This window comes from Rhinolophus hipposideros (assembly GCF_964194185.1).
Source record: "Rhinolophus hipposideros genome assembly, chromosome: 8".
In the NCBI taxonomy this organism is placed as follows: Eukaryota; Metazoa; Chordata; class Mammalia; order Chiroptera; family Rhinolophidae; genus Rhinolophus; species Rhinolophus hipposideros.
Window position 1 is genome coordinate 86,697,088 of NC_138054.1, and position 144,179 is coordinate 86,841,266.

Genomic DNA, 144,179 nt, shown 5'->3' on the forward strand with positions numbered 1-144,179 from the left:
TGGGAGGGCTCCCCCAGCATGGCCCTGGGAAGGGGCAAGGGGCCCATAGCTGTAGGAGCCCTTCCTTGCCCAAGAGTGATGGCATTTGGCAACGTCCTTGTCATGTGGGAAGTCATGCGGCAGATCCTGCTCGCTTTGCCATGTGTCACGCAGGGCGTCATGCGGGGTCTCTGCTCCCGCTCCCCGCACCAGAACGCAGGATATGGCGAGACCAAAAAGGAACACCCCCGGAGCCATAGGTAGGGGAATCATACCACTATAGTTTCACTGGAGGCTGGATTCACGCGACATGCGACCTGCTGTCCGCTTCTCTGCCAACCAACCGACTCCACATACTAGCTGCAGTCCGCTCTTGTTAGCTCAGCCCCCATCTTCTTGCTAGCCCCCACTTTCTGCTAGCGTAGCCACGGCAGTTATATTAGTGGCCAATGGCTCACTGGTTACAGCTGACGGCCAACGAGCCACAGCTGATGGCCATCTGATCACAGTTAATGGCCATTTACTACCTGAGCCAGTACCTTTCCGAATGAGGCCGAGGGCCTGGAAACTGCTCTCCTGGCTCTGTCCCCACAGTCTTCCCAGCCAATGCCCACACTGTTCCTCTGTTTGCCCCTCTGTCAAGGAATCTTTTACATCCGATGGCAAGAAATGTAAGATGGCTTTTCTTTTTTTCAACCTTATGCATCAAGCAAAAGTCAGAGCCACAACCCCAAGATGTAGGCAAGTGTCAAGAGCCACTTGATCACTCCTTAGAGTCCTCAGGGCCCCACTTGACATTTGGTGACCTTCCCCTCCAAGGCATGAGCTATAATTAAGAGCAGGAGAGCCACTGCCCCAGCTGCTGGGCGGAGGGCCAGGGCTGGCTGACAAGCTCTCAGAGTGACCGGCTGGAACCTGGCAAGGCAGCCCCGAAGGGAAGAGCATCGCCAAAGGAATTAGCCTTCTGAATATGGTTGCCAGATTTAGCCAATAAAAGTACAAGACACACAGCTACCTTTTTATTTCAGATCAACAGCAATAGTGTAAGTGTGGGGACAGAGCCAGGAGTGCAGTTTCCAGGCTCTCGGCCTCACATAGAAAGGTACTGGCTCAGGTAGTAAATGGCCATCAACTGTGATTGGATGGCCATCGGCTGTGGCTAGTTGGCCGTCAGCTGTAACCAATGAGCCATTGGCCACTAATATAACTGCTGTGGCTACACTAGCAGGAAATGGGGGCTAACAAGAAGATGGTGGCTGAGCTAACAAGAGCAGAGTGTGGATTGCAGATTGCAGAGAAGCGGACAGCAGGTAGTGGATAGTGTGGCTCCTGCCTCCTGTGTCTCCAGCCCAGCCGCCAGCGAGAATATAGTGGTATGACTCCCCTATCTATGGCTCTGTGGGTGTTCCTTATTGGCCTCACGATGTCCTGCGTTCTTATGTGAGGAGCGGGACCAGAGACCCCGCATGACACCCTGCATGACAGTAAGTATGCCCCGTGCAATGTTTGAGACATCCTTAAAAAAAAAATCACTAGTTGTTTATCTAAAATTCAGACATAACTGGGCATGCTGGATCTTATCGGACAACCTTTCCTCAGAAGCAGTGGCATTTAAAATAAAAAACCCCTCATTTTCCCCTCTGGCCACTAAAAGGGTCTGCACAGAGAAACTCCTGCACAGTGATAAAGGCAAGGAGTGATTTCCCCCCTGCCTCATCCTACCAGCAAACTGCCCCGTATGTGACCTGCTGCCGGAGGAGGAGGGCAGATCAGAAGGGAAAAACTTACTTTGCTCTCCATCCAGGCTGCAGGTTCCCGTTCTCCCTGGGCGAGGTGCTTCCTGCCTGACTCCAGCAGCCTGTTGTAAAGAAGGGGTGGACCTGAGCCAGGCCACCGTCTGGGAGCACAGGTCCCCTCCAGCTGGAGGTCAGCAGCTCATCTTCTCAGCCATCGTAAGACAAAGCTGGTGGGGCATTCTGATGCTTCTAGCCCTCGGTGGGTCAGGGGGAGCCGGACACCCCAAAACCTTTCTCCAGACCTCTGCTTCTTTGCCTGTATCCCACACCTGAAGGGAGCCCAGGCCTCCCTCTTCTGGGCAGAGAGCTCAGAGACATGCTTCCCACTCCCTGGGCCAAGCAGTTCTGGGGCTTCATACCTCCATTTGACTTTAATCAGCATTAATCAGGAGCACCTGGCTCACCCGTGCCCCACCCCCCCCACCCCGAGACCAGGTGGTCTGGCTCAGGCCAGGAATGTATATTTTCACTTATTGCTATGGCCATAGGCCTTGATCTTAGTGGACATTAAACTTGGTGGGACAAGAGGAGCTAGCTGACAAATGCAGGTGGCCCAGACCCATCAAGGGGGGGGGGGTTCTGATTCAATGAATGTGGGGGTTAGGCCAAGAATGTCTCATTCAACAATCAGCCAGGTGATCCCAGAGTCAGGTAAGTTAACTTACCTTCAGGAGACAAGCTGGTAGCTAATTTACATCCTCACTAGAACACAGGTAGGTGGGTGCAGAGATCACTGCCTTGGACAACAAGGAACCAAACTGAGGTCAGTGACCAGCCCAAGGTCACACGGCCAGTAAGGAGCAGAGTTGGCATTAACCCAGGCCAGTGACCCCTGAGTCCGTACTTTTAAATTTATGCTTCTGGTATGGCCACGCATCTGGGTTGAAGCAAAAGCCCAGTGGCTTGGGGAGAAACAGGGGTGAGAAATGGTGATGAAAATTTTCTAAAATTGATAGCAGTGATGGTTGCACTGCTATATATATATATATATATATATAACTCTGGAAACTGAAAACTAAAAACCATGGATTTGTTCATTTAAATGGGTAAATTATATGGTATCTGAATTAGACCTCAATAAAGCTGGTTAAAGAAAATATGTTTGCAATCATAGGCGGCCTTCCTAGTCTTAGCGCAATGGCTTCACTTACTGCTGGCGGCTGGGAGAGATTTGAAGGTAGAGTAACCTTGCTCACCAGGGACGATATTTCCACGGGGACCTTCCCCGAAGCCTTAGCTTTCTCTTGGTGCTGCAACGGAGCCCTCAGGAACTACCCACCCCTAGCCACTGCCACCCCAGTGACACAGAAATCACCAGCATGGAAGGCAAAACACACATGCCACAATGATCAGTCCCACACTTGTTCCTTATAATCGCACTTCACACTTTTATTGTTCATTTTCTTCACATGGCAGATACAGAACTGTTCTCCTCCAAGATCTAAGCCCTCTCTCCAAAGCCACCGTGGACCAGGAAACACCACTCTTTATAAGACCACTCCCCCTTTTCATGACTGGAACATTCATAGCAGTTTTCCTGACAGTCTCAGAGTGTTGAAAGTAGACCAGCACATTTGCACATGCAAAAAAATGAGTGGCCCCTAGCCCCCCCGCCAAAAAAAAACATTTCCAGAATTCTCCATTGGCTGAAGGTGACTTTGGAAGTGTGGGTTTCATTACGCCTTCCTCACTGCCGAGAGAGGAAAACCCTTAAGAACTGAGAAGCTGAGTACAGTTCATGAGTGTAGACATTGATAGAACAAAATCGTTATCGTTAGGATAAACAGCCACAGATTTTCATGCTGGTGAGGGTTAATTTTAGCAGCGGGCAAAAGGATTCTTTCCAGTTTATGAAAATTTAAAACAAGCAAGGGTTTTTAGCTGGATGAGAAATTGGAAAACTGTGACATTGGGCCAACAATCAGCATTTTTCTGCCCATGTGAGGCTCTCACAAGAAGTTTCTCCTGGACCATTATCAGAGCCCACACTGCAGCCAGTCGACTGATTAATTAAATAACACGTTATAAAACTTTAAAAATGGGGCATTTACAGTCAGGGACATAAATACGTGCTTTTAAAAGTGTCTACGTACATATTTACAGCATTGCAAGATTAACCATAGTAGCCCTGAAAAAAGAAGTCCCTTTGTTTGTGTGTAACCACTTGTATTCTTCTGTTCCCTTCTTCCACTTTGGGTTGGAAGTTTGGGGTTTGTTGAAAATGGAGCTGAGTAAACAGCCCCCGAGTGGTCTCAGACATCCTCGTCTGGGGTCTGCCCCAAAGGCACAAAACCCGAGACCCTCACTGAACTGGATCCAAACCCCGAGCTCAGCTCACCCGTGTATCCGAGGCGTGGACTGTCCTCACCAGAGGGCAGAAGCCACCTCCCATGTCCCCTGGCAGACGATTGATGGCTTCTGGAAATGTCTTTTTCTTCCCCCTATGCTTTTTGATCCTCCAACTTATTTTTCATCTCCCAATTTGTTTGTTCATTTCCCTTTTCAGCTAACTTGAGAAACTCTGACACTAAAAGTGTTGATGGTCCCGCCAAGTGAGGCAGAGGAGCACATAGGACGTGACCCCGTCCCCCCAACCAAGGTCCCATCATCCGCTGCCTCGGCCCCGGGAGGAACCCAATCTATAAATGGGGATGACGGCACTCCCCCAGATGCACATGGACCGACTACAGCTTCAAACCTGGGAGTGACTCGAGGAGGCAGCGCAGCGGCTCAGGCCGAGAAAGGGGTTTTCCAAGTGCGCGGGCCAGGGGAGTGGTCAGCAAGGCTCCCAGGAGTCTGCACGCTACTGATTCCCGGATATGGTGGGGGGCGAGGGAGGTGGGCGGCAGGGTGGCTGGAAGGGGAACTTGGCCACCTCCAGAAGGCCCTCCTCGGAAAGGACTGGAGCTGACCCCTGGGCAGACCAAGGTCCCCGCCATGGTAAAGGACAACTCGAAAAGCAACAAGCAGGATCAAGGAGCTCTTGAAAAATTGCATAGTACGAGAGACCCCCCTCTGGCCCCCCACAGCAAGGCTGAGCTGCAGAACCCAGTCCCGGGGGCTGCACCCAAGTCATCGACCGTGTGGAATCAGCTGCCTCCCCGCCCCGCTGGGGCTCAGGAAGCTCAAGTGAAGACCGAGCGCACTCCTTCCCTTTGACTCGTAGGCTCAGAGAACTGGAACCCGTCGGTCCTCGCTGCAGGGCAGGGCAGGCCAGTCCCTTTGGCTTCTCTGATTCCGGTCACTTCAGGTGCTGAGGAGACAATAAGTAAATAAGTAATGTTGGCTGTACATTCAGTGCCTTCCTTGGGCTATTCAAGCATTATCCCAACTTAATTTTCCCAATTAAACTTTGTATTGAAGGGGACCACATATACAGAGAAGAGCACAGCCTGATGAATTTTCACACTGAACGCACTGGGTAACCAGCACCCGAATCAGGAGGTAGAACGGGCCCAAGTTCCCAGTAGCGCCCCCTCCCCCTTTCAAGATGACCACTACCGCTCACCCCCACAGTAACCACTAGCCTGACCTCTACCACCAGAGATTGATTTTGTCCTTTTTTTTAAATTTTTTTTATTGGGGAGGGGGAACAGGACTTTATTGGGGAACAGCGTGTACTTCCAGGACGTTTTTTCCAAGTCAAGTTGTTGTCCTTTCAGTCTTAGTTGTGGAGGGCGCAGCTCAGCTCCAGGTCCAGTTGCCGTTGCTAGTTGCAGGGGGCACAGCCCACCATCCCTTGCAGGAGTCAAACCGGCAACCTTGTGGTTGAGAGGACGCGCTCCAACCAACTGAGCCATCCGGGAGCTCAGCTCAAGGTGCCATGTTCAATCTTAGTTGCAGGGGGCGCTGCCCACCATCCCTTGCAGGACTCGAGGAGTTGAACTGGCAACCTTGTGGTTGAGAGCCCACTGGTCCATGTGGGAATCGAACCGGCAGCCTTTGGAGTTAGGAGCATGGAGCTCTAACCGCCTGAGCCACCAGGCCAGCCCGATTTTGTCCATTTTTTAAATTTAAATAAATGGAACCAATCACTACATATCATTTGTACTGGCTTCTTCCGTTGAATATGTCCGTGGGCTTCGCCGTTCCCAGCCTGTGGTGTAGTTCTTTCCATCTCCTCGCTACGGGATTCTGTTGCAGGATCACGCCACTTTCACCTGCCTAGTCCACTGCCAACCGACAGCCCCGTAGTTTCCAGGTGGTGGCCATCATGAGCAAAGCAGCTAGGACATCCTCATACATGTCTGAAAGACTTGTATGGGACACACGTGTATGTATTTATGCCAAGTGGAAAAGCTGGGGAGTAGGGTGTGCATACACAACATACAAACATTCTTGTGTGTGGTTTCTGGGGCACACGTGTACACACTTCTGCTGAATGGATCCCTAGCAGGGCAACTGCTGGGTCCTGCGGTCTGAGTCTGTTCAGCTTCAGTTGATGCTGACAGACAGCTTTCCAAAGTGGTTACACTGTCCATTCCAGGAGTCAGAAGATTCGAGTTCTGCTCCCAGGTCGGCAACATGCTCGTTGTGTCCATTTCCCTCTCTGTAAAATGAGGCTGTTGACCTACATATCCCTTCCTGTGCTGAAATCCTTTGCCACGCATGGCATTTTAAAAGTCATTCCGGAACTGTGCTACAGTGCTATGGACTGAATTGTGTCCCCCCACAATTGGGCCCTTGTGATGGTTCTCAGAGATGGGGTCTTTGGGAGGTTTAGATGGTCACGAGGGTGGGGTGGGATTAGATAAGAAGTAGAGACACCAAAACTTCCTCTCTTCGCCAGATGAAGACACAATGAGAAGGCGGCATCTACAAGACCTCACGAGAGACCTCGCCAGAACCCAGTCATGCTGGCTCCTGATCTCGGACTTCCTGATCTTGGGAAGTGTAAGTGTTTGAAAATAAGGGGAAAAAATGAATCCATCGAGGGCTGTGTCCTGGCCCCATGGGAGAGCCTGAATTAGCAAGGCCTCATCATGGCTAAGACTGCAGTGGCCAACAGAAATGCCCCAGTCTCCGTAGAAGTCAGCCAGTTGCACCTGGCTCTCCCTCCGACTGCAAAGCACAACTGTTCTGCGCTGGAAGTCACACCCTTTGTCCCCATCAACACGGAAGTCCACTCAGCAGCCGCTGCCAGGACACACGTGGTACCCAGACTCGGGAACTGCTCATTCTGGCACTGCCTCCCATTCTCCAGAAGACTCTAGCCAAGCCTCTCCAGGCTCCAATTTTTCCAACTGCAAAATGGGAAGGCAGAGGGATGATTCCAGTTCTGTGCTATCTTGGTGTCCTGTCCAACCTTGCTCTATGCGGGCTCAGTTCCGGCTACAGACAACAGACTCTATGGGGAAGGTGGGTTTTATTTTCATGCCCCTCTCTAACCCGCAGAGAAATAAGGCCAAGCCCAGAAACTCAAAATATTCAGGAAGGGAAGAGTAAGTGAGCTATCGGGTTGGGAGGACAGGTGGAAAATAGGAAGGCACCACACGAAAAACCCCCGAGTTTTGGAATTCAACCCATTCTTGCCTTAAACAACTGTGTTTGTATTCCGAAGGACCCCAAACTCAAATGTGTCCCAGAACCACGGGACCACCTGCTATTGAAGATTCCCAGGCACCAGCATGCTTGTTCAGTACGCTGGAGTGGGACCCTGGGATCTGTATTTTAACTGGTGCCCTAATGTCTTCGTGCACAGGGCCCTCCAGTCACACTTGAGATGCTGGTCTCGGGGACACAATGAAAGAAGGCAGGGTCTGTCGCCAACAGAGAAGCCCAAGCCTGCTCAAAATCGCCGACAATGCCTAGCCCCTGAAGATGAAAAGTCTGGCTTCTTTGAATGGATTCTGGTTTTACCATCAGCAAAATCTAGAGAGATTTCTGGTTCAACATAAATCAAATTTTATATTTTACAGATTAGTATTACTCTTGCTTTCAAATACATTGTGGGAATAGGGACTCTATAATCTTTTCTGGGCTTAAAGCCTCTGAAGTTCTCAATTAAATGTTGTTTATTATTATTATTATTATTATTATTATTATTATTATTATTATCATCATCACAGCAATGATAGCTAATACTTACCTAGTGCTTACTATATGCCAGACACTGTTCTGAGTGCTTTGCATACATTTGACACTTGTTATGCTCACAATCCTATGAAGTAGGTACTATTGTTGTCCCCATTTTATAGACATGGAAACTGAGGCTCAGAGAGATTGAGTAACTTGTCGAGATCCCACAGCCAGTAAGTGGCAGAGCTGGGATCTGAACCCAGGTCGTCCATGGTTTACGCTCTGGGCCACTACGCGTCCTCCCTGCAAGGAGGCCTGGCACTCCACCTGGCACACAGGCTGCTCCACAAGCCATCATGCCCAGCCCTTGTCTCCTTCCCAGCCCACCTCAAGACCCAAGCCCAGCCCCCTTTGCCCCTAGAGCCACCCAGATGGTTCCAGAAGCTTCTTTACCCTCCTTGTACCTGTCAGGGAGCAGAGGAAGCTTCTACTCTTTGAAGAGGGATCCTTGGAGCTGAGCTGCAGCCGTGGCCTTGACACTCCTACTCTGCCGGGTGATGTACGCGGTGGCTGTTGCAGGACATCGGGTCGCCAGGCGGAGACTGTAGCTATGCAGGGAGAGGAAGGAAAACACACCATGACCAGGGGCCCAGCCTGTGCCCAAGACAGTGTCCTGGAGGCCGTGGTGCTGGCATCACCCTCCCTGGGCCCCTCAAGGTCAAAGGGATTCAAGCTCCACTATGCTCCATCCACCACCTTCCCTCTCCTCCAAGCTGATGGTACTATGGTAGAAACCACCAGTTGGATTCTGAGACACTGCGCTGGGCAGGGCTGTCCTGAGGACGTCCAGGTGTACTGTTCCCCACCTGCCTCCCAGGCACTATTCCCTCCGAAGCACCAAGTTACACCCATAGCCTGTGGCGGGGCGAGGAGGGAGGCCCGGGTCCTCGCCAGGCTGTGAACTCTATACTCCACCTTTACCCTGGCCTCGCTGTGCCTCCATCCCCACTTTCATGTTGGGGATCACAGAGAGGGTATGCATAACCCAGAGACTGTGACACAGTTTGTCCCCCTTTGCTACTACAGACTATAAAATTGGATTTTGTTTTTGTTCAGGAAAGTTTTAATTATCTTTTTTCCCTAAGCTAGGAAATCTGGACCGTTATTCCTCTCTTTCCTTCACCCAGCTAACTCGTACTTATCTTTCAGATCCCGGCTGGGATACCACTTCCTCCAGGAAGCCTTCCTTCTTTAACTCCTGGATGAGGTGTCCCTCCTGCCGGCTCCCATTGGCCCTCGTACTTCCCTGTCATAGCACTTGTTACACACTGAATCACAATCACAAGATAACATGTCTGCCCTACTCAGGAGCTGTGAGACCCCAAGGTCAGGGTCTTTGCCTTGTTCATTGCTGCATGCCCAGCTTGGCACAACAAAAGTAAATATTTGCTGAATAGGAACAACACAAATGGCATTTACTACGTGCCAGGAACTGTGCGAAGTATTTTCCATATATCAACTATCTAACTCCTCATACAACCATCTAAGGTGGATACTGCATATTCCTAATTTACAGATGGGGAAACGGAGGCACAGTGAGCTGTCCCAGGTGCCAAGTCAGCCCTTCTAGATGGAAGAATGGAAGTGAGCAGGGCCTCGGGTCAGAGAGGTGGGAGGTGAGGTGGGGAGAAACTTCCAGGAACTTCACCTGCTGCAGGGGTTGCCTGGGAGCCAGCTCTGCCCAAGGGAGCAAGAGATGGGAATGACGCCCGTCTCCAAGATTAGTGGGTCCCAACCAGGGCACGCGTTGGCAATGTCTGGAGACATTTTGGGTTGTCACATCTGATGCTACTGACATCTAGTGGGTGTGGCTGGGGGTGCTGCTAAATACCCTACAGTGCACAGGATGGTCCCCACGACAAAGAATGATCCAGCTCGAAATGTTAATATAGACCTTTTAAATACATACCTATTAAAATACATACCTATTAAATACGTACCTATTAAAATAAAGGACTGTATAAACACACAAACGGTTAAAGAAGGTGTCAGAGAAAAGCCTTAGATGAGAAGAAGAGACCTGCTGTTTTCACAAAGGAGAGCCCCTCAGAGGGCCTGGCTCTCAGCCAAGGTTCACGGCTGCCCGTGTGAGACGATGTGATTCAGACCCGGAGTCAGCAATTTCTACCTACTACTTGAGCAAGAATCAAGGCAGAAAATGGATACCCAATGCTCAGCAGCAAGCCTGTGCCCCTCATGGCCCACCAAGGCCCAGGAGGTGGCTTGTCGGGGCACCATGGGCTGGCTGGCAACCCAGTACTGGCACAGCCCCTGGGCTAGCCAACCCAACTGTAGAAGGGGACAGTCAGCTGCGAGGCTGCCTGAAAACGTGGATGACTCGTACGCCCTTGTCCTGGGTGAGTTGGGGAGTAAGGAATAGTCCTGGCACATCCCAGGTCGCCTACACTGTCCCTTCTCTGAGGAAATGTCCCCAGCAGAATGCAGGAGAGCGAGTAGCAGCTTTGGAGACGGACTGGCCCTGCATCATCAGCTCCCAGGTTCTTCCTCTCTCTGTTACCATCATTACACATCTATTAAACATTCAAAATCCAAATCAACCAAAGCTAACACCCACTGACTTCCCAGACCTCCTAGCTGTCACACATTTTTTGTTGCTTCCTTTTGCATCTGTTCTACCCTCCGGCTCCTTCAACGGCAGCAACCAGAGCTGTTTCCACTAGGGTACCTGCTTCCTCCCCAACCGTAGGCATCCACCTAGGTAGAGCCCTCACAGGCAGGTCCCTCTCACCAGCCCTCAGCCCACCGCGTGACCCAGTGGAAGACAATGTAGGCTGACATGCACATAGCCCATGTGATTCTCAAGTACTTTCTCTAGAGTCTCCAAGCAGCCCAGGAAGTAGGAAGAGCAAGCACTTTTATACCCATTTCACAGATGAGGAAACTAAGTCTCAGATAGCAAAACTCAGGCCTTTCAGCTCCATGGGTGATGATGTTGGGGTGTACACCAGGTCACCACCTGGGTGTTTCCTGTTGAGACTGGGGCAGTGATGTCCAGTGGGACAGTCTCCTTCCTGACCATGAAACCCTTCCTCTGGTCAGAGAACTCTTAAGAGCCCAATAGCTGCCTGGAGCTAAGATGTTAAGCGCTGAGGACAGCGTCTCTGGAAATAAATACGATTTCTCCAGTCCCCACCACAGTCGTGGTTAATTCACAATGACCTCATGATTCTTGGTTCTCACTGACTCACTGTGTGGCCTGAGCAAGTCATGGACCGCTCTGAGCTCCAGTGTCACCATCTGCAAAATGGGAACAGCAATTTCATAGGGTTATTGTGACCATTCGAGAAAGCTCTTCACAGCACATACTGGTACTCTCATAGCTATTAGCACCATATTTGCACTGTGGCAGTTAGGGGGAGCCGGAGTGTGGTCCTGCTAAATGACGGACGCTAGGCACGTGGCACATCCCGAGAAGTCATAACACTGCAGCAGGCAGCATGGCCCTTAGAAACCTGAGTGCGGTTCCCATCCTCACCCTTACCGGGCCTCCCAACCTCGGTTTCCTCGTCTGTATGGAGGCAATCCTTGCTGGCCTGACGACACCGAGAGGGGCTGGGGAGAGACAAGGGAGGGGGATGTGAGAGCACTTTGCCTTCTGGGAGGAATTCAGCACCTGTAGATGCTTCTAGCGGTGTGAGCCCGAGCCCGGCCATCGCCCTGCCGGCTGCATCTGCCTTCGCAACCCCGCGTGGTTTCTTGCAAGGCCCCCTCCTCACCAGCCTCCTCACTGCCATGCTGGCTCCCCCTCCTCTCTGTTCCGCAGAAGAGTGACTTTACTCTTCCCAAAAGATAAATCAGATCGTGACATGCCTCTGCTGTAACTGTTAATCCTGGGCTCCCGAATGGGGACCAAGTTCTTTACGCATGGAGTCCTGCCCCGCTGACTTCCCCGGCCCCGTCACACTCGGTTCAGCTACTGCTACCCCAGCTTCAGGGGGCTTCTCTCAGCACATCCACGCTGAGCCTCGTCCCGGGGGCCTTCAGCCCCGGCTCCACACCCGTGACATCAGAACCTCTGGGGGTGGCATGGCGCCGCAGTATTTTTAAGCTCCCCAGTGATTCCAACGCAGGGCCAGTATTGGGAGTCATCTAGAGCCGCTTCCGGGGACAACTTCAGGCCATGCCCCTACACGTGCAGCTTCTGGTTACTTCGTGATTGCGTGATGAACGCGGGTCTCCCCTGGAGCCGAGGGTCCTGTGACTGCAGAACCGGATGGGGTCTGCTAGTCACTGTATCCTCAGCACCTAAATCTGAGTGAGTGAACAGTAGACCCTCCAAACTTAAAGAATGAAGAAATGATTCTAGATTCCACCATATTCCCACTGCCCGGCTCCTCAGACACCAGGGAACCTGCGCCCAATTAGTGCACAGGCCGAAGTCAGACTTACCAGGCCTCCTCGGACACCCCTCCTAAAGCCTGGTGAGATGGGTAACACTCATAATTCTAAATCCAAGTCATCAAGAAAGGGTGGAGCAAGACCAGCATCCACTGTTTTTTACAAAGCAGGGAAGTCTAGCACTACTTCTACTATAAGACTTTCGCACAGCGTGGCTCAACTTTTTCAAATCACGGTGGAGTCGGGAGACGTCTGCTCCACACAGATCTTGCTCAGAGTTGTCCGACCACTTGTAGAATACTCTCTATTCTTTAGCTTTCTGGAAACTTCGCTTAAGTGGAACAAAAACTCATGGACTTTTAAAGCACAGCGAGACCTCCGACACTATCCAGCCCCACCCCCAATTGGTACCGGGGGAGAATTAGGCGAGAGAATGAATCTAACACACCCCTTCATGCCCGGCTCATAGCAAGGGCTCATAAATGGCAACCCTCCACAGCATGGTCTCCTGTGGATGGTCATTTCTCAATTCTCAGAACCCTCATCAGATCGTCTGGAGGCACCGAAAGGGCAGAGCTAAGCTATTCCTGGCCCTGGAGAACGCATCCTTTCTTTCCTTCTGCCATTTCTCTCTCCTCAGTTCCGTTCCTGAATCAGGGACTTTGCACCCACAGTTCCCTGCCTGAAATGCCCCCCCCCACCCCCCAGGTCATCAAAGGGCTCACCCAGCCCTCCTTCAAGTCCTTGCCCAAGTGCCTCCTTCTCAGTGAGCCTCCCCGGACGGCCCCCTATTTGAAATCACAAATACCCTCTCCTGAAACTCTGTCTCCAGTCTGTGTTAGCCACCCTGGTTTCACTTTCCATCGTTTCAGTTACCCACAGTCAACCACTGCACAAAGATTACGTGGAAAATTCCAGAAATAAAGAATTCATACGTTTTAAACTGTGCACCATTCTGAGCAGCGTGATGAAATCTCCCGCTTGGTCCCACCCAGGACGTGAATCACCCCTTGTCCCGCGTATTCACGCTCTATGTATATAGGACAATAAAATATTTGGAAAGAGAGAAGCCACATTCTCATAACTTCTATTACAGTATGTTGTTATAATTGTTCTATTTTATTAGTTTTTGTCTTACTGTGCCTAATGTATAAATTAAACTTTATCATAGTTATGTATGTATAGAAAAAGCATAGTATATGTAAGTAATATCCATCGGGGTGTCTTGGAACGTGTCCCCCACGGATAAGGGGGGGGGGTACTATACTTCCTTTACTGTATTCACCACCAACATACTCTGTATCTACTTGGCTTTGTACTGGCTCCATCAGAGGCTTCTTGTCATCGACGTGTCCCCAGCACCGAGACCATTGCCGAGCAGGCAGGAGTCTGCTACCTGCCAGGTGCTTTGCCCAGGAAGCGCTCGTGAATAAGACACACAGAGTTCCTCACCTTGCACAGTCTGCACGTGACTTAGCGTAACCCAGAGAGGAAAAATGCTGTCTCAGAGGGACACTGAGGCCACTGCGAGGAGAGGACTTGGGCTCCTGTCTCCCGGGCGGCCATGGTCCCGTTCAGCTCCCAGTGGTTTCTGGTAAAGGACACATCTGGATGCACTGACTACACACAAGAAACTACACTGAAGAAAGGGTTGGGGAGAAGATGACAATTCTGAGAAGTTTCCGAGAGGAGAGAGGTCCAGCTCAAGTGCTGAGCAGAGAGTGACACAGGACCTCTGAGGATCTAACAGCCGTGGTTTGTTTGCCTGGGGTGTTTCCATGAGCCAATGAGTCACAAGGAAAGGAGGGTCCCTCACCTCAGGTGGTCTTCCTGGGTTTGGGGGAGTTGGGGAGAAGGTGACATCGCAGAGTGGCGGCCACACACCTGAGCCTCTCATCACCAGGACCTTCCCAGTGGCAGGGGATACTAGGGCCAGGGAGATGAAATGAAGTAACAACAAAAACTAAATAAAAATGGGCAAAGCCTATCCAGTCATTGAACCGACAATTTCATGAACGAAGAGGTCATTCACAGAGACATGCAAAGCTGATGAAGATGACAAGATTCCTGGCTGCCCTGCTATGTCCGAGAAGAGCTTGTTAACACGAGAGGCTGCTTCTACTGGTCAGACTGGGAGCGTCCCACATGCCTGGCGCTGCAGGTGGGGGAATGTGACCACACGAGGACTGCCCCTAATTCCTCACCACTCGGGAGGCCGAGCCTACCCGCCCCCCCTCCTGAGAGCCTCTTCCTCTAGTCCCTGTCAGAGCTGTCCATCACAGCCCCCGGATGAGCAATCGCTGTGACTGCCGGGTGTGAGCACTGGAGATACAGCAGAGAACAACAGGGTCACAACCCCGCCTTCGCCAGGTGACATCCGAGTAGAAAGTGAATACGTGAGCAAGTAGTACGTCTGACCGCAGTGATCAGTGTGGGGAGAAACGAAGCAGAGAGCGCTCAGAAGGAAGTGTGTGGTGGTGGTGGGCGGGGCTGCAAGGTGGAGGGAGACCTCCTGGGCCTTCTGGGTTCCAGGCCGTGTGAACAGCACGTGCAAAGGTCCTGAGGTGAAACTTGCCTGGAATGTCACAGATAAGATGGGGCAGGTGGGAGGGTCTCCTAGGCCCCTGAGTGAGGTGGCAGCCAAGTTGTCCTTCTGGGCAGTAGAGGGACGTGACCTGACATGGCCACTGTATCGGGCACAGACTGGAGGATAACAAGAATGGGATCGAGGAAACCAGTTACGAGGTGACTGCCGGTCCCCAGGCGAGAGACAATGGCAGCTTGGACCTTGGGGCCAGGTGAGGTGATGGAGTACTGAGAACTGGCTGGATTCAAATGCGTTGTTTGAAGCAGTGCTGACAGGATCTGCTGATGAAGTGGATGTAGGGGCTGGGGCAGGGGCGTGAGAAAGCGACAGACTCCAGGGCCCGATGATGTCCGTTTAACCGAGCTGGGGAAGATGGCAGTGAAGGACTGGGCTTCCTGGGGGGATCAGTGTTAGGATTACATTTGAAATGTTTGTCAGACACCCAAGGGAGAAACATCTAGGTGAACTGGGTGAGCCCACGGGGGAGTGGACACAGAGAGAGGGGTCCAGCGACGGAGGACGGGACGCGGACAAAGCTGCACAGAGTGGAGTCAAAGGCGGCAAGAACTGCAAGGAAGGAGGATTAACGGTTTGCAAACCGCCAACGGAAGACGAGACTGCGAACCCACTGACCATGGTGTTTAGCAGCCTACAGGCTGCTGGTAACCGTGGTAACAGCAGCTTCCCAGACAAGGCCGAGACAAACGCCTGAAAGAAGGGAGTTCTAGAGAGGAGTCAGGGGCCCGAGAGCTCAGTCAGAGTTTTCGGTCATGGTGGGCAGAGAGGGGAAGAGTTTGGGCCGGAGAAGCTGCCAGCCCCAGGAGGCGCTCTCCAGGGCTCTCGGGTCCCCACCAGACCAACGTGCTCTTCCGTGCTCCCTGCCAGGCTGCTGGGCTTTGAGTTGAGAGCCCTGCCTACCTGCCTGCCATGCCCTGCTTCCGCCTCTTCCCCCTGCATGGGTCAGGAGGGACCTCCTGGAACAATCCCAACACTGGTTGGGTCTCACAGCCACCGCAGGAGTCTTACACAACTCTCCACGAACCTTTGGAGGGCCATGCATTTAAGTCAGCATCTGACGCTCTGCATTTTTGCTGAAGGCAAGGCAAAAGCAAAGGTGCCTGGGTATGACAGCCTGAGACGATGCTGAAACTCCCCGGAGGCCGGGTGAAGGCCCACAGGTGGCAGCTGCAGGAGCCACTGCCCACGTCTTGACACCAGCCACCCGCCACTTCCAGAAAAGGTTGGCCCCACCTTCCCACATCCGGAAGCCCCCTTCTACTCCAGGGCAGCCCTGCCACTCAATTGAGGCCCCCTGGGAGTCAGGGGATTGAGACAAGTGGCACAGCGCTGGGATGTGGGAGCCTGGTGTTTTAGGCCTGGGTCCCCAGTTGACTTGCTGTGTGGCCTCTGGGAAATGCCTCCACCTCTCTGAGCCACAGTACTCTCACCTATAAAATGAGAATGTCAAGCAAGGGGAAAATGGAACGGCTTCATTCGTGGAGCACCAGCAGCATCAGCAGCCTTTCGGGTGCTCCTGGAGCTCCTCAAACCCTCCCGGCAGCCCAGACGCAGGGGCTATGCTGAGAAAGCCCAAGGTCTACACTCTCGGCCAAGGAGGAGCAGCCAAGATCTGAATCCAGGATCACCAGACACCAGAGCCTGGGGCCCTCCAGGACAGCCCGTAGAGTGATGGGGACAGAAGTGCTCTTTTCAATAACCCAAAAAGCCAGATGGGGTGGAGCCTTTGCCCACAGAACAGACACCCATCCCCCCACGAAGCCAGGAGTTGGCTTTGGGCTGGAACCGTGTTGGCTCAGAGGTCCCTGACATGGGGGTCCCAAACTCTGACGTTCACTGGAGTCACCAGGGGGTCTGAAAACCACCCTGATGCCTGCTCCACAGCCCGCAGTTTCTGATTTAGTAGGTTTGGGTACAGCCTGGGCACTGAGAATTTTTGACAGCCAATGTTGAGAGCCACCGGTCTCAATCCATCCACTCGGACCCGCAGCATCGGCAGTCCTGGGGGGCCACTCAGCCCCCACCAGACCTCCTAAGTCAGAATCTGAATTTTAACAAGATCCCTGGAGAAGCATCTGTACACTGAAGTGGGGGAGTGTGGCGCTTCGGGACACTTTTAGCAGAGCCAAGGCAACACGCTAAGGGGCAGTGTGTGAGGGGCCTGGTTCTGAAGCCTGGGGTTGTGGGGTGGGAGTGGATCTAGAGCCTCGTGGTGTTTTGTAGAGAAAGTCTCCAGTGTGACGTGAGGGCTCGGGAGGAAAATAAAAGTGGTCCTTGGGGGACGGAGGCCAAGGTTTGAAACCATCACTGACCTGGAGGTCCCTGAGAGTCCTGGAGTGGAGATGTGGGGGCTGGTGGGGGCTGGTGGGTGCTGAGGGCGGTAGGGTGCCGCCACTAACAACTGAGGGGTTGGCATCACGGCCCTGCTAGCAGTACTCAGGCGGTTTTCTCATTTAATTGTCCCTTTAACCACGTGTGATGGGTTATTGTGCCCTTTTTATGGCTGAGGGGACAGCAGCACAGAAAGGTTCAGTAACGCGTTTAAGGTCACAGGGAGACGTGTGAATAGAAGGAGAAAGGGAGGAAGGGGGAAAGGAGAGAGGGAACCAGGAGTCGCAGGAGTCTGACTCCAGAGCCAATAGATTCCTCTTAGCAGATGGATTTCCCTCCGTCTCACCAGCTCTCACGGACACCCTGTGCCCGGTGCTGGCTCCCAGTTTGCCCGCACGCAGCCAAAAGACCAATCATGTTCCAGCCCCGTGGGCCTTTTACGCCAGGTCCTGAGGTCTCCCGAGGCCATTAGTTCCCCCAAACCTGTTTGGCTTGAACTCCAAATACCTAGCATATGACAGCTCATAACACAACCCAGTCAATGGGAAGGCTGGCCCTGCCTGCCATGACCTCAGCCAAAGGAAGCTGCCAGTGGGGACATCCCTGCTGTGGCCACCTGTCGCCCTGCCAGGACAGGAGAGGGACAGGGGACCCCAGAGGCATGCCGAGCAGCCCTTCACTCCGACGAGGAAACTGAGCCAGAGTAAGGAGGTCACTTGCTCAAGGTCACACAGCAAGTTGTTCTTGGGAAGAAGTGAGGGGACACGACTGGGCTCACTGCTTATTTGGTGACACTCATGATGGGGAGGAAGGGCAGAGTAAAGCCCCAGTGGACTGGGAGGTAGGTGCTCCTTCAGCGAGGGCACCGAGCACTCTAACTGCCCCCTACCTGCCTGCCTTGCCCACTGGACTGAGCCGCAGAGAGCACAGCCTGTCTACTCCCTTCTCACCCAGCCACCTGCCAGCTGCCGGGCCTGGCCCAAGGACGCGCTCAGAGAATGTTCCCTGAACAAATGACAAGCCTGGAGCCAGGCTCCGGATGTATTCAACCCCTAAAGGCGCTCACAGACCAAATCATCCAAGGAAGTGACTTCCGGGAGGGAGGTTCTCCCAAACCGTGGGACCTGGTCCCCACTTGGACAATTCTTTAAACCCGACTCCACAGGCAGAGCTCTCCGCATCACATCCTACCTGCTCCGCTCAGCGCCCTGGCTGTGGACGCCCTGGGCGTCCAGAAGACGTCACACCTGCAGGAAACAGGCACAGCCTGGGATGTGCTCTACTCCCTTCCGCGTTTCTGCCTCTCACTGCACTTCTATGATGTCCTGCTTCCAGCTCCCAAATGCCATCCCTTCTCCTCCTCTCTATCCAACCCGAGACAGTCTGCCTTCTTTAAAGGAAACATCTAAGAACGGGTGGAAGCCAAAAAACAACACCCATAAACAAGTGTGCCAAGACAGGAACGCACAGAGAGCAGGTCCTCAGCCGGGGACAGACAGGCACGGAGAGGCCTCCCAGGAGGCTCAGGAGGAAACGCTCTTTCAAATGGTAAGTCTACCAGCGAGCTAAGACTGTTATTAGGACCACTCCCTGTTTTAAAGCCGGCTTGGGCCAAAGAAGTTCAGAAGATGATTAAGTCAATCCAGGGACAACTCCCACGGTTGGAGTTACTGAGTCCGGTAAGCCCTGGGTGGCATCTGCTCTAGGATTTCTAGAACTTGACGTCTGGTGCCCATCCAGCATGCTCACAGGCAGGCAGCAGGCTCGATGGAGCAGCCTCTTGGGAGCTCAGGGGTCTCCTTTGATACCTGAGGTATCACCGAGCCCCGAGTGTGCCTGGCTGGCAGGGTGTCGAGGTAGGGCTGGCAGTGCCGTGGGAAAGGCACGATGGCTATGCGCCTGAACAGGGCGTTCGTGGGGTGACGACGCTGCCCAAAGGGCCAGCGTGCCATGGGCTGTGAGCCCTGGCTAGCAGTCTGCTCCCACCCTGCTCCCAAAGCCCTCACCCTGTGTCCCGGCTGACCTCACCTGGCTGCAGGGCGGCTAGGGCTGGGACAGACCAACCTGTCTTACAGGCGGGAGACAGGGGCAGCCTTCAGATGCTCAGTGACTTGGACGCAGACCGACTGACCACTCTGGGCTGCTCGGCCCACACCAGGACCCGCTCACTGACCCGCCCTACCAGACACTCCCGGGGACGGACTCCTGTCTGGGCGGTGGCTGACGTGGAATGAAAACCTTCCTAATGCTCCTTCCACGTTCACAGCATGTCCCCACCGAGGTTCGGTGGAACAGGTTTTCCCGGATGCCACATGTGTCGTCCTCATTATCATCTGCCTCATAGCAGCTAACATTTCCGCGCTTCCTACACTCTGTGCCCAGTGTTTAGCATGGAGCAATGAGACCTTTATGAGATGGCTACACATTTGATACAGGAGGAATGAAGGCACAGAGAGGTTCAGCAGCTTGCCCAAGAACACACAGCTGGCAAGACGGACAGCTGGGATGGAACCCCTGGCCATTTAGCTCCAGAGCACAGGTGCACAAAGCCAAACAGGCATGTCCCTGCAGGATTTCTGAGTCCTTAATGTGACGACAGGCAGTGTCTGCGAGGAGGACACATTAACCCCAAACGTCGCTCTCCAACTTATCTGGTAACTATTTATCGACTGCCTGCGCTCTGCCAGGCTCTGGGACACCGTGGACCGCCAGGCAGGCACGCTGTCTGAGAACACAAGGAGAATTCTGCCAGGGGATGGCTTTGGGCTGTGCTCAGCCTCAGGGAGCACCCTGTAAGCACCACTTTGTAAAAAACGTAATTTATCCTTTTTGGACAGAAATTGCCTAAAGTCAGCCACATGAAGCCGTGTGTCCTGATTTGATTTATTCTCTCTGGGAGTCAGATTTCCAACTCTGCACACAGACATGTGCTGTCATGTGGCGCCACGGGACCTGCTGAGGTGTGTGCAAGCCAAGTGTTCACACACTAAACAAGACCAGGCGTCCCCATGGCTGTCATCAATACTGATTGACCAACACCTGTGCCAGGCGCGGTGGGTGCAGCAGGAGAGCAGGCGGCCCTGGCCTCGGCCCTCACGGGGCGGGCCCCTTCCCGGAACGGGAAGGTCATTTATTACCTGCATAACACGCAAGTAAATACAAAATTACGAAGTGTGATGGGCAGTAAGGAGAAGAAGCAGAGGCTACCAGAGCTCAGAACAAGGAAACTGATCGCAGAAGCACCGTGTGTGATTGTGTGTGCACACGCACACACATGCAGTTTCTGCTTATACCCCAAGGCTTGGGTTCTGTCAAACATATGGAATACGTTTAGGATTTCTTTCACTTGACCATATTGTCTTTTGCTTTATTTTGGGGTGGAGGGAGCACAGAATGCCTAACTTACTTTACCCCCAGGGGGAAAAAAGAAAGGGTTTCTAGATGAGGTCATTTCTGTACCTGAAAGCCACTCCTCAGGGATAGGGGGGCACTGTTACTGCCTACGACCCTCACCCCCAAATCTTTCCTGCCCTCCTTTCATGCCTGAGTCTCAGAGCACGTTTTACACAGAGGATTCAGAAATTTGCAAATTGGAAGGAGACATCATCAAGTCTCTTCCCCGGCCCTTTCTCTGACTGAGTGACAGAGCTGGTTACACGGGGTCTTTTGCCTTTCACAAGCAGCAGACTTGAGAGGTCAAGTCCTGGATTTTCCATGGGGTCACACTGGCTTGCTGCAGATACGGTTTTCCAGATGGAAACAGCTGACCATCTGGAGAAATGGCAGGCAAGGTAGGCAGAATGTGGTGGAGACGTCTCCTGGGAAAAGTCAGGGGGCCATCCCCACCTGCTGTGCAGGCCCCAAAATGTTCTACGATGGCAGAGGGAAAAGCTACTTGGAAAAGCAAAGCAAAGAGTGTCTGCTCAAGTCCGGGAGAGCCCCCCCCCCATGAAAGTCCCAGTTTGAGCCCACCGCCATCCGATGTCACAGCAGTCCTCCCCATACCCTTGGCCCAGAGCACTCCCAGGCTCCTCCACACCTCCTCCACCCTCAACATTGGAGCCCTCCCCACCCTGGCTCCATTCTTGGGCTTCTTCTCTTTATCTGTTAAACTCACTGCCTCGGGGACTCCAATCCCATGTTGTAAACAACCTGTGTACTCCGAGGAGTCCCAGATTTCTATTTCCAGCTGGGTGCTTTGCTCTGAATTTCAAACCTATATATTCGACGGCCCCTTCCACATGTGACCCCCACCCCTGCCCCATCCCATGCCTAATGGCATTTCCAACTTAACACGCTCCAAACTAAATTCCTGGAACACATGTACCCCACAAACTGGCTCCACCTGCAGTTCTCACCTCAACACTGAATGGCAGCCCATCCACCCGTCTGGATGCTTTGGCAAAAAAGAAACACAAAAAAAAACCTGTCATCGTCCTTGACTTCTCTCTCTCATCCAATCTTCGTCCGATCCTCAGCAAATAGTGTGGCTCTCCCTTCGAAATACATCCAGAATCCCACTGCCACAGTCCCGCCCACCTCCCACCCATTCTCGGTGGCCACGTTTGCTTCCCAAGTCTGTATTTCTAGGCTTCTGTCAAGTCTGTTCTTAACAGATCAGCCAGAGGGACTCTTACAAAAAGCAGGTCAGACTGCATTACCCCTCCCCTCAGAATCTTTACAACAGCTGCAACGGTCAGTATAAACTGCCCCTGCTGTCCTCCCGTCCTTATTCCCCTGCAGCCACGATGGGCTCACTGTTCCCTAGGTACGCTGGGAGGCCTCCACCTCAGGACATTTGCACCTGCTATTCCCGTGGCTCAGTGCTTTCCTCCTCTACATCCACAGGCTTGCTTCCTCCCCTCCAAGTCTTGCTTAAATGGTCCCTTTTCAGTCAGGCTTTCTCTGACTCTTGTATTTAAAATGGGTAGCCCCCATTTTCACTCCAGAACTCTCTCTCTCTTCCTCCCTTTCTCACTTCCCTCCACAGCACTTATCGTCTCACTTTCCATAGTTACTTGTTTGTTTGTTGTCTGTCTTCTCCCCCACCAGACGCTAAGTTCCATGAAGGTCGGGACTTGTGGCGGCTTTGTCACTGCTATGTCCTCCTAGAACAGTGCCCAGCACGTAACAGCCGGCACTGGATCAACGCTATTGAATGAAGGAATGGATAAATGAAGGGAAGGGCCCACATCTGTACCATCTTTCTGGACGAAATCTCACCCATAATGCATCATCTCTGATTTCCAGTTAATGTTTCAAGTGGGGCAAGAGCTGGAGACACTTATGAAAGCAATCTGAGTGCAAAAACCTATGCCTTTACGCGAATTTTTCTCACACACACCTAATTGGATGGCAATTTTCAGGCAAATCCCTATGAGCCTTTCTAAGTGTTCAACTTGTTTTTCATAAGCAAGTCTATGCTCATCCTTCATTGGTTTGGACACTATTTAAGTCACGCAGGTACGATACTAAAGACAATAAATAAAACTGACCATCAGCCACATTGGAAGGCTGGGAATCAGAAGCGCACGGGCTGTCCCCACAAGTGTCGACAGGATGGTTTACAGGGTCCACAAGGGACATCCATTACTACGGCTACATGCAAATTAGCTGAGTTTCCACTACGTTTATGTCTCTTTACCCACAGTTGGTCCTCTTCACAAGCTCAGCAAGATTCCTGGTACCGCCCCACCCTTCCAGGCCCTGGACTCTGCAAGGTGTTCTCACATCAGGGACTGCTTAGGTGAACGTGCAGGACTCGGTGACGGCGTGATGCGCAACGGGAGGCCTGCATCGCCCAAGTGCTGGGGCCCGACCCTTGACTTGGTCAGCGGGGTCACGACGCTGCACAGCAGCCCCGACTCACGAGCGTGGCGGAGATGCCTGGTGCAGAAACAGGCAAGGTGAGCACCTTGCGCAGTGCAGGCCAGTCAAGCGCATGTGACCTTGTGGAGCCAACCAGTGTGGAAGCTGGAGGAGGAAGGGATCGTTGTTTTCAGCAAAAATAAGAAAACGCAGGGAAAGTCAGCCCACGCTGTGTACTTTGGAGGCTCTTCAAGAGAGGGACCCCTTCGGAGATGTCAAGGGTTAGAGCTGGTGACGGCAGAAGGAAAAGCCTATTTCCAGAGCTCAAAGTTGGGGGAAAGGATTTAAAAATGTGAAGGAATATTTGGATCAATCTACCTCAGGAAGTTGAGGGTGCCGAGTTAGGGCCACAGGAGCCTGTGTGCAGACTGGGAGGGCAGAACACAATACAATTTCACTGCCAGACGGGGCCTGCTAGTGCACGACTTCCTTCCGGTCTCTGGTTTAAGGACTGGCTTTCAGTCCTTGAGGGCGGTGCCGTGGCTCTCCCCTTTAATACCGACTGTAATTATGTAACTGGCTGTAGTGAACCGAATAACCGAAAACCAATCCTTTTTATTCCAACCTTATTTTAACTGAGCATTTGCTTATCCAAGTGACATTCTCTATTGCCAACAATTCATTGCCCCAAAATTCTGATGATATTTTAAGCCAAACTCATGAATTAGGGTCAGATAAGTGCATCACTGCGGCGGAGATCTTTTTTTTTTCTTTTTTCCTTTCAATTCCATAATACTAAGTGCCTACCATATGCTAGGTGCTGCAGCGGGTGTGACACTTGTCCTAAGTAATGACCAAAGGTCACACCTCAGAAAGATACATGAAGAGAAACAGTGGGCAAGACAGGGAATGTCTAATTCCACCTCGGCTCGGGCACTAACTCTTGAGCTCCCCGGCTCATCTGTCACAGGGTGGGTGTTAGGATAAAGGACATATAAGTGTTCTGAGAGCTGAAAACTGCTGTACATATATCACAGGGTTTGTCAATAAGCAAAGGAAAATCATTTAAAATGAAAACCGAGAGTAAATGGAATGATGAGATGGGGTGATACCATGCCGCTTTTTTCCTAAGACCCACTGAAGAACTCTGAAGTCAGAGTCACTTGAGAAGCTGATAAAAATAAAGATTTCAAAGACTCACGCCCCAGAGATGAGTGTAGTAGGTCTGGAGTTTTTAAGAAGCCCCCCCAGGTGGTTTCTGATGCAGATGGTCCACTAAGTAAATATCCATCCTGGTGAACAAATGAGGGCCCCTTCACACACCTGGGAACAGACCACCTGGGAACAGACGAGAAATATAATGGTGGCCTCATGCTGCAATTAACAAGGCCAGAGGAGCTGGACCCGTGAAATACTCTCTCCTAGCCCAAGCTCCTGTCCCATCAGCTCAGGACATCACCTAAATAAAACACCGGTCAGCTGGCACTACTGGGCTGTATCTCCTGTTGTTACAAATAGTTTTCAGGGACAGATGCATATCATTAACCACAGTGAAGTAAACACAGCACGTACTACAACTCTGATACCGGCCACAAGTTTATTCATCAAAATGGTTGGCGCCTACAGGAAGGCAAAGACTTGTTTTCATCAAACTCAATCCGTAAAATTCAATGGTGCCTAAATTTGAAGAAAATAGGGGTATAAAACACCTATAAACCTATGCATTAGTTAGTTATTAGAGAAACTCTAAAAAATTCTGGAGTAATATTCTGAATTAGGGAAAAAAATACCAACAGGCAGGTTTATCAGCTTCCGTTAGAACGAGTCGGAATGAACCCCAGGTACTTCCTTACAGATTCAACCATTTGTTAACACTTGGCACCATGTAAAATATTTATTCTAAGCCTAGTATTAAAGGAGAGAGGCGTAAAGAACACTATTCTGTTCCCGAATGAAGGTACTTTGCCTGGCAACAAATCTTCACCGAGGAAGACTGCGCATCTTGCCCTAACTTCTGTTTCATTCTCTGCCCAAATTGTTTATGAACTCACGTGGGTTGTAGGGGCTTCAAAAACAGCAGCCTGTGTGTGTTCCACTTAACACTCTCCTATCTAGAGTTCATTTGTCCAGCAACGTCACTTACCAGCAAAGAACCAAGAGCTAAGACACATTTTTAATGAGTACGCGCAACACGCCAGCAGATCCACGGTTTGAGCGCGCTCTTCTTGCAAGGGAGGTCCCTGGTGTTCTCGGGCCCTACCTACCTGGTTATTCGCGGAGACCATTATTAACAGGACCACTATTAGCTTCCCAGCCCAGACGGTTAACAGAAGCAGATCTGCAGAAGGCCAGGAAGTGCAGACAATGCCCATAAATAACAGGTGGAAAAACAGACGGTGAGCACATCCTTCTTAAAGCATTTTTAAGTCACGTCTCCAATGTTGGATCCAGCATGCCTGAATCACGTCTGAGGGCATCACTTCCCCACAGCCAAGTATTACATGATGGTTACTTGAGCCTTCAAGGAAAGGTACAATTGTGTCCGGTGCAGTTTTTAGATGAGGGAAGTAGCAGATACCTTAGACCTCATACAACGAACACCTGTGCTGCATGAAGGTCCATTTCCCTCCCTCCCCTCCCCCCACCCCACTCCTTTCTGCACCCACAGCAGACACAGGCACCCGGCCCTCTGGTCCTGAGTGTGACCCTGCCTCGGAATCCAGCCGCAGAGGCTCCCTGTGCACACATGGAAATCTACTTGCCAACCATGGCTCGTAAAGACTTCCATGAAAATAGGAAACCGTGTTGACACAAAGGAGGGCACACGCGGCCCCAAATGAACCAGGATCAGGAAGGAGCGAGACCTGTGTTCGCCTCCTGCTTGTCTGAGCTGCTGTTTCTTGTCCACACTCGGCAGTTGCTTACCAACAAGCAGTCTCCCTGCTTCTTAAAGGAGCTGCCGCTGGGAAGAACCGGCACAGCCAGGCCTTTCCTCCCAGATCCGCAGACGCCAGGTGGAACTGACTCATACTGACAGATGGGGCCAGACTCCCTGGACTTGTTTCCTGGCTCTGCTCTTACCAACTGTGACCTCGGGCAAATTGCTTAATTCCTCTGTGCCTGTTTTTCCATCTGTAAAATGGGAAAACATAACAGTATTTATTTCACTGTTTTTTTAAATGATTAAATGAGGTAATGTATGTAAAGCCCTGATACCAGTGGCTAGCAAGCACTTGAAAACATCAGTGATTGTCTTACATTATTTCAGTGAATTGCGGTTCCCTCGTTAAGTTTTCATGGCTTCATAAAGTGCTCATGAAATGTTTTCTTCTGAACGTACCTCCTAAAATGTACATTTTAGCTTTGAAACACCACCAGGAAAAATAGTTATATGGCAGGTTGATAGAATAACACCAACCACCTCTCTTCTCATCTTGACTTGAAAAATGACTTCCCGTTTTACCGCTCGTTCTCTCTAGTTCTGCGGGCTGCGTGGGAGCACCTGATACAGGAAGGGAGCAGCTGCAGCCCGTCTGTGAACAGCTCAGGCCCAGCTGAGACAGAGCAAAAGCCCGTGGGGTCACTGATGGCGTAACCAGGAGTCACCTGAGGGCCCTCTCTGGGCAGAGGCAAGAGATGAGGACACGTTCCAGCTGTTGCAACCTGTACTGTCCTGAAACCACATACGTGGCAAGTCAGCTTGGAGCAGAACCCACGGCTTTCAATCGGGTTCAATTTGAGATTCGAGATGGTATATTTCAGACATAATAATGACACCAGCTGACATTTATGAAGCACTTACTTCGGCAGGCAGCATCTGTGGTCCTCACAGGCTTAGCTTTTGGGGTCAGACTGATCTTTACCACGGTTTTACAGAAAGGAAAACTGGGGCTCAGAGGTGAAGTAACTTTCCCAAGGTTACAGAGTAATGTAGCCAGGATTCAAATATGGCATTCAGTTAAAACTATTTACTGAGCAGCTACTACATGCCAGGCACTGCTGTACAGGCTGGAAATGCACCAGTGAACAAAACAAAGTCTGTGCAGGTAGAACTTCCACTCTAGAAGGAGAGGTATGCGATGAAAAATGGTTAACAAAACATATGGAAGAGTTAAGTGCCTCCAAAAACAGCAGAGCGGAGTCAGGAGATGGAGAGGGACAATGGCAGTTATTTCAGACTGGATGATCAGGAAAGGCTTCTTGGAGGAGGTGACAGCTGATCAGCAGCTCCGGGGCCCGAGCCAACGCCCTCACCTAAATTCCACTGCCTGTGATGAAATCACAGCGCAACCTGCAAACCGTACTAGGGCTGGCCTGAACCGCACCAACTTTCACGGAAGGCAAGGGGCCGTAGGGAAATTCTGAACTCTGAATTCCATTCTTTGATCATGACCGCCACCCTGAACCGAAGCTCCACACGGATGAAGTTCCACAGCCTCTCTGCAGCAAAGCCTGCTCTTTGGGCGATGACATTAGCATGAGACATTTGCAGGACACAGTGCATTAGGTGTTTTCACTCTGCCTTTAAGAACAGGGCTCTGAAATCCGACGGCCAGATCTGAGGCTCTCGCACTTCCAGCTGAGTGACATAATGCGAGTGATACCCTCTCCAGCCTCGATTTCCCTGTATATGAGAACGCTATCTCCCTCTGGCGGCAGGAGAGCGTCAGACGATGAAAAGCCACGCAAAGCACTCGGAACACAGCCCCTGACAGGAATGGCCAGGAGTACCCTCGGCTTCCTGAGCAGCGTCCAGCTACCTCCCGAGACACTCTGCGAGTCCCAGGACACAGGACAGAGTCCATCAGACCTACAGCCCGATACCTTCGTGATCCAGCCTGACCCTTAAAGATGTTTTCTGAATGGCTGAATCACTACTGCAGAATGTGCCTGATTTCACAAGTCCAATAATAGCTTGCAAATGGAAGCCATCTGAAAATGTCCCTGAACTCAAGCTGGGTTGGCAAAGATTGGATGTGATTATAAAAAGGGAGAACAATAGCACAAGGAAAATTGAATCCATGTGAGATTTAAGTAACTTCATTCCAATAAGAATATTAAAATATTATAGTTTTGGCAATTATTAAATACTAAAACAAATGCAATTCTGTTAAATTGAAATCCTATTTTTAAGTTAAAAAACTGAAATTGCCAGAACTGTATCCTAAGGCTGAAATCCCCTTTTTGTTATAAACTTACCTGTGAAACAAATTCCAGGGTTTTTAATTATTCCTATTGAAAAGTTACATTTAATGCTGACTCAGTGGTTATCTGAGCAAAATTCCAGGAGAGTAGGGACTTATTTAAAGCTTGCTATGAAAGTATTCTTAAATACTTCCTGACTCAGAACAGAAACCTGTACTTTAAGGTCCCTCTGTAGCTTTGTCGTTACTGAAATGATGATACCCCAGTTTTCTCCCCACTCACTGGTTAACTCAGGTAGCACCCATCAAGGAATGTTCAAAGCCGTCGGTTGTCTGGCTTGGTGCTGTGGTTTGTAAGCTGGACAGGGAGAGGCAACACATTTAGTCATTAACGTCTTCTTATACAATCTTTTTCTCTGGAACATCCGCCTGAATTTTGGGTCACTTTCTAGAAGAGACAATTGAAAAGGAATCCAGCAGGTCCAAGTGAGGCTGAATACAGAAGTGCGGACAAATCCTACGACCTCAATAGGTTCGGCAAGTTAATTCTCATAAAAGCATTTCCAAGCCCCTTTTAATGTCTCCCAACAGAATGTAATTTCTGCAACTGCAAATCATTGAATGCAGTCGTGATATTCTCCAATTCTTCTTCTTAATCTACAGAGTAAATAATACCTACACACACACACCCTCCTGTCTCTAACCCTGTACTTTAAAAATAACTTACTATTGGCAAAAACTTAACCCTTTGTTGTACATAGAACCCACTATTTGCTAAGGTGGGAGAGCAGGCCAGGGGGTGGGGCGGGGAGGGTAATGCCCAACAGATCCAAGTTCCCAAGTGACACTGGAAGACACTTCCCATGATCCCCGTTCTCTTCTTTAGAACCATTTTCAAAAACCACAGCGTATTATTATAATGAGCTTGATTTCCATTCAACAGTTTTTATTGACTAATCAGTTGGACTCGGAAAGGCCTGTGACGGGGGCAGAAGCATATTCCACGGTTCAGAGTGAGACTAGACATGTCTTCCGAGGAGCAGCTCCTTGCTCAGACAGTCTTGCTGCACGAGGAAGATTTCCTTCCCCACAAAGGGGCGACTCTGCTTGTTCACTACTGCAGGAAAAGCCTTTAGAGAGGCTTTTACATTTAAAGGAAATGAAGCTTAAAAAAAAAAAAAAAAAAAAAAAAACAGAAAAGTACTGTAAAAATGAAAGACAGGATGGTATAGCTTGGAGGCAGTTCACATGCCAGCTTGCCATTTGAAGACCTCGGAACTCCCCGCCGAGTGTTTCTCCATCTGTAAATGATACCAACCTCATGATGTGTCAAGTTGGGAAAATGCTTAGCACAGTACCTGTGCGCAGAAAGCACTTGAAAGCCACGTTGAATCCTCCCGGAGAGATATCAGATTGTTTCCACTTGGGAGGAAGAAGCACAAGGGTGGGGTGGGAAAAGGACTGAAGTTCACCAGTGCAGCTGGGGAGGTGGCCCGGGCGGTCCCCAAATGGGAGACTGAGGCACAGAGCCTGCACCGATCAACCAATGAGCAGTCTTACATTTTTCCCTCTACACTGCACCCACTCAAACGTCAACTTTTTCTCCACCTTTTTTTTTTGACACTGATGTTTCAAATTAGAAAGAATTTTAACTGTAATATGGATGGCATCGTTCCCATCAAATTGGTTTTGTGTGTGTGTGTGTGTGTGTGTGTGTGTGTGTGTTTCCAAATCCCAGAGCACCCTGCATTTAGGCTCTGCATCTTGTAGGCAAATTCCCAGGGAAGGGAGGGGCCCAGCAGGGGCTGTGGCCTTGGAATAAACACGCTGAGAAACTGCAAAAGCTGGCTGTTCCTTTCCCTCTTGAGGCCTATCACCTCTTCCTTCTATAACGTACACTAAGACCTTTCTACAGCCCAGGGCTCGAGACTGGCTTCAGCACAGCCCTTTACCTTCACCCCCCAGATGAACTGGACAGCTTTCAGACAAATGGGAACAAGGATAGTACTACTTTACAGGATGACAGTAAGGATTAAATGTGAGGCTCAAATCAGAACACACAAGTACTTCAGCAATTAAGAGCTATCCACATTATTTTTCCTACATAAATGCAGAAATTCTTCAGTGTGCACTGAAATTACCTGTGAAATTTAACCTGCAGGCTACACAGGCCCACTCCCCAGTAGCCTAATTTAAAGGTCTGGTTATAGGGCCTCAGAGCTGGCAGCCAGACCGCTGTGGGTTAAGTCTGAGAACCACTGAGCTAGAGGGCAGGGCGTGGTTCTCGTCTTTTGCCAGCCAGTACCTGGCATCCAACACGGTGTCATCGGACAGGTCAGCTCAAGCTCTCCCCTCTCCCCAGTCCCTCAGAGTGGCCTGACCACGCTCAACACTCTTCAGGATACCCTTAGGAGTGCTTGACCAGCCACTGGTTGAGAGATCAGACCCCGAAGTGACAGCAGCAGGACTGGAGTCACCAGGGAGGCAAGACCTCGGGCTGCTGGGCCTCCTAACACGACAGGAATGGCAAACCTGTTTAACTATCAGCCTGATCCCTGGTGAACCGTACGTGTGCTCTTTATATCAGAGGGAACCTTCTTCTCACCCACCTGTACTCTAATCCACTTTCAAGGTAAACTGCCCTTTATGAACTTTTTTATGGGTATAAGCCAATCCATCCAAAGTAAGGTTCAACAGCCAATCAAAACCCACACCAACTGTCAAATGCATTAAACGAGCTGTAATTTTAGTAGGCGCTTTAATATCAGTATTAAGTCAGCACTTTGATATTCACACTCAAAGACTAAGCTAGAAGCATCTTCTCGACCACTCAGCCTTTGGAGGAACTGTGACCAAGTAGGAGGTTCTGGTATGAAGTCTAAAAAGGAGGGGAACGCCACCACGCACAATTTAAATTCCCTCGGGGTCGGGATTTTTGTCCACTCATGTCACCTAGGCACCTACAACACATCCGGTATACAGCAGGTGTTCGATCAACTAATGTGATTCTGTAAAACATCTTGCAAAAAGTACTTGTAACCACCAAATGAAAACAGCCATTCTAGAGGAATCTGTCATCAGAAACATTGTGACAGGTGCTTCAAAGCAGCAGCAGGGTCATCCGGCTTTAGTGATTAGCTTTTTAATTGTTTTTTAATGTTTAACTCCATAAAGAGTAAAAGCTACCAAAATGGGGCAGCTCGTTCCTGCCAAGACGGGAGTTGAGTGGCTTCTTGAGGACTCCTCCATTGAGTAAATACCTGAGTGCAAGACAGGCCTTGCCCTGGCTCCTTCGGTCCTGGGGGAAAGTCTGTCAGCATCCATGCCCCGTAAGAGACCTTCTAGAAGGAGAACAGAGCCCATCTAGTCCACTTCTGGCAGACTGGGAACTAAGATCCAGAAGGCAAAAACACTTGCCCAAGGATAAGGCCCCGAGGGCGGGACGCAGGCCACACGGCACTTGTTAGCCACCTGCTCACTGTGGGCGTGGAGGGAGGGCTGATGGTGTGCAGACGGCCAAGACGGAATCCCCCCCTCCTTCCCAGTGCGGTGTGCTCAGTACTCCATTTGAAACAACGAATACTGAAAGCCATTTCCTAACTCCATCCATCTCCCACCTCCTCCTCCCTGCTGGGCGTTTTACCATGGGAATATAGGCCAGAGATAAGGACGTTTGGCCAGGAGGTCATAGACCTTCAGATTTACTGCCTTTCCGTAGGAAGGAATGACACACAGATAGAAAGAAAATGAGAATGACAGGTGCCATCACATAGGACTATGAAACTGCCTGGTGTGCAACCACATTGAATCTCAAGACAAACAGCAACCCCATATACACTTACTGGAGATGTTCCAAATTCTTTGTGTCATTCTTTGGGGATCCTTAACAATAAAAATCCCCAGAGTAAATTGTTAGCAAGCACAGAGGAAGCTGGGACCCCACATATGAAACTCTCTTATTTCACTGTTGGTACTTCTCAGCACCACTTCCGACTGACTGCATGTCTACACTCTAAATGGTAGATAAGCAATTAAAATGAACAAATATTCAGTTAATGCCAAATAGAAACAAGGGAACCGAGCTTGTCTGGGTGGACTCCACACTGCACACCAAAGCATGCAGGCTCTGAACACCTTTCCTATGCGCCCCTTCATTTTCTGCCCCTAATTGCTCCCAATGAGGTTACAAAATGCAGTCCTTTCACAAGCTTTCAGAAAGTTTTTATTGGTTACAATTATATAAAACGTATCACTTGAATTCCCCCTTCGATATTAAGTGCTTGCTGGCAACAGCATAAAAAAACTTTTGTACATATCTGACAAGCTCAAATGATTTCATGCTGGAAGGGGGTAAAATAGCAAATAGCACTCTTATCTATCTACAATTAACCTCTTTCTCTCTTAAAAGGCTACAGTGGTTAAAATCAACGGACAACCCCTTTTGTATGTCAAATTGTAAATTTTAATGTTTTCATTAGAATAGTCTTTTATATCATAACTCTCCAACAAGAAACAATAAAATAACTAACAGCAAACTTCAATACAAGAACACTCTCCAGGTTAACAACTCAAACAAAAATGTAAAATGTAAATCACATATAATACAATTGAAGCGTCCAAAACAATTTAAATAATTTTAAATATTTTATTTTTAAACTGCTACAAATGCTTTATACAATATTTCAACATAAAAGTCCCCAGAACAGAAATGTAACAAAATGGGAATGATAGTGAAAGGGTTAAAGTGGCACAAATTCACCAAACAAGTATTAAACTACTAATTTTAAGAGGTAGATTACTTTTGAAGTTGAGAACAAAAAAAAAAAAAACCATGAATAAAACCTAGCCATTTTCCACCAACTCAGTCATTAACTAGGGGGAAAGCATATAATGCATGGAGAAATGATATACTCAGGAAGAGGCCAATCTGTAACAGTTTTAAAAATCTCTATGAGAGATTGCAGTGTAAAACCTCGTACATAAATTCCATCAGTTATACTTATGTGTATACACATATCTACACAGGCCTGTGATACATCCTGGGCATCGATATATTGCTACATACTCTCCAGTAATATCATAGTTATAAATTAGTGCCAGATAATTATTCGAGAGGATGTCCATTTGGATAGATAAACATGACAATGGAAGAGGCATAAAAAAGGAGTCCATATCCAATCTGGTTTCCTCTCCATCATGCTGGCAACTGGCTTGTGATTAAAAAAAGAAGGAAAAAAAAAGAACAGGCTAAGAGAAGCTCAAGGCCTCTCTCTCTGTCTATTACTGATTTAAAAGAAAGGCATCAAGAGCTGGTGTGTGACCAAAACATAGTAAAACGAGTGCATTAGAATTTGTCATCCCTGAAATCTACAACAAACTACTGATAAAACAGAGAACTTGCTTTGCAAGGTTAAGTTCAAATCATTCCTTCCTCTGCTATGTGCCCAAAACCAGGGCCCCACTCATGTCTGCGTTATCGGTCCCGTGACGACGAGCCAGTTCATCTGGCCCGTCGTACAACGAATGCTCTCTTGCATCTCAATCACCCGGAAGCCCAGCCCACGTGTTGGGCACCGGCGAAGCAGCAGCCGCCTGACTAACCGCGACCACAAGACGCCTGCCGGCAATCAGCTGTGTGCTAGGATTTCTGAGTCAGCTTCAACGGGTCTTGCAAGCTTGGTAGATTTCGTATCGTTTGCCGTAGTGCTTATCCTAAGTTGAGCATGCATTACCTTTATTTAGTCAATTAAGGTTTGTTTTGTTTGGGGGGCTTTTCTACAGGAAGTTCCTAGAAAATAAGAAAACTGAAGATAAATGACAACGTAACATAACCTTACATGAATTGATCATGTTAAAAAAAAAAAGTGAGCAGACCACATGACAAATGTTATTAAGACAGCAACAGAAGGACTCGGAAGGGACACAGGAACTTGGGTGCCTACTCAAAAGGCCACAGCCCTATGTGGAGTGGTGTGGCAGAGATGGGTATGTGACAAAGTAACATCAGTTTATTTTTGTAATCAATTCAAGGTGAATGGGAAAACTTGGTCTGGAATTTCATCTTCCCTCTCCGTCTTTTAAGTGTTTTTGATTGGCTGCAAGGAAAACAGGATTTTTTACATAGAGGTGCTCTAACAGGAACGTTCCAGAATATAAAAACACCTTGGGATTTACAAAGACCAAAGATGGGTAAGTGGGGAATGAAGAACATAATCTCTTTCCTTCTTTTTTGATAGCCCATGGGAATGAGCCCTCAGCAACAGACCTAAGTCCATCGGGGCCGAAAAGCCACAGGTAGGCTCCGACTGCTCCCTGTGGAAGGGGAGCCCAACACAGGGTACACTGAATCGGGGGCGGCAACAGGACAATCTAAAGGTGGGTGGTATGCCTGCTGTCCTTTGCTCCTTGTCCTAAGAAAAGGACTTGGAGCACGTGTCTTTGTTACACCCTGATTGGGACGATGGCTTGTGCTCCAGGAAATGGCCAACCGGCAAATTCTGCTGAGCCCTCTGTGTTAAACGGAAAATTCTGAAAAACGCTTAACTTTATTCACATGGCTGACTGCAAGCACATACTTCAAAAAACTGTGGAATCCTAAACTGGCCTCCAATGTAAAAATGTCTGAATGCCGGGGTCTAACTCTTAATCACAGGTCGTTGTAACGAAATACACAGGAAAGGACGTGCTGCCAGCTCTGTGGTAAGCCCCTGAACACACAATGAAGTAAAGCGAAATCACTGAAAACAGAGTGAAAGCGAGTTATTTCTAAACATGTGTCATGAGATCATCTTGAATAAAACATACAAGTAGAAATACACTGAAAAGGAAGAAGACTGTGGTTAACACAACTCCTTACCAGTGTAACACAACAAGCGTTCCCCAGCAGAATGGCCAAGTTCAGGAATCCCAGTTTTACACCAAACGCATGTGCTAAGACCACAGCAAACTCCCTGAAGAAAGGCCCACTCTCGTGTCCAGATAATCACATACAATGGCCTTTGTTTTCTAATTCCCAGAAATACTTCACAAACTGACGGACCCCTGTGTAAGACACACGTCCTTCTGTGTCCACAGCACCATTCCAGGGACTCACGGGGGGGGGGGGGGGGGGGGACGGACAGCGACCTGCCACTACCATCTACCAGTTAGCACAATACTGTTTCCTTATCTGATGCTTCTGTGTTTGCTTTTAGGCCAAATTTCATTTCCAGCAACGTAACCCTGTTAATTATGAAGCAAAGCAAAAGAATTAAAATGAACTGGAGCCAAAAGGAGAGAGACACTTTTATCAGGCACTGAGGTCCTCTGCAGTCTTAGGGGCTCTTCTAACAGCAGTGGACGCATGCGGAAGAGGCTTCCTGATGAACTTCATCAAGTTCTAGCTACACAGAGAACTTTTCTGTACAGTTATCTTAAGGTTTTCATGTCAACTTGACCCTTGAGCTGTATAAATGGGATCCAGTACAAAATGAGCTTCTCTCAGATATTACTGGAGACCAGAGGGGATCAACACCCAATACATTGTAAAGCATCAGCCAGCCAGGAGATGGTTCTCAGAACAGTCCATGAAAAATGAGGGCGCATTCTGGTTCTTTAACCTTGAAAAGTTCTCAGTTCAAACTCAGTACAAACAGGTATACAATTAACTTGCTACAAGGACGCAGCGCTAATAGCTGATAAGCAGGTGCTCTTTTCACCTGGGCTAAGCTCCTAGGTGGTACCTACGTTATGTGTTGCGGCCAGAGACCAGGTGTTGAATGAGCTCTACAGTCCCTAACTGTTTAGTACGTTTCTGAAGTCGCTTTTCACAAGTGTGACCTTGTGTTCCCACAGTGAATCGTTGCAATCAGCCATGGCTAAAGATTCTCCTCTCCGTCTTTTAGCCAGGACTTCAGGCACACCCGCACCCAGAATTCTACCTCATCTGCTATGCAGTGCTAATAACAGTACCTGAATCCTCATGCCCGCCCCCACAATGGCAGCCCGCTCTCCAGGTGATGCTAATTGTGTTTGCCTGAAACACCAAAGAATTTTCAGACAATGAGAGCTACAGCCGAGAAAGCCTAGTCAGGCAGCTCACTCTGAAAGGACAAGATTTTAAAGTGCTTTGCAGAAATCCTATCTGCTGATGAGCATTTCACAAGAATGACCTGTAGGCATTATTCAGGAAACAGCAGGAATTCCAAGAATGTTTATTAATCCAGGTTATTTAAGTAACTTAGAAAGTTTGAGAAGTCGATATAACAAACTTAAGTACTGCCCTACGCTTTTTATGTGTTACTAATATAGGGAAAACACAGAATAAAACCGTGAAGTCACTTCCGATCTGAGATGCATTCTCACATCATTCCTGGAGAAACAAAGGCAATGACAAGCCAGGCTGAATTGCCCTGGGTTTCGACATGTGCCTGAAGGAACCGGGGGGTCTGGCCTCAATGCAGGTGCTAAGCACTGTCCTAGCGTCCTCTCTTTTGGGATGTGGCCTGTTTATCACCTATGCCTGGAGACAGGAGGGGGTGGGGGACAAAAAGGCATTTAAAACTGAATATGGTGTGTTTTATTTTAACCAATGAAGCAAGTTTTAAAATGCAAACAATAGAGGAAAAGCATAGAATCCTAGAAGCATTCTCACTTACTGTACTTGGGTCACAGAAATATTAAACAAGACTGCAAAGTGGTTTTAATGAATTCAGTGATCCATTTTAACAGAAGTAATTACCCAGAAATAATACAAGTGACATTGAGACACTACCCAAGATATGAAGGAAATTTAAGAGAACGCCACCTTTTCATAATGGGGTACTTTTGAGAGCTTGCCTTGATTGCAAATTCAATTCACAACTGGCCCTAAACGAAATGGCACACTTTGGCAGTCCCAGGCCTGAGACAAAAGCTAAGTATCCATCTCTGCAGAGCAGTGACCCTTCTTCACATGCCTACCTCTGAAGCCAACAGCCATTTCCTTTAAATGCGTATGTCAAAATTACACAGGAAACAGAAAAAACAAGCCACTGGGCAAGCACAGTGTTTTCTTCCAACCGCCTTTCCCGCCCCCTCGCTCTGGAGCTCTGCATCCTCTGGCCCTGGGACATGGCTTACCTGACGTCCTTGGGCTCCTGCTTGCCGCTGCCGTCCTCCCTCCTGTTTTCACTCGGGTCCGCAGCAGCTGCCAGCTGGAGGCTTCGGGTGATGGGCCCCCCACTCCGTTCTCTAGATTTTACATTGAACCGGTCTGTTCTTTTCTTACTGGCCAAAGCGGCTTTGCTTTGCAGGACGGCTTTGCTTTTCTGCACCCTCACGTGCAGGCTCCGAGACGTCTTGCTTGAGAGCTGGGCAGAATGATTCTTGGCCACAGCTCTGGGTTTCTTCCCCTCGACCTGAGTTATTTTAGCCACTCTTATCGGGCTCGAGTTCCTTAAAGAGGAGCCTGGTTTTCTGGACTTCACCGAAGCTGCAAACTTGACATTCTGCTTGGACCTGAAGGACGAGGAGGGCAGCGGGACCTGAGTGGGGCCTGAGCTGCGTGCTCGGGTCTTCCCCAGAGGAGCCTGCATGCTCTGCATTTTTATCTCCGCATCCGCGGTCCGCCTGCGGTGGCTGCTGCTGTGGTTTCTGTCGCTCCCGGAAGGTGGTGATAAGTGCCCGCCTTTCTTGGATGAGTGGGAAACTTTTTTTTTGGAAGGAGAAAGCGGTTTTTTGGGACAGCTGAAAGCGGCGTGTTTGTTGAGGCTTCCAATGTACGTGAACTCTCTGTTACAGTACGGGCAGATGTGCGAGGCGGCCTCCGACGCGTTTTTCAGGTCAGCCTTCTGCCTTGCGGATTTGTTTTTTTGAAGGATTGCTTTCTGGACAAGTTGGTTTTTTTTCTTCAATGCATTCAATTTGAGCTTACTCGGCGACATCTTGCTGAGCTCCACACTGAAGTTCAGTCTTTTGGGTTGTCCCATTCGTCGGAAGGCATTTTTCCCCGAGTTATCTAAAACCAGCACTCCATTTCTGGGTTGTACGGTTTGCTTCAGTGGTACTGGATTTTTCTTAGGGGTATACCTCTTCTTGTCACTAGCAGACGCACATGCCAGGATGTGTTTGTGTAACTCAGGCATGTTGTCAACACCTTTTCCACACTTCGTACAACGAATGGCAGTAGTAAATGTCTGTGGAATATTGTGGGTAGTGAAGTTTGTGGCCGTCGCCCCGATACCCATGGGGTTTCGGTGATGGTACTGAAAGGGAGGTGGTTTAAAGCTTGGGTAATGTTGATTGAGACCTAACCGAACATCTGGATCTTTCGTCTTTATTCCAGAAGCCATTATTTTGATGGTCGTGTAAAGCTCTTCGGAGGAATCATTTAACTCGTCTTCCTCTTTCGACGTTTCTGGAGGATCATCTGGCAAACTGTGCATATGCTGTACGTGGGCCTTGCTGGGATCTGTGAAGTTCTGCGGCCGCAGGGTGCCGCTTTCAAACTCGTGGTGTGTGCACACCTTGTCTGGATGGAGATCTCGCTGGTGCTGCTGCAAATTGCACAAAAAAGCAAATTCTTTCTTACAAACTGAACACACAAAGATATTGCCAACTCCATGGAGCAAAAAGCGATGTTCTGACAAATCAGTTTTAGCCTTAAAAAGCTGCACACAAAATTCACATTTGAAGGGCCATTCTTCAGCATGAATAGATAAATGTTTGGTTAGATCCTTAATGGAAAGGAAAGGTGATTCACAGACATTGCAGACAAAGTTTTTGTTGAATGTTTCCTGAACAATATCCTGCTCGACTGCAGACGGGGGTTCTTCCCTGGCTTTCAGATCTTCATTCTCTAACTCTTCCTGTTTGAAAGATATCATGGGGAAGGAAGCTTCCAGATTATCCCCAGAGGAGACAACAGACGATACTGCTGAGAGAGGAGGTGGTGAAGGGGAAGAGGAGGAGGAGGAGGAAGAGAATGAAGATGAGGAGGAGGAGGAGGAGGAAGATGAAGAAGAAAGTGTGGGAGGCCCCGGGGAAGCAGCCGACGTGAGGGGCTCCACAGAAGGAATGGGCGATGGCGAGCGAGACACCGTAGGGGAAAGAACTGGAAGCGGGGACTGGGCAGCAGCATTCGAGAGTGGGGAGGGGCACGGGCGAGGAGAGGCACCGTCCCCGGAGGAGGGGGCTGCGAGAGGCACCGTAGGAAGGAGTGGAGGGGGTGGCGTGGCAACCGTTAGCACAGGCGGACAGGGTGGAGGGGAAGAGGGATGGGTTGGGACCAGGAGAGGCGGCAGCTGCCCGGAAGAAAGGGAGGCTGTCTGTAGGGCAGGAGACGGAGGAGAAACATCAGGCGGGGCCTCAACAGCAGGGCCAGATGAACTGGAGTCAGGACCAAGGGCAGCATCCGGTTGGGGCCGCAGGGATTTACAAGGACTCGGGCTCCTGGTCACATCTGCGGGGCTGTCTGTGGGCGCGTCGATGCCGCTGTATTCACTGAGGAGAACCTTCTGCAGCATGCAGGTGGCTGGTTTCCTCTTCTTCGCAGCGCTGCAGGTGGGCTGCGCCAAGTGACTGTCCTTGAATTCCTTGCTTTCGGCGTCACTACAAGGCTTCTTGTGCACACTGAGGTCTAAGACGGATTCCCACTGGACCGGAGTCTTGCCGGTGCCCTCCGCCTTCTGTTTGACACCGCTGGATAAATCCAGGGGCTGCTGGTTGCACACATTGCTAAACGTGGAACTGGCAGCCCACTCTTTGGGTACCTTGTATTCATCAAAGCACGGCGGGCTCACAGTTTCTTTCTCATCTCTCCCAGACAAACTCCACGCCGGAGAGTTGCTAAGACTTTCTAATTTGGGCTTTTTGGAACTTAGAACCGCCTCCGTCCACACTGCTTTACCATCGCTTTGCTTCCCGAAGTCCCGCAGGGCAGGACTGTGCTGTGGAGAACTGGGAGGAGAGCTGGTCCGCCTCTTGAACCTGCTTGAGCTCACGGGCAGCATGGACGCAGGGGCGGACACACAGACAGGCCCTAACTTAGGGATCTCGGGCGTCGGAAGCCCCGCAGCAGCAGTTAGCTTGTCCTGGGTCTGAAGGAGTTGCTTGAGCTTCGATGACAAATACACGCTTTTCTCTTTGTGGAAAGACACGGCCTCTGTAGTTGATATGGTAAGAGGCAGACTCAGGGAACACGAGGGGGCGACGGGGTCAGACTCTGCTTCAGCCTTAATTTTGGGTAACGCGGGAGGACTAGCAGTTCTCCGTTTCTTGGACTCACTGTTTGTGCTGCTGGTAGGCTCTTTAGGAAGCTCATCTGTGATGGGGACCTGGGTGGTCTTTATATTCTGAGTAATTTCCACTGTAACTGGAGTCAGCAGACAATTTATACCGTACAAGTCTGCCGAACTGGATTCCATCTCAATCACGTCGCAGTTACTGGTGCTGCTGCTGGTCTGAATTTTACCATCAATATAGTAATTTAAGTTTTCAGAGATATTGCTGGAAATGTCCATGATGTACACGTCGTCTGCCTCCCCCTCCTCCTCCGGTTCTGTGCTGGGAACGTAGGCGTTCTGGGCGGGCGGGGCCTGCTCTGCTGGAGGCTGTGGCTCTCCCAGGAGGCCACCTTTTCGCCGCACACCTTTGGGAATCAGGTGACGCTCGTGAACTCGACGCTGATGGCGTCTCATGTTCGTATGAGTTCCAAAAACCTTTTTACAATATTTGCACGGATGAAGCTCTTTTACTTCTCCATTCTCTTCTACGACAGAAGAATTGACTGTTTCTTGGGAAGTTTTCTCTGAATTCAGGGTCAGACAGTCTGGCCCAAGAGAGGGAGCCTTCGAGCCACCCTCTGGCGTGCCGCTGTCGCCAGAGACTCTGCCGCCGGCGGGCTCTTCCGACGGCCGTAGTGCGAGGCCGGGCTTTCGCTTCAGCCCCGCCTCGTGGCGGCGCTCGTGGCGCCTGCGGTTGATCTGCGTGCCAAAGGCTTTCCCGCAGTACTTGCACTTGAAAGCATGGTTGACCGTGGATATGTGGATATGCATGTGGCGTTCCAGCCCCTGTTTGGTGGTAAACTTCCTTTCGCAATGCTGACATGGAAACATAAATGTGTCAAATACGTCACCATTGGCCTCGTCTTTCGTTTTGCGAATCTTAATCACGGGTGTTACCTCTGGAGAATCTTCGAGAGTTTCTTTTGAAGCGTTTTTTGGTTCTTCTAATAAATCTTCTAGCTTCTCATCACACCGCATTTCCGGCTCCGTCACAGAACTTTCATGGGGCAGGTCAGCTTCCTCTTCCCCCTCTTCTTCCAACTCGTCGTCCTCGTCCTCTTCCTCTCCCTCCAAGTCATTCACCTCGCAGAGCACTGCTTCCAGCTTCCCGTCTGGTTCTGCCTGTGGCTCGCAGGAAAGGGGAGGAACTCCGAGTTCCGGAAGCACATCCTGACTGACCACCTCCTGAGGAATGGCTGTCTGCTCAGCTGCTGAAGCTGAAGGCTTCTCGTCCTCTTCTTTGGAACCTAGAAAGCAGAGGAAGCAGAACCAAGGAGGTGAGGGCCAAAATTAGCAACTTTATGATCAATTCTTATTTATTCAAGGTATTTCTCTTATCACTTAAAATGTGTAAGGGAGATAATGATTAACAAATAGCTCTACATTCTCATTTATAAAGTTGTACTGAATTTGAATCCATTTCTCCATTCACTCATTCATTCATGTGGCCAATATTTAGAGTATCTGCTCTGTACCAGGCAACACACTGGGCAGTGAGGAGACGTAACAGGAACAGAGTCACGTGGAGCTTAGATTCTTTGGTGTGTGTGGTCACACATATATACACACATGTCTGTTTAAAGAAACTCTAGTGCTTAAAACTGTGCTGGATGGAGTAGCTGATACTGAATTTCTGAAGACTAGTTGTGAATTCCAATTTCTCATGATTCCAAATTGAAATAAGACATTTTGCTACGTATTACCAGCTTTGATTCTTAATACTCTGTCTTGAATGGAACGCTTCTCTCCCTCTTTCTTGACTAAAAACTATGTATTTAGAATCTGGAATATTTTCCAGAATCACGTGGTCAAAATGTTTTCAAGTAAAAGAAACTTCAGCGAGCATCCCTTCTAAACCTGATCAAATTAAGAGCTCAGGAGCACCTCAAGAAGGAATAACAATCTAAAGTCACTTCTGAGTCTCTAGGCCCAGGAGAAACCCACTGGTGGTCAGGGAAGGACTCACTAGTCGGGTGACAGCTGAGCAGAGACCTAAAGAAAGTGAATCATGCAAATATCTGGGGGCGGGAAGCCCTCTGGATAGAGGAAACAGCAAATGCAGACACTCTGAGTCAAGAACCTGCCAGATGTGTTCAAGGAAGAGCAAGGGAAGTTGAAAAGACTGTGGGTGGGGGAGGGACTGGAGGAGGAGAGGAAAGGAGATCAGACAGGTAACCAGAGGTAACCAGCTCACACAGGAATTTGTAGGCTGTTGGCCTTGACTGAGTGAAACAGGGAACTACCAGAAAGTTCTAACAGACAAATATAACATAACTGACTTTTCTATTCCAGAGAATCCCTCCAGTGGCAACGAGGACGACAGAAAACTCCCGGCAGATAAGGGTGGAAGCAGGGAGACAAAAGAGCTACGTCCTCCAGGAGGAGGGCAGGGTGGCATGGGGAGGTGGTGGGAAGCGGGCAGACTGGACAGATTCTGGAGATGGGCTGCCAAGATCATCGTGGACTGGCAGTGGTGAGAGAGGTGTCAAGAGAGATCCCACAACTGCAATAATGCTGTTTACCAAATGGTAGGTGGCTGCTGGGAGAGCAGGTTTGGTCTGTGTGTGGGTGCGTGTCGGAGGAAAACCAAGTTTCCTTTGGATGTGCTCGTAAAGATGTTAAGTAGTTAGTTACATACGACTCAAGTTCAACAGAGAGTCTGAGTCTAGAAATGTACAAGTCCGCAGACCAGAAACAGCTTTTGGGGCATGGGACCGGACAAGCTCACCTAGAGAGTAAGTCAGGAAGCCAGTCCCCCAGATGAGTCCAGTGAGCGGAGGTCAGAGGAATGGCAGTGAGGAATGTGGAGAGCCAAGAGAGTGGTGGCCCTTAGGCTAAGAAAAGGAAGTTTCAAGGAGAGAGCCATCAGCTTTGTCTAGAACTGCTGATGGGTTGGGTAAGATGGGGACTGAGAACTGAACCACTCCACTTCCCAAGGTGGAGGCGTGGCGACCGTGACAACAGTCTTAGTGGAGTAGTGGGGACAAATGCCTAATGGAGCTCCTCAGAGAACGGGAGGAAGAGGGAGAGACAGGGAGGCTATAAGCAACTCTTCCAAGTTTAGCTACAAAGGAAAGCAGAGAAATGGGGTAGCAGTTGGAAGAAAACACAGGGATAGCAGGGGACTCTAAGATAGGAGTTATTACATGACATTTAATGCTGACAGAGAAGGTCCACGACACTGCTTTCTCTCCAGTACCACCTGGGTCTCTGTTGAATCCGTCCCCGTTGACTGTACACACTTGAGGAGTTAAAGGCTTGGTAGGAGGCAGAGCTATGAGACTTCTGCTGGCTCTGTTAACCGGCTCTTCCCGATGCACTGGACAAATATTTACTACATGCCAGTACTAGGTGAACAAGATTGTCAAGATCCTTATCCTCAGAGAGCGTCACTTTTACAGGAGGTACATACAAATAAGCAGGCAACAACACTACTATAAATAAATTAATGATTATGCTTGTGGAAGTACGTGTTGCTACAGAAACACAGAAGAGGAACATCTGATGTGGCTTCTTAGATAAAATGCTGAGCTAGCTGATGGAGGTCAAGGACAGAAAAGTAACAAGGACTGAAGGTCAAGTAACAAGAGGAATCAAAACACAGAACACACTGTGAATTAGTCTGGCCTTACCTGGGGGCAATGGGGACCCATTACGGTCCTTTAAGGCAGAAGAGTGCCATGTGGGAGATGTGACTGTCATGTGGGTAAAGGACTGGGAAGAGGACACAGTGACACAGAGGTATGAGAGAGGAGATGATGGCTGCCTACACTGAGAGACGGAAATGGAAAGAAGCAGGAGAGGCAGAAAAAAGTAGCCGGACTGTGGAGAGAGAAGAGCCCTGTCACAAACCCAGTGACTGCCCATGTACAGGGAGGGAGCAGGGGAGGCTGAAAAGGCCAACTGTCCCGAGCCCAGCAAATGCAATGCATTGATAAGAGCTCGATTATTCTGTCCTAGCCATCTTGCTGTTTCCTGGGAATATCAGTCTTACTTTTACCCATTTGCTGCTATACTTACTAGCAATGATGATTCTGCCTTTAAATTGAAAACAGCCCTTCCTCCCCCAGACAAATTTCATAAATTCCGTGAGTGTTCCACAAACTGGGAAACCAGTCATTCGATGGTGATAATGTATTTCAAATCAGGAGCTACCTCCTTTTTCAAATACATTTTCAACAAAGACCCAGCATGTTGCTAAAAAATGCTGAAATGAGACAACAATGAAAACAACATCTGTAAGGCTCAGGAATTGCTTTACAGTGTTCATTTTTAGCCAAAAATCTGTGGTTTCTTTTAATGAAAAAAAAAATTTCCTTCCCTATGATTGGTAAACAATTCCAGATTTAAAACCGTCCAAAGTAATATGAGCCAAAACGTGCCCAGCTCTATTCCCCACTAGGACCCACATCAAAGTGTGTCCACACTCCACAAGGTCTGTTGAATTGTAAACATAAAGGAAGGTTTGGGGAACACGAGGAAGGGTCTGCAGTGCTTGCTCAGGACATAGACCACTTGTTAAGGACACGCAGAACATCCCGAAGCCGACAACCACATTGAACAGAACCAATCGCATCTGACCAGCTATTCCACCAACACGTAAATATTGTCTTTTTTCATGGAACCTGATTTTAGTTACATCAGGAAAAAGTAACTATCTTGAATTTTTGAAGGGGGGAAGTGCTGCTAAATTTTCTTTTTTAATTCTGCCACTAACAGTAATGAGGTTCTTTAGTATTTTTGTTGCTGTTGTTCAAACAAATGTCCTGACAGATCTGTTATCGACAGGCAGAACTTAAGTTTCTTTTCATAAGTCTCTGGGAAATAAACTTGTCTATTCTTGCTTCATAAAATGCCACAGGAAATTACAATCCTTTATAAATGTCATCACCCAAACGGTGCTAATAAAATAGCTTCAAAGGCATCCAAAATACTTTGTTGGTCTTTTTTCCCTGCAATTGTTTCTTGAGTCACTGCCTACAGTTTGAAATTCACCTCTTTGGGTCACTATAAACAACTCTTGAGCAAGCTCCGGTCTCTGCATCAACCGGACACATAACAAATTAAGACATAGCTCCCTCCTTTCTAACAGCAGCAGCCTAACTGTGGTGGCTCAACTGCAATGAGCACCCAGCCATCTGCCTTTCTGATTAACTTTCAATCTAGGCCTCTATGACTTCTTGTATTATGGAGGACCTAAAGTATTAACCCTCAGAAGGGACCGTAAAGAAAAAAGTTTTGTGGGGAGAAACACAAAGCGCCAAAACAGGAATTTAAATTCTAACAAAAAACAGAAACACTTTTCATTCTCACATTTTTCATTCTGATATCTAAAATCAAAGGCGTTTAAACAAGTAATTGTTAACTAAAGTAAAAACATACCTAAGGTGTATAAATTGTAAGTACAGAGCAAGACCAAATGTTTACCAAGTAAATACACCAACATGCCCACCCACAGATCAGTGATGGATTAGTACTACACCCCAGAAACCTCCTCATGTCCCTGCCAGTCTGACTTCTGTCGCCATAGCTTTGTTTTGATGGTTTTGAACTTTAGAATTTATAAATGCAAACACATAGGATGTTTCATTTTATTTTAACCAGGGAATACTCTTCATTTTTAACAAGGAAGGTCTTTAATAATTTTTTTGAAGGGGAGGTTTGATGTGGAAAGCTCAGTTCACCCTATTAAATGTAGATGGCCCTTTTGCTGTTTAACCCTTCATAGTTCTTGGATGATTCTCAGAAGGACATACAAAATTAAAGTAACTGGTGATACATAATCCAAATCATGCCAATTCCAATACCCAAGCTTACCTTCCACAGAATCTCTCATATTTGCAGAAGTGGAATCTGGCTCACTTGTCTTCAGCTGTATGTCTTCGGTTTTGTTTCCTTTGTTTTTATTTTCCTGGGGTTTTTTCTTCCCTGAAACACAGTATGTATTTATTCATTCATTCATTCCCTCACTATTATCCTGAATTCTTGAAGGTGAATTACTATTCCAATCACAGCAAACTGTCTAATTCTAAGCAACTATCAGTTCAAATTCCTAAAGAAAGGAACAGATGATAAATGTGAATATTTTTAAGTCATGTCAGAGAAAAAAAAGAAACCCATTAATCCTGTTAATCCTGTATTTCTGAGAATTTGGGGCATTAGTTCCCTTGTAGTTATAATAGCTATCAAACTAACAGATAATACAGTGGTACCTCAGTTTTCAAACGTCTCTGTTGACGAACATTTCGGTTTACGAACGCCGTAAATTTTATGGATCTATGGTATCATTAGATAGCAAAATTCATGCTAAATTTGCAATTTTAGGGGTTGATTTTAAAGGTCTGGAATGGATTAATCCATTTTGCATTACTTTCTATGGGGAGACCGTGCATCGGTTTTCAAATGTTTCAGAACTCGAACGGTCTTCCGGAACGGATTACATTCGAAAACCGAGGTACCACTGTATATTCTAGAAAAGTTAACAATATTGGTGTCAAAGGAAAATTAGGTAACAGCACTGGGTTTCAATACACACAGAACAGGGACTGGCAGAGAAGTCTGCTTATTTGTCAGGAGCACATCAGCGGAAAACATTAAATATCCATAATTGTCCAAGTAAAGCAAGAAAAGCAGAGATTGTGCTGCACTGCAAGGGGCACACATGCACAAAGGCTCAAACATCGAATGCAGCATGAGGATGAATAATTCCCTGTCAGCCGGGACGGCACTCAGCGTCCTGAGGGACTCGCCTCTGGGTCCAGAAGAATTCAGTACTTCATTAACAATTCGGAGGATGGACTTCAGGACACACTAACTGCATTCCAAGTGATACCACAGTTCAGAAGATAAGATAAAAGCAAGCACATTTCTGACAAGCTGGAACAGTGAGCTGTTCAAGTCACGAAGATACTCAGCAGGACAAACAATTCTCTACAGAAGTTACTACCACCGAAGGCGCAGAAGCCCCGTCTTGGGGATTTGACCAGAATCTGTGACGCTTCTGGGCCATTTTTCACATTTTAAATTTCCCGTGCCTGGTAGCTTTTGCTTTTCAGTTTTCAGATTCAGAGTAAGTTCCTCTTCATCTTCCCCAAACAGTTTCCTTCTCTTTCTGCAATGCTCTCTTCAACCAGGCCTCAAAAGTTCCCAGAGCTGTCCCTTCTCTTTTGGAGCAAGCCTCTTGCCACCTTTATCTCTGAATTGGTAAAATTACAAACTAGAAACCACTCGCAGCTTCCCAGAAATGGTGTTCTCCCTAACCAAGAATTGTGCTGCTCACTACAGACCAGCACAATTAACTAAAATATAGATCACAGGAAAATTGGGGTCAGAGACATAAAATATCATCATTGCAAAAATCATGATGATTAAAAATAGAAACATCAATTACAACGAAGCAAATATTAATCTCCCAAAATACCACCATATTCTGATAAATATTTAAGAGCTACAATAGGAAAAATAGTATAAAATACTTAATAACTAGCCATTTAATGTTAGTCTTAAAAAACAAATTTTAAATCCCCGAATCTTCAGCTTGTAAGAAAACAGAAGTTTTCTGCAACTACTATGTAAGAGTTCCCTCAAGGTAAGTTCCATTATCAGTCCATTCATTTCCAAAGGCAGCTAAAATGGAACTCAGGACACAAGCATGACTTCACTGGAACCACATGCTGGAGTGGAGAGAGCAGAGGTCAATTCATGTCTTCAGGGGGAAGGATCATGAACCAATCCCCTCTGCAAGGGGCAAGGCCATGCAAACACGTCACATCACGCTGCAAGAAATCGCCTCCTCTTTCTCCCTTTCTCCAGTCTTTCTCCCTTTGTCAACGGCACTCCGCGTCAATCTGATGATGACACGGGATCCTGAGGAATCCAGTTATGCTTAAGGGAAGTTGGATTCTAATCCTTTCAACCAGTTTTCTTATCGTCACCATGACACATGCCCTCCCATGTGTGGCGCCCAGTCCATCAGATTACGGGAAGTAAACAATGCAAACACCAATGACTGGCTACTCATGTAACCGCTCTAGTTGTACAGCTCCCGGTGCCTCAGATCCGTGCAATGGGGCTCCTACTGCCCTCAGACGCTCAATTCAAAAGTTGCATTCAGAGAAGGTTTTCCCTGGATGAAAACATGTCATAGGACATCCCTTAACAGGCCAAGGAATATGACCCTTTCCTGACTCTTAATTTCTATTTTGTGCAGGTATGGGCTTTCGAAAAACATGAAAATGGAGATATGGTCTAAAGCTTGCTTCTTATGCATAAACTTTACATACATTAAAAAAAGTCACACTGTAAAATTTAATAGAAATACAAATGTCAATACAATCCCTTGCAAAAGCAATTCAAAGATTTTCTGCAACCTCTCAAGTAGGCCAATAAGTAAAGAGTATGAGATTTCTAGACTTATAAGAAAGCAAAGTACAACTTGAATAACAAATACCATTCATTAATATGTACTCAGAATGATATCACGTATTTACTAAAAGGAGTAAGTGCTATTTAAAGTTTTATTCCCTGCCTAAAAGAAACACCTAATTGACACTAGATGTCAAACGTCTATTTTTGGACTCAGCAAACCTAACCAGTGACAAGTGCCTGGCCGCCACCAGTGCCCTTTTTCAAAACCACAACCAGGAAACCCTGACTCCCTGTGAAGAGAAGCCACTTGTGGTAGGGACATCTGCACCCTATTCAGAAGGCTAACAACTTTCCCACCACAGGCTGCTGCAGGCCGGATACCAGGACATCGCCACCGCAGCACACGTGACGCGGGGTCAGATCAGGCTGCTGTGGGGCTGCCTGAGGATGGGAGGATGTGGAGCAGCACCCGCGACCCCCACCACTAGATCCCAGCCAGGAGTAGCACCACCGCCCTTCAGGTTGTAACAAGCACAAGTCTCCAGACATGGCCCACCCTGGATGGGGGTGGGGGGGCTCCCCAGATTAAGAGCCACTGGGATAAACCAATTTAATATGGGTCACTAAAGACATATGGGGCTCTGCAATCTATACATTTATTAAAAGACGAAGGAATAGAACAATTAAATTTACCTCCAAAGTATCTTTTGGTGATGACTGATAGACTCAGTTTATGATGGAAACACATCGTCTCTCATGAATCTAATTACTATTCATTCATGGCACTGAGATTATGGGACACGAGACGATTTTCTCAGTCTTTATCAGAACCATCTAACACTCGAGCTACTTCCCATGAGAACCACAGACGAGAGGTGAAGGAGATACTGAAATCACCTGTCTTACCTGCTATTTTGCAAGAGAAACTGCAGACCAGGGCCCACAGGGATTCCTCAGTCTATGACGGGGCAGCAATGAGAAGCTGGATGTCCTGACTCACTTAGGTACGGGTAGGGTCTCTCACAAAGCCAAATACTGCAGTAACGGGGGTGGAACCTGTTACATTTCCTTAAATCAGTACATTCCGCCGCCCCTCTTCCCCATACTTGGTTTCTGTTCTACATGTGATCAAATTAAAGGAAAAACACAAACAAGCCTATAACCAAAAATAACCTGAATGACAACTTTTACAAAGGGGATAGGACACTCGTTAGTCTCTATGAGGCAGCAGGCGCCTCGAGAGCTGGTCCCGCAGAGCCCGCTGGGAGCCTGGTAAGTACACGTGTGCACTTACCATCAGGTTCCTGAAGGGTCCTACACAGAGGCTACTGCCAGCTGCGTGCTCCACTTGCTCTAAACAAGAAAGATACAGGAATGAAACACAAGGAAAGTGAAATGGAAATGACAAAGAACATAATGAAGGACAGGACAAAACTATGCATATAAGGAAAAGAAATACACACATAAATATGAAGAAAACTGAATGAAACAGAAGGAAAACAGCAGTTATCTAACACCAAGGTTTTCACCAAAAAAAAAGAAAAAAATTCTTTGTGCTCTTAGTTGGGGATAGGATGTGACATACTTACTCGCAGGTCGGTGCCATGCCCAGGTTGTAAAACTGATGCTCTTAACACTGACGTACCACTCTGCTAGAAGAGTCCCAAGTCCCATCCATGCCTCTCATTTTACAGACACCCAAGGACCAGAGATGTGAAGTCATCTGCCCAAACTCTAGTCAGAATTAAAACCCGAGAATGATAATGCTGTAAGTGCTCTTTCTACTACATTTACTTCTTGAGACCAAAAATGGCATAATGAGTTTCTTATTCTTTACAAAGCACTTTATACCCATTATTTCACTTGGTCAAGGGCAAATGAAAGTGTTTAGCATAAAGACTTCCTCTGCATTTATAGAAAAACAATCAAATTGAGATGCAATTTCTTTTCCATTTCAATTTTATCTTATGCTAGAAACAAATATCAGTCAACAGAACCCAACCTAAGCAAATATGATTCACCATGAACAGCATCCACAAAACGGGATTTTCTAGTGAAATCGCTGCCATCCAGAGAAACCTGACAGCCATAATGACCACTTTGTAAAGACAATGCAGCATTATACTACTGCTGCCTGGGAGTCAAGGAGCAAAACCCAAACTGCCTCCAGCATCACATGAGTAAGTTCTGGATTATGTTCTACTCTTCTAACAAAGTGGACAAACACTAGGAAATTCTAGAGAATATTGTTTCACTAAAAAATGTCCACACATCAGAGGGAATGCAAAATTCTAGATGCCTGTTCAAGTTAAATTAAAAATTCATCACGACAGTGAAGGCTCATGCATTTGGTGATTTACAGACATTAAATTTAGAACCACACGTAACTCTACATGCGCTGCCTCCTCACTGGGGAACTACGCAATTCCCAAGCCTAAAACCAGAATTCAGTCTCAGTGCACGGAGACGGGACCACCCGATCTTTGGGAGTTCACCACCTTACTCACATACACACCAGGCAGGGCCCCACCTATGAGCGGCACAGTGGTACCACGAGACGCCTTGGAGATGGGCTGCCCTGCACAGGGACAGACACCAGCTCCCCTAAAGCTGGGTCGTGCCTGTGGCCATTAGGTCCTCACCACTCCACCCAGCCCTGCATCCCTGCAACTGGACTTGCATCCTCTCCACTCCACTGCGACTGCACTTCCCACGGTTACCTCGGATCACATCATTGCAAAATCCAAAACGTCTCTGGCCTTCCTTTGCCCCAAGTTTCTCCTTCACATTTGACAGCCTGGTGGGTCTTACATTCTGAAAATTGCTCTCCCCAGGTTTATGGCACTATCATCTAGAATCTCCTCCTTTTGTGAGCATTCTTTTGTAACATCTTCCTCTCCTCCCTACCCCTAAACGAGAGGCTCCCTCATAGGAACCTGAAGCACGCTTTCATACAAGGCTGAAGAAAGGCTTCTACAAAGTATTCAGCTAAGCTGAGGGTATTAGAGAACGGAACAGACCAGGAATAATTAAGGGGTTCATTGAAAGGTAAGAGGGAGAAGGAGGCTAAGATTTGGGGCAAACGGAACTTTAAAGATGGTCTCAGTCGGCTTCCCAAACACACCTCTCTGAGCTCTATCTCATTACATGAATTGCCTAAATCTCACAGCAAATTTGTAACAAAACTAAGACTTTTTATTCCCACCCAATTCATTATTCTATTCATTGTGTTCTAGCACCCTTGTTAGTGACTTTCTGGATTCTAATTTCACCCTTTAAAAAAAGAATTAACAGTGCCATGTGTATTTCAGACAAGTTTGAGAAAATCAACATAAATACTTCAAGTTGTTATACATTCCTTTGAATTTCTGAAGGCAAGGCTGTGATTTTCGGATAGCAGGCCAGCATGGCACTGACGTAAGCACAGCGCTGTCTGGGTTAGGGAATAAGTCAGAGTTCTGAAAGCAAAGAAAGCTTAACTGGGGAAAAAGCATGAAGTTCATGTTCAACGACTTTTTACAGGATTGAAAAAAGAAAAACCCAAGCACTCTAACAGATCCGGTAGTAAGGAAAGTGAATTAATGGGAAATAACAAAGTTGTCTGCTTAAAGAATGACCAAAGTGATGCTGTTTGTGAGCTGGTACAGGGCGGTCAGAGTTAGGGCGCAGCTGTTGACAGCTGGTGACCATTCTGCAGTGGGTGGGATGAGCAGAGAGAAGCTGGAAATGGACATGTAAGTTTTTCACAAGGAACTGACAGTCCATCTGAATACCTAACATACACTTTAAAAAAGAAGGCACTGACTTAGGTACCCTGAAGTCATCAAAAGCCACTGACAGGACAATCGGGAAACCTGGGGCAGCAGGACTGACAGAACAGCACAGGGGGTGAACATGTTCATTAGATGACCAGAGTGGCCCTCACAGCAGGCCAGGGTGAGATCAGTGGGCAAACAAGCGACTAGGGGCCTTAGGCCATCATCCAGGTGTTTGAAAGAGAAATCGGAAGCAGTAACACGCTGTTACAGTTGGTGTTTATGAAAGTAATACACTACACACGATCTATAGATTTCTTTTACATGTAAAGTAACTACGAAATGTACTTGATAGTAAAAAAACTTCTGTTAAGCTCCTTCGGTATAATTTCAAATACACACACACACACACACACACACACAACACACACAAACACACACTATATATACACTATATTCTATGTAATATATACTACATAGAATATAGTATATATATATATATATATACATAGTAGCTAAACTTACCAAGAACTGTCTGTAACCTAGAGGCAAATTATAAAAACAAAACCTCTCCAGTTTTAAGTTGTTCATGATATTAAAACAGGGCTCTAGGCTTTGCTTCCAACAGAAACAATGGAAAAGTTCTGGATACTGTGGTGCTGCAGATCACAGTATAAATTCCTGGAATGCCTGGTCCTGCTACACAGCCTTGGCTGCCACGAGGCTCCGGCTCCCAGCTCCACCAAATGTCAGGCTGATGGGAGCACATCTGAAGGGTATTTTTAATTTCTCTAAAAAGGGCTTTTAGTGGCTTTGACTGGGTAATTCCAAACACTAGAAATAAACTTCAGTAAATTCAGATTAAGAAAGCACTAAATTTCCTTACGCTCTTTACAACCTCAAAAGGTCTTTAAAATGATTTTAGAGACCAACTCAATACCTCTGAAACTTAAACAAGTGCCTCGTCTGTTGTTTTATAATTATTTTAATTTCCAGGGTTCTCATGGGTTTTCAGGAAAAAACATCTAAAGTCTGAAAACCTTACTCATAAAAAGTGAATTGGCAAATAGAAAGTACAGAAGTTAATTCAAGTTCAGGTTATCAGTCCCTCATGAACAAACTAACCAGGACGGGAACTGCGTGGGGAGGTGGTTTCTTCCAAGTGCCTGGCAATCCCCTACAACAGAGGGGACAGCCACACCCTTGAGAACTGTTTAGTCTCCGCTAAAAGGAAAGCCATTTTTTCCCTCTCAAAGCCCATGATAACTTTTACAGTACTGTATCCAGATGACTTAACTATGAAATTTAGTTTAAAAATATTTTCAGGAAGTAAAATCTAGATAGAAATCTGTGTCAGGACACAGTTGCAACACTCAAAATTCATTCTTTACATTTGTTTACAGAAATGCTGACAGGAACAATGGTCAAACCATACCACTGGTTAATAAACTCAGCCTAAGTGTATCCATTAATGTAAACTGAGAGGCCCTACACGGAGGCGCTGGCAGGTGGCTACACTGATGAGATACCGATGAGGGTACAGTACCTGGTCCCCTACCTGTTCGTATTTTCTAGTTTTTCTCGATAAACGGTTATGTTATGCAAAAAATATATGAAAGATTTTTTTAAAAATACCTACAAGTGCAAAATTAATGAGAAAGCTGAAAGTGTTTCTCTTGGTTGAGATTAACATATGTAATTTTATAAAAGTACAATTTGGAGAAGGCCCGACTTTCTCCTCTGCCTGTACAGCAAGATGTCTTGCTGAAGTATTTGTTTTCCAACTTCTACCTGTACATACACCCCAGTGTAAGTGTCCGGGAAAAAACCCTATCCTCCGAAACACCCAATCCACAACAGACACATGGTTACAAAAATTTAAGAGATTTAAAATATTCATAACAGACATTATTAAATAATCAAAACTGATTAAGCATTCAAATTACCACTTAGCTTTTGGGGTATATCCTTCAACTCTTTCCTATGAATAGCATTACTTCCAACAAAAAAATTAATTTGTCTCCTCCTTTTGAAGAGCCACACGCCTCCTCATCTTCTTGTTTCGCTGCCCTTGGTTATGACACCCATCACTGTTTAATCAGAAATCTAACTGAAACAATCATGTTGAGTGCCTCCCCGGTCTCCCGCCAGGGTCAATGTTTTGGCAGTCAACAGTGATCGTCACGAGCACTGTTCCACTAGCTTTTATTTTGCTTCTCCTAAAATGTAAAAATTAGACAATGGCATTTGAATATGCCACATTTTGGTAGAGGTTTAAGAAATTCATTTATAAAAACAAGAGAACTTACAGAGATAATACTAAACTACCTAGTCCCTTGAATTTACCGTGAAATGAGACACTTTCATTCCAGGATCATTTTTAAGACCCATCATGACTACAGCTAGGTGATCTCATTCCCGTGTGTCCAAGACCTCGGCCGTCCTCCAGCCCCTTCTGGCCAGCAGATGTGCCTCTATCTGCTCAGAACTGGAGCGCCAGTCACTCCAGGAGAAGGGGGTGACCGGCTTGGCGCTGACACATGCGCACAAGCTGGCACCAACTGACCTCTGACAAACTCCAAACTAAATGCCAAAGCCACCTTTCAGACTCAAGACGCAGAAAAGGAACTAAAAGGTAAAGAAAGTAATTATTTTTTAAATAAAAATTACATTTAGATTCAATTCTAGATTTTTTTTTATACATCTCTACCTAAAAGCAAATGCCTAGCCTACTTAACACATCTCATTCTCTGAAATATTAGCCTAAATCAGACTACAGTACTATTCAAATTTAGTCCAAGCTCACTATTTATGCTAGATTAAAATTTTTCCCTCTACATATTTTGTCAAGTTTCTGGAATAATGGGGAAGTAGAAGACTTTTGATCAATTTTCTTGCTGCACTTTGTGAAGAGCTACAGGGAATTCCTATATATTCTACTACAAAGACGTCTGCCCCAAAGGAATGTAAATTTGAAGTTGTATGTCTAACTTTGAGGAAAGCAAGCCCCTTTGAAGAAAGACCCTACTAATGTCAACAAGAGCAAATTTTGAGTGGAAAAATGTCCTCGAGAAGCTGTATTTCATTAAAAAAAAATTTTAAGGGAAAGGAAAGAAGGAGGAAGAAAGCAGGCCAGAGGGTAGAGGGCAGACGGAGGGAAAGAGACATAAAGTGATATAAACAGAGAGAGAGATGGGGGTGAGGAGCGTGATGTCAAAAGCCACCCAGCAGGCCCAGCAGGACGCCCGGGGAGCTGCAGTGGCCCTCCTTACTCCTCAAGTTCCACCTTCCAGCTTTTCTAGCAGGCTCCAGCGCTGAGATCGCAGCCTTCTAGAAACACTGAATCTCAGTGCTGGTCTCCAGGGACTGCCCCATCTTGTCCTGCACTGATGCTGCTTCTCTTTTGCCAATATGGAGGTATAATAATTCCCCCAGAAAGGAAGGGCTTACAAAGAGCTATGGTCTGAAACACAGCTGCCTCCTCGTCCAGTGCCCACGCTGGGAAGCAAGGGCTCAACTCTCAATCCAGTCACTCATCTACCTGCTTCCCCAAGGTTCCTGAGTCCCCAGGGTCACACATCTTCCCTGCAAAGAGCTGACCCTAACTAAAGCAAGACACTCCTGGACTGGGCTCTCCTCTCCCTCCCAGGTGTTGGGGTGGCACTCAATAAAATAGGCCCTCAAAGAACAGAAGCCCACGATAACTGAAATTCACAAACCCGAAACTTTATCGCGCAGCCTTGGGCCACAACTGGATGAATGAGAACTACTCCCCTTCAGGGCAGATGGCAGCTCACTATGACACTGGTGATACTACCTGATACTGTCTTCCAGAGGAGAAAGGAAGATGATGCAGATAAAGAACTTTGCACAGTGTCTGACACAGACTCAATAAATGAATCCATTGTAAGGATTAGCCACAGTAGACTCTACTACACAAATTACAGAAACCCCACGCCTGCAAGTCTAAATTGTCAGCATATGTTCCTTCTTATGAAGACAATGACATGCTGCTCCCACTAACAATTCCGAACTCACCCATTTGTTTTGTTCATTTGTTCTACACCAATTCACAGGATCCCACCCAGATATCATTATGGAAATGTACAATCCAATGAGGACAGAAGTTTAACTGAAAGAAGACAGAATGCTGGCAAACACCCACTGATGTCCCCATCAACATGTATTACAAAGGCTCAAACGGCAGAAGTTGTGAGTACATTTCATTTTTTAAGTCTGTAACCCACTGATTTTATTGCTGCTGTCTCTGCTTAATTTTTAAAATTAAACATACTAGTTCATAGTTCAGTGGGTCCTAATCTTTGGGGGAAGAAGCCTTAAGACCCCTTGGAAAATCACCTACCACTTGAGGCTCCCATCCTCAGAAAGTCACAAATTGACTTAAACACAAAACATGGGGGCTCAGGGACCGCCTACGTTATTACAAAGTCGAGTGGTGAGTTCCTGTAATGCGTGTATCGATGGGAGTACTCCTGTGTGATCCCTGAAAACCGCCGAATCCGCAGCCTGCTCAATCAAAATGCTGCACAGATAATCAGGACATTTGTTTCCTTAACACTGGCATCATCGTCATCTTAATCAGTAACTTCCAAGAAAATGGCTCTTTCACTTTTATTTCCTCCTAATTTCACATGCAGAAGAATGTAAACTGACAAGATTTCCTTACCTGTCACATATTGCACTGAAACCGCTCCCACACAGTTCCTTTCAAGGCTGTCTGATAATTTAACATCTAAGAAAATGTATCCAAAATTCATCCAAAATGTCACCTGCCTAAAATTTGATTATAACAGTAAAGTAGAGCCATGAGTGGTTTGGACCATATCAGTGTAAGAGAAGAGCAGGAAGAAAATAGTAAACCATTTGGCAGCTGGCAAATAGAGAAACATGTCTACTTCTGCGCAGGCCGTGCAACAAATCAAATTCCGAGAGTTATCTAATCTACCAACCTATACAGCCAGCGGTGTCCTAGTTTGGGTAACTAGTGAAACAAGACAGCTTTTTAAAAAGCAGCAGGTGTCTAGCACCTGAGGCACAATCCAGTCCCGTGACATGTGTCCAGTCGCAGATCCAAAGCAGCTCTTCCCTCTTACCTAATATGCAATCTACTTCATTCACGTATGGATTTTAAAAGGATATGTTAGGTATTGATACTGTTCATTCTTTTCAAAATCTCAAAGTGCCATGGTAAGATAAAGGCCAGGCAGCGTTACCACAGAGCTAATTCTGCCAGTGCCCACCAATAACAATGGATTGAACCGAGGTCAGTGTGCCACACATGTTCCTATGAGGTTCTCGCTCAAGGCTCACAGCAACCCTGCAAGATAGGTCTTGTCCCCATTTTACAGACAGGTAAACTGATCAAAACACAGAGAGTAACCCGTCCAAAGTCACACTGCTACTAACTGGTGGAACTGGGATTTGAATCTGGCCTTGTAATTCCCAGGGTATGCGCCAGCATGCCACAATCAAGTCCACATAGGGTACAGCTCCCAGCACCAAAGGCAGAGCTGAGGCAGCAGTTTTCTCTACCCAACATACACACGTATTTCAGGCTCATTTTAAACAAGTTATCCCTTTGCAAAGTACTGATCAAGTTTATTTGATACAGAAACAATAGTGAAGCCCAAGCAGTATACTTCCACCCCATTAGTAAAAACTTTGGGTAGTTGTTTGTTTTTCACGTGCTTTAGTATAGAAATTGAAGTTGGAGTTGGGGTGAGGGGAGGTTACAACAATCGTTCACTATGAAAACAAAGTTTACCAATTCCACATACTTTTTGATACTTGTCCATGAGATTTAGAAGCCCTGTCTCTCTTAGCTAGGGTCAGAACTCACTAAGCATCATCTTTTCTTGATTCTATTTCTACTCTCTACAGCAACCATGACTTTAATTTACCTTGGCACACAGTGATTTATTTTCTAGCCTAAATTTATCATTTTGAAGGAATCAAAACTGCAAATAGATATTTATTCAACTTAACACTCAAATTTGATGTTGTTATGAAACATTCCTATGATCACACCTAGCAAGGAAAAGGTATTTCCTGTGATGATACATTTAGCAGCTAATAAAATTGAAAACAAGGAAATTTGGAATTTTAAGTCCCTGTTCAGAATTCCAACCAAGAGTGAGACTGTTGATAGTTATTCCTTTATATTATTTGTTTTGGATGCCAGTGAGAGGGAAACTGCAATTTCAACTCCAGTGTAAATCCTACCAAATTACAATATCTAATGTGTAAACAGAGAAGATTGTTCCATGTGGAAAAAATGAAAACTGCAGCTAACCAGCGGCACGTGCTGCCTGCAGCCTGAACCTGGTGGAGACGCACAGAAGACTCAGGTCCCCACTGGTGCCAAATACCACACTCACAGTGAAGGTGCCACCACAGAAAATGGGGGGGGGGGGGCAGGGGAGCCCTGGGTCCTCACAGGGACCTCAGACATTCTGAGTAAAACCAGCAGTCTCTTTATTCCATGGAAAAACAGCTTCTGACAACCTCATATGTTAAAAACAAAAAATACAGCCAACAGGACCAGAAAGGCATATTCTACCCCTCAAACTGGCAAGAGAATGACAACTGAACGGAAGAAGCCAAAGAACAAAAGGCATGGCAATCAGTTGCTGCCCAGTCTAAACTGCACTGCAACTTCAGACACCGCACATAATTTGGTTTAGGGGTTCTAAACACGGGTGAACAAACCAGTTTGCCTTCATTTTTGTGGCATGTGATGTCTTAGGAAACCTACAAAAGACTGCATCAAAAGTTAGGATTCTAAGTACAAGAAAAAAGACTTTATCACTATAGATTTAACAGAAATAAAGGAGGGGAGGATTTTAACCTGTTGTATTGACTGCTTTTCTTTTTAACCAAAGCAAAGACAATCCTCTGCAACTATACATAACTGGCAACACACAGCTAATTCATTAAGAGTGAAATTAGGTTTTGCTCATTCAGACACTGATTAAACCAATAAAAACATAAAAGTGATAAAGTTTTGAAAGTATCAAATTAGCAAGGATTTTAGATATCATAATGTTATTTTAGAAATTAGTATTTTTATACACCACACATACAATTTAGACCACATCTCTTGCTTCTGAAATCATTCAAATATTCTTTGTGTATTAAAAATATATTAATACAGTACTTTTAAAATAACTATACAACATTTACCAGATTAAACTTCCATCAAAAATATTTTTAAATTTCAGGATCATAAACACAAAAACGAGAAGAGTAAATGGCTACAATAATGTTTCCGAACACTGAAAATTTTCTAGTCTCTTACCCATAATCCCTCAGGACTTTTTTTCCTTAATACATGCACCAAGTTTTAACCTTTAAACAACGTTACTGCTTCCTAATTTTTAGAGAAAAGGGTAGAACAGAAAGGAAAATGCCCAAGAAATTTGAAAAATGAAAACAGATTACTACACAGCAGTTTTGACTAGCCGCCGACGTGTGTTTGAGACATGGGCGGGGGGGGGGGGGGGCGCTGATAGGGACTTACTAAATCTTAAAGGAACAACTGAATAAAGAACTCTCAGTAAAAGTTTCAGGTAGAAACTTTCACGTTTTGTTAAAAATTCAAGAAGTTCTGAAAATGTCATACACATATTCTGAAGACTTTACTGTGAGATAAATACAATGAAGAAATCAACCCCTGCCCCTCATTAGGAAAATTCAAGAGCACACATGGACAGGTTAGGGCAACTCCTTGTCGTTCTTGCTTCCTTTCATGCTTTTTCTCAGGAATGAGTCAAGCAGCTAGAATAGGAACAGCTTTATCAGCAAACAAAACCTCTTAAGAAGTACTGATTACTTCAAACAGTTCAAATGATTTCCTCGTAAAGGAAAAAGGAAAAAATAAAAAGCTATTCACCCCCTAGTGAGCATTTGACAAAACAAAACGAAACAAAAGCCCCTATCTTTTATTAGTGTCACGTCATAAGACAATGAAAGAAACTAACAACAAGCACGATTTCACCCAATTATATCCGCAAACAAATCAGAATTGTACTTGCCACTTCTAGAGTTAATTGTTAGTGTATGTTAATTAAAATATGTTCATGATCCATAATTCTCAGTTCAATGAAAACTTAAAAAATTCTATTCATTTCAGAAATTCTCAACATTTGGCCAGTCATTCTCAATAGACCAACACTGTGCAGAAGAGGAAGCTGACCATCACTGGCTTCTTGAAATCACCAGGAAGACCAAATGAGGGAGCTCTGTTACCTGGGACTCAACCCCCCGCCAGCAGCACTGCAGATTTCAAAAATAATATAAAACTTGCCATCAGCACTGCAGATTTCAAAAATAATATAAAACTTACGACAAAGCCCAAAAAGCCCAACCTGACAAACATGTTGTAAAAAGAACACTTAGACAACAGCTAGCAAGGGATAAAATGTAATCTGTTACTGTTGTTTTCGGTTTTTAGGTGTGTGTCCCCCGCTCCTTCCCCACCTACCAACTCCAAGTCAAGCAGTTGTTTCAATTCAGTTGTGGAGGGCGCAGCTCAGTGGCCCATGCAGCTCAGTGGCCCATGTGGGGATTGAACTGGCAACCTTATTGTTAACAAGTGGCAACCCTGTTGTTAAGAACACTGCGCTCTAATCAGCTGACCGCTCTAACCAGCTGACCGGCTGCCCCCATCTGTTAAGTGTTTTTAAAAATTGTTTATTTGAGGCGCTCAAAGGAAAATAATAAATCTATTCAATCCATAAACCCCTAAAGCAATAACGCAGGCATTAGTTCTCACCATAACTTAGCTTTCCAATACAAGACTTCGTTTAATCACACTGACTGCCTTATTATCTAGGATTAAAGTAAGTAGTGAAAACTTATCTTGGCTAATTGGCAAAACCTTGTAAAACACTGTCCTACTGAGAACATCACGAATCAAAACTGGATTTAGGCAAGGCGGAGCCAAGTAATTGAGTAGCTGGGTGAACGTGGGCAAACCACAGAACCCCTCGGAGCATGTTTCCTCCTCTTCAAAGGATGACAATGGTCACTGCTTGGCGGGGCCACTGGGGGGGTTAACAATGTTGTACAGAGGCTCCTCGACCTGCGATGGGGTCAGCTCCTGGGAAACCCACTGTAAATCGTCAGTATCTCAGTTCAGAATGCACTTAGCCTACCGAACGCCACAACGTGCCCTATCCAGTTCCTACGGAATGCGTTACCACTTTCACAGCGTCAGAAATCAAAGCATTTCAAGCCAGACCATTTGTACGTGGAACACCAAGCACAACGCTAGGCACTGGCCAGACGTGCTAAGGAAATGCGGAACTGCTGTCACGGTCACCGTCAACAGAAAGCAGAATTCCACACAAAATGACATGGTGTGCAGATAAATGTCAAATGTCCCTATCAAAATACATCATAATGAACACTTTCAACCAAGTACTCCTGTAATGTCTGACACTCGTTTAATCTGAGTGGTAAAAAAAGAAAAATGGCCGCTTTCAATGTTTATCTTTTTGAGTCTGAGAAACAACAGTGGTGTTTTCAAGTAACTCTTCCTTCTCCATGTCATTCAGCTTCCCTAAACGATGTCAACCAAGTACCAACATTAATAAAACCAAACTTTAGAACAACAGTCCTTGGCAGCACGTACAATACGAACAGACACAGCGTACTACGCTAGTCTACCTGACACTACAACTCGCCCCTCTCCACACAACCTTTACCTGAAAAGAAACGTCTATTCATTTTAACCTGCAAAATGGTGTTCTTGGAAGTGTTTATCCAGTTCCTCAGTTCTTTAGAGTCAACTCCAAATATAAAACTATGCTCTCCTCTCTGTAACTCACCTATGAACATTTAAGATCACATGTAATCGTTCATCTGTAAACATGAATGTCAAACTGCTCAGGAAATAGTTTTAAAAACAGTAATTAAATCTGTAATTTAGAAAAAGAATCTAGAATTCATATTTAAATAAAGCACAGCAAATTATTTCTTTATTTTCAAATCGCAACTGAATTTTTAAAAATGAACTAAACTATTCTGAACCCACCACAATAAGGGTCTTGTCATTTTTTCACTGTTTAGAAAACAATCATATTTTCACTGTTTAGAAAACATAATCATAATCAACCCTTTTCTCTGTATTAAGCAAGTCTCACCTTTCCACTTACACAGGGGCAGGAGAACCAGAACAACCACCTAAGTATAGTCAGAGCACAACATAGGAGCGTATTTCCAAATACACTCAATTATGATGTTTGAAGCAGTTATCAATCATGGCACATATTGGGATTTTTAAAATTTCATCCACTAAAATGAGTGAAAATTTTGCAAAATGCTTTGAAAATTTTCCATAAATCCGTATCATTTCCCTGTGAACAAGGTTATAACATAAGAATCAAAGGCACTAAACAAAAATAACGACCAGCTGATTTACCTAAATTTGCAGCAATTCAGTAGCAGAATTAAAAGTAAAAGAAATTCTGATTCCTGCCGTTGACACATATTAAAACTGTACTGAGCTTTCAAAAACGGACCACCCCAAAGGCAGAAGTGATAACTTGGCAGGCAGCCATCAGAGATGGGACACCCAGTGCTCAGCAGACACCCCTCAGCTACAAGGCAGCGAGAGCTACATTAGGGGACGAGGACACGCTCACTTGGGTCGACCGTGAGATGCCTGCAAGCCACAGAGCATTTAATGCTGAGGCCATATTTCCACAGAAACACTGCTACCTCCAACTGCCGCACGCCCTGCCCGCCAGGCACCCAGAAGGTTCAGGGCCCGTCTGCCATCATCCTCAGGCAGCACCGCTGGGCCTCCGCCCTTCCACTTTGGCCAAGGAGCCCGAAACAGCTGCCAGCTGCTACGGTAGGTGAGGAGATCAAACTCCACCTGTTTTCTGCATTTATTCAATGTCTTCTCTAATTTTAACTTTAAGTGGATCCAGTCTTGTCACTTCTACGCTGTTGCCCACAAGTAAAAGCGGACAAACAGCAGTGCGTTCTGTAGAGAAGAAGGCATGGGAATCCTGGGTTTGAGTTCTGACTTTTGCCGCTCATTGGCCATGAGCTTGGACCAGTGACCCGACCTCGCTAAGTTTCCACTCCCTCCTCCATGGAGGTCTGGACAGCACAGAGCAGAGGCTAAGCTCAGCACCCCTCGGCACCACCCCGGGCTCATTACTGTGTCCTGCTGCATCTGTTTCTACCTGTTGTCTAGAAGTGTCCTATGACCTCATGTCCCTGGCTTTCTTTCCCCACCTCACGCATTGCTCTTACCTTCTTCCCCTCCTCACCTGATTTCCCACAGGTCCTCTCCACTGCTCCACTTTGTGACCACAAAGGGCTCCTGCCCACCCCCTTCTTACCTTGGACCCCACACACTCGAACTAAAACACCCAGGGAGTCTGACCTGCACTGAGCTGCAATAAAACGGAGACGCTCTGCCCTGGATATTTTAGTCATCTCTCTAGTCTTCCCCACCAGTCAAGATGCTAAGTTCAATGCCTGGTGGAAAAGGGGCCCCTATGTCCATGTGCAGAATTGTTTCGCAATTCAAAAACACTCCTGTGAGTTTCTAGGTGGCCCTCACTATGCACCAACCCAGCAATAAACTTCCCCAAATGCTAACAGCAACATCCAAATGCTCCCTCTTCCAGGAGCTCTCAGCCCCTAGAACTTGACGGGGTCCATCCCTGTGTCATTCACGTCACAGCCACTGAAAAGCCACCCCTGGCTACCACCTATGGTCAGCCATACTTCTCTCGCTCTCATGACAAGACCTATCTTGTTCATATTGTTGGCCGGTCGTCCCCTCGCTCTCTAGAATGTCAGCTCCGCGAAAGCAGGAACTTTGGTGGCTGGAGTTCTCTGCTGTAACCGCAGCCCCTAGAATACTGTCTGACATAGACATAGCAGATACTAGTTAGGTAACTGGGTGGGGCCGGAGGGAAAGACCATCCACGGCCGCCACGGCTCTGACCTGCTCCCAGTCCCAAGGCCGCTCTGCGCTCTGCAACACGCCATCCTGCCATCCAGTCTAAGTAAAGAGTCCCCAGCCATTCCCGCCGAGTTCCCTTTTCCTTCTCTCAATGCCAACAGGCCTTTAGTTCAGCACTTCATTTTTTAAAACTCCTCAGACCAAGAGATTTTGCGTGTGGATCTCTTACCTCCCTAAAGCTTATAAATTTCTACAGGCTTTGTCACCTTTGGAGAGGAATTTCAAACAGGTACAATGTCAAAACAATTGAGTGCTCGTCACAGTACCAAGGTTTTTTTTATTGAAATGATTTTGATTGTAGACACAGATGAAATATTGCCTTTTTAAGCTGATTTATGATTTAACTGCTCTGTAGTGACTAAAAGTCACCTAGACAAATACTATAAACTAGTGGATACTCTCAGGAACCGTTTATAAAGTTTTTATAAAGGATTATCTGAACCTGCTAAGTGACCTTAAGGAATGGAAGGGTGCTCTTTATCATTCATTACTGGTTTTCTTACAAACTTTCTGTCTTCTTTACTCTCCAGCTCTCAGCTACTAAACTACTTGCTGCTATAAATAACTCTTCTCTCCTTCTAATTTGCTGTGAACAGGAATGTCAATAGGTCAGAACTAGGCCTACAATAAGGGCCAATGGCCAGAGTGAGGCCCCGCCATGGAAGGGGCCTCTGATTCTGATGCTGATTCTGAGCTTCTGATCCTGAGCTTCGGCAGGAGCTCTATAAGCACGACTGACGAAATGAGTCACAAACTTAGTAGTTCCTCTGCAAGAAACATGTACATGGCTGTCAGCCACATTCCGTCGGTGGCACTAACAGGTACATACCACGGACTCATACAGTACAGAGCTGTTCCTTTTCTCTATCACTTGACAGCAACCCCGTGAGGTTAGGCTGTACAAGGACCACCCCACGTTTTGACACCCTCTTTTAAAGCTGTGGAAACTGTGCCCCAGAAAGGCGACACGACTTGCCCAGTCACCTGGTAAAAAAAACAGGGGTTCCGTGTTTTTCATTCCTTCCACTAAGCCCACTAAGCCCGTCTGTATCAAGCTACTGTTGTTTCTTGTGGCGGAAAGAACCTCAGGTAAAGCTCGAATGTAGCCAAGAGGGCAGGGCACCAACACGTTGTGCTATTCTATGTTTGAAAAGAACATCTGCCCAGTCATTTTTATAGCTAACAAACGAAATCAAGCTCTCGTTTCTCACACTGACAAATAAGGGACAGAGGTGGAGAAGGTGGCCAATACTTCCAAATTCGACCCTTCTACTTTACTTGAGAGTATAATCTTTCTATGGTTTGAAGTAAAATAACCTGAACCACCCTACTGAAAACCCTCCCTTTCTCTCTACCTGAAAAGTTTAATCTGTCCCATCCACAAACTTCTCACGTTCAACCTCATGGACTGGTTGGACATGTAAGAAGCTGCTGGACATGTAAGAAGTCCGGCTAATTGCAAAACTGAGAATCCAACATTCTAGTTCAAAACGCCCAATGTGTGCACATCTTGGCCCATGGCAAAACGGCATGCTCCCTGATCAGAGACAATATGAACTGTGTTCTCACGGCACTGTGTTCCCTTCCCTTCACTACAGGTTTGTGTGCGTCTTTGTTTGCCAATCAACGAATATTTATTGAGGGCCTATTCTATGCCAACCCTCTAGGTGCTGATCACAACTTACTGATTTAATGTTTGTCTCCAGACCACAGGCGCCATGAGAAGAGTTACTGCTTCTTTTTCGCTCCCCATCGCGCTGTACAACCTAGCAGAGTGCCTGGCACATGGCAGGAGCTTAAGGAACATTAGTGGAATAAATGAGAGACAGACAGAGAGGGAGAGAGAAGGGGCCACTTTGTATGTGAAGGAATCGGGCTTTTCACTGCCCAGAATCCACCCGCCATCCGATGAACTCTAAAAGGCACCACATGCAAGGCACAGCTGTAGGCTCAGCAGCTGTCATGCAAAGGAGCCGGGGCCCAGAACTAGGAAGAATTCAGCCCTTTGTTTCTCTCTGCCGGCCTCGTAACTGAAATAGGCCTGCTGTCAATCTACCTGTCGGCTACATGTCCTCAACATCTGGGTTTCAGAAACACTAAGTTAACATTGCTACTGAATGAAATTTATGTTGATTGACTCCCTGACATCACTGCCTGAAAGAGTATTTACATGTCTGAGGTCACACATGAGACCTAAATAGAACCGAGTTAATATGAACAGTGCTTCATTTCAGGTCTTTGCAAGCTATAAATTAGCTTTCATGGAGTATTTAATTTAAAAACCAAAAAGGTTTGACTCATTATTTAAAGTCTCCAAACTTTAGGTCATAAAGTTCAAACAGGACTCTTTACCAGTAAGCTGCTGGAAACAGACTAAGTTCCAAGAGTTAGCCTCATGTAAGTATTTTAATTAAAACCTAAGATTCAGTGGGTTCTACGCTGCCCAGAGTAGTTATAAAAATAATTATAGGATAATAAGAAATATGAACTACTCAATGACATAAAAAACCAGCAATCTGGGTTTAAAAATAAAGATATGTAAGTTCATGTATCACTGATAAAATAAAAGGTTCATTTTCAGTTTTTCACTCCAAATCCAACTAAATGAATAATTTTTAAAAAAGGATAAAATGAAAAAGCAAAAAGTAATAAAATGTTCTAAACATGCACGCCAAACAGAAAAGCTTTAAAGTTTCCACTAAGCTACGAATGTATTTAATATTATATTTTATTATATATATTAATAATACTAATGAGTTAGTTATGCTGAGTCGCAGAGTAAAGGTTTCCCCTTCTCCCCAAACTCCAGCCCCTGCAAATCACAACTTACCTGGAAAGGCCGGTGACATTAGTTATAAATAAAAAGAACGCTACATAAAGGAGAAAGTTGCATTATGTGAAGAGTTTGCAAACAATTATGCATTAAGTCTAATGTCAACAAAATCTCAATAGTCACTTAACACAGTAAAACAAAACAAAACAAAACAAAACCACCTGGAAATTTTTTAGACCCTGATCACCTGATTTAGGATCAAAGTATTTAATGACCTAAAACAGTCACCAAATCACGTTCAACGACCAGAGAACACGTATTTCATAAAAGGCCCACAGACTGTCCCTTGGATGAGTTGGCGGCGTCTGCATCACACTGTGAAACACACAGAACGCGTCACAGGAAAACCAGAAGCCTTCTTGCCTCCACTTGTAAATATTACTTGCACATTTCCCCGAAATCAGGTTTCCGTCACGATCTCGTTTACAACAGGACCTCCACCAACCAGTCTGCAGCGTTCCGAGTAAAGGGCAGACTGTGCGGCCACATGGACACCAACACTGAGCGAGGCCCGAGGCGGGCAAAGGCCAAGTCCCGTGTTACTAGGGGGACACCGCCCTGGCTGTACGCTCGCTGGGCTTCGCAGAAGGTTCACGGGTCCCATTAAAACCCTCCGTTTCAAGACCTCCCAACGACGCGTCCGGCGCCAGCTGTTTTCCTACCCGGAAATCATGCCCTCCCCCTTGTAAGTGTGACTCCGCCGTCTTCACCTTGGTTTGAAAACGTGATGAAACAAAACTGGAGTCGAGTCAAAAGTGACAAACAGCACAGTCGTCCACTTCCATTTTGTGAATGGCCCCATTTCGGGAAGATGGGCTGCGCTCAGACCTTCCACCGCCCCTGGAGAGTGTCGCAATCCCGCGTGGATGGGGCGGGGCGGGGCGGGGCGGGAGCGCGGCCCGTCCGTCCCTCCGTCCGTCCGTCCGTCCGTCCGTCCGTCCGAGCGCAGCGCGGGCCCGGCGCCCAGGGCGCGGAGTGACCCCCCGGGCCCGGCCGGTCTGCCCCCGGGAGGCGAGCTCCGCCGCCGCCGCGCGTCCGGCCCTCCCCGCACAGTCCCGGGTGGGCCCGAGGCCACTGAAGCTGCCAGAGCGGAACATGTCACCCTCGGAACACATTACATGACGCGCCCACTGGCAAACAGCACGAAAAGCGAAGACGGTGCCGGGCGTGCACGGCCCGGGAGCCCGGCTGCTGCGCCCGCCCGCACGCCCAGCGGGTCTTGGCGTCCGCCGAGGGAAGTGACAACCAGCCCGCGGGCGGCGCTGGGGTCCGCGCACTTGTCCGCGCCCGGATTCCCGGCCCCAAGTTAGACACGCGCCCGAGCGGCGTCCGCGCCGTGATTCAGCAGCGCCCGGGGGGAGGGGGCGGGGGGGCCGGAGCGCGGCCGGCGGCCGGGCCGGAAAAGGTCACCGAGAGCCACGGGCTCCGCCCGGGCGCGGATCCCAGGTGGCGGGGGAGCGGGCACCGCGGGCTCCTACCTTTCCTGCTTTTTGGGGAGCTCCGCTTGCTCCGGGCGCTGGCTCGCTCTTCCTCAATCGCAGCTGCTATCTCGGGGTTGTCTTCCCCATTGTACCAGACCAGCAGCTCCTCGCCCGGTGCGATTGGCTGCGGGGAGAGAAGAGACAGGAGCCGAGCCAATCAGAGCGGCGGTTGTTGGCGCGCGGGGGCGGGGTGGCGAGACGGAGGCCAGCCCGGCAGGAAGGGCTCCGAAACGCTCTGCGGCTGCGGGCCGGGCGGCTGCGGGAAGGGACCCTCTGCTGGAGGGAGGACCTCACTTCCCTCCCGCCTCCCGTCCCGGGGGTCCGCCTGGCCACTGTGGACCTGACTCACTCCAAACTGCCCCAGGCGGCCGAATCTTAGTGTGCAAAGCCCCACGACTACCCAGGCAGAAGGAAAAATTAAACACGAAACCACTTTGCCCACAAAATCTAGCTGATGAGAAATTTAAAGGACATTAGAAAGAACCGGCGGTTTGGAAAGCACTGCTGAAAACGTAACGGCCAGTGCACGGTTCAGACGCCAAGAGCACGTCAGCACGAGGAGCAAGAGCTACGCGCCTCCCACCTGTACAAGCCGCCGCTAAGCGCGAAGGGGACGCACAAGTGTCCCGCAGGGCGCCCTCCAGGCGCTGCCGCCACCCCGCTGGGCCCTGGGGACCATCCCGCCCTGCCCTCTGACACCACCCGTGGGCTTACGTGACACCTTAAATTGAGAAAGAAATGCCTGACACCACCTGCACGCAATGTGCTCCCCAAACCGTCTTAGCAGCCCCGCGGGTAGTGAGGGCGCGACCCCCGTCAGACTGATCACCCCTAGAAAACCTGAGCGAACACTGAGCGCCAGGTTCTACTCCTAAACGGACGGAAGGGAAGGGAATGGCTCATCGGTTTCTCCCACAATGATTCCTCCGTGCAGCACGTTCCAAGAGTATCCCATCCGCACAAGGAAAATTCCACCTGAAACCCGCACGAATAAGATTAGACTCCACGAGTCCACACTGATATCAGGGAACGAAAGAAAGAAAGAATGAAGGAATGAATGAATGAACAAGTCAACACATACGAAGGAAAGCTCTTCCTTAAAGTAGAACCCAACTAATCAACGAAAAAAAATATGCAATAGAATTAGAAAACCACCGGTTTGCAATCATCACAGTAATAACTGATTCAGGCAAGAATCGTCGACGGATGCCTAAAACTTGTAGGTGAAAGTCTGAGGAGCAACAGAGCACTTGCAAGGTCTCCCCATATTAATTATAAAGGGGAAAACGGAATCTTTATAAGACAAATAGACATTATGTGTCTCCTAACACCTTGCACAGAAAAGAACAAAGCATCACTTCTAGCGATTTCTGCCCCAAATGCATGAAAATGTAATTTAATCCTGATGAAACGTAAGAGAAGCCCCATCTGTGGGACATTCTACAAAATGACCACTTCTCTCTAAACTGAAAGGTTCCGACAGCAAAGGCTGAGGTTCTGCTCAGACTTTATAACTGAATGCAAACGAGTGTTCTTGTCCTATGAGGACGTGACGGGAACTGACAGCGCGCGGCAGGCGTGCAGAGCAGCTAGCACGGCCCTTAGCGCCCCAACAGATGGGCACTGGGATTAGGGCCCTAACGGGGCGGGTCCCACCTCACCTGTCAGTTTGGGAACAACACCGTCCCTCGCTCCAACATACCTTCCAGTCTAGATGACAGCCTTGAAAGTAAAGATTATTTTGTTTCATTCTATGCAGAGCTCACTGTTTATATAATCCAAATTTTAAAATATCCTGAATTATTTAAAACAAAAGAACAAGCCACTCTTTGCTCCCCCAACAATGGCTAAACCTGCCGTCTTCTCATCTTTATTAAACTATGTATTATAATTGCCCTTCTTGACTCAGTTAAACCTAAATCAAAAAAAGAACAATACATACAAGATTTTAATGAGTTGAAATATATAAGATTTTACAACTCAATATGTAAGATTTTTATGAGTTAAAGTAGCCGTTACAAATGCCTTCCGGTACTCTGATGAGCTAATCTGTTTCTGTTGAAGGAAAAGGCTTTTTTTATTTAAAGGAACAATTTATAATTCCAAATGTTTAATTTGCTTCTCCATTTTGTTGTTGTCTCATATTCATAAAATGATGGCATCATAATATTTGAAATGATGAGGGTTTGCAGAAATATGTAAAGACTTAAATAAAACCAAAGTGAAAAAGAACGTGGAAAGGGGTGAGGAAAATATATTCTCAATTTATTCCTCACGCAAAGGGCACAAGCAGAACATCAGCTCAAGGGACCCACTGGGCATTCCCGGGACACCTCCCAGACCCCGAGCCTAGGCTTCCACTGCAATCTCGGAGGAGCTCCAACGGTGCCAGCAACGGAGGGAACTTAAACACGTACCAGCACGAACTCTTTATACTTAGAGGGGCATTCTCGCTTTTGTTGTCGCAAAACACAACACAAAAACACATCAGAATCTGTTTTTACCTCAAATCTAATACACAAATCTCTTAATGGCTAAGGAGCTGGTGGGTAGCTTTATTAAAAGCAACGTGGGATGTTAGCTGTTGAATAACCTTCAAAATCATCAGCAGCTCAGGTGACTATTGTATTACCGAGCTGTATAATTCCCAACTTCATATTAAAACAGATACACAAATAACAGACCTTTATGAAGAGGAAAATAGCACATTTAAGATTTTGTAAGTCAAATTTCAGAATAAAATGAAATTTGCTATTAAACACTGGAAAAATAAACCCACATTTAAAAAAAATAAAGCCAGAAGTCCAAACCTCTTTTTTTATATATTGTATTTTGATATTGAACAAAAAATAAGAACAATTAAGAGACTTTAAACTCTTCCTAACCTTCCTGTGGGTTCTGACAGGCTTACTTAACCAAGCATACCCTCTTATCTAAATCTCAGTAAATATTATGTAAACTTGAAATTTTACCAGACAAATTAGGAAGAGTCAGGGCTTCCAATAAATATTCCTAACACTAGGTCAAAATAAGAGAACTACTCCAGAATAATGGGCACGCACAAAGCACACCCACACTTTCCCACCTACAGTCTATTCCGCAACAAGACCTTTTCAGGCACAGGTCCGACAACCTCCACTCCTGGGTCCTCTGAACTCCTGGGGGAACTGAAGATGACAATCTCGAACTTCCCCCTCAAGCCACTAAGGCCCCCCCGGCCCGTGATCTGGCCCCTGCCCACCTCACCAGCCTCATCTAACCATGCCTCTCATTCCAGCCACACGGGCCTTTGCTTTGTTCCTCGGGGGAAAAAAACCCCAAATATCTAGCTTATTCTTACTTCCAGGCCTTTTCTTCTACCAGGGTGGGTCCCTCTTCCTAGTCTGCTCTACCACGGAGAACTGTGCGTGGCTGGCTTCTTCCCACGCCAGTCGGGGAGTTCATGGCTTGCCTCCCTGACTCACTAGAGCTGAAGTTGCCCCCCCCCACCTAGTCTCTATCACATTTTATTGTCTTCAAGGCACATTTCACGATCTGAAGTTATTTTGTTTACTTATTCACTCGCTTATTATCTGCCTCCTCACCCATAAATCGGAAGTTCCACGAAACCACAGACCTTATCTGTTCTGTTCGCTGCTACAGAATACCCGGCACATACTAGACAATATTTGTCAAACTAATGAATAGAAGAATGAATGGATAGCAGGCTAACAGTTAACTTCTGGGAACTTAAAATAGTTTTTAATCATATTAAAAACGAAAACAGCGCCTGGATTTTCCAATTATCCGAGTGATAGCTAAGAAAGTGATATAGAGCGCAGAACATCACACGTAATTTGTTTACCAAATCTAACCCACAGAAAGCTTCATCCATACTTAGACAACCACTAGTAAGAAATCTGAAAGGTCTTGTGCATACCTGAACAAACATCAAAGGTCAGAATTGGGGGAGATCTACAAAGATCAGAACTACGCTACTTCAGACAAAGGTAGGTAACAATGCTAGCAGTAGTGTAGCTAGTTAACACTTTTGAGTATTTGGCTTAGACTAGCAACACTTCACAGAACCTTACACATATCGTCTTGTTTAATCTTCACAACAACTTTATGTATTAATTTTATCATTACCTCCATTTCTACAGATGAGAAAACTAAGACACAGAGAGTTGAAGTAACTTGTCATGGTCACACAACTGGAAGCCAAAATGTACTCACAAGGCAACCTGCTAGGCCCCACTCCTAACCATGACACCATCCCGCCTCACCCCAAAACAGAGGCTGTCATTCATTTAGCACTTACTAGGCGCTACAGCTTTGCCCGTAATCACCGACGAAATCACCTTGAACCTATGACAGCAATACTGCAATTAGCTCTATCTTCCAAACAAGGGAACTGAGGCACAGAAAGGTGACTTGCCTAAGGTTACACAGCTAGTCCAGTCACCATGACGTGCCTTGAGTCACACAAACCACCAGGATCTGATTTGAAGTCTGGCTTCAGAGTTCACGATCCAAAACACTATGTCTCTTGCTTCTCAATGTTTCTCCGATTTGCTATCAGAGATGAACACAGCCTCATGAAGGCACTCTGAGGGGTCCTGACGTCTCCCTGGGCTTGCTCTCCCTTGGAACCTCATCTGTACCTCCCTTGATTGTGTCAGATTCATCCCCTGGTGGCATTTCATCTCCACCAGGATTCTGTCTCACAGATTCAACCCAATGCAATGATTACTTTAAATAAATTTGAGAAACAGAATGAATTCCTGAATCAAATTTTGAATCTAATTTCAAATTTCAGTGTAACAAAATTGCATAGTTATACCTACTAGAAAATCATGCTTTTACAATATAACAGAAAGAATATGGAGAGAAGGTTGTACAAGTTTTAAATGAGAAAGTGAGTGTATATGCAGCAGAGGAAGTCCAACTGGCTAAAGATGACAGGAAAAGAACAGCAAAGGAAAATGAAGCAGCTTTTTGCTAACTATACACCCAGAAGTCTTTGCGCTGTCACACAGGCAAAACCCAGCATGTGCAAAACTGACTATCATCTTAAATGCTTGTTCATCTAGAGTTTTCAACTCCATGGAGATCATTTTCTTTCATGGACTGTCCCCTAATCTATGACATTTTTAATAGAAGTGAGTAAAGAGAAATGTGCCTTACAGCAATTTTAGGAAATACATCTATTCCACAAAGCAACAATCATCTATCTATAGAGCCTCAAGACTCCGTGTTTGACAACATTTCCATGCACTGTGAGTGCAGATTTGCCTTCTGAGAGAACATGACAACACGGGAGATGGACAGGGGCTTGCTTGTTGCAGAAATGCAGCCACATTAGACGTATCCTAATACTAACTTCCCTGAATGTACTCAGTGACCTCTGACTTCACCACAAACCCTAAAAAAATGACTTTCCTCTTCTTTTCATCTCAACCATGAATGTCTCTAAATAAAAATCTGACAGCAGGAAGAAAATGTTCTGTTGAATTCCCATTCTGAATAAAAGTTAGGGAAAAGAAAAGCTAATTCGAGGCTACATTACACTGAAGACTAAGAATGTGTTTTCGGTTAACGCAGAACCACCGCTATTGACAGTTTCTTACAGTTGCATAAATCTGCCCGACAGACAGGCCCCAATGCATTTGTGTCTCAGGAGGAGGGAAGTCACTGCCACACGCTTATCAGGACCTATAAAGATGCAGCATGTAATTACTTAACAAGATCGCCATGCTTCAGTGCCCTTACGCACACGAAGCACGGCAACCGTATATTTAAAACACAGACCTTTCAATGTGTTGATGAACCACTTTCAAATACAATCCTTTCAAGGTCTTCAGAGCTGTTATTGTCAGCCTCGACTAGGGACAGTATTTGCAAAACACAAGCAAAGTAGCTAACGGCAGACTCATTCTAACACTCTTACCTTTAAAGTTTTATAGTAAATGGCCCTGTTGATTTCCAGTGGAAATAAATTTTGCTCTTCTCCGGAGCAAGCCCAGTTTACGTATCGCAGCCAGTTCCCCTTCTCTGGATCGGTGGCGTCAATGCACATCCAACCCAAATTTGGATAATATACCTTGGGAGGGGGAAAAGAACACCGTGGTTAAAACAGAAATAGCTTTCAAATGTTTCCATTTTCAACTTTTACAAATTCTTTGTCATTATTTGCAAGTACTCTATAAAGCATGTCACAGAAACCAAATAAATAAGGAGCAAAGAAAAATAAAATGGATAAAAACGAAGATTCAAAACTGGGTAATCCTCCTTATTTTTCTGTCGGGGCTTGAGTAATTTTTTTCTCCTAAACTTGAAGAGCTATAATAAATATGCTTCATGGTCTCTAAATGATTATGGACCCAAGGACAAGTGACAACTCCATTCCCTAAAGATAGAGCTGGAAGAGGGAGCTGACAGCGCCCAACCCTAAACTTGCTGGTTTATTGTGCAGGTTGAGTGCGGGGCCCAGTCCTGCGAGGTGACACAGCTCAGCAGGTCCCTTCACTACAGGGCTGACAAAACTTCAGGAGCAAACACGCAGTGTGACCCTCCAAGTGGATGAAAGGTATGATGATGCCTCTGCAAACTTTAACCCCTCTACCCAGAGCATCTGTCAGGACTGAGGTGCTATGGGACATACTCTGGGAAATACCAGTGTCCTCCCAAAAGAAAGAAAGATCAAACACCCGGCCCCTTTTTCAGCAGTCAGATCAAATGTCCTCTGCAAGAAGCTTTCCCTGATCAGCCAATCTCAGTCAGCTCCTCCTCCCAGATGCTTCCAGCACTTACCATTCCTTCACTTTAAAGAAAATCTATTAGGTTGGTGGAAAAGTAATTGCGACTTTTGCGATTTTTAACCTGTGAAACTGCAATTACTTTTGCACCAAACTAATAGCAACTATTTTAAACTTTATCCTTGTAGATACATACATACATACATACATACATACATACATACATACATACATACATAATTTTACTTCCCTGCAACTAGATTGTAAAACACTTGATTAGGCACGTAAATAGAAACACAGAATCAATTGGTGACAGACCTGTCAAAAACAAAGTATTTTGTTAATCTTTTCCTTTCTCTTTAGGAAGGACAGAATCTCGATGCTTCCATTTCTTCCCTACATGTACAGAGCCAAGGCTCCCATCACTTATTCCCTTCTGGAACAGAGCCCCCACTCTCCACTCTGCTCTGTGGGCATGCCTGAATCTCAGAGCCTAACTGCCAGGGGGCAGCGCCCATCATACTTTCTTCTGTTGGGAGTTAGATGTCAGGCGTAATGCTATATGCTTTCCACATTATCTCATTTAACCCCATGCAGCAGATTCATTAATACCTTATTTTAACATGTGGAAATTGAGGATCAAAAGTTAAATAATTTTCTCGACGCCGCCCACTTAACTAGTAGTCAAGATGAGCTTAAACCCAGACCTGCTGGGCCTCTACTTACCAGTCCCTTCCCTGATCATCCTACTTAAAACTACAAATCCTCCTCTCTCCATCAGCAGCCCCAGCCACCCCCAAACCCAATTTCTTTTTCTTCACAGCGCTTACATTCTTTTACAGTATGAGAGCCACTCCTTATTTATTTTACTCAGTGGCTGTCTCCCCCCACCAGAGTATGAGCTCCCGGAGGAGAAGACAGCTTAGCCTTGTCCTTCACTGCAGCACTCCAATACCTCGGCCAGTGCCTGGCTAAGAGCAGGCTCTCACTACACAACTATGGAATGAATGACGGGGCATCATTATACACAAGTGTGTAACTGGCAGTAACGAGCACCCGCTGTGTGACAGAGACCATGCTAGAAGGTGCTCTGCAGTCCGTACTTAATCACTGTAGGGTTAAGGAGAATGTTTTCACTGTCCTCCAAGTACCCCCAGTGAGTTTATTCAAAAATTGGTTGTTTACTATAACACCTATCTTCACCATTCTAAAGAGAGGTTATCCATGTTACACCCAAGTCCTTTTCAAACTCACTGTCACACTCACCCTCAGTGCTCTCTCTCTCTCTCTCTCTTTCACACACACACACACACACACACACACACACACACACACACACACCTCCCTTTAAAACAAAAAGAGCAGCCCCCAAATGGTATGTTATGAAGAGACAGTATAACAATGCAAAATGTAGAGTGAAACTCTGTACACCAAAACAACATAAGCTGCTTCACTTTTAAAATGTTTAAGAGACATTTTTGTCATCTTTGCCAGCATGATGAAGGAAAATGGAGTACTTGATCAAGTACTTGGAGTACCTGTAACGTTGTCAGTCCATATTAGTTAGGTTTTACTAATAAGTTAGGGATAAAGTCTTGTTTAGCTGTGTCACAGTGGATGGCAGAATCCCACTCACTCGCCAGCCACATACCAACACAGCTACAGACAGCAGCAAGGCACAAAGAGAGATGATGCCGGAAAACCCACACACAGTGAAAGAAGACAGCTGGAAAGAGGCATCAAGAGGCGACCTACCAGCCTGCGATAACAATACAGGCCGTGCAAGAACTTCCTGGCTCCCAGGTCCATGCAGACTTTTGCAAATAGCAAGGTATTCCACTTGAGTGAGTTCTTTACACATAGCTCATTTGTTTCAAAGGGGACAAAGGCATCTGCAAAGTCATGCTTAATGTACAGAAAAATATGCGCACTCCATGTTTTAAATGTGCAACAAGTAATTCGCAAAGGAATATACATGGCCAAAACCTTGTGAAGAAAAAAAATTAAACTTACCTAATGATAATAAAAAATAACTTCAAATTATATCATTTTCATCTACCATACTCGTAAAATTGTTTAAGTAAAAACAACGAGATTAGAAAACAGGCATTTCCCCCAATCAATGCTGATCAGAGAATAAACTAGTATCATTTTTTAGATGAAATTTAGCAGTACTTCACAAAAAACAAATACTAAAATGTACACACTCTTTAACCAGCATATACATTTGTAGGAATTTATTCTCATGAGATAACTGGGCAATTGTACCCAGCTGTGTGTAAGGAGATGTACAAGGCAGTGAAGTTTATACTACAGACTGTTTCTAACTCATTCATAAATGGAAAACACTGTGGGTTTAGTAAATATGATAACCCACGCATACAGCAGAATATTTAACAAACGTTAAAAAGTACTACTGTGTACACGATTAAGTGGCTTATGTGGAAACTTTTATTTTCTGTTCGATATTTCTGTATTCCTTAAGAATTTTTCCAATAAACACAGTATTTCTATAATTAGAAGGAAAAAAAGGTAACCAGCAGTTGTAGAAATGCATTACTGGTATAAAAGATAGTCACAATACACCGATGACTGAATAAAGCCATTTATAGAAAGCATGGCTTATATGATACCATTTTTGTTTTAAACATGAATATCTGAAGAAAAAAATACTTCAGAAGTGAAAATGCTAATAATGGTTTTCTCTGAAAAGTGGGATTATCCATGATTTTAGTTTTTCTTCTGCTTATCAGAATTATCTACTTTTTTCTCCACTGATTTAGTATAATCTCCAAGTAAAAAAGGGAAGTAAGTGGGGAGAGCAAGTGATTCTTATAAATGAAAACCTAAGGAGCCACGGTCTGCTGAATGCTGAACTGAAACACTCCTCTCCTTCCTCCTCCTCCTCCCATCATCACATACACATTTCTAAAAAATATGTAGCATTCTCATTTTTACTGAGAGTCTAACCTTATAATTAGGAACTGGGATGTTCCTAATTATATGTGTTTTTATAAATTCCTACCTTGCTTGGTCAAACCTTGGTTTCCAATAAAAATTAATTTCAGTGACAAACACACAGAACCTAATATTTAAAATGAGACAGGATTTTGCTTAATATAACTACAAATTACTAGACTGCAAAAGTGCCATACCACCATTACACGAGGGTAGTATAATGTAGGGCAGAAGCCTGCAAAGACAGTGGAGAACCAACCAGAATCCCTTCCTCAAAAGCAGATAAAAAGACAATGGAAAAGCAGATAAAACTCCCACATGGCTCAAACTCAATAAATGATATGTAACAAATCCATTTTCAAATCTATATGATTAAGAAATACTCAAGCTAACTTGATCCAAAGGAGAAATATTTCCATATAATCAATAATTTTCCCTAATCCAATTTATAAAACAGTCCTTTATAACAAAGCAAGGTTACCTGACTGTGGACTACATACTAGGAAAATAATTTTTACAAGTTAATTTTCAAATGGAAATTCCCTATTTGGAGGGAAAGAACTAAAAAAAGGGAAACACCTCTATGCCAAGCACTGAGCTAGATGCTTTATGTTATTTTATTTAATTTTTATAATACCTATGAAATATCATTAAGCTCCTTTTATATATAGGGACAATATGGAAGGTTGGTAATTTTACTAGAATACTGAAGTCACTAAACGTCAGAGCCAGGATTCAAATCTGGTCCCCCCCGTTCGCTCCTACATTTCTATTTTATCTCTTTCCCAGCCCCTCCTCGCACCCTCAACCTTCCCTAGGTTATTCAGGCCGGCTCTCCTTCCTGACTCTACCACTAAGCAGAGACTAGGTATTAACTCTTTGTCAAACAGAACGTAATTCTTATACCACCCAATTTCCATTTAATTTAATCCAGTCATTTCGAAATAGTCAAAAAAAATCATCTAAATTCACACACTCCAATTTAAAAACACATTCAAAATTAAATCCTCATGACATACAGGAAAGGTTTGCAAAGAACAAACAACACTGTTAAACAGTTACCTCATGGGTTGGGGAATGGGGGTTTTAACTTACATCCTTCCTTATCATTTGCTTGTTATACTGTGTGTGTGTGTGTGTGTAATTTTTTTAAAAAACTCTCATTCATTTAATGCAAACGTACCTTCATTCGAACCCTAAACTGTGCCTATGAGGTCCTCACCCAATCTCAACTTGCAGCAAGCAACTTACTTCGTGACAGAAATTCACCCCCAGGAATTAAGACAGGGCAATGCAGACACCTCCTCATACTACACACTCCCATGCTGAGCTAAGTCTTTTATTCACCCAAACCAGCTCCCCCAAAGGTCAAGTCTACAGTAACAAGGCCGTTCCACGGGCTGGCCGCTGGACATGCCCCTCCTACCAAGGCTCTAACACAACCATGATGGAGACAGACCCTCTCCTGAAGGTCCAAGCTCCATTCCAGTGGCTACTGTTTGTCATTATGGTTTGAGGTACCTTTTCATTTTTATTTTCCTGGGGATCTAGCTTGTTGAGTTTCCAACATTATGATCTGTACACCGTTTTCCACTTTCCCTGTCTAAACAAATGGAAATATAATTAGGTATTGTCTGTCTTCCAGGACAGACAGGGAAAGTGGGAAACAGTATACAGGTCCCTTCTCCACTAGCCCAGCTTGTACAGCATGTACTCCTTACGTAAATAACTCAGACAGCTTTCAGAAGTCAATTCCAGGATGTCTCCCACACAGTATTCCAATTTTTTGGTTCAAAATACAGTCCATACGCTCTAACATTAGAAAACAAATTCTAAGCAAAAATGAACACTGGAGATCTTTTAAAAAGTACTCAACTACCAAAAAAAAAAAAATCATCCTCTACATGATAATTCAAGTATTTTTCTTTGATGTTCAAATCAACTAATACTGTATTTACTGAGCCAGCGACGTCTACGTCAAATATTTCATATACATCATCTCATTTGTAACCAATCAAATCTATGAGGAGCTTGTTATCCTCATTTATAGTCTGATTTTGGTATAAGAGCATTTCAATGAAAACATTTAGTAAAAGTTGTATTTTTGTAACTTATAAAGAATTTTATTAACACCGTTAGCTATGTTCACATTCCAGTTGTTTCTGAGTTACAGAATGTGATACCTGGTAGGCTTGGGAAGGACTATAAAACTGTCACCCTATAGAAGTAACTTTCTGGTGGCTACAGACTAAACTGGATCTTTGACACCAGCCACTGCCCTCCTCAGACTTGTTTAGAAAAACCAGGGCCTTCTTTTAAGACCTATTGAAATGCATCACCGTATCGAAAATATTCTGAAGATTCCAGAATAAGGGAAATGAAAGAGAGTCCAATAGGTGGTAGCATATTTTACTCCAATAAACCAGCCAACAACACAAATTTAAAAACTAAATAGCTGGGCCTCTCAAGCTTGCAAAGCCCAGTCCCATAGCCATCGTACCATAGTCCCACACGGGCTGATCCTTGACCCTCTCTTTTGAAATTACTTTAAGTTTCATACACAAATGTTTCTGGAAAATCTCCCAACAAGAGATACTCAATAAATGCTGACCGGCTCGCAGCAGACCCCAACCAACATCCACTGAATGAACAAAACATTCTTAAATTAGAAATTGTAACTCTGGACAATGGATGCTTAGGAATTCCATAATACCCTAGAAATCATATGCAAATTTTGTGCATATTTGTGCATTTGTATATCTTCTGGGGAGATGTTCAAAAAAGAGTGAGAATCTCTGGGCTTTGTTGCTGGAAGGAACGCTAGGAGTAACAGCTTTAAGACACCAAGCGAGCACTTGGCACTCTCATCTGTGGAAAGATTCGGGACATCTCTAGTACTCTTTTATTCCACCAAAAGAATCTCCACGGGGTACTTCCCATAGTCTATACAATACCACAAATGCTATCGGCCAAGATCGCTGCTCCAGAAATGAAGACAGTTCCCAGCACATGGCACAAATTAACGAATAGGGCTCAAATTAGTGAATGAATAAACCCTCAAAGAGAATTTTTTTTGCACCAGACCAAGCTGCCAATCTGAGTACAAGTTAACTTATTCAGGAAGATTGCTTAATTCTCTGTACATCAATGTCCTCATCTGTCCTGAAGTTCTTGAGAGGAGAAGAATATGATTGGCCCAGACGTTGTCGTGACAACTAACACCACAGCTAGGCCACGTTTAAGTACCAAGTTCAAAATCTTTGCACTATTAACCACACAGCTTCCCTAAGGTTAACCTAAGACACCAGACATCACCACACTCACTCCCACTGCTTCTCTTCTCCACACACTGAGACCAGGGATTGGCAAACTTTTTCTATAAAGAGCGAGACAATAAATCTTTTCAGTTTTGCAGGTCATACAGTCTCTGTTGCAACTGCTCAACTCTGCCACCCTAGGGCAAAGCAGCCATAGATAATATGTAAATGAATGAGTGCTGCTGTGTTCCAATGAAACTTGATTCATGGATTGAAATTTGAATTTCATATAATTTTCATGTGTCACAAAACATTTTGTTGTTTAATCCACTTAATAATGTAAAAACCAATCTTAACTCCAGGACTATAAAAAACAGGTGGCAGGTTAGATTTCCCCTGCAGTCTAGGTCTTTTCCTATGATACGACTTTGACAAATGGTTTAGAAGTTGGAGGGGAGGAGGAGGAGGAGCTGAGCAGTATTTTCTGGAGAAATCTTCTGTAGCATCAAATGGTTGACTACTCTTTTTCTTGCTTCCCTTTTTAACTTAGAAATAATTTGAAATTCAAATTGAGAAAGCAAAGACTATGAAACACACTTGTTAATATCTAATCATAACAGTGCTGATGGTTTTCACTTTTAAAAAATTGAAGTCTTGTCATTATAGAGATATAATTTCTCTATCAATTTTAGTTGAAATACAATTCTACTTCTTCCCTCCATCCCCGACGCAAAATTTGTTGCCTGAATAATATGCAAACAGAAGGAGTGAATTATCAGTTTTTATCTATAACAATGGTGCAAAAACTATTAAAAAGATTAACAACACTGGGTTTTAACAAGCTAAGAAGAAAAATGTACTCTTGTTGGTTATGTAAATTAGCACAATCCTTCTTGGAGGTCTATTAGGGAAATTCTACCAAATATTAAAATGTACAAAATAACTTTTCACTTAATTCTATTCCTAGGAATTTATCTTAAGATAACCACACAAGTCATCAAATATGTATTTAGAATGAATTTTATACTTTGAAGAATTGTTAATATCATGAAAATATTAAAACTATTTAAATGTCCAACTGGTTAAACAATGAATACAACAGAATTCTGAGTACCATAAAAAATAATGATGTAGATAAGTATTTGACACAGGTATATCCATAACATATTGAAAGAAAAAAGCACATTAAAAACTACACGCATTGTTTGCTCTCTTGCATGAAATGTCTATATATGGTGTTTGTATCTGTACCAGTCAGTGTATGTGAGAAACAAGAAAAACAAAGAGGCAGAGAAACTGATTTTAAAAAATGTTCACCAAAATGTTCACAGATGAGTTTTACTTTCTTGTTTATAGTTTTCTGTGTTGTTTATATACTTTGCAATGAGCGTGTACTGGCCTTTATAATTTTTAGAAAACTTATTAGGATGTACAACACCAAGAGTGAACCCTAATGTCAACTACAGCCCTGAAGTAATTACTGTGTCAATGCAGGTTCATCGATTGTAACAAATGTCCCATCGGGTGCAAGATGTTGACAGTGGGAGGTGTCACACAGGCACTCCTTGTACTTTCTGCTCAGTTTTGCTGTGAACTTAAAACTGCTCTAAAAAACAAAGTCTATTTTAAAAAAGACATTAATATAATTTGTACGCAAACAACTCAGAAGTTCTGTTCATCAAAAGCAATTTGAGTCCCACAGAAGTGAAGGTAAAAGGCTTTCCTCACAAGCAGCTGTAGGCTACTGCAGACTGCGCTCAGCGTGTGTGGGGCAGTCAGGGGAAGTACCACCTCTAGCATCTCAGGCGGCTAGCAGCTCCCCACCAGAAGTTAACCCAACAATGTTCTCTCTGGAGAACCTGGCTGTTTTGTGCATTCACCCTGCAGATACTCTACTGTTTCTCGCCTGTTATTTCTGATTTCATAGAATGTTTTCAGTGAAAGCTGAGATGATTTAAGACTATGTTAGACAATCAGGGCTCAAGAAAAGCAACTTAACACTTCTGTCTTTGATTGGCTTTCATTGGAGTTCTAGCTGGGGCAAAAGACCGGGCTGCTAAAAGAGAAGCTGTTCTTAAGGGGCTTTAATGGAAGAACAGATGCCAAGATGATATTTTAATGATAAGCAGTTTGTATTACATTAATAAGAGGCACTCTGATGCAAGTCTAAGGGTAAGAACAAGAAGGTTGGAATGACTTCCTGGGGAAATACTACATTTTAGCTGGATTCTTATTTTCTTTGTAAGAAATATGTACAATTTATGCTCCCTATACTTTGCCAAATGCATACTTCTACATACATGTCATGTACACACACACACACACACACACACACACACGTTTATTGTAACAGAGCAAAAGGCTTAAAAGTTTCTGTATAGAATATACCCTACAGTTGGAACTATCTGAATGGCATCCAGATTTCTTTTCTTTTTTTTTTTTTTTGCAGGAGGGAAAAGCCAGCCCTGACGAGAACTAAATCTTTAAACCTGACCAACAAGAGCTGGCAATGTCCTAAGGATTCACAAACTGGAGTAGTGTAGAAGTATCTTAACAACGGGATGTTAAGAGGCTTATAGCAGAAATCGAGTCCCTAATAAGTCCTGGTGCCAAACCACAATTTTCACCAAGCTACTATTTCAATACAAATGGAGCTTAATGGACAAAAGGCACTACTAATATTCTATACAACATGCCCAACAATATCAAACTGCTATGTTGGGTAAAACACGGACCATAAATTTAGGGCAAATATTAACGGATTTGTTCAAGCTTAGCGTTCTACACACAGAACTAGAGGACACATTTCCCAGGTCCTGACATCGTCATTCAGGTAAGTGTTAACCTGGGAGAGAATATTTGTTAGTTTCCCTTGGGAAACTTCTAAAATTAAAAATGGAGTTTATTTTGGAGCATAATTTTGTGGTTAAGAAATTCGTAACCGTTCAGGGTAATATTTTTCTGACTGGGCAGTTTTTCTATAAATGTTTCTGTAAATATTTTCTATAAAATTTCACCTTAAAAGTGGTGAAAAAGTATAACGGAATTATTCTCATGGAAAATCCTCATTTCCTAAGGCCCATTGGGTTGTCATCAGATTTACTATACGGAATTCACAACAAACAAAGAAACTCAAAATTACCAGGAAAAACTGTTGGAATTTTCAAGTTAAGAAACACTGCTTACAGCACCGAGAAAAAAAGCAATATACTTCAAATGTACAAATTCCACAGAACTTCTTGATGGAAAGTATCCAGACATTCCTAGGCATACTTTATTTTTCAGATTTTGTATGTTTACATGTGAAACAGATGTGATTCAACTTAAGACAATCTGATAGGAATGCTTTTCCTCACCACCGAAAAACTTCACTTGCTTTAAAAAGGAGTCACACCACTGAGTTCCTGTAAGAAGGTGAGGGGCATGCTGGGAGCACCTGATGGGAAATCAACTCAACATCAGTGCTGAATTCGCACGCAACTCGCCAGGAAACAGTAACAACAGATTTTTATCTTCATAGTTATCTTCCTGAGAAAGTTCTATATTCTCTCCATTTTAAAATTCAGGGTTTTCGCCCGAGGTTAGGTACCCTGCCCAGAGTCACAAAGCTCGAGTGGTAGAATTTGAACACAGGCAATCGAATGAAACATTTTGAACTGCCTCACTGTCGGACAGCAGACGTGGGTTCTCGTTTTGCAATGACACCACTCTCATCATGAGGGCCCCCCAGGGAGGAGCAGTTCACCTCTGTCCTTGACCGCTTCACCTCCGTAAGGACTGTGCTAATGCGCTGCTGGCTCCCAGGGTTGCTGGGAGAATATGACATGAACAGAATGGAAGCCTTCTGAAGAGTTCAAAGCGCTACATAAATGTGCCATGTGCTAAATATACTCAATTCTGAATATTCCAGCAAAACAGAGATGGCTTTCTAAAATACAGAGAAGACCCCAGGAGGGTTTTATGTGCGGCCACCTTGGGGTGTCTTTATGGCATCTACCTGGAAGCCCGTAAAGTCACAGACGGAAGTCTTGGCTGCACACACCCTGAACAAGGCAATATAACCAGTGGATATGACATTTATCGTTGACGGCCAAACAGGCTGAAAATACAAATAAATGTAAACAGCAGTCTGTATCCAAGGAAATACATATTCTCCTTAATAAAAATACTCTCGATTTTAAGGAACACACATTTAAATGGTTGTGTCAATTTCAAAATATAAAATACTAAAAGAATAGAATGATTTTTTTTAATGTAAAGAACTCTGATAAACAAAGAAACAGAATTCTTTCTTACCTCCCACATGTACACATTATTCTTAACCTGAGATCTTTTTTTCTTATCACCAACAAATGGCCCAAACTTTTTGCCTTTTAAAATTGGTTTAGTGGCCCAGACACCTAGAAAATAAAAATCAAGATTTTTATGATGTATGTGGTTATTTTAAAGATTGAAGCATTAAAATCAATTCAGTTTCACAAAATGTTTAAAAGGCTACACAGCCTGAAAACAAAACAATGTTAAATCAACTGAGATCACAGTGAAATCAAATTAAGTTAAGTCTTCAATGGTGATTTTTATTTTTCCTCTTTCTATTTTTCTGTATTTTCCAAAAGGCCTATAAATGCCCTATTTTTTATAGCAGAAAAAAAATTTTTTATATTTACTTGTTTTTAATTTTTACACCTAAAATTACCCAGACAGTACAATCACAAATACTTGGAGAACAGCACAATCGCAACAATTAAAAGAGAAAACTGTCAGAATGTACTAAAATTACAAATAATTCTAAACGTATCCATTTTGCCACAGATTTTAAATTGTCTCAAATGAACAGAGTTGCTTTCATAGAGGGCTAGAAATATAGTTTTACGAATAAATATTTTTGAAGTTTGCTCAAAGTGAAAAACCCTCTTTTCTTTCGCTAAGTTTCCTGAAAACTTAGCTACTGAAACAACTCACTTTTCAGAGTTTCACACAACCATGATTTCTGCTGCTCTGCAGAATTCTCAAGGGTATTTCTGTTTCCTCTGCACTGACCACAGGTCAACAGACAAGAAGCAGTGGCTAAAATGGCAGGCGACCGCCCAGAGTCAAGGGAACCAGCGCCCAGAAGTGACGCTCACTGACAACATTGGTGAGCAGGTCCCCTCATTTTCTGGCCTCTCTTTTCTCATGTACAGGAGGGTGGAGTCTCAGCCAGTCTCGTTCAGCTAGGATGTATGAATTCTGCTTTTCTGGGAATCCCGTTTGATAACACAGCTAATCATCAATCAGTGGAGTTATAAAATCAACCACATTCATGTGAACGATACAATTTCAGTGCTCAAGTTACTCACTGAACCATTTTCAATAAGAAATAGAAATGGCATTTATTAAAAATGTATTCACATACATATACACATAAACTGGAATATCAGAAGTATATCTTTAAAAAAGAAAATGGGACATAAACTTGATATATTCCAAGACTGTACTCTGATGAAACTTTTATTATAATTTACTTCCTTGGCCTTCTGACTAAAGATTAGGACACAAAAACAAGATCAAATACACAAAAGCTTGGCTTGCATTTAACAAGAAATCCCAGCCTGAAACATTCAGATACACTTAGGTCATCATTCATTCAAATATCTACTGAGGTCCATAAAGTGTCAGGCACTAGAGGCATCAAGATAAATAAGAAATGACGGTACTCCCAAGCAATGAAAGGGACAGATGTGAAAACAAGTACAAAAGAATGAAATAAATATAATAGCATAATCACACTCCAATCATAGTGAAATCAGAGGCGAGGGAGCAATACATTCTGTGGGAAGAGCCCCTGGGACACATGGACAAAGGGGGACACGGGCTGAGTAAGTTACACAGGATGGTCGGGATGCCAGCATTCCTGGTTTAATTTCATAAGCTATGCCCAGCCTGGACTTTTGACTGGAAATTGCATAAACACCACACAATCTTCCAAGTCAGAATGTCACTCTGTTGCTTTTACGGGGAGCCCCCTACCTGAAATGTCCAAAGGAAACCTGGCTATAGCCTGCTCTCCCTTCCCTGTCTTCTTCTGGGACCCCAGTACTCACCAATCCGAGTCTTGTCAACAGCAGATGGGAAAAGCCTCACTTCCTCCGGAAGTCCTCGAAGCACATGTTCAGGTACCTCGGCCAGGGTCTCAGCAGTTGCTGCAGGCTCAGTAGCGTTCTGCAAGTCAAGAAACAGAAGGATCACAGCAAAGGGAAGAAAATCCAGTTAGCTGTTTTGTTTTCCTCCTGGTCCAATGAGCAAATATGCAAAAATGTAACTGAAAGCTAAAACTGGCAAGCCAGACCAAGACAACTCATGTCACGCCTTTCAGGAGTTGCTTTGATGCTTTCTGGAGTTGCTTTGAAGCTTGTCTGTGAGTCTCCAAAGGAAACCACTGCAACCTTCAAGCATGTCTGTGTTAATCTATTTTGTTGCGGCCACCTGTAGCCATTTTCAAAATATGTAAATCTCTGGCAACATGTTACTTTAAACTCCCAGATCATCTGGCAGCAAAATACAGCTTAAGCTTACTTTTAAGTCAAAGGCTACCACCAGCATTTTAGAACATTAAAAACTCAAAAGCAACAGTCCCTACTTAAATTAATACTTTCGGCACAGACTGTAAAGGGACCCACCCTCACGCTTTCATTCTCCAGAAACAACCTCTTGACAGGGGCTTGAGCATTCCAACCAGGAACACAACTTATTCTGGACCTTCAATGGAAGTGCGACCTTTCCAGAAAACAGTAATTGACCACTGTCCATCAAGTCCTTAAACAGCAAAGTTGCCATAATATCTCAAAATCTCTAATAGAGAATTTTATACAATTATTAACCAAAGTTTATGCTAAAATTCACTGTAATCTTAAGAAATCAGATTACTATTAGATATGTATATAAGGGAATAAAACGAAGAAACCTGAACCAACTGGTAAAACATGACTGTTATTTCTAAAATAACCTTCAAATCAAAGGAAAACCAAGTGTCTATTAACTGCTACCACACAGACCCTAAAGAACTGATATGTCTATCATGACACCGCAAAGAACAACGGATTCTGGAGTCTGAGTTTTGTGTGTTTTTCCCCCACTGCAAAGAGAAACATTTCTCAAGGACTTTCAAAGAAACCAACGTAGGCAAAAAGCAAACTCTAAGCTAAAAAGATTAATTTTCCCATGACAATGATGCCTTTGTCGCTTTTAAAAATCTGTTGTGCCAAGAAAAGAATATCATCCAAATTTGAGTACTCTCAGCACTTCAAATTTCTTCTAAGTATCAACAGGCTGCTTCAGGAGAAGTAAGTGCCACAGCAACGAGCAGTCATTGCGGCCGGCTGAGGGCAGGCATCTGAAGGCAGGCTCACTTCTTGGGCAGGACGAGGCCGACAGAGCCTACACTTCAGAAGCACAAATGCTCCAATCCTCCTGGATTTCCTCCTTGGTCCTGACAACCCCACCAAGCCCAGGTGTAAATGCCTTCCAAACCGTGGGACTATCAAAATGGCCCCAGGAAATGGTCTTGTGGTATTTTTAATTAGCTGAAGTGCAAAATTTGCTCACTTCTAAATGTAGTGCCCCCACTTTTAAAACTTTAATCTACAAACTAGAATTTTGAAAATGTGAACAAATTTTTTTCCAAAGGGAAGGTATTAAATTGGTAGTTTACAACCCTAAGCTATGTAATAATTATTTTAAACGCTGATAAATTAAGTAATATGAACAAGTACTAGCCAGTGATGAGTCCTATCGGCATGTGGCCACTTATCAGAGAAAGAGGGGGCTCCCCCCTTTTTCAGATGGGACCCTAACAAAGATCTTAAAGGATCTGATACCATTTAACCTCCCCAGGAGCTCTGAAATGACCGTGTTGCAGCTCACCTAACCCAGTGCCTCCGGGCACTATTACAGTACAACTACTAACAACCTGATAGATACTGAGAACTCCCTCCGGGCCCCTGCAAAGCACTGTGCAAACCTTCCTGTATGCATGATGGAGTTTACTCCAAACAGACCAAGGGGCAAGGATTGTCAATCAGTGCCTCCTCCCAGCCACACCCCACCCCCTCACCGCTGACACTCACACACACGCGCGCGCACACACACACACACGCACGCAGAACTTGAGGCTTAAGGAAGTTGTCCAAGTTGCTCAAGGACAGAATTTGAACCTTCGTCTGTGTGACCCCAGAGCCCAAGCTCATAACCACTGTGATGTTTCCAGTTAAGATCCTGCTGGATAAAGTCTGAGGACCTAACATAAAACATGGTGACTATAGTTGGTAACACTGTTTTTGGCTGTTCAGTTTTTACAAAACTGAAATTTGCTAAGAGTGTAGAACTTAAATGTTCTCACACATACACACAAAAAAAAACCATAAATATGAGAGGTGATAGATATGTTAATTAACTAGATGGTGGGAATCCTTTCACAATATAAGTATATCAAGTCACCACGATGTACGCTTTAAATATCTTACACTTTTGTTTGTCAACTATACTTCAGTAAGGCCGGAAAAGAAAAAAAAGAAGGGTTTTGATGGAATATAACCTAAGAAACCCTGTAAAACCTCCACACATCTGGAGAAATGTCAGCAGGAGACAGCGCCTAAGGTAGGCATGGTCATTCCCACGGGAAATCTGTAACTTGAGTCTAAGTTGGAGACCAGGTAGATTAAAATTTGTGAAATACCTGTGAATATAAAGGACCCCAGCAGAACTGCCACAGGAAAAAGAAATAAGGAAAATTCCTATGCATTTATTTACCTTCTTTCGGCCAATCCATTATTTTTAATTTGGACTAATTCACCTACTGAGAAAAGCTTTTTTTCTATTTTAGTACCCTTCACACTACAATAGGAGTCCCCTAAAATAGGAGGACCTCAGTCCACACAAAGCCATCCAGACACCGGCCGGCTCGAGGGCCTTCCTCACCCCTTTCCAGCTGTTGGAATCTCCACTGGAAGTGTGCCTGGGACCTTTTTAGAACATCAGTGATTTGAGAAGTAGGTGGGATGGCTTGCCTATAGAGAATCACCCTCTCCCCTTATTTTTCCGTCAGAGCTCTTATCACAATTTTAAACAGTCGTTTGTATTTTATACGAGTTTGATGTGGCTCCCATCAGACTGCAATGAAAACAGGCGACGTCTACCTTATTCAGCGCTGCATTCCCAATGATTAGCAGGAGACATAAAATGTTTCCTGTCACTTAAAATACTTGAATGAATAAATGATCCTTGTGAACTAACTTACACCTTTTTTTAGAAAAAGGAGGGACAGAAACAAAACAGCGGGGTCATCTATCAGAAAGCATTTTCTCCATGAGTGCTGGAATGTCTTGAACTTGAGGTAGGTAATCTTCTGTGTCAATATAAGAATCCTGTTTTAGAATATGTGACATGCTCTCAATTCCAAGCCATCAATTTAACCATCAAGTAAACCTCGGGAACAAAAGGATGCTTCTCCCCCCCACACTCGTACGCTGGAATCTGTTTTCTATATATCCTGAGAGTACTAGATGTAACATCATATTTAAACAGGGTCATCTTGGTTCTTCCACTAAGGAATCACAGTGTGATCCTGGGAATGTTTCCCAGATTGATTTTGTCTAAAAGGAACTTCAGTATCTACTCAATTCATGTAGTAAAATATTTCGGAGTCCCTTCGGTGGGCCAGGCAATGTTCTAGGCATCACATTTGTCTTAACAGTGTGTCACTCTAGTGAGGAAGGCAGACAAAACCAAACAAAAATATATGATTCCTGGTAGTTACAGCTGCTCGGAAGAAAAATCCAGCACAAGGAGACAGTGATGGAGAGGGGTAGGGTGCTGTCCTAGACAGCATGCTCAGGGTGACCTCTCTACAAGTAGTGAGGGAATCATGTGACGACCTGGAGGAGAAACATGCCAGGTTGGTGTGCTCAGAGGACAGACAGAGAAAAGGCCAAAGTGTCCAGAGCAGAGACGGCGAGGCCGGGGTCACGCCTGAGGCAAATGTATCACCGTTTGCTGATCACCATAGAGGGATGGAAGGTAACCAACCAGAGACCAGACTGCAAGCTCCAGGAAGGAGCCCTGGCTGCTGCTCCTCCCAGGACCCCTTCCCTGCTGTCCCAGAATAAAGGCACATTCCCATGTTAAGGCTCTCTAACACTGATCACTGTGATAAGTGTGGAGGAAGTCACAAGGACTTCCATACTAACAGGAAACCTAAGAACTCTTTCACTGCTTAATGAAGTACTATCTCCAAACCTGTATCAATGAACTTATCTGGAACAGTATATATTAAATATAATTAATGTATTACATTTAACTGAAGAAGTTACTTAGTTATTAACTGTTAATTGATCTCATTAATTTGATGTCTCCAACTTCCTACCTCAAGGCAAAGACAGTCAGCATTCCCTCTCTCCCCCAACTCAATGGTTACTAAATCCTCCGGAGCGCTGCTGGGGCTGGCACCGGGCAGAGAGGTAAAGACACAATGGTTAATAAAGAGGATCCCAGCCCCTCCTAGCGAAGCTCACTGGCTAGAGCAGCTGTTCTTTTCCTGCTTCCTAACACAAGAAACCTTAGAGATATTTTGATTCTCCAATTTTGACCGTGCTGTGGAGCCCCTTAAAGGTCTTTCAAGTTCCTTCCCCGAATTCCTTTCCTTTGGCCCAGGCTGACTTTCCCATGGTGGGGTAGGGGGGTGGGAGGGGAGCTATGGGAGTATGACATTTATTCCTTCCTCAGGGCCAAGATCTCTGCTAACCTTTTTCCACGCATCACATCAGAGCAGTGAGCACAGCTAACGTTGATGGAGTATTTAGGACACTGTTCAGACACTATTCTAAGCACTTTCCATGCACCACCTCATTTAATCTTTACGCTACCACTCCAGCTATAATTTTATGACCCTTTTTACAGATGAACCTGAAACCTGCCCATAGTCGCAGCTAGTAAGTGGCAGGGCTCGGATTCAAATCCAGACAGTCAGGCTTCAGGGCCGGACTTTCAAATACGATGCTATAGAATAGCCCCATCAAGTACCTTTCCCAAGCTGCACGGTTTTAAAGTAGTGGAGCCAAGATAAAACCCAGTCAGACTCCAGAGTTCACGTTTTAACCACTAAACCCGTGGGGTCTCACACTATTGTCTGGGGATTCCTGGCAAGTCCCTTTTGGGAGTCCACGAGATCAGAGCTATTTGCCCTCCTCCCTTTTCATAATAATACTAAGATGTTATTCGCCTTTTTCATTCACCTGTGGAGATGAGAGTTTTCAGGAGGCTATGCCTTGTGATAATGTCATCATCCTGCTGGCTAATGGGATGGGTGATTGTTTTATCCTGTTTCAAAGAGTTCTGATTTACGATGGCGGCCTGTAGTCTTAACTAACCACTGTACCAAGTCAACTTCCTGGTTTTAATACTGTACTAGTTACAAGTGACCACAGGGGACAGTTGAGTGAGTGAAGAAGTATACTATTATTGCAATGTCTTGTTAATCTACAATGACTTCCAAAAACAAAAAGTTAAAAAATTTTGTTTCAATTTCTAGCACAGTAAAATCCAAAGATATAATCCACATAAACAAAAAGCCTGAGAACTGCTTCACCACCTCTGACCCCCCAGTCCCTGATCTGAGGACTGAGGCACAGAACAAGAGGCTCCTAGTGACAAAGCTGACGAGAGGGGTGACCAGGACAGCGAGGGAGGAGGGCTGGATCCACACATCTGGGCCCTACCTACCCCGCTTCTCGAGTACAACTCAGGAGGGACTCCTCCCCCAAAATAGGCACAAGGGTTTTTATTTTTTATTTTAAGGACTTCACTGATGAACATTAAAGGAGAACAAACAAAATGAACTAGAATAAACTGGGATATGTGGTTGCAACATGTTAAAGCCAACAGCTTATCATCAATGCCCGCTTGAGCTCCTGAGTGGATGGGAAAGAAAAGCAAGAAGCGAGTTCCTACCCTTTGCCTTTAAGCCCCAGGATGGTGGGGCTGAGACCCCAAAGCCAGGAGATTCCTCAGGAGACCGATCTGCATTTGTGTTCTGGCCTCTGCCCTGCCCAGAGGAAGCCTGTCCCACTGTCCTACCTGGCGGGGTGTCCCCTGAGGCTCCCTCTGCAGCCTCTGCAGCCTGAAGCTCTTACTGCTGGCTGAACGGCCCCTCCACTAGAGGCAAGTTTAGGTGGCAGACACACAGGGCAGATTCGGTTTCACTCGCCACCGTACCCGGTGCCTGGCACTGGATGCCTAGCTCAGAGCAGTGGTTGCTGGGAACAAACAAACAAGTATCTGGCAGTCAACTGCCAAGAGGTCTAGGAGCACTGACATGGCTCTAAGGGCCACGGGCTCCACTGGTAATGGAGTCCAGGGGGCAGAGAATGAGAGAAGAGCTAGGACAAAGTGCTCAGGACACCTTTATCTAAGAGTGAAAGAGAAGAACAGGAGCAGCATAGGAGGCCTCTAGTCGTCACAGAGAAGGGGCACCAAGGGCATGGGGAAGAAGGGCAGAGAAGAGTCAAGGAAGGAGAGTGGGCAGCAGAGTCAAGTGCTGCTGGTGTGTCTTCAAAATCTGCTGTGTCTGATGCCTTTCTCTAACTCCCACTGCCACCATCATCCTTCACACGTGAAACAACGCAGCAATCGCCACTCGTCCTATAATGACCAACGAATGTCCCTGTGCTAGCACCGTGCTACCCTAGGAAAGCAGCAACCCGGGGTGCTGCCTACAGCCCACAGGTTAACACAGGAGACTGATGGGCTGTTCCCACAGGGGTCAATGAAATATAATGTGTGACACAGAGAAAAGAAGGGGCCACTGCTTTAGTTAGGGTAGCTGGGGTGGGGCGGGATTTGAACTTGAAACATGGCAGTGCCCCACACGTTAAGGATTGCGCGTTCTAGGGAAATGTCCTGAGTTCGTGTTCAGGAACAAGAGGCCACTGGGGCCGTCGGAGTGAGCCACAGATACAGCAGAGGCGGCCGCCGCCAGAACCTGCCAAACCTTGAAGGTCGGGGTACAGAGAGGGGATTGCATTTGGAGAGTGGTGAGACGTCACTGGAAGGTTTGGGGCAGGGGTGTGAGACATGAGATGAGGTTTCCTGGCTTCCAGTCTATCCCACATTCAACTTCTACAAACCCTCTGCCTTCATGATTAACTTTCCTATAAAGCACCTGATTCAAAGCCCTTTTTTAAAACTTTCTAAATAAAACCCAGTAGTTGCTCTACTGGCTTTAGGGACTCCAAGGTTCAAGAGGAGCAGAGAAAATTAGATACCCGAGTGTTTTCTTAACCCGACATACCCCTTTCCTTTTTCTGGTAGATTCTGACACAGGGTGGGAATGGGGTGGGCAGAGCAGGAGAAGGAGCTCTCTGCTGCCTCCCAGCAAGTCTGTTATTGGTGAAGTTGAATTGCACCATCTCAAACTGTCTTCATCCAAGACAGCACACTGTGGAGCTACAGTCTTTCACATCCAATGGAGTTGTTTGCTCTTTATTTTAGTCTGCAGCTTTATTTTAAATACAAGTTCTACTGGAGGAAATCACAGAAAAATCCCCAGGTTACTCATAAAAGCTCCGCTGGGCCCCTACAGGCACCACCCTCTGGCTCTTCCTCTCTTCACGAAACTAGGTGCTCTCACTCCTCTGGGTCTTTCACAATTCAGGCTCCGGTTAATAATGACCCCAGGCCACTGGTCCTTCTGGTCCTGAATTCTTCTGCCAGTCAATATCCTCTATATTCTTCCAGGTCAAGTTCAAATCCCAGTTCACCCATGAAGAAATTCCAAACAACCCATGAGAACTATCTACTTTTCTGATTTCCTCCATGGTCAGTTTCATGTTGTGTAAGTACAACCCTCAGGACACATGGAAAATGGTTCCATGGGGAGAGACTGTTGGTGAGGCTTCTGTAACAGTCCAAACAAGGTGTGTTTGGGTCTGAACTCAAGCAATCACAGTGGTAAGAAGGTATTTGACGGGGCAGAATCACTGGCTGAAAAGAATAATGGTGTCGTAGTAATACTCACACAGGGTTTCCTACATGCCAGGCACTCGCTTTAGTGCTTTACATTTATTAACTCCCTGGCTCTTGACCACACTCATGGGTGGGAACCACTGCTATCCCTATTTAAAAGGTAAGAAAGCAAAACCCAAGAAGTCAGGTGACTTGCCCAACCAAGCTGGAGTGGCATCGTGAGGGCTGAAGGTGGAATGTGAGTCACAAGACAGCAAAAGTGAGGCAGAGCTAAACGATGCTATAACCTTCTTCTCTACCAAAGCATTCATATCAGGGTAACATAAAATGTAAGCCTTCCTGCCACAGTTCCTCTGGAAGTCATATAAGGAAATGCTATTCAAGGTGCTAGATGTTTTCCAAATGTCAGAAATAATCTAGTATTTTCATTAAGAAAGACAATGTCCCAGGTTTTATTTTAAAAATTGCTAACTTATCTAGTAAAATATTTGATTCAAAATGAAATTAAAGTGCCATCATTATTAAACACGTTCATTTCCTGAACTATACATTCATTAATTGAGGTTTAAGTCGTAACTGATAGAAATCACCTTCCTTACAAGTCTTTTTTTTAAAAAGTCTGCAAAAGCAAATGTGCCCTATAATTACCTCTAAAAAATATAATTATACGTTAATAATATGCTAAAACATCAAAAGTGGTTTCAATTTTTTACGCTCTGTTTTCAGAATTCGGAAAAAAGCGAAGGAGCTAACCTAAAATGAAAGACAGAAAGCCATGCCAGGTTTTCACCAAATCTTTAGAAATACGACTATGAACAGATTTCTCTATATGGTCAGATGATCGCTCATAAAATGTTTTCTGTAAAAGAAATAAACTGCTAACACACACAACATGGACCAATCTCAAAAATATTATGCTGACCAAAAGGAGACAAACGCAAAAGAGCACGCAATGTATGATCCCATTTGTGAAATTCTTTAAAAATCAATCCACAGTGACAGAAAGCCGATATGTGGTTGCCTGAGATAGAGGTCAGGGGGAGAAGTAACTGCAGGGCAGCAAGACAGAACTTTCTGGAGTGCTGGGAATGTCCTGGATCTTGACGGTGGTAGTTACATTAGTTACATTAGTGCAGACATTTGTCAAAACTCAGGACTGAGTACATTTTACTACACGTAAATTATGTGTAGTAAATAATTTTTAAAGTTGCTTTTTAAAGTAAAATAAGTAAATAAATCCTACACTCTCGTCTTTAAATCATGTTGAAATGAATCTTAAATGCACAAGAAAATTTTTTTAAAATACCAATGCCATAGAAAAAAATATTTTTTTATCACGATTTTATTTCTTTGGTGGCTTAAGTGCATCTTATTGGTTTTCTTTCAAGATTTCTTTTAACCCGACTCTAACACTCCTCTGGTTAAAACCCTCCAGCATTTTCCCTTCTCCCCAGGGAGTGTATGCACTCTGGTCCTTTCGCTGGGCACTGAGCCAGCCCTGGACGTCTCTGCTCACTTCCTTCTCCCTTCTGCTCTGCTCCAGGCACACCGTGTGTGGCCCACACCTAGAAACCAGCCTGCCGGCTCCGGCTCCTCACTCACACATATAGAGTCACTGGAATGTGTGGGAAACTCCGCTAACAGCATACCACTGGCACTGACTACTGTTACATAAGGTTGCATGTAGACAACACGTACTGATGTTCTGATTTTTTTGAATATAAGAGTGAGCAAATTTTCCTGGTATTTCATTTAAATTTATATAAGTACCTCCCTTTACACACTCTACCCAGACAACGACCATGAATTGTTGTGTCAGATTTAATTGATTTAATTAAAGCACCTAGTTTCTTAAATATCAATTTGACCAAAACAAACACTGGAGAGCAATATTGCTTAATATTAAGAACACATCATAGTATATTCAAAATAAGATACATATTATTGCTACAAAAGACTAATAATCACTATAGCAATTGTTGTTATCAGCTAAAGACATCCAAGAATTACAAAGTATTAAAATACTCAAATTCCTATGAACAACTCTTCATTTAAACTTGCAATCAAGACTTGTAACAACTATTCTTAGGGCAAATTACTGGGGGAGATCAAACAAGCTTCAGTTTACTGAGAGAACATTAAATTGTATTTAGGTAAGGAATGGGTAAGACTGCAATAACAATAAGCAGATGGAGACAGAGAACAAGAAAATCTTATACACACCGTCTTTGGAAAAGAACAGCAGTCAAATAGTTCTGAAAGACATAAAAAAACTGCCTCTTTCAAAAAGCTGGCAGGTCCATTAGGCTGTCCGAGTGAAGAAACTGTCCTCAAATATGGTGTTAATCTCAACAGTGAACGAACATATTACCACACTCCTGAATTGCCCCCTTACAATTCAGTCCTCAAGGCACAGGGAGCGTGATGGTCTAAATGTGGAAATCGCAGTGTACCACTGTCCAGTGGCTTCCCACTGAACTCAGAATGAAATGTAAACTTCTTCCCATGGCCTTTAAGCACCATTATGTCTGACCTATGCCTCTCATACCAACTTCATCCTGTCTCAGTCCCAGACGCCTGCCACGCTCGCGCCCCTCGTTGGCTCTCTGTTCCTTGAACCAGCAAGCTCATTCCCACTTCAAGGCCTCTGCACTCACTGCTTGTTCACGCTGCCTAGAATTTTCTTGCCCCACATCCTCATCTAGCTGGCTCTTGGTTATTACTTGAATCTAGTGTTCTATTACTATCATTAATAATTCTATCATTACTTTATTATTCTATTATTCATCACCTCTTCAGAACAGCCTTTTCTAACCAGAGAAGCTCCCCCTGCCTTCACCCACCATTCTTTATCAGATTACCTTGCTACGCTGTCTTCATAGCACCTGTCACTATCTGATACTATCTTCCTGCTTTTTAACTGTCTCCCTCCGTGAGTGTGTAAGTTGTGTGCAGAGCCCGTGCTTGTCTGTCTGGCTCACTGCAGAGCCCACAACACCCCCGGATGCGGTCTCGCGGATGAAGGAGGGAATGAATGAACCTGCAGGGCAGTGAAGAGAACGGGACTCTGGAGGGCTTGTCACCATTCTCAGGGCTGGACTTGCAGCGTCAAGTGATTAAAAGCTGCCTTTGTTATTTTACTATATAAAACTTTAAAACAAGTTTAGAAGGCTTAATTGCTAAGCTGCTTTGCTACTGGCCACTGGCAACACCCTCGATGATTGATCAGGACGTAGAGATGCTGCAATCCTGAGCTACTGTACTGACAGAGAACTTCAAATATTAGTAACAATTTGAATTATACGAAGATTCTTTTTAAAAAATTAAGCGTGACTCAGTAAAGTAGTCATCAAGGCCAAAGCTCACACAGTGTTATTATGTTAATATCTCAATAAAGTAGAAAACAGTCATTGGAGCAGTAGCCAAGATTACAGTTCTCCTCTCCTCCCAGGCACCTGACGGACTGTACTGCTCCTCCCACCAGTTTTCAGTTTGATGTGGCCGCAGACTAACTCTGGCCAATTAAATGTAAACAGGAATGACATGAGTTGAGATAAAACCACCAGCATCCTTGGTCCTTGAGCAACTACAATGGCAGCTCCACACTGGATGTGTACTGAGCACGAGAACTAAAGGCTGCTGTGTTAAGCCCCTCCGATTCTGGAGCTGCCTGCTTGTTAGCGCAGCGCAATGTCACTGATCCTGACTGACAGCCGTGTAGCACGGAGACCAAGAAGCTGGGCTTTGGAATCTGACAGGACTGAGTATCAGTTGGAGCTCTACCACTTACTGTCTGAGCGATCACGGGCAAGCCATGGCCACCACTCTGTGCCTCAATGTCTTCATCCATAAAATGGTTATAAAACCTACACTTCCTAAAGCGAATGCAAAGATTGAATTCGTAAGAAAATGCATCTGCAATACTTAGCGAAGTGCATGGAATGTTGGTTAAGCACTCACTAGATAGGAAGTGGTAGTACACGCTAGCATATATACTTTACACTACTCTGAGCATATTTGCATTATGGAACTTCGCTCGTCTCGGATGTTCTATAAAGCACACAAAGTCCTCAGTTAATATCGTCAATAGGTTCTGCAACCTCAAGTGATGTAAGGAAACCAATTTTACCATGGGCTAACTGATACAAACAAGAATTACGTTCCTACAGCATCTCATCAACATCAGAATGAACGGACACTGAACAAAAGATGCTGAGGAGCTACAAGAAGGAACTCTACATGTTTTATTCAATGAGGGAGCCATTTGTACAGTTCTGGATCCTCCTAGGTAAATCTAGGAAAAAGAGAAGGAAAATCGTGGAACATCTCAAAAGCTAAACATTAGGATGGGTGTGGAATGTTAATGAAGCAAGTACAGGGTATCTATGATTTGCAAATGGAGAGAAGAGAAGAGAAACTGGAGGACGAGGGAAGGAAGTGGAGAGACTGCTCCCCTCTCACACCCACAAAGAACATGTGGGTGTGGGGGCTCCAGGAGCTCAGGGTTGGGGTCAGAGGGAAAGCCTGGCCATGCTACCACACCAGAAATGACGTGAAACACACTGGTAACACTGAGCAGTTCAGCACGGTGCTTCAATAGTCAGTGCTTAAAATACCCTGAGGCCTTGGGCTTTGGACTCTTGTTTCCTATAAAGGACTAGCTTGTAAACAACATGGTGTGCTCACTCTTAGGACCCTTTAGTCCCTAAAACTCAACTGTCAGGCACATATGAACGAACGATTCTGTGCTGTTGTCTTAGCGACCGTGCCCATCAGGAGAGACAGATCTAACAGCTAAAATTAGAAGCAATGTTGATCGGTCCCTAGAGAGAAAAATCTAACCCTAAACTCACCATCAGGATTCTAATTAAAAAAAAAAAAAAATCTGGTTCAAGTTAAAACTTTTTAGTATCTGAATTTTGTGTAAATATTTTAAAGTTTTTCAAGTATTCATTGCTCATTTTCACTGGGTGCAAATGAGAAGAATAAATACAAAAGGGAAAAATATAAAATGTCCTGATACAATTCTTAATTTTTAAAAATTACTGGGACAACTGTTGAAATCACTCACAGATTTTATGCCATGACAAAATAATCAAGATTAAACATCATGCAACATATATTCCTCAAATAATGAAAATATAAAGACGCTGAAAACTTTACTTATAAAAAGTGGATAGTTTTTATAATACAAATGAAAGTCGCATTACTGCCAGACCATTTAAATTATACCCAAATCAGAAACGTGCTAACCATTAAAAACATAAGAGGACACTTTTCCATCCATATTTGCCATCTGACATCAAAGGCAGCCCCTCTGCAGATGTAATATTGAAACTTGTCAAAAGCAACATGAAATTGTAAGAGCCCCGCCCACCTTCACGCCCCCCCCCAAACAAAAACGGGTACAACTCTTTTGAGTGGCATGTGGACTTTCATTTGATGTAAGTGAAATATTAAAGTGAAACTGTGAGGTGTCAAATGGGTCTAAATACATTAGAAAGAAAATATTACTAGCCTAATACGGTGTAAGAACTAAAGCATTATTAAGGTTAAGGTTGTAGCCACCTGAAATAAATGACTGCTGAACAGTGATGGAACAAAAGCTATGTCAGTATTTCGATTCGACTTTGGAAGCATTCACGATCATTCTAATCCCAACTCGGGACTCCGCTGACAACAGTTCCTACGCAGCAGAAACCACTTTCCTTTGGGTGACAAGGTTCACATTAAAAATCAGTCTTAAAATAGGAACATAAATGAAGTCTATGACATATATATGCACACAACTTTGATGGGCAGTGACTATGAAAATCCACTCTGTTCTCTTTTCCCTCCCCCATTTTACCATTTCAAAAATAATTTGCCTTCAAAAGCATGTCAGTAAATCTGCAAGTTTTAAAATAATAGAAACCACGTGTCCCATGTGTTCGCCAGATTCATTTTTTATGATGTATGGTCCTCTGCATTAAAATAAACATATTTTTGATAAAGAAAGTAATGAAAAGAAATCAAAGAATCCATTCCAAAAATTTCACATCTCAATGCAACACAGGACTGAACTTATGAAACTTGGCCACCTAATAAAATGGGACTTGTGGTCTCGGTTAGAGGCACCTGCAAAGGATAAAAAGATGTCCGAAGTTGCAGTGGATGAGAGAGACAAAATATTTTCAAGCCTGGGAGTTTTAAGCTAAGCACTAAAAATGACAGACTTCACAGTTTTATGTTTTGTCCTTCATTTTTTTAAAAATGTGTTTATGAAGATTTCAAAAGAGATTTTTTCTGACACCCATAAATTTCTATAACTGCAAGTGAATGATATTAAGACCAGAAAATAAGAATCCTACTTGAGAAAACATTAAATACACATAACTGGTTCTACTTATCAGAACACCCTTGAGGCTGTAGAAATATCCATAGCAGAATTGTTTAATTTCCAGGTAACCCCACACCCTACTGTAAGGAGAAGCACATCTTACATTTTCAGTATCTGCCCTCGTTTCTATTCTATGAACAGGTTTTTCAAGGACAGGATACTTAAAGATTCCCATTTGATCGGTTTTGGTTTCTAAAAGAACTTTCAATCTTCTCTTTTCAACTAATAAGTAACTTACAAAATAAAAAGTATTAAAAATGAAAGCTATTAATAAGCTTCAAAACAAAAAACTAAAGATTAACACTAGTGTGTGGCACAGGAGAGGTAAAAAAAGAAAAGTCTGAGCTAAGGTCCCTAAGAATGAGCCCTCTACTCAGGGCCCCACAGAAATGCGAACCCACACTGAAAAATGCACACCCCACTCCATGAAAGCAATGAACTCATTAATGGCATTAAGAAACAGAAAGGAAAATCTGGGAGGAATGAATGTGTGTGCTTTATTATCTTTTAAAAATCAAGAACTGGTCTAACATCTAGGTAATGTATTTGTATAAAGTCTTATTTTTAAACTCACCTGATTCATTTTCAATTCCTGTTGTGTTCTGAAAAGATACACACAACAAAGAAACTTCTTTGATTACATGAGCCCTAAAAAGAAAAACAGACAATTGTAATATGTACCTGCCTACACATTTACAGAGATTTAAAACCACATACAGCACTGTAGGGTTTGCTCAGAGGGCTATTCACCAAGCACTTCCATGCCAGATCCACTTCAATCTGTGCTGACAGCATACTTCGCAGATTTATTCGCTACAATAAAATAGATTTCTTACTAATCTTTTCCAGGGCTCCCCTGTGCTCTACAATTGAAAGCAGACTCATTAGAATGACATCAAATTTTTGCTTTGGAATTGCATCATTCCTAAGAAATAAATTAGCTTTGTTAATTGAAACACAAAGCAGTGCTGAGTAACTTATTATGCAATGTAATTGTCCTTTTACTTATATCAACACTGTGTTGAATACAAACACAATTGGACCCCGTTACATTATTTTGTTGTTCAGGTTCCTGAAGTAGAAGGGGGATTTAATAACATTTTCATGGGGAATTTTCTTTGAGGAACAGAACAAAAACCTTGTAGTAAAATGCAAATGTTTTTAAAAAGCTGTTCGGAAAGAACTACAATAATTTCTTTAAAATTTTTGTTCAATGGATTAATAGTATAAAATAACATAACAAGACAAAATCATTTCTTATAAATGCATATGACATTCTTGCTTCTAAGTACCAATCTATGAAGATGGTCCTTACTGCAACATAGATCCTAGGAATCACCTGAAGTCATTTTTAATAATGAAAATCATGCCACTTTAAGTAGCATTTCTACTGTAATATTCTGTTTTCAGCCTGTATACATACACACACCATTAAGCATAATTCTCCTATGTCTTTATTAGGTTACTTATTTATAATAATTCTCCTTCCAGACCCCCAAATAAACCAAAGAACATGTAACTCAATGACATCTCCGTAAAAGATACTGCCTACCCAGCATCATAAAGAACAGTGCTGATATGAATAAGGATAGTTCGGGGTTTGTTTCCTGGAACTATTTAACCACACTCACCTGGTCATCTTTAACAATCCAAGGCACGATATTTAAGTTAGGGACTGGTCACCCGAGTCGCTTTTATTCATAAGCAGCACAGGGGATGTACTGTGTAACTTGCATCTTGTTAGAGAGCTCAGTCTAGCTAAACTAGTACAAGCCCTTAGTAAGCCCTCAGTGAACACACTTTCGGATAACTGGAGCTTAACCCAGAAGTCCTTTCCTTCCCATTGTAATATCGAGCTTCTTTCTCATATACACGTAACGCGTCCTTCGTCAGTATACATCCTAGACTGAACATCATCCATCCTTCTCTGTGAGACTCAGGGTCATTATGAAGTTACAAGTGTGTAACTGAGTGCCCAGCAGTGATGAGGTTAAGTGGTACCGCCACAAATTCCTACCGAGTGCCATCCAGTTCCACCAGGGGGCTCATGTGTGACATCTCAGGCCCCCCGGAGAGAATAAAATGTCAGGAGTCTAAGATTTTAGAGGTGGATTTACTAACACTGGCCACAGGGAGTTCTCTGAGGAACAAAACAAAAAATCCTGCAGGAAAATGCAAATGTTTTAATGAAAGATCTGGGGAAAGAGCTACAGTGCTTTACCTTTTCCTCACCAGGGCCGTCATCGTAACTTTCACTTATAAAGCTCCTCCTAAGACCAGCACCCACCGTGCTACCTTCACAGAAATCAGCTCAGTTAATTTCACAACGGGAAGTACTAGCATCCTCAACTAACAAGACACCGATTCAAGGAAGTTATGATAACTCAGTCTAGTCTCCTAATTTTGGTTTCTGCTCGTGCTGCTGAAGCGTATTTCACCAACTTTTTACTCTTTCCTCCACTTGAACACCTACTACGCGTCAAGCACTGTTTGTAAGCAGTGAGCAGATAGATTCCTGCCCTCTAGGGGAGGAGACCTGCAATAAACAACTGAATAAGTAAAATGTGTAGTATGTCAGAAAATGAAAGTGCTTTAGAGGAAAAGAAGTGCTAGGGAGGAGACAGGGATTCTAATCTCCATCTCGATCTCTGCCTGCTTGTTATCCAACAGTGTGGTCAGAGGAAGCCCAATGCGAAAGGCACCGCTGTGTAAAAAAGCCAGGAGAGCTAGGAGCCTGGAAGGTATGGGGAAGGAGCATCATGAGGAAGCGGGAAACCCTATGCGGCAGTGTGCCCGGGTGTTTGAGGAGGGGCAAGGATGCCAGTGTGGCTGGTGCACAAAGTGAGAGGGAAAGGGGAGGAGCTGATGTCAGAAAGGCATGGGGGGGGGGCAGAAGGAGCAGAAGGCATGGGGGGTTGAAGGAGCAGAATAAGAAATAAAGAAAACTTAGATGTTAAAAAAATAAGAGCTTGATTGACATATATGTAACTTTTCAAGATATTGCTTCCAAACTCTAGGAGAAATCATCCTTACAAAGATTTACGTTAATATACCTGCTGGGTTTTGCAAGGTAAGCACTGTTCACCAGAAGGGCTATAGGAGGTTGGAGGTGGCAGAAGTGCCCTAATGTGACATAGATTTTACGAGACCGTAAGAGTGGAGACAAGCACACCTCTTAGGAGGCTAATGCCCCAATCTAGGCAAGAGATGATGGCGGCTTGGCCCAGGTAGTAGAAGAGACTGAGAAGTAACTGGATCCTGGATATTTTTTTAAAAATAGAGCCCCAAGATGTGCTGCCACTTAGATGCTAAGAATGAAAGTACGAGAGTAAGGCAGAGCTGACACCAGGATTTGTATTTTGTACCCTAAGGACAGGAGCTGCCACCTTCTGAGATGCTGCCTTCTTTTTTCCATGTGCTTTGCATTTGTTTTTCCCTCTTTATTTAACACTTTTATCTTTTCCTTGCCCTCCCCTTTTGTAGCTGCGAGCCCACAAGCACAAGTGAAAAAACTGAGATGCCCTAACATCTGAAGCCTGATAACTAAGATATGGAAGTACACTCGTCCCCCTATATCTGCGGGGGGATTGGTTCCAGGACCCCCTGGCAGATGCTCAAGTTCCTTACATAATACGGTGTAGCATTTGCATATAACCTACGCACGTCCTCCTGTATACTTTGAATCATCTCCAGATTACTTATAACATCTAATACAACACGCATGCTGTGTAAATAATTGTGATACTGCATTGTTTAGGGAATAATGACAAGAAAAAAAGTCTATACGTGTTCACTACAGATACAACCATTGTCCGCCTAACTACATATTACACTTATCAGCAACAACCTAACGTTTTTTTGCCCCAAATATTTTCAATCCTCAGTCAGTTGAATCCACGGATGTGGAACCTATGGATACAGAGGGCCAACTGTACTTAAAACATTTTCTTTCACTTGTTATTTTAATGACTCTCAATGTTTTCTTAATAAACATTTAGAATATGATTCAGATTGTTATATGGTTAATAATCTTCTCTCTGACTCTTACACTATCTGTTCCCTCTTTGTCCGAACAGGTATACACTCATCATTTCTTTCCAAAGAAAAGAAGGATCTTACCTTTTTTTTTAAGAGTTCACAACAATACCTGTATGCTTGGACCCTCCTGCCAATCGCTTCTAATCCTAATGGCTAAGAAGAACGAGACCTTCATTTTTCTCTCTCCCTCTTGATTCCTAACACTGTCAAATTATACATCTAAAATATTTTACAATATCAAAAGCACTGCAAATCAACACTGACTTCTCGAATGGTATTTTTTAAGTTAACTTCTTTATTAAACTATACTGAACTGAACTAAAACCAAGGGATGTTACAACAAAAGAACTGAGACTGGCAGTGTCTCTCAACGGTGGGCCATTGCATTTTGGGCTGGGCAACTTTTCCCCGTGGGGGACTGTCCCTCCCCTTACGGCAATTTAGCACTGCCCTGGTGCAATCAATGCCGGCAGTGCCTACTCACATTTTGACGTCAAAAATACCAACACACGTCCCCAGTACCCTCCCAGGTGAAAACCTCTAAAAGTTGTTAGTGACAGAAGTTCCTTAAGATTCCTCCAGCACCGCAAAACCCCTGCAGAAGTGTCATGGCAATCCTACAGAACTTTCACAGGAGTATTCAGTGTTGACTTCAATAGCACTGTTTTTACATACCCACTTAATACCTCAAGGTCAAAGTCTTATCAAATATGAGAACTTGAACTAGCAATCCTATCAGTGTAGAGACAAAGAGGAATCTTTCCATATATATCACGGACTCTTAAGTCTATCAAATTTTTTTAAATGCTAAACAATTAAATACCTCTGGTTTTCCAAAGGTAAATACTGAAAATCTTAAAACCCCTAGGACTTCTCTGATCCTGGCTTATGCCTTAGTTTCTTTTTTGGATTTCTATGCCTGACCAAACCTTCTTGAATAGTTTTACATATCTCTCCCATTCCACCTTGTTGACATTTATCAGATAAAGTACATTAAAAGGCACATATACAAATATAGAGCATGTAAATTATCACCAACCGTTCTTTATAATATCACACACTCCTAGGAAACTAAGAGCCTGAGCTTGATTTTACATATCCAAGGTGTTAATAATATACATGTACTTAATTGGTTAAGCTATTGCTTCCAAATTCCAGGACAAATCATCCTTACGAATATTTAACTTAATATCATAAAGATGATTTGATTATACACGATCAATACCAGTACAGCAACGATAAAATCAGGGTCTTTATTTAAATACTGGTCCTTTAAAGTGTCAAGACCACCGGAACAACTGGTGAGCTGCTGTCATCTGACATGGAGGGCCAGAGACCAGAAAACAGAGATATGCAGCACCCCATTCTCTAGCCAGACTAACTCTGCAACCCCAGTCTCCACGCCCCCCAACAACCCATCCTCTGAGATTAGGCAAAGTAGACGAAAGACAGACACAAAGTAACATGAACACGGACAAGAGGTTCAATTGTCACAGGGCGCCCTTTGTAGACTTGTAAGAACTACAGAACTAGAAAGTGCAAAGCAGCACTTTCTTTAAGATTAGTTTAAGTCTGGGAAGGAGGGGAGAGAATCAGGAAAATAGTTACTTGGTTTGATTTGCACGGTCACCTGTAAATCACTGATAGTATTTTACAATTATTCTTTTGGACCAGTTTAGAGCTTTCGGGGCTATCTGTAAAATAAATTTGCAACATTCACTTAGAGGTCCCTAATATTTCATAATTACTTTTTTAAGTTAAAAAAAATTCCACATTGTAATATCCAGACTCAGAAGAAATTATTTTAAGAAAAAAAAAAGAAATTATTTTAAGATTCAGGAAGCAACATATGGCTTATGGACAAACAGTAAAACAGAAATAAAAACTAGTGTGGTTGTATTAAAATTTAAAAGATCATAAATGCAGTGAAAACATGGACTAGACAAAAAAGTCTGAAAAAAGCTTTTGTGAGAGGTGTCTTAGAAAGTGCACGGCCTACATAAGATAAAAAAATATTCTAAAACTACATAAAGTAGATCTTTTATGGTAGATAAGTATCATTTTGGTGAACACAGAGATGATTAAGCTATCACAGGAGTAGATTTACAGTGTTTAATTAACACAGCTTACTCTGACGAAAAGATTCTTGCAATCCAGAAAGTGCCAGAAAAGTAATCTGAAAAGTCTAGAAAATCTAGAAGGAAAGTCTAGGAAAAAAATCTAAACTATGCCAATTTCTCAAAAGCCATTTTTACCCACTTATAAACACAGCTAGTGTACTCGTTATAAAAAAAAACTACCACTCATAATTGCTATCAGAAGAATGGAATCACCAAATCACAACCTATAAATTCTAGATAGCAACGTGAAAATACCTGTTGGGTTAAGCAAAAGCACGTAATTCATAAATATTGAATCTGCCCAGGAATTACCTAAATGAAAAATCATTCATTTTCCTTGTCTAAAGTAACAATTTTCACGATAATCATTTAGAACATCTAGTTTCACACTAAAAACCATAGCCCCAACTTTCATTTTAAAAGGCAGACTATATTGCCAAATTAAATAAGCTAAACCAAAACATGGTATGTTTATCATTCTAAAAATAAAGAGATCCCACATGCGTGTGTGTTGTGTAAAGAGAAAGACAGAGAATGCAGAAGATTTGGTAAATTGCTGAATCAGAGGGTGTAAACTCTTACAGCTGGAAACTGATTGTTCATGTCTCTCACCCTCTAGAATGATCTCTACCCAAGGCAAAAAGGCAATGGTTTAACAGAGATACAACAGAGGAATTTCCCCACCTAAAAAGTGAGCGACACAGACAATAGAACGCTCACAAATAAACCAGTAATTTCTCCCATTTCAATCAATCAGTTTCCTCAATGAGGCTCCTAACTCCACACGCAAATATCCCAGGGCCTGATTCCCCAAATTCATAGGGCGATATCCTTAATCAGGAGGCAGAGGTTAGTGACTTTATTGCAGGTGGGAGGATTGGATACAGAAAACAGTTCCACAGAAACAGAGGGAAAAAAACAGAGGGTCTGCTTTAGAAATCCAATGAGAAAATGGGGTTGATTAGAGCTTCTGTTTGAAAGACGTAAGTTAAACAACACCATGGTAAAATATTAAATAGGAAACGGGTGGATGTGCTAGGAAAGTACTATAAATCTAAATTTAGATTACGGCACTCTAGGGTTTTTCCCTCCCTTAGAATCTTTCTCCTTTACTTGGAAAAAAGGGGGGGAAATATTATGGGGAAATTTTTCAAAAAACACTGCTCCAAGCATCCATTAACAAAAAGCTAGCTTGGCAATAAATGTTTAGCAATTGCTGACTATCATCTACCTAGTTGAGGTTATGGATAGCTATTAACATATGCTAAATTTATGTATCTTGATTAAATTTATACATCTAATCATTATAGTGCACTGAACATGTAATTTATTACATCACAAATTTCAGGTTTTCTGAACTTAGGGTTTCTACAGTAATTCCGTCTAACCCCACAATTAAAATTACCTAGTTCCTCTACAGAAATGAAAACATATTACTCTAACAGGATGTTCTTCTGTATGGTGCTAAAAATAAAAATAAAAAAAATCACTGTCAATTTTCCTGGATGAAGTAACTCCACCCAGTCAAAATACCCTTGAATTAAAAAGTTAATTTCCTTTCCTTAGTTTCAAGACAAATTGCCAAAAAATGTAGATGTAAAAATCCACATGAAAGGGTGGGTGGATGAGGGTACAAATGCTCTGGTAAGAACTGGGCCACAGATTCAAAATTATATTACAAGTCCTACCAGCCCCAAGAAAAGTTCAATTTAACCAACTGTTGACTGTATATTCTGTAAAACAGCATTAAAAGCAAAGAAGTTCCTATAAAATGATACTTTTCTAATACTTCCCCACGTTAGATGTATAAAAACTTTAAAGTATCATAAAAGGAAAATTAAATCGATTCTTCCCTAACACTCAAACGTTAAACTTCCAACTCAAACACACGGTTTCTAAAGCAAGATGCCACGATTGTTCACTTCACAATTCCCGAAATAAAATAAATTCTCGGTTAACCCCTTTGAGTTACTGTTTTTCCACCTCACGAAATTACCAATGAAGATGTTACTGTTGTGATTAAATATTCAAAACACAGAGATTTTCAGGAACCCTGCAAAATACTTCTGAATTTCCTGAAAAGGAGACGGCAGCTTCAGCAACGTTACACACGAGTCCTGGCACTCACGTGTTCACTTCCTCATACAGAGCTTCTCCAAGCGTTAATATAATCACCTCACAAATGGCTGCTCAGCGCCATTTGGGGGTTTTCCTACACAGAATACACAGGAAAAGCCGTGTTCCACAAACTACATATGAATGACAAGCGGGTTCCTGAATTCATAAGTGAACAACCCAAAGCAAAATCGGAAGTTATACCAGACAGAGTGACAGGCAACTCCCTATATTCTGCTAAGGTGTCAGGCACACATATCACGTCCAGAGTCTAAAGGTCTTCCCCCCAAAATTTATTAAGGTATTAACTATTTTGATAGGGAGCAACTCTTCTACTTCGAATACAACCTGAGGTTTGGAGTCTACCCTCTAAACATGTCACTACTTCTGTTCTCACGAGCATTTTAAAATAGCAATGCCTATTGTTTGTAAAGCAATGTTGGTGTGTTTCTCTACAGTTTAAGAAGCTGCCGTACATACCTGAGTCTCTATTTTTTAATGGAAAGTGTGTTTCCACAAAATAAATTATTTGCAGTTCTTGTTTCAAGGTAAAGATAAATGGCTCCCCGTTTACAATTAAAAAGAAGAAAAAAACAATGAAAGACTCTCTTGACGCTACCGTGTTTCCCCAAAAATAAGATGTAGCCGGACCATCAGCTCTAATGCGTCTTTTGGAGCAAAAATTAATAGAAGACCCGGTCTTATTTTAATATAAGACCTGCTATAATATAATAAATATAATATAATATAAAACTAGGTCTTATTTTAATATAAGGCCTGGTATAAGACCGGGTCTTCTATTAATTTTTGCTCCAAACGACGCAGTAGAGCTGATGGGCCGACTAGGTCTGATTTTCGGGGAAACACGGTACTGGCGGTGGCAGACCAGTGCGACCCAAGTGAGGGTCTGTGAAGAGCAGTAACAGACTAGATGGCGTAGCCTGTAGCGGGGCAGAGGGGTGAGTTCCAGGTTAAATGTAAACTTGACTCCGTGGGTAGGACCACCCCCAGATGTTGCGTGAGTTTATTCCAGCCACCCTCACTCCCGACCCATTCCAAAAGCCCTAAAGGCCTTTAGACAAAGACGGAAGAGCCCATGAACACATACAGGGCAGGAGGCCCCAGCCAGAGCCTGGTTTCATGTCTGCCCATCAGGAAGGCAGCTTCGGACACCTGGAAGAATAATGTGGAGCCACACGGGGTTTCATTCTGAGGAGAGCAACAAAAACAAAACAATGTCCAACAGTTTAGGAAGATTAAATTGACAGGAAAGAGGGAGAACATAGGTGGAAAGAGGGCAGCCAGAAAGACTGGGGCCAGCAAGTCAGTTAGAATCTGCAATGACAGCAATAAGGGTTTGAACCACAGGTGACAGCTAAAAGGAACCAAAGAAGTGACCTACACGACAGAGAAGAATGGACAGAATGTATAATAAAAGGAGATGGTGAAGATGGGTCCAAAATGTGGAATGTGACTGACTGGAAGAATGACCATATTTTAAAGGTAGAACAGCCAGGAGTAGGGATGGTATTTAAGTGGAAGACCATGAACTCCGTTTTAAAGGCTTTGAGGGGAGGCCAGACACCCACATGGAAAGATGCATCCTTCAAATGGGGATAAAAAGGCCCAGCACCGACTGCCTTTCTGACTGGGGACGGAGATTTACAAGTCTTCAGCCACAAAGGGGTGCCTAGGAAAAGAGGAAATCGCCAAGGGAAGCAATATCCAGAGAGAAGAGCAGAAGATGCAGGATATGGTTCTGTGAAAGGCATGGAAAGGACTAGAAAAAAGTCACCTCCTCCACCACTTTCAATAGGGGCAGAAGTGGGAAGACAAAAAGGTTAAGAACTCAGAGATAACTTGCAAGAGTTTCTCTCGACAATAACTGCCCCGTTATCCCTCTATACCTATTGTATTAGGAGAAATATCTAAGAAAAATGCTATTAATCTTTTTGAAAAACCTAGTATCACAAGTTGCTGGCAGAGTCTTCATCTATTCATCTCAAAATATCCCACTGAAAAAAAGAAGTGATCGTTGTCCCCACTTTACAAACAAGAGGCCAGAGAGGGTAACTGACCTACCCCTGCCACTGCCAGAAATAACGCAGTCTCTGTGCTTGGTCCGTGCTGTAGTTTATTTGTACACAGAGGTCAAGCTCAATTAAATTACTAGGGGATCACATCGGTACCACATTTATCTCCCGAAACAGGTGAACAGGACCTGTTCAGTGACCTCTATCTAACAAGTGGTAACAGAGCTTCAAGAGTCCTCCTTTTTAAAACTCCTCCTTTCAGAGGGACTTGAAAACTAGGTCTTTCCGAATAATGGCGAAGTCCATAAGATATGCTTCACAAAGTGAGAAACACTGGAATGTCATTTTTATACTCAGACTCCAAATTGTGCTTCATTTACATTGCCTTAGTCAGGTCGTGGGTTATGCACAGGACTCAGACTAGAGAACAGAAGGGCCGGGTGAATCTCAAAATTCTTTTCAAATTTTGATGGCATCATTTAAACTATTTGAAAATGCCACCGATCCCCACCAGAGTTTAATGTAGTCGTAGAGGAACTACTTACAAGCACATGTAAAACCTGTAGGTTTAACCAATTTCCAGACAGGCTGCCCATGGTAATCAAACTCACAGTTGCACTTAGCGTTACATATTTCAGGCAAACTGTGCCAAGAAGTAATTTAGCTCTTTCAAAGCAAAGCCTATCATATGATTTATTGCAAGAGCCACAAAATACTCTTTTCACCAAAATGGCTGGCAAACGTATACAAGTACTCAGTGAAACCTCCTTTATTGAATGTTCCAAAGGACTAATAAATGAAAACACGGTATAGGTATGACATAACCAAGACTCTAAGAATAAATACTATACAGTACTGAGAAAAATATTGTAAGCATATTTCACCCCAAATGAACCAGATTTACTAGATACAATAACTCTACTTCATGCTTCAGGGAGGTGGGGGTGGGTAGTGAAAGCCATTCTCCCTAAGAAAGAATATTTAAATGACACATGCATTCATTCCAGGGAAATTATGTGGCTATTCTGTACTTCAGAAAGTCACCCCCCCACCCCGTTACCAAATGGTCCAGCAGCACATCTCTTTTTTTGTTTTATTTATCAGTAAGTTCTAACTAGAGTACATTTGCCACATTAAAATTCAATCTATACGATCTATAGATTTACAAATACAGGTTTACAAAGAAAGATGTGACAGTGTAAACGTTTTTCGCCCAGGGAAAGCTGTACTAATGATGCATGTTTGCCACGAAGCTCAATAAGCTATCTTTACATTATAAAGTAATAAATTAAAAGTACATAAGCACTTTGTAAGTAAACCTTCTCTGCTCAAGATAAAGTCATCGCTTTTGGAGCCTGTGAACCGGTTGTTTCCAAAAAAGAAAAGAAAAAGATTTTATTAGAAAAACTAGTTTGGTAGAACATCAGTCTTCAAGGAGGTGTTTCAATAGCCTCACTGTCTAGGAGAAAAGACAGCTGTGTCTGTGCTATCCAGTACACTAGACCACAAGCGTAAATTATTCACCCTGCATCGACGCTAGGAAAATGTATTCAAATTTCCTAATGGTTTAACCTCCATACTGGGGATGCTGACCCTATGTCAGGAAAACACACCTCTTCCGAGTCCAGGTTACCTCGCTTTGTTTCATCGCTTGCCACACAACAGACGTCAAAGCAGAAGGGCTGAAAGTGACCATTCAATGACATCATAAGCCACATATAGGAGGGAACTTTCCCCAGTTTCAAGGTGGATTTCATGTAAGCCAGAGTCTATTCTTACAGTTTTTTGACTGAAGCGATTCCATAAACTGCTTCAGTGAGTGATTCAACCACCCAGTCAGAGGAGCGTCCTTTAATGCAGTGGATGAGAACTCGAGTGCCTTTGCCCCCGAAGGGACACCTGGCAATGTCTGGAGACTTCACTGGTCATCCAGACTCGGGGGAGGGACTCCTGGCAGCTCAGTGTAGAGGCCAGGAATACTGCTGAGTAGCCTACAAGGCACAGGACAGTGTCCACGACTGAATTATCCAGCCCAAAATGTCAACAGCGCCCAGGTTAAGAAACCCTGCTTTCATGGAACCTAAGTATTGCTTTCAGTAATGGAATCCACAGCTTTCAGTCGCGCTGCAGAGATTTTTATGGCTCTATCTATAAACTTCTAACTTCAAAAGGAGAGCGCCAGCCCACTCCTGCAGACCTCTAACCAAATGCTGTGAAGGTGACTGAAGGGTGACAGCCTCGCTGAGAAGCACCAGTCAACCCGTACAGCACTGGGCCCACGTCAGCAGTATCAGCACTAATGACTGTCAAGCAATGTTCCCATCATCTGGAAATTCCCTGTACCGCCATGCAAGTTTGACAATTTTCCCCTCCTGTCCACCTACTCCCTTTTCACTCCCCACTACAGTGTTTTCTAGTAGCAGCCCAGGTTTTTTTTTTTTTCCCCCTGCATCGGTATTAAAAATAGCATAAAAAGCAAGTCAGAAGACATGAAAATAGTAAATAACCTAAGGTGCTTTCCATCCCGGAAAGTCTATGACTTAACAGGACTTAAAAGGTTTGTAAATCAGATCTGGAACTTGAAAAAGAGATCAGCAGCTTAAAGAAACAGTCCCGTGAATAAATAAAACGTCTAATGTAAACAATCATCAAAAGAATACGCGTGCAGAGCTATGTATGTAATGCACAGACCCAGCTGAGGGAGAAGAAAAGCGAGCTGACACTGACTGCTGCTTCTTTTAACTGCATTGGCGGGGAAAATGCATATTTAGGGACTGAAAAACAGAATTTCCATGTTCACATATCTTAAAAGATTGCAAAACTTTAAAAATCACAACAGAATAGCCTTTCCAACAAATCTTCATGAAAAGAAAATCTTGGGCTATCGAAATCTTACTGATCGATATGGAATTGATAAATAAATCATGGCCCATTCATATAGTACACAGCCATTAAAATCATATTGAAATTTTAACGGCATGGATATATGCTCATGATATTGTTAAGGGAAGACAGGTTACAAACAATGCACACAATGTGATATCAATCCTGTATAAAATGTAAATATATACAAGTGCATAAATACAGATAAGTGAAGAAATACACACATGCACACCACGAGAGATGAAAAGGAGGTCTGCCAAAATGTTCAGCGGTTATCTGAGCAGTGGGAAGATTATGGCTGATTTCTAGTCCTTCTTGGTGCTTTTCTCTTATTTCCTCATTGTTCTAGAGTGAGAAACTTTTGTACCTACAAAACTAATAATACATTATTGCAAATTTGAAGTCACACATTATTACAAATTTGAACCGTACTTTTTCAGGAACTGTCCACAAAATGAGAAAAAAAAAAAATCTGAACATGCCAACTCTTCAATTAAAGAAACCACCTTCAGAATCAGGAAAAAGGAAGCTTTACTGAGCATTATTATTACGTGCCTGGCACTTTTCTAAGCACTTCAAACGTACCGACTTTTAACATCAAACCACAAAAGATGTGTACAAAAGGGCCCTGGAATACCAGGAGCTGTGCACAAATGTTAGTCCCACTGTGAATTTCAATCTCAGTTTCCATAGTCTGAAAAGAGAGACTTTACTAAAATGATCTTGAAATAAAGGTCCTCTCGTGGCCACACTGGGATTCCACACGTCCAAGAGTGTGGCCAAGCTGTGGAAGGAAGCTTCTGCAGAACGGAGCGGCTGCACGCCACCTCAAAAGCTGACCCCTTCTAAAGAACACATGATTATGTGTCTCCCTTAGTGTTTTCCACAGCAAATCGCGTAACGTTTTAAAAAATTAAAAAGACCTACATGTTCCACATACTAGGACCCAGTGATCAAACTGACATGAACTCTGGTATCGCAGGGACGAGAGTCAATCATTGAAAGGTCCCCGCATGTTTGTTCAACGTGGTGGTTGCTTTTAACAATAAACCTCGAGTCCACAAAAAGTTCAAAGAAATATTTTAGCCGCGTGCTGCCTAAAGGGGGTCTGAGGACCTAGCGGGATTCCCCGAAAGGCGTTCCACGTGGGACATGAAACCAAAAACCTCCATACGGCCCTGAATGAAAACGTGGGGGGGGCCGGCGTGAACGTCCTCGCGGAGGGAAACCACACCTGCGTGGTTAAGGGCAGGGGGCTTCCCGGGTACACGCGGGATGGTCCCCGCAGGTCACCGCCCCACAGAAGGCGGCCGGCCGTGGTGCCGTGGCCCCCGCGTGGGTCGGAAGGCACCACGGAGGTTGGTCCGGCCGTAAACACTGACCTGGGAGGCCCACTTCACGTCTCCCTCGCCACCATCAAAACTAGGCTCGCGCGTGTCTTTCGGAACAAACTCATCTGTAACGCGCACGTCTGTTAAAAACACACAACACAGCGCGTGGCGGGGGAGGGGGGGGGGTCTCCGGGAACCCCCCGGAGGGCGACCATTTCCAGGGAGGACGCGCACAAAAAGTATTTGGGAAACACAAAGACGCACGACCCACATGGAGGACGCGCGTGGGAAAGACGCGTTCGATGTGAACACAAAAGGGCAGCAGCGCGGCGGCTCGGGGGTGCGTGGGCCCCGGGGCCGGCCCGGGACGGCGGGTCCCGGCGGACACGCAGCCCACGGCCCCGCCGCAGCGCCGCCGTCACGCGTGCCCCTCGCGGGGCGCGCGGCAAACCCACGACGACAAAGCGAACCCCGCGACTTGGCGGCGGCGGGCGGGGGACCGCGGGGGACCGCGGGCCTCGGCAGCGCCGCGCCTCGTTCCGGGCCCCGCCGGCCCGGGCGCCGGAACCTCGGAGGGGGCGCGCCCGCCCGCCCGCCCGCCCGGCCGGCCCTGCGCGCCCGCGCCCCCCGCGTGTCCCCGCCGCCTCGCTCCTCGCGCGCGAGCACGGGCGTCCCGGCGCCCCCGCCGCCCGCCCCGGCCCCCCAGCCGCCCGCCCCGGCCGCCGCTTACCTGCGCCCGCCGCGCCCGCGCCTCACAGCGCCGAGAGCCGTCGCCCGCGCCGCCACCGCCGCTCCGCCCGCCCCGGCGCCCGCGGCCTCGCCGCCGCCATCTTGGCTCCGGTCGGAAGTGACGTCGGGCGGCGCCGGCCGCGGCCTCGGGAGCCCGAGCCGAGCGCGCCGTCGCGGAGGCCCCCGGCCGCGCCCGCCCGACGGCCCCCGGCCCCGCGGACCTCGCCGCGCGGGACTCAGCCACGAGCCGCACGCGCCCCTGACCCCCCGGGGCCACCGGGGCCCCGACGCCTGGCGTCCCGACGACTCGCGCTGGCGGGGCCGCTCCCCTCGGGGACGCCTCCGAACGACAAGCCTGCCCGCAGCGCAGGATGGGGATTCTGCGCGATTAAAAGTTATTACAAGAATCCACAGCCCATCATGAAAGGCAGCGAGGAAGGAAAATGGGTTCGTCACCACGTAGCATCGGCGCCGTCCTGGGCTCGCCCCCGGGGGCAGCTGCAGCCGGGTCGTCCGCTCCTCGGTTACCGACGAGTCTTTATTGCCCGCCTGCTGCGCGCCCCGCACCGGTCCAGGTGCCGCCGCTCTGGCCCAGAACACGACACGCGCCTTGTCCTTAAGGAACGTATGTACAAACGAGGACACAAATGCACCACCGAGGCGCAGACAAATCCGTGCTGTCACGGAACGCACTGCACGGGGTGGCATCGGAGGTGACCATTAGGCGTCCAAGGGGGTGGCTGGCAGGCAGCTGGAAAGGAGTCGGGAGTTGAGAGGTGCAGGCTGCAGGTGAGATGGACAGTTGGGAGTTGCCCGCCGATGGATGGTATTTAAAGCCATGACTACTTCGGGATAAAATTATGCCCAGAGAAGGCAATCAGGAAGAGTCTAAATGTAATAGACCACATTAGGCCTCTGGGAAAAGATGCACGCTAACGCATAGACACTAGGTTAGATGCGGTGTACCTTGGAAACTTAAGGGCTGCAGAAGCCCATTTATGTAACTAGGGTGGGTTTTTAATCTTAAAACATGGTGTATCAACGTATATCATGCTATGACCTTATTGCAGAAGGGTGACGCGGTAGCTAATGGCCTGGTAAGATATAGACAACAAATGAAGATACCTCATGAGTAAATGTTATCAAGGCCTTAAAAAGTGGCAGGGTCCAGAAAGAACCTAAGAAAAAAAAGAAATCAAACCCCATGAGCTGGCTTATTTCTTCCGCTATTCAAGGGAAAGAGACCCTAGATCAAAGACATGCTCCCGTGCCCGGTCACTAAAATAGTGTACTCTGCTGTGGGTCAGAGCAGGTATCAGACTGTTCCATCCCTTACCTCGATCAAAGCCTCGAGACATGATCCATGCATTGAAATCATCTGAAAAAAGAAAAAGGAAAAAAAGAAAGAAATCATCTGCAGTATCTGCCAAAAAAGAAAAAAAGAAAATCAAGGAGACTCCACTATTCCATCCACAATCAAAACACTAACATACAAATACAAAATTTGAAAGAAAAGCTATATGCCATTTGGCATTCAATAGGATGCAAAGGAAAAGACGGGAATGTTAAGTTAGAAGTGACATGGTGAACCAGAACATAGGCTAGAGAGCCTCATGCCAAGAGATGTTTGACAGAGAGATCATTGGTTGTTCTCCCCGTCAATCTGAAGTTACTGAACATACTGGTTTCCCGTGACTGTTGTAACAAATTGCCACCAGCTGGGTGGCTCAAAACAATAGAAATGCGTTCTCTCACCGTTCTAGAGGCCAGAAGTTCAAAATCAGTATCATGAGGCCAAAATCAAGGTGTCAGCAGGGCTACACTCCCTCCAGAGGCTCTAGAGAAGAATCGTTCCTTGCCTCTTCCAGCTTCTGGTGCCTGTCAGCAGTCCTAGGCTGGTAGCCACATCACTCCCATCTTCAGGGCCAGCATCTTCAAATCTCTCCTGGTTTCATTTAGACATCACCTTCGCTGTGTGTGGTCAGATTTCCCTCTTGCCTCCCTCTTAAAAGGATACGTTTGATGGCATTTAGCACCCACCCAGGTGATCCAACATAATCTTCTCATCTCAAAATCCTTCCCTTAATCCCATCTGCAAGAACCTCTTTCCATTTGGAGATGGGGACAGGGACAGATCTCGGGGGGCATTAGCTAGCCTGCCACACTGGTACACCCTCAGCACTTCTGAATTTTCTACTAATCAGATGGTGTGTATTTTTCTTGACCATGTTTACATTTTTCAACCTGTCCTACTTCCCAGGATAAATCATTATACATATTTTATCAATTTAATAAAAAAAGATATGAACTATCATGAATACAATGTAATTTCATGAGTGTGTATTACCTGATATGCTACATATCACTCTTTTGCCTCATTGAAAAGCTGAAATATTCTGCTAGAGGGTAAGGGAGGCAAATTGAGACATTTTTATCACATCTCATAGGCCATTTCTATCTTAGGGGATGGAAGTATAAAATACACTCTGTCTAAATCTATATAACATGAAGAAAACTCCACTCTACACGGCTACATCTAGTACAGGTCTTGGCTGATTTTGTACCTTGGCGTGCAGTACCATCCCAGAGGAGACAATCATCATTCACCCAACATCCCAATACTCAAAACTGTCTGGCATATAGTGAACACTAGATAAATATTTTTAATGGGAGAAAAAGAAAACTCTTCTCCCTGACTCTTCTGATGTGGCTGGATTAGAACAAATAGGTGTGGACTAAAAACACTGTGCATTTAGAAAACAGCATATGGTTATAACAGTCACCACAGAGCTCCTGCTGAGCATGGCAGCCAGACCTTCAACATTGCTCCTAAAAAGATAAGAAATTGTACAACCGAGATGAAAGAATTTCTATGTCCAATGGGACTGTAAGTAGACGTAAAAATTCCCCAATGATACCAGTTCTTCTCCACTGGCTTCTATAAATCTTACACGACGATCTCCTTCACCTTCATAGCAAGCCTGTGTGATAAGCACTGTCCTCATTTTACAGCTAAGGAAACTGAGGCCAGGAAAGGTGAAAGAATATGCCTAATCAGAACCAGGTTTTAAACCTATACAATTTAGCTTTCTAGTAAGCTGCAGGTTTAACAAATAAACCGAGAGAGAGACAGAGAGAGGCTAGAGGGTGGCCCAGGAGCAGGTACCAGGAGCTATGCTTTCAACTAGTCATTTCTCAGCTGAGATACTTAGGGTAGGATTAGGGAGTGTTTTTTTGTTTGTTTGTTTAATATCTCTGTAGACTGTTCTAAATCCTCTCCCTGGACTATCAGACGAGACCATCTCATGGTCAGAGGAAAGGGGATTGAATGTCTAAAGGCAAATGCCTCAAATGAACTCACCTTCTGTTCAAATAACACATCACTTACATTTTTTAAAATACTGGACCCCCTTTCCTCGTGACTGCAAGTTGTCTTCGATGAGATCCAGGGGCTCTTCCAGTTTCCTCACCTCGCCCTCCCCAGTCGCCATCCCTCAGCCAGTTGTTTCCCAAGCAAGGAACGACACGTGAGCAAGGCCACCAGCCATCAAAAGAGTTGAAACTTGGACTCTGGGTTCTCATTAAGGATGAACGAATGAAGTTCAAAGATAGAAACTCTGGGGGCTAAAGATACATGTTATTGCATAATGCACATTCGGGGCTGCAGCATTCCGGTGTGAAAATAATAGCCTCGAAATGACGAGGGGAGTCTTGGCAGTGATGAGATTTAATGGTAAGACAGGAAAAGGAGGCTGGGCACCGGCCTGGGCTGGCACCTTATATTACCTTCTCTCACAATACAGCAGCCACAACAATGGCTGTTTTACATGGTGGGACACACGGTGAGTGCCAGGGGCCGGATTCAGGGACTTGGGCAGTGTCAAATCCCATAAGCCGTCTATTAGCCACACGGCTTCCCAACTGTCCAGGAGCTCTTAGTGCCACGTGCTCTAGGCAGCAGGAAGAACACCATGGAAGCCCAGCCCTCCAAGAACTTAGGATATAGTGGGGCAGACTGGACTTGCTCACAAAAGCACAGCAAAACTGAGGATAAGATGATCCCTAGCCTCACTACGTGCTCCGTGAGGGTTTGCTCCCACTGTTTGTTTTTTCAATATTACTTTTTAAAAAAGGAGATAAAAAAACAACTCCGCGATGCTGACATTTCTGACCAACACAAATTCATGACACCCCCCCCCCCAAAAATGTATGCTATAAGAAAATTCAGACAACTGTTTCTAGATTTTTCCATTGCACTTCTCACACCACATTTTTAGAACCAAAGACGTTCATAAATCAGTTAAAGAGGGACTCCCACACCGATGTCCCTAAGAGGCAGCATGCACTCCTGTTTCGGAAACCGTAGGGTAAGAGTTTCAAACACCAGTGCAGTTTTGTTCTAGAGAACCCAGGGGGAAGTTCTTGCGGTCTTTGTCTTCCTCGAAGGCAGAATTAATTCACTAATACACCACCCTGAAAGCATGAATAAAACATATGCGTTGGCAACACAGACATAAAGTGAAAATATTTTCCAGCAGGAAATAGCAAGCAACATGAGAAGGAATAGACGATAAATCAGGTACAGAAGTATGCAGATAGCACTGCAGTATGAAAGCCCCCAGCCTGCGTTTGTTTCTCCAGATTCGAAGCTCCTGTGTGTTTCTTTACAGAGTGTCTACAGACAGGACGGCCCTTCCCACCTCCCCAGACAGCTCTCATTTATCATCTACATGCTGTGTGTTACAGGAGTCCCCACCTATGTTCTGGAAATGTTCTCCTCTTTGTTTTTCTTCACCTTATTTTTTGTCCGGAATTCACTCATCACCCCTTCTCTCCTCCATCCAAATTTTGCCTCTCCTCAGAAGCCACCTTCTTGATAAAAATCTTCTTTAGGAGGTACATTAGTTTCCTAGGGCTGTTTTAACAAAGTACCACAATGTGGAGAGCAGGATGTAGGCTGACAAGGTCCTTGCAGCCTGCGAGGTCATTCCAAGCATCCTCCCCCAGAAAGAACAAGATAGCACAATCACAGCCGCAGACATACAAGCTTGCAAATACACATAACAGAAAGTTCTACTAATACTTGCTTAAATAGACAATTGTTCTAGACAGTATAAAAACCGTGTGAAAAATAAAAACTGTGCCACTGCTCTGCCACCCGTGGACAGTGGACCTCCTGATCCCAACTTCCCTGTCTCTGTGTTTTTCTTCATCCCCCACCCTTCCCCCTCAGGCCTAGCCCTCCTGCCTGCGCTGGGCGCGGCACCACAAAGTGGGTGGCTTAAAACGACAGAAGTTTACTCTCTCATAGTTCTGGAGGCTGGAAGTCTGAAATCCAAGTGTGGGCAGGGTTGGTGCCTCCTGGAGGCTCAGAGGGGAATCTGTCCCATGCCACTCTTCGAGATTCTGGTGACTGCCTCGGCATTCCTTGGCTTATAGACACATCACTCGAAATCTGTCTCCATCTTCAGTGCCCATCTCCCTCATGTCTCTCTGTGTCTTCACAGGAACTCCTTATGAGAATACCAGTCATTGGATTTACCACCCAGTATGACCTCATCTTAACTAATTAGATCTACAAAGGCAATATTTCCAAATAAGGTCACATTTTGGGGCTCCAGGTAGACATGCATTTTGGATGAACTCTATTTAACCCAGTGCAGGAATAGACCTCACATTGATTGTTTCTTTTTTAAAAGAACCCCTACATTACCCTCACAAGCAATTATCTATACACTCTGTCCCACTGTGGTCTAATTACTCCACATGCATGTCTTAAGTCCCAAACATATTCTAAGGCCCTCGAGAGTGAAAGCATATCTACCTCCATTATCCAAACAGTGATAGGCACAAGTGTTCCCTCAGTCAATATTGTTGATTCATAAAGACTCATGCAATGTTTTGTAATTTAAATATGATCTGAGAAATAGAAACCCTTTAGCCATAGCTTAGCAAGAGCTCTGGGCCTGCACACTGAATTCACTTTTCTTCCAATTTAGTTTGTCGATTTCCCTTTTCTACCTCCCCCCACCAACCCCCCAAATTGAACTCTCTTGTCCTCATAAGATTCTTTGGTTTACAATAGAAATAATGATACCTTCCCAAAGTTTCCCAAACAGGGTCAGAAGGCATGGCATTCCTTTGTCACAGAGGTCATCATTTAAACAATGCGAGATAGCCATACAGATGTCACAGCCAAGATAGTACCTGCCAATACCTGCCAGGGCCGACACACTGGGTTCATAGGCATTATAATCGACCTGTCTGTGCCTCTACTCAAAACATATGCCAAGTTATGAAGAAATTGGTCCCTCCCTTCTCCAGCCCAACCAGCCTTCAGGGAGACAATAATGAAATGGCAGTCCACACTGAAGTCGCCTTCCTCGTATGCAGAAATGTCTCCCTCCTATGTCCCTTCTCTCCCGTCTCAAACTGTCCTCTTCTCTGAGGCGCTGCCGAGGACCTGTGCTCTCTCTCCAGATCCTCTCCCACCTCCTGGTGCAGGCTCAGCATCTTGCACCCCCAGACATATGGAGTTACGTTCACACTGCCCCTCAAACCCACCTTGTACTTGCAAACCTTTGACAGTCTTGCTCTTTGGAATGTCCTTTCGTTTCCCCCTGATTTGTCATGTCCCCAGTTCTCCAGATGCAACTTACTGCCTTCTTTTCGAGAACAGGTTCCTGACCTCTGAGTAGAAGCCTTCCTTGGGTCTCCCGGTATGTTTATGTTCTTTAAAGCACCGTCACGTTAGCACTCGTCTGGTTAGTTGGTAGATACCATCTGCAGCCAGGAGGCCATTGGCTGCATGCAGATAGGGGCTGTGCCCTTTTCACTCTGTAAAACTGAGAGGTGGTTCGGCCTCTTGGGTCAGTTCTGCACTTAGCTATTCCTGGGTTTGAATCCTACTTCGACCACTTATTAGCTATATGACTTTGGACAAGTCACTAAACCTTTCTAGGCCTCAGTGAATAACAATAATAATTCCAAAGGAATAATAATGATAATAATACTTGCCTCAGCAGTGGGTTGCAAAGTAAGAGTAATGTATATAAAGCACTTATCACAATGTCTGTCACGTAGTAGCAACATGCTCATTAAACAGGGATATCATTTCTGTCTCCTCTAAATCTGTCACAATGCCTTACCCATCGCAGGTACTCAAGCATGTCTGTGAAATGAATAAATGAGAGATGGTATTATGAGGTTGGTACATCGTAAAAATTGCATCTCTGGATGTGAGCCTGAAGAGCGTTCCTCACTCTGGCTTGGAGCGAGAAGCCAGAAAAGGTTGAAGCTGAGATGGATCTTGCCAAGGTAATAAAACTAGGTGAAAGTATTTAACTTTTACTGCTTCTCTCAGCATTTCAGAGAGAAAACTATTTTTCAGGTAAAATTCTTTTAAAAACTATTTTAAGAAGCAAAATCAAACTGCCAATTTATTATCCCTAATACGGTTACTTTCTTTTTCCATTTAGAAACCAGGCAGGATAATGCCATGCGACCCTGCAATTTCTGAATACCGATTCAAAAAGTGGGGTTTTGTTTTCTTAAGGATCAAGTTATATCCAAGACATCTCAGGTACCGAAGCTGTTGGAGACGGAGGTCTAGTCCAGCTGTCATTCTAGCAACCCCCTGGAAAGGATGCCGGAATATGAAGTTGATGTTGTCCTTGGCTGAGAAAATAATTTCTGCAGAAACTGTTTTTCTAATTAGAAGAAATCAAGGCTAATCCTGTCCCCAATTTGGCAATAAAGTTGGGAAGAAAGCAGTTACAGTAACATGGTTATGGGATAGAAAGGGAGGAGCAGACATTGGTTTTGGAAGCCAGACTCTGTGCCTCAAACTTAGAAAGTTCTAGAAAGCAAGTTGTCCTTGCCTTCCACCTTTCACCATGGAACCAGGGTTTATATGAACTTACAGATCAATGATTTAACTTTGAAACTCCACGTCTGGATAGAAACACCAAATAGGATACCACTTGAAGCCACTTCAAATCCAGTCATGGGTTTTTGATTCTACTTTCTTGTCTATATTAGGCATTACATTCCACTGCAAACATTGTGGAAAACCGTAGAAAGGAGTCAGGATTTTCAGGACCTGTGGCACTAACTCTTTATACTAGTTTGGGTTTTTCTTAAGGAAGGCTATTACTCTATGTATGGGTCATACCTACATTTTTAATTATGTGTGATTTATCAATTTCATAAATGACTAGTGTTTTGCAGGTTCATCCAGATATTTAATTATTTTTATTATATGATATTCATACTTATTACATTCCTTAGTTATTCCTTCTAATGTCTTTACATTTGATATATTAAACTTTAGCATAATATTTTAATTTTAGTTCAAAAACCAATGTTAGCCCATTTAGTTTGAGTAATTCAGTTTATATTTTGATGCATAACTTTTAAAAACTACTTACATTGTAATTCAATTAACGTGTATACTGGTAACTTCAGGCTATTCAGAGACCGGTTACCTATAGTCCCTGCCTTCGAGAAATTTATTATCTTAAGTAGATATATTTAGAATAATAATAATAATCCTAAATATGCAAGCACATATTTAAAATAGCAGTAATAGCTACAATGGTAACAGCAAGAATGGTAATAATTGATTGTGTTTTTTGAGTATTTATTATGTGTTGTATATAAACATCTTATTTAACCCACATAGCTGAAATTGGGGAAGGAATAAATTAGGAAGATCAAGTTAGTCTGGGTGGGGGTTGGGGAGAAACCCCAAACAAGCAAGGCACAAAAGGCAACTACATTACTTCCGGCTTACAGTAGATTTTATTTTTTTTTAAAGTTCATTGCATTTATTAATTTAGATAGCTCTGGCATGATACCTATTCCTGTTTTGTTGATGAAAGAAACACAAGCGTACATAGTACTAATAAAGTCAGATCTTTACTATGTTGAATATATATAGTAATAGAGAAGAAACTCTATACACCAAAAAACAGAACACATCTTTTTCTGCATTTTTTGAGTACATATGGGGAAAATATCAAAAAAATAGATCATGAATTAAGTCATAAAAGAAACCTCATTAAATTCCAAATGAATAGGATCATATATACCATATTGACCATGTTCTTCAGCTATATTTCAATAAAATTAGAATTTAATAACAAAGGATGACCATAAAAATACCATATGTCTGGAAAACTAAATAGTATTAAGAAATAACCTATAAGTTATAGAGGAAATAAAAAAGGGAAATTAAAAAATTCTTAGAACTAATGATAATGAAAACATTTCCCGATAACACTGATAATCCAACAAAGACCATTTCTATCATGACTGGTGCTATGCTGGAGCATGTTTCACAGGTTGCAATCTCTTACTTGAGGATGAAATTGCATGGTTTTTAACATTGAAGCTATAAGAAATTTGGTTTTTTAAGGAGACTAAAAATGGTCACCATGGTCCAATCATTAAGAATTTGCTTTTTCCCCTGAATCAATGATATCCTCTACTCAATGAAGATGTAAGTCAATGGTATGTTGTTGGGAATGATCTTAATACCACATCCAAATGCTTAACTCAACAAGAAGAAAGGCTTTCTATGCCCCCAGCAACCAAACGGGAGACAGGAATTCACCCTTGGCTCCTTCCCAAGCAGAAACGGAAACTTCCAGAATGAATGTGACATGCTGGTTGGATTAGCCTGTGATGGAGCACTGGAAAGAGAGTTTCCTGGGAGACCTACTCATACTTTCTGGTCCTTGTTCTGGCTGCGTATTCATAACCATCTGAGAGAGCCACCAAACATTTTCTGCTGTTCTCAATGACACAAACTGTTAATGAGGAATTTCTAATTTAGAACATGAAGTGGTAAGTGTTGTTTTCCCCACCAGAGGTGACGCCCCACTTCTTTTGGTAACAGCACCCTCAGTTTTCTTGGGAAATTACCGCCTCGGTGCTCCCAGGCCGTGTGGTGCACATGAATGCCATCCTAAGTTTGAGGATGGGTACAAATCCAGGCCTGCCCAATGGGTCCAGAATTTCCTGTGCACAGTGACTCAGTTAGATCTGGCAAGATGAATCTGTAATCAATCTGCCTTGGGGGAGGTTTTGGCAGGGACTTTTGTTTAAAGAGACACTCTCTGTCCTTTTGAGAGCAAAGGCCACAAGATATGCAAGTCTGGAGCAGATGGGGCCATCTTTGCTGCCACATAGACAAAGGCCTAGAATAAAGGCAACGCAGGAGAAAAAAGAGTGAGAGAGGAGTCAAGAGATGAAGAAGGACGCATTTCTGTTGCTATCGGTTGGGCTGGGCACCTAGATCCAGCCATGCCTGAAGTTCACAGTATCCCTGAAATTTCTGATTCTGCCAGCTAACAAATTCTTTTTCAAAATTAACCTAATTTGAGAGTTATCGCTTGTGAGAGAAATTGCAACTAATGAACCATTAAAAAGCCAAACCAATTGTATTTGCACCCAGACTTTTGATTCAACCTATCGATCAACAAAATATGGAGACCTTCTTAAAAGAGAAGGACCTGCATTATCTTGTTCACTGATATAAATAAATATTGCTGTTTATTTTAAAATGTGGTTTATTTGTTTATATAACAAAGAACTATAAAGAAATGTAAAATACGTTGACCTAAATTTGGGGACCTGCTTGTCCTCCAAACCCCCATTAAATATTCTGCAGAGGCTGCAGGGTTAGGGTTGAGAAACCCTATAACTGAGGGTTTTTTTCCTCATGTCCCCACCCTTCCTTCCACAATGGCTTTACAACATTCCAGTTCTGTACAGAAGTATGTATTTTGAACTCCTTTTTCACAAGTCTGGTGAAAAAATTTTAACCAGACAGGGAAACAACTAGACCTTCACTTACTTAAGTATGTTGGCTCTTTCGCTTATTTGTGGGCAAATTTTGGGGGATGCATTTCAGTCCTGCCACCTTGAAACTGGTCATAATGCATACTATATCTCTGTTCCTTGGGGAAGGGAGTTATAAAGAGAAAAATATGGGACTCAGGAAAGGGACAGAGAAGGTGTGTATTAAATTCTGAGCATATTTGTATGCGTAAGTGATTTTTGACAAGTAAAACCAGATTACATGTCAATATTTACATTAAAAATTTATATTAAAAGAGCAAAAGTACCATCCACTGTCATTTGCACTTGAAAAGAGCTGTCAGTCAAGGGATCTTTTTTTTTTTTTTTTTTTTTGGTTACTGGAGAGATGATTCTTTTGGAAGGCTATGTTTTTCTTTTTTAAGCTACAACATGCTTCACAACTGAAAAGAGCTCATCTTGAAATCACACGGGCTTCATTTTTCAAGCCTTCAATTAAAGAGATATTGCTCTGGATAAAAATATATCCATGGGAAAAAGGGGTTATTTGCAATTCAGAAATGTTAGCCTAGTTCATTTGGTGGCAGTCAAGTCAGTTGGGACCAATATAGTAATCAAATTTATAGTTTTAAAAATCATAATTGTTTTGGTTAAAGTAATGCAAGGATGAGCCCTTTTCCTGACAGCTCAGCAGGTCTCTCAAGCTGTGACTGTCAAAATGGTAGAGACTGACAAAAAAAAATTAAAAAAAAAATCAATTTTCTGTCATAGTGAAACCTCAGTTTTTCATTTAAAAAGAAAGAGGAAAGAGCAAATGAACTCCAGGACTCCTGAACATAGCAGTAAGGTGTGAAAAGCAGCAGAGGAATCGAAATGGAACTGAATGTAAATGTCTCTCTTCTAAGAGAACCCCCCACCCAACCACCGTAACCCTTTCTATAACAGAACATTGCATTTCTTCTGCACCAATCGCAAGATGAAGACATTGAACAACTCATGAGAATGGCCGTGCCCTTCGTTTCTCTTTGCTTTAACAGCAAAAGCCACCAGATGCTTTTTTTCCCCCCTGTGGGTATTCTTGGTATTTCAGCTCTGAATTTAGTCCGGGTTGGCTTTGCCAGTTCTTTTTGGCAGGCGGCAGTCACAGGTGGCTTGGCGTTTGCAACACGTGCAGTCCCACCTGGCCCTTCTCCCGGCTTTTTTAAAGGATTCCGTGGTTACTTCTCACGCTGACTAGCCTCAAACTCTGCCTGACTCCCATTTGCTTTGCTCTCTGAGTTCCTGAACACGGAGCAGCAGTAATAGCCTCTGCTCTCAGCTGTCTTGTAAAGTCACAAGGGCTGGGAGTCCTTGCCTTCCCATCACTCTGGGGCCCGCGTGTTCCTTCTCCCACCCAGCCCCTGTGGGTGTGCACACTGTGAAACGATGCCCTACACCCCCAGCCCTGTTCCCGGTGACAGGCCCTGGACCAAGGTCTCTGTTAGGTATCATCCGTGTCGCCTTCCCTCGCCCAGCCCCTTGCCCTCGGCCTTCAGCCAAGGGAACAGTTTGTCACTCCCGTTTCATGGTTCTTTAAAATACTAGGGTGATGTGTTAGAGTGGAAAGATGATGGTCTTTGACATTTCACCCAGTTTTGTGACTTTAGGCTATTTCACGGCAGTTTCCACTTTGCCAGGTTGTTGTGAGGATCAGAAATAAAGGACATAAGGTTCCTGGCACCTGGTGGTACTCAGAAGGGAGGGTCAGTTTCATAGGCACTGGTTTGTTTTTTTTTTACTTCCTTCCTTCCCTCCCCCCCTCCCCCCCTCCCTCCCTCCCTCTCTTCCTCTTTCCCTCCCTCCCTCCTTCCCTGCCTCTCTCTCTCTCTCTCTCTCTCTCTCTCTCTCTCTCTCTCTCTCTTTCTTTCTTTCTCTTTCTTTCGCAGAAATGACTTGACCATCTTTTAATATGTCTGCTCATCAGGCAGTCACTGACCCCAGCGCTTTAACTTGCTCACTGCTAACCGGGAACGTTCCTTTCTTTCCAGGCGACACTGTGGATGTGGGAGAACGCGCCCCCTTGTGGTGGTCAGGGAGTTGCAGTTAATTTCTGTTTCATTCAAGCCTTTATTTTTTATTAAGATGGAAAGCGCTTTCTTACCTAGATGCTGCGAGGTGTGTTAGGAGAGGGCTGAGGTCACAGGGGATGAGATATGGAGGTTGCCTTTAAGGAGCTAGGGTAACCAACTGTCCCGGTTTGTCCGGGACTGAAGGATTTCCTGGGATCCAGACTTTCAGCACTAAATTCCAGCAACTCTAGGATAAACCCAGACAAGCTGGTCCCCCTAGGGGTATCGCCTTCACTCTGTTGTTGTGCTTATACGGGGGTTAAAATACAGGACTGGCAGTTTAAGTGGGAACAGGGTTTGAGAAAAGTCTGGAGAATGGCGGGATTTCCCGAAAGGGCAGGTGTAAGCAGCAGATCAGAGGCAAGGTGGGGGAAGTTATAAGGACACCTGGTCCTTCAGCAATGTCTAAACAGCAAAGTTCTGCACAGTGCGAATCAGCTTCGTCTCGCTTCCTCTAGGACTGGTCTTCATCAAAGAAAGCCCTACACAGATTTATGAAGTATTGGATAATTTTTCTCTTTTGGCAAGATGATTTGAAGGTTTCTCTCTCCACTAGTCCAACCCCCAGAGCTAAAACAGGAAACTCAAGTTGTCCTCTTCATCCCTCAGTGCTTTGCCAACTTAAATCTTATAAACATATCAGAAATTAATATCCCCTAACCAATCAGTAGAAGCTAAGGGAATAATTATGGCTTAGTCACGCAGTGTAGCACAGAAGTAAAGAAAAGGTACCACTTACAACGAAAATTGGAAGGAGAACCACAGAAGGTAAGCTGCAGTCACCTGGGCTGGAAATCAGCCAGGACCACACAGCTACTGCTCACCATTTAGGTGCAGGTGTTTTAATGAATGAAACAGAAAGACCTTCCGACCTTTTGAATCACTTTTCAAATTACCCAAATGCCACCCTTGTTGGTCCGTGAAGTTGCTTTTGCCAAGACTTGCCCAGTTCAGTCCTACCCAGTGAATCAAAGCTTATCAGATTACATGGAAGAGGGCCCAGCTGTTGACTCCAAGACTTCTGAGTCTCCTTGCTGTGGTAATGCTGCAAATAGAAATCTCTTAGGTTATGATTGTAGAACATGGTTTCAACTGGGGGTAGTTTTCCCCGTGGGTGTTGTGGGGACAGAGCCAGGAGTGCAGTTTCCAGGCTCTCGGCTTCACGTGGAAAGGTGCTGGCTTAGGTGGTAAATGGCCATCAACTGTGATTGGATGGCCATCAGCTGTGGCTAGTTGGCCATCAGTTGTAACCAGTGAACCATTGGCCACTAACATAACTGCTGTGGTTATGCTAGCAGAAAATGGGGGCTAGCGAGAAGATGGTGGCTGGCAAGCACGAATTGCAGTTAGCACGGCAGAGTGCAGGTTGCAGATTGCAGAGAAGTGGACAGCAGGTTGCAGACAGTGTGGCTCCTACTTCCTGTGTCTCCAACCCAGCCGCCAGCGAGAGTATAGTGGTTTGAGCCTCCTATCTATGGCTCCGTGGGTGTTCCATTTTGGCCTCACCATGTCCTGCGTTCTTATGTGGGGAGCGGGAGCAGAGACACCACAGGCCGCCCTGCACGACAGTGTGCATTGGACAATGTCTGGAGACCATCTTGGTTGTCACAACTTGGTGAGTGCTACGGGCATCTAGTGGGTTGGCGCCAGGGATGCTGCTAAATATCCTACAATGACAGGACAGCTCCCACGACAGGGACGTCCCCAACCCCAAACATCAGTAGTGCCAAGATGAAGTTGAGAAACCTTACAAGATGGCATATAGCTGTTAGGTTCTTCTGGTCTTGTTTTACTCCAACATGGAGGAAGGACAGCAGATTTTTATTTTCAGGGTTGCGGCAATGGAATGGTGTTCACACTTTTCCAGAGGTGTTCAACAAAAGCAGAATATGGACCATAGTAAGTGTGATGATAAGAAACTGATAATTGCAGCAATTTATTGGGAGCAATGGAAAGCACTGCACTAACTCTGTTATTGCAAACCAGTGCCTCCCCAGGGTATACATCCAGCATCATAGGTTTGTGGTCAAATCCTAACAACTGCCGACCCCATCCAAAAGGAAGGCAGAAATTCAGAAATAAAGTACGACTGTGAAAACTCAATGTGTAACCGCGAATTGGGGCATAACTACACATGGTGTCTTACAGTGCACCTGATCAAAGTAGTAGCGTTAATAGAGTTTTTAAACACTGCCAACAGAGAAATCTAGAAGGTGAGATTGGAGCATCGTATAGTGCCAGAAAGGAAGAAAGTGCTCAAATAAGTGAAAAACACAATGATGGGTGTATGTCAAAGGGACACATGAACCAACGGCGAGACCTCTCAATGGCCAAAGCTGGAACAATTTGAACAAAATAAACAAGGTAGTAGTGGATTATAAATCGAAGTACGAAATAACTATCCATGAGTCCATACTAACATAAATCAATGGGGAAGAATAAATAAATCTAGCGCGGGTTGGAGGATGAGGAAGTTATTTTTCTTAAAAGATGCCCATAAGAGAATGTTACCATAATAATGCAGACTCTGGGTCAGAGTGACTTCCTCTCTTATCGCCACCATCTTTCTTTTCTTTTTTTTTTTTTTGCACATGTAAGATGACGATAGTAATGGTAGCTACCTTATTATTGTATGAGGATTTAATGAGATAATCCCTTTAAATCTCTTCACATGGTGCTAGCACAGTTTAGGAATTTAAGAACTTCTTCCCAACCATGGGGTCAGTAAGGTGAGGAACTTTATCTCTGAAATATCAGCATCCACTCACTACATAGTAATTTTAAATAAGCATGTGCTGAACAAATGAATGAACCAATAAAGGGCTGACGGTGTGAATGTGATCAGAATTGTGGCCCTACTGGCTGCAGACAGTGGCGAGGAACTGGGAGTCCTGCGTTTGAGCACTGCGATTGAGTCCTGCGATTGAGGTGTTTGAGTCCTGCGATTGAGGGAGACGGGAAGGCAGCAAACCCTCTGATGGAAGGAGTACTTGCTTTGGGTAATTCCCTTGATGGTTTCTGTCTCGGAGGGAGGCATGCAGGTTGCCGAGGTCTTAATAGTCTGACAGATGGAGGTGCAGAGTCTGTGAGCAGCTTTTTCTCACCTGTGAGTAGTAGGTAGTCAGCGGAAAAGCTTCCTGTCACAAAGGACCTCAAAAAGAAGTGGGACTTTAACCTCTGTAGGTTATATAAGCCACAACCATTAAAGAACACTATTTAGAAAGTATTTTTTTCGCAATATATTTTAAGTCAATTACCTCCCAGAAGCCAAAAGCGCACCCGTAGAGATGCCATTGTGTGTTTGGACACACAATGACCCACATCTACATACCTATCTCTTTTCTCAGTATAAACAGATTACATTGTGGGTTTGTACACCTTCTTTTTTTTTTCTTTTTTAACTTTTGTTAGATCCTAGAGCTATTATGGAACAAAATGTTCTACCAGCAAAGTTTTTATTCCTGAACAATTATCTTTTGAAATGCGTTTTAACTTCCACAGGATAATTTTTATTCCTGGGATTTTCATCCTAAAGGAATCTTCCTTGGATAACAGAGGTGCGTTTTCCAGTTCTTTCTGTTATAGCCCCAGACGATAGCTATTGCATCCAATTTAATCCTACCTCACAATCATCACGAATTAATACTGCATGCATGTCCTTCTAGTGTGGAACTCACTAGATTTGGGGGGCATGTAAACAGTCACAAAACTGGGCTTCATTGGCAAGGTATAGCAGGCTAGCTCCTAATGTCCAATTCACCACAGAAGTCCTTAATTCTCTGTCTGTGTAGACCAAGCAAGACTGGGTCAGAGCTGGCTCAGAAGGTGATTGGTGAGTCTGTTTGAAATTCTAGGTTTTCCATCATGTTGGATGTGATAAATGGGCTGGGGTCTGATGGTTAATAACTGCTCTCAAGGACAGCTAGGGTATCCTTCAGGCTGAATTAGGGTGAAATACCAAGAAACTGCCACACACTCACAAGCTCCGGGAAGGCCATAGAGTCAAGGGTAGTTTATTCCAAACACAACGATTTTTCATTCTCATCTTTACCCAGCCGCATCCTCGACCTTCTTCCCAGGATTCTGACAACTGTGTGTATAAGTTGCTCAGCGTTGTTTCAGCAAAACAGCACCCTTCAGCATTTTATAAAAAGACATCTGAATTATTTAAGTCAAGAGGGTAAAAATTATGTACTGTGGAAGGCACCTAAAAAGTGGCTGAGAAATTGAAATGTAAGATTTCCTTACAAGTATGACAAATGTTCTATTTTTCCTGGCACATAATGTCTTCATTAATTCTTGCCACTAGCTGGTGCTAGGATACCACTTAGTAAGCATGCAATTACATTGAATCAGCCGCGATCTGTCACCCTAAGTGGGTCGTTCCTCTTTGTGTGACACCATGCACTTCTATCATTGCTACTGTCTAGCTTACCAAGGGGAGGAAGCAGGTAATCCCACCCTGAGTGGCTGCCATTCCACAGAGGCACTTATAAACATCGGCGAGCTTTTCTTTTGAATGAGATGATCTTTAAAGTCTCTTTCAACACTAGACTTTTCTGATTTTATTGTCACTTCTAACACATACGCTAATTTTTTCACTATTCTTGAATTTTATAGTATAATATAAATGGTGCATTTTTTTTCTTTTGCTAGAGATTTTAAAGACAAAGGTATCCTAATAAAAAGACTAATCCCTAAATTTGTGTTGTTCGGAAGCAACAGAGCTAAATAGCTAGCCAGAACTCTTTTCATTTTACAGTTTTACATTAGAACATTTATAGGTGATGTAATTGTAGCATTTACATATTTTCTTATAAATTCACCATTTTGCCCTCAATCCACCATCACAGGGCTCTTTTTCTCTTCCCCTGTTTCATATTCATATGTATCAATTCACAGTTTTTTTCCTTTTCTTGTCTTGCTGTGATTTCCTGGACTCCCTTCCAATGCTGAGTAAAAATGATGACAGCAGATGTCCTTGTCTTGTTCCCGATAACAAAGGAAGAGCTTTCCCCATTTCACCATTAATGTGCTTGCTACAGGTTTTTACTTTGCTAAGCTTTATCATAAATATGTGCTTAGTTTTAGCAAATGCTTTTTTCCTTTTTTTTCTTTTTTTGCATCTGTTGAACCAATCATGTGTTATTTCTCCTTTACTTGCTGAATGTCATGAATAACATTAATTAATTTTTTTAAGGCTAAACCAACCTAGTCTTCCTAGTCTGAACCCGTCTTCTTCATCATATGTTATCCAGTTCATATAATGCTAGATTTGGTTTATTAATATTTTTATAGGATTTTTGCCTACATGTTCATGAGTGATGTTGGCTGGTTTTTGTTTTCCCTGTGGCTAGAGTTGGGGAATCTCCTCTTTTCTGTGAAAGAGTATGTGTAAGATTAGAATTATGTCTTGTATGACTGGTGAAAGTTCCCAGTAAGGCCATCTGAGTCTGGAATTTATTCTTTTAAATTATTTTTATTTTATTATTTTATTTTATTATTTTATTTTATTTAAATGTTTTCCCAGGACCAAGTCAAGTAGTTGTTTCAATGTAGTTGTGGAGGGCGCAGCTCACAGTGGCCCATGTGGGGAATCGAACCAGCAACCTTGTTGTTAAGAGTACCGCACTCTAACCAATTGAGTTAACCAGCCGCCCCTGGAATTTTTTTTTTTTTAAAGATTTTATTGGGGAAGGGAAACAGGACTTTATTGGGGAACAGTGTGTACTTCCAGGACTTTTTTCCAAGTCAAATTGTTGTCCTTTCAATCTTAGTTGTGGAGGGTGCCGTTCAGCTTCAAGTTGCTGTCCTTTCAGTCTTAGTTGTGGAGGGCGCAGCTCAGCTCCAGGTCCAGTTGCTGTTGTTAGTTGCAGGGGGTGCAGCCCACCATCCCAGGTGGAACTTGAGGAGTTGAACAAGCAACCTTGTGATTGAGAGCCCACTGGCCCATGTGGGAATTGAACCCGCAGCCTTTGGAGTTAGGAGCTTGGAGCTCCAACCACCTAAGCCACCGGGCCGGCCACCCCTGGAATATTTAATGGAATTTTTTTTTTACTACCAGTGCAGTTTCATCAATGGTTGTAAAATTTGTGCGTTTAAAAATATTTTCAAATTTATTGTCATATAATTGTTTATCGTATCTTATTTTTTATTTAATGTCTATGACACCTATTCTATATCCCTTTCTTCATTCCTAGTACTGGTTATTTGTGAATTCTCTCTGTCTTTTTTTTTAACCGCAGACATTTTTGTCAATGTTATAATTTTTTTTAAAGAACTAACTTTTGGCTTTATCGATTTTCTGTATTCTATATTTGCTTCCAATTATTTTCTGTTCTTTATTATTATTATTGTCTTCCTCATGATTTTTGTGTGTGTGGGGGGGGTTACCTTTTTATCCCACAACTAATGTCTACTTATAAATTGATTGCCGTTTTTAAATAGCGATCTCTTACTGATAATAAATAACAGTTGCTTAACCTAAATTCCATTGCTGGTTTGGTTGACTACGGTATAGTACAGAACAGGCTAAGGTTGAAATTTTGATTCTTCCTTACGCTGATGAATTTCCTTCAAGTTTATGGTTATGTTTAAACTACCTTACAGAGGTCATTGAAAGTCTGCCTGCAAATGTGGGGTCTTTCACCATGACTAGGGAACGTTAGTCTTTCACATTAATGGAAAAAGAATACAGAAGTTCATGTGCTTCTATCTGTTGGTTACTTCCATTATCCTCCACAAGTGAAGTATAGCAGATTTTATGACCAAAAAAACACAGAAAAAAAGTTTCATCTGTTGATGAAAATATGCTGACAACTTCATTTCTGGTTGACTTTGATGTTTCGGATGTCACCCTTCAAAATACCTTAAAAATGTTTATACATTGAGTTTCATTTTATTACACTTTCATCATTATAAATTCTGTTTTTAAAAAGCATTGAAATAAGTCAGAAATATTGTGATTTGTCATACTCTAAATTAATCTATCTAAAGTGTCATCTGGCATTTCTAGAAGTAACTTAGAACAATTTTCCCAGTGGGGAGCAGGGGCTAAAAGTGTTCTCATGGGCAATGTTTTGTGGTGCCTGTGAGCCACTGTGTTTGTCAACAGCAAATGTTACAGTCTCCTATCCCGAGTTATATCTGGTGTATAACATTGCATCACAAATTCTCATCCGACAAGAATAGTTTCCTCTTTCTGGCTTCCTGTATAACATTATGCATTACACTGATATTGAGATAGGAATGTGAGTTGGTGTAGTTAGAGAACTCTAAAACAATAGGCTAAAAGAAGATAACAACTGTTTCCTATAATATTGACTTGTAACTTTTAAAATATTCTTGAGTTTTAACGCATCAATGACAGTGCGCTAAAAAAATTTTGAAATAGAGATTACCTTACTTTAAGGACATCTGATGAACCAGAAATCAATCATTTCAACTAACCGAGTCCAAAACACAATGAATCACCGACATTTGGAAAAAATTCTACCTGTCACTCACACAGTATATCAAGATAATTTCCAACTGGATCAAACACCTAAATTTTATAAATAAAATCATACAAATACCAGGAAAAAGGTGGGTGAATTCCTTTGTAACGTAGGAGTGGAGAAAAACCTTATTAATTATGACTCTAAATCCAGAAACAATAGAAAAACAGATTGTAAATTCACCTACCAAAAACAAAACAAAGACCTTTTAAATGGTGAAAATACTATAAGCAAAGGCAAAACACAAATAATCAACAGGGAAAAGTATTTGCAACTTACGTCATAGATAAGGAATTTATAGAGAACGCTTCTAAAAGTTGAGAAGAAAAAGAGTGATTTTTTAAAGATGGATGAAAGTTACAAATAGTTCATAGAAAACAAACAAACATACAAAATGACATATGTGTAAGCTACTGAATTGCAACATTATTTGTAACGGTAAACAAATAGAAACAACCCAAATATCCATCAATAGGGAAATGATTGAATTAAGTATGAGAAATCCACACAGCACAAAAGTGTTATAAAAAGGAATGAGGAATATCTCTATATACTTAGATGGAGTGAAATCCAGGATGTATTGGTAAAAGAAAAGAAAATATCACCTGTAAAACAGTGTATATAGTGTTCCATCTTTTGAGTAAAGAAGGGAAGGAAATACTAACACACACACACACACACACACACACACACACACACACACACACTTTCTCATATTTTCAAAAGGAAGCACAAGAAGGATGAACCAGTGGGAAAAATATTGTGAAGAAGAGGGAGAGAATGAGAAGCAGAAACAGGACTACAAATGAGACCTCTCTGAATATATCTTGTTATAAAGCTTTGACTTTGGAATCATGAAATATTTTACTTATTAAAAAAAAAAGGAAAGAAAGAGAACTAAATCAAAATGAAAGGAAAAAAGCATACCTTAAAATTTGAAAACAAATCAAAAAAAGGACTAAATTATATATCAAGTTGAAGTGGCACCCACAGAGAAAAAAGAGCTATTTCAAGTTACTTTTGGGGGCGTCATTGGAATTATACATCATTAGTGGAATATTGTAAGGCTGAAAAGAACTGCAAACAAAGTTTGAATTTCATTCAATAGTCTCTCGGTTAATAGCAATATTGGGATTGCAATTTTGAAATTATTATATGTGTATTGTAGGTTAATAAGTCATTGTGGCAATAAAAATTATTGTAGGAATCAAGACATTTAGTATAACAGAAAAACACACAACATAAAATTAGAGAAGTTAAGTGAAAACCTAATGATGTTAAATTGAAACAGAAATACCACTGAATATTTTAGTCGTTCTGTTTTTGAAAAGTATGTGTTTTCTAACCAATTAACAGAAGCAATAATAATAGCAATGAAGACACCATCCCCCCACTACAACAAACAGGGATTCTTAGAGACATAGAAGTCTAAATTGGAGGCAGGAAATGTTTGAGTTGATTCTCGGGCTTCATCTTGTTTCAGAAAGCAAGGAAACAATCAAAAACGAATGGGGTCGTGTCAACAAGCCAGTTCGTGGAGCTGCCATGGCCTCAGACGGGACAATCTGAGCATTAAAACAGAAGAATAACTGTAACTGATCAACATATAACAAATATGTAAGCACGGACAAGTTTATAATGATAATCAGAGCGAGACAAAGAGAGAGAAGAATAGCAATAGCAGCTCAAAAAAATTCATTGGTTACCATTGAAGCTATTGTTGGAAGCTAGGGCACTAACTCTGTTACACCACCCCCAAATTCACATGTTGAAACCCTAACTCCCAATGGGAAGGAATTTGCATGTGGGCCCTTTGTAGCTCTCTCTCTCTCTCTCTCTCTCTCTCTCTCTCTCTCTCTCTCTCTCTCTCTCCACCATATGATTACACCACCCCCAAATTCACATGTTGAAACCCTAACTCCCAATGGGAAGGAATTTGCATGTGGGCCCTTTGTAGCTCTCTCTCTCTCTCTCTCTCTCTCTCTCCACCATATGAGGATACATCAAGAAGGTGACTGTCTACAAGTCAGGACTTACCAGACACTGAAACAGCCAGTACCTTGATCTTGGACCTCCAGCCTCCAGAACTGTGAAAAATAAATGTCTGCTGTTTAAGTCACCCCGTCTGTAGTATCTTGTTATAGCAGCCTGAGCTAACTAATACAAACTCCTTACTCCAAGAATTTATAATTAAAGGGAAAGAATTAAGCATGTAGCTTGCTTATTCCATGTGAACTGTATTTCTGGGTTACTAAGTAGCCCTAGTTGATGGTAGAAAAATCATCATTTTCAACTCCTTTGAATAATTGGTCCAGAGATTAAATCGATGCAAAACCTCATGGAGAATGGTTGACAAGTTTACAATGGCGACACCAGAGCACCATCCCCTGAACCCACTGACCAATCTCAGCATCACCAAATGTAGGACAACCAGATTATGTGCGTACCAATTGATGAGATGCAATAGAAAGTATTTTATAAATAGAATTCCATAGAACGCACCATCGTGAGGTATGCTTACCAAAGGATCTCATCAAGCCTTTAGGCCTAACGTTTAGTTTACAGGAGAAACAAGGGAAAATCCTACAAGTTAAATGACTCCAGAAGAAAGTAAACGAGTAAATGCAGAATGTGGGGCACCTATAGAAAAACAGATCCAGTTCTTAAACAAGAGCATGAGGGAAATAGGGTAAAAGGGAAGGGGGATGGTCTAGATTACAAAAAGGACTTAAGAGCTGTACTAAAAATCAAATGGGAAGAGTGGAAAATTACAGTGTAGACTGACTGATCGTTCTTATTAAGGAGTTTTGAATTTAAGTTAGATGAGGTGATAACATTGTGGAAAATGGCTTTACATTTTAGACATATCTTCAGCACACTAACTACAGAGTGTGGTCTAAGAATTCCTGAGGGATCCTTGAAGCTTTTTTGCGGCCGGGGCCTCTCTTTTCCAACCTATCAATGTGAAGCAGGATCCTCTTCCAGCAAAAACCAATTGATTAGTTGCAGAAGCAGAAATGAGAATCCAGCTGTCTTCTATTACACTAGACATTACAGAGATTTGCAAAAATGTGAAACAATGCCACTCTTCTCGTGACATTGCTTTTTTTTGGAATGTACAGTTCTTTTTCATTAAAAATGTGCTTTTTGTGTTACTATGTAACGGGCTTATGACTGTCTTTTTAAATGAATAGAGAAACATTAAAATTTTTTCTGTTTTATTTTCTAATATGGTAAATACTGGCAGATATACCACATAAACAAAAGCTCTTTATGATGCTAAATAACATTTGAGTGTAAAGAGATCCTGAGATCAAAAAGTTTAAGAACAGCTGTGCTGGAAAACTCTGACCCCATTTTACTTCTTGTTTCTTCTTAGTAAGTTAGAAACAATCTTCGCAACAGCTTTTTAAGGAAAAGACAGATGACACACTGGAGTGTCCGAGGGAAATTGCCTTGTCCAGAGGCCACGGCCCTGGCACACGTCCCCTGTCTTCTCAAGAGTCAAGGTCAGTTCCCACGCCTGTTCTAAATCAATCAATCACTGGCCAGGAGAATGAGATCCATGATTGACTCAGACTGTTGCTTAGGAATAATGGATATTGGGGAGTTAACCGCAGAGTGTCCATTCTCTTGATAAATGACAAATCCATACAGTGACGATGGCCAGAGAAAGGCGCAGTATCTCTTTATGGATCAGACCATCCTCACTGGCTACAGCACCCTTCATCCCATGATGCTGGCTCTCAGTGTTTGGAGATGATCACCAATTAGCTGGCAGCCTCAGTGTTTTACAGCACAGCCTTTGTGTCCCTCTGCCCCCTTCCAGCCAGCCTTGGTGCTTTCGTGATTGCTGGTGATGTCAAAGTCCTTTTAATACAGCTCTAATTGACTTCCTAATGAGGTTGCCTCGGTATGCAACTCTATAGCTGTTGACAATCCCCACAACAGCAGGAAACGCTGTAATTTTCCAGAGCAACAGTTCAGTTGAAGAAATGATCATTTTCCTTTCCTTAACGCATATTGAGGCAAGAAAACTGCCCGCTTTGAAGAATAATTAGCATCAATCATAGGTGATGCTAAAACTCATCTGACAAATTTAGGAAAGTTAATACATGCAAGTATGTGTTAGGGTTCTCAAGGCTCAATGCAAGGCTAGGGGCAAGAAGCCTTTATTCTAAAGGAGCCTCTTTGAAATAACGATAGACGGACTGAATTTCACCCAAAGGTCAAACCCAGCGTGATGCTGCCAAGCCACAAATTGCTTCTCCCAGACTCCTCACAGTGTTATTTCTGGAGGATCAGTGGCATCGGGAACTCAGAGCACACGCTGATCTGTAATCAAAGGCAACTAAGTGTCCTTTGGGGTACCAGCTTCTACCATCGTTACCAGTAAACCCCTCATTGTAGAACTTAGTTAATGTCCCATATGGATGTGTTACCTTGTTGAGAAGAAAACACAAACATAAGTTCCAGGATCAATATAATATCGATGAAAATTGGTGGGATCCAACAACAGAACCAGGACTACCAGGCTTCCCACTGATCCCAGCATGAAGACCCAAATCCCAGACATGTCCACGAGGCGAGGTGTGGCCTGGCTGCAGCCACCAGCCTCCTCTGCTGCTTCTCTCCCCTTGCTCTCTGCACCCCAGCCACAGGGTGGGCTCCTCAACCCTTTCCTTCCTGCCTGAGGACCTTCCGGTGTGGTGTTCCTTCCACCGGAAGGCTCCTCTCCCGTCATTGGCTTACTAGTCCTCTTAATCCTACCAGGCCCTCAGACCCAACTTAAACATTGCTTCCTCAGGAAGGCCTCTGTGAACCCCCCCACCCCAACTAGTTTTCAAGTCCCTGCCGTATGTTTTCTTCTCCTTCAGTGTACAAAGCCACCTGCACTGCCTAGGTGTTAGGGGGATTATTTGATCACTGTCTGTCTCCCCTGCCCGCATGACAGAAATATCCATACACATGGGAACCATGTCTGTGGTAGTTACTGCTTGATCTCCAATACTTATCACATACTTGCCTTTTCTCAGAAAGGGTTGATTATTCTCTTTTTAGATACAGCTTATAGCAGGAAATGGATCCTTACTGGGCTGTCCCAAGTATTTAGTATGACAGCCACAGTACGCATTGTTGTCCACCTCCCCAATGCACCTTTCATTCTGCTTTCTAGAACTCTCATTGACATGATTTGGGATTGGCACCCTTTTCAAAACACCATTTACCTTCATGTCCCAGAGAAACTTCCCTGTCAGGATCCCCTTACCTTCTATGCTGCTTCGATAAACGAGTCTCCAAGATTCCAAAAATATTCCTTGTATGAGTTATCTGTTGCTGTACAACAAATTACTTCAAAGGCTAACCCCCTAAAAGAACAAGAAACACACATTATCTCAATTTTTGTGGGTTGGGAATAAGGGAGCAGCTTAGCTGGAAGGTTCTGGCTCAGGGTCTCATATGAGGTTGCCATCAAAATGTTGGCCTGGGCTGTGGTCAGCTGATGTATTGACTGAAGCCGGAACATCCAATTCCAAGATGGCGGACGCACCTGACCAACGAGTCAGAACTGGCTGTTGTTAGGAGGACTCGGATGTCAGCTCATGATATGGTCTTCTGTCTTCTCCACAGGGTTGTTGAGCACCCACCCTCCACGCAAGTGATGCAGGAGTGAAAGCAAGAAAGAAGCCACAGGCCTTTGGTGAACGTGCCTCTCAAGACATCCTCTTCCATTTCCACAGTACTCGACTGGTTACACAGCTCAGACCTATTTAATGTTAAAGGTGTGTACGCAAGGATCTGACTATCACAAGGTGAGAACCATCGGGAGCCATTGTTATAGGCTTACTCAACTTTAACTGGACCTGCTCCCCTTCTGCACATCAGACTCTCCTGCTCAAAACCCTCCAACAGCTTCCCATAACGCATAGCACAGAATCCATAGTCCTTACCAAATGCCTTACCTCAAGGCGCTACGTGACCTAGCCCCTTCCCACCTCCCAGCTTCATTTCCTAAATCCTTTTTCATTCATTCTACTCTAGCCACATTGACCTTCTTCTCTTTCTCAAAAACATCAAACTCATTCTCCTCCCAGGAACTTTGCATTTGCCATTTTATCTGGAAACCTCTCCCAGAGCCCTGCATGGCTGCCTCCCATGCTTCATTTCATTTCTCAACCCAGATATTCATCTCCTCTACCTCCTCAGAGAGACCTTCCACAACCGCTGCGTTTCAGATTAGCACCCTTTTCACCACTTCTCTCTCCATCCCTTTCCTCTGGTTTGTGTTTCTGAATAGCAGTTGTCATAACCTGAAATTATATTGCCTATTTGTGTTTATAATTTGTCTCCCCCCCAACAGCGTAAGTCTACCCCCATGAGGGGCCTA

At 44.3% G+C, this 144,179-nt stretch overlaps 1 protein-coding gene across 4 annotated transcripts; it reads right to left on the reverse strand.

Moving 5' to 3' along the window:
* Nucleotides 1–3,141: 3,141 nt before the first annotated feature.
* PRDM2 (PR/SET domain 2) lies at nucleotides 3,142–117,477 on the reverse strand. Of its 4 annotated transcripts, XM_081057089.1 has the most exons (10): nucleotides 117,365–117,432; nucleotides 102,689–102,762; nucleotides 87,824–87,941; nucleotides 86,037–86,140; nucleotides 74,718–74,870; nucleotides 68,786–68,912; nucleotides 46,160–46,270; nucleotides 37,200–41,589; nucleotides 8,258–8,401; nucleotides 3,142–5,028 (listed from the first exon to the last, which is right to left on the reverse strand). In XM_081057089.1, the coding sequence occupies exons 2-9, from the start codon at nucleotides 102,695–102,697 to the stop codon at nucleotides 8,281–8,283; spliced, it is 5,133 nt and encodes a 1,710-aa protein (XP_080913215.1). In that variant the 5' UTR covers nucleotides 102,698–102,762; nucleotides 117,365–117,432; the 3' UTR covers nucleotides 3,142–5,028; nucleotides 8,258–8,280. The 4 variants fall into 4 exon arrangements, with proteins under 4 accessions (XP_080913215.1, XP_080913217.1, XP_080913218.1 ...); XM_081057090.1 differs by lacking the exons at nucleotides 3,142–5,028; nucleotides 8,258–8,401 and adding an exon at nucleotides 32,298–33,888 and having other exon boundaries at nucleotides 117,365–117,433; XM_081057092.1 differs by lacking the exons at nucleotides 37,200–41,589; nucleotides 46,160–46,270 and having other exon boundaries at nucleotides 3,148–5,028; nucleotides 117,365–117,477.
* Nucleotides 117,478–144,179: the final 26,702 nt, after the last annotated feature.

Excerpts from the sequence above, each read along its gene's own strand:
- PRDM2 (XM_081057089.1), bottom strand. Across the intron at positions 41,590-46,159 it reads TATGAGAGATTCTGTGGAAG|GTTCCAAAGAAGAGGACGAG; the intron begins GTAAGCTTGGGT and ends TCTGCTTTCTAG. Across the intron at positions 8,402-37,199 it reads CAGGAGCCCAAGGACGTCAG|CTACAGTCTCCGCCTGGCGA; the intron begins GTAAGCCATGTC and ends CTCCCTGCATAG.